Source organism: Bactrocera neohumeralis, chromosome 3 (genome assembly GCF_024586455.1).
Source record: "Bactrocera neohumeralis isolate Rockhampton chromosome 3, APGP_CSIRO_Bneo_wtdbg2-racon-allhic-juicebox.fasta_v2, whole genome shotgun sequence".
Taxonomy (NCBI): domain Eukaryota; kingdom Metazoa; phylum Arthropoda; class Insecta; order Diptera; family Tephritidae; genus Bactrocera; species Bactrocera neohumeralis.
This window is the reverse complement of record NC_065920.1, coordinates 64401462-64522009: the sequence shown is the minus strand read 5'-3', so window position 1 is coordinate 64522009 and position 120548 is coordinate 64401462. Positions and strand designations below refer to the sequence as shown.

Below are 120548 nucleotides of genomic sequence, written 5' to 3'. Positions count from 1 at the left end.
TGACATAGTATATTCCAGTATTTCATAAGCGATCGCAAAACGCATTAAATTTGATTATAGCATTTATTTTGAGCTTCCTTCCGGTAACACCCATGAGCGCGGAGAAGTTGCGCGCATTTTTCTGCATTCAAACTTAACTCTGTGCCAACAAAGGAATGGAAAGCTATTGTATTCTACAAGAATGAACAGCCATACGCATACCTTATCAGTTATACATACTATATATTTGTATATATTTATATATTTGTATATATTTATATATTTGTATATACGTAGCAAAATAACTTGTGTTAGCGAATAAGTAAAGGACTGCAATAGCTCCGGTGCGCATTGGCTTACTTACAAGCAGGGCTAATTTTCTTGTTTTTGTTCCATTTCGTAGGTTTCTCCTTCATCCGCAACGGCACCTTTCATTTCAAAACAAAACACACTAAAGAAAGTTACAAGGTAAAAACCACCACCTTTGCACAACAAAAATAGCAGTAAAACCACCACCGAGCCGCGCAACGCAGCGCTGCCAAGCGCGACAACAGAGCTGTGTTTGGCACGATCGTCGATCTAATGGAAACAGTTAGGATTCTACAGTCAAACGAATAGGAACTTTTCTACGCCAAAGAAGAGGGTTTCCTACAGCGCCAATGCCGAAACAGTAAACGTGTGTTTTTAGTGTTTTTTTGAACCAAAAAATAGCAGAAAAAACTTTGTTAAATTATTACAGTTTTGTTTATTGAAATCTTTAAGTTTTTGTTTAAACTGTTGCTTGTTTTCTTATTGGAAAATAAATTTATTAAATTTATTATTTTCGCTAAACTCAATGTGTGTTGAAACAAAATTGAAAATTACACGAAACGCGCTTACGAAAGAACACGAAATTCGAAAAAATATATATGAGAAATTAAAATAACGGTCGTTTTGTGGTGTATCCAAACATTTGCGTCAACCCTCTTTGCTTATCGCCACAATCTTTCACGCAACAACTGCCACGCAGCACACCACACTAACCAAGAACCAGCAACCAACTGCTCACAGACAACAACCAGCTACCAATTGGTAATAGACAACAACAACCAGCTACCAACTGTTAATAGACAACAACAACAACCAGCTACCAACTGCCAAAAACCAACAGCAACAGCAACTACCAAAAATGTCTTTCTCTAAGGCCAAGCTAAAACGCTTCAACGACGTCGATGTCGATTGCGCCAACTCACCCGCAGCCGCGCGCTTGGTCACTGACGCCTGCACAGTTAATACACCGAGCAAATGTATAAATGCCGCCACCGCCGCTACAACAACCACCAACAGCACAGCGGCGACCAGCGCAGGACACACCGAACGCAAAGAGCAGATCGAGAAATTCTTTAAAGACGCCGTGCGCTTCGCCACTAACAGCAAGGAGGCGAAGGAGTTCGCCATACCGAAGGATAGCGCCGTGAAGGACGACAAAAAATCTAAAGGTTTGCGACTCTTTCGTACGCCATCGCTGCCGCAACGTTTACGCTTTCGCCATAACCCAACCGAGGCAAGCACAGTAAATGTCGCCAACAACAATAATGGTGGTACCGCCAGTTCTACGCCTTTGCATTCGGCCACTACAACACCGGTGAAGGATGTGACCAAGTCGGGCGGTAGTCGCCTTAAAGGTAAAGAGGCGCTACAGCAAGAGATACGCAAAAAGAATGAGCTGCTCGAGAGTTATATGAGTCAGATTGATGTGCTCAAACGTCATGTGGAACAACTGAAGGAGACTGAGCAGAAATTGCGCGAGGAGAACGCTAGTGTTGTGGCGAAAACCGAAAATCTAATACATGCACTACAAACGGAAAACGTCGCGCACAAAGAGTTGAATGATCGACTGAGCGCCGAAAATGTGGCGCTCACAGAGAATTGCAACAAAACGGTGCAGGAGATGAATACGCTCATAGCGCGTCATACTGATGAGTTGGCGGAATTGCAAGCTTTTATCGACGAGCTGAAGTCGCAGAATGCCACGCTGCAGCAAGAGGCACAGCAACAATGTCTGGAAGAGAAAATCAAACAGCACAAAATTGACGCGTTGCAGCTGGAGATCAGTGAAGCGCGCGAAAAGCTTGCAACACACGAAGAGCACGCACAGAAAGACACTGAACTCATACAGAATTTGCGCAACACCAACGAGTCGCTTAGTCGGGACTTGGCTGAATTGCAGAAGCAAATCGAACGCGATGCTTTGGCGTATGCGCAAGAGCATAAGATCACACAAAACGAAATGGAGTGTCTGAAGAAGGAGCGCAGCACTTTGAAAAATGACTTGGCAAGCAAATGTGAGCTCATCAAGTCGCTGCAGGATGAGCTGTTGGATAAGAATTGCGAGATCGATGCGCATTGCGATACCATACGTCAGTTGTGTCGCGAAAAGGCGAAGTTGTTGGAGAAAGAGCAACTGATCGAGACTGCCGAAGAGAAGGTGCGCAGCGCTGAGGAGCAGGCGGAGCAGAAAGTACAGAAACTAGAGTCCGATTTGGAGAATGCGCTCGAACGTGAGAAGCAGTATTGGCGCGCCGAGCTCGATAAGCGTCAGAAATTGGCCGAAAACGAGATTATAAAAGTGGAGCTGGAGAAGCAAGATGTTATGGTCTTGCTGGAGACCACGAATGACATGTTGCGCGATCGCGATGAGAAGATACAAAAATATGAAGAACAACTACGAAATGGCATCGACTATTACATACAGCTGACGGATACATTGCAAAAACAAGTTGTTGATTTGAAACAAGATATGGCGAAAGTCATTACCGAAAAGTACAACTATCAATTAACCTTGAGTAATACACGTTCCACGGTCAATATATTGATGGAACGTTTGAAGAAATCCGATGCGGATGTCGAACAATTCCGCGCCGAACTGGAATCAGTGCAGTTGGCTAAGGGCGCTTTGGAGCAAAGCTATTTGACGCTGCAAGCCGAATTGGAGACCCTGCGCAATAATCACGCCGAAGCGGAAACCGCATTGAAGACACTATGCCAGTCTTCGCAAACACTACAACAAGAGGTATCTATTAAAGAGCACCTATTCAATGATATAATTACCTCGGAAGAGGACACTTTGGCAAAATTCAATAAAATTGCTACCTCATTCCAGGAGCGCATCAATACGACAGATGTCGCACACTACCTGGACATGTACAATGAGCTGAAGCGCAAGGACGAATCACGTGAGCTGTATATGCAGGATATGAAGAAGGCATTGGATGAATTCGCCACCGTGCTGCAATTTGCACAACTGGAACTCGACAGCAAAGAGAAGTCACTGCATAAGGTGCGCGACGAATGTGAACAACTGAAATTGGAGAATATCGCGCTCAAGTCCAAAGTCGAAGAGGGCATCACAAAACGCGAGAATAGCACAGATTTGCAAAAGATCGAAGATCTACTCATCGATACCGAGTTGCGCGCTGAATGTGATAAGATCGCCTCTTGGTTATTGAGCTCCTCCAGCAGCGATAAATGTGTACGCACCGAGAGCAGCAACGAAATCAACGATTTGTTGAAACCAACCACGCCGAACAGCACAAAGAAGTCGCGCAGCTGCATGACACCATCATCACCCGCCAACAAGACGATAACACTATCGACCGCACCTGGATCTAATGTTGGCACACCACGTACACCGCGCACGCCGAAGACGCCGCGCACACCACGCACCACACCCAAGAAGACCGTACTTTTCCCCGGCAAAGAGAACATATGCAGTCCGCAGAAGCAAGTGCTGAAGGCGCGTAATATGTAGACGGGTGGGGGAATGGCTGAGACGAGACCAAGTCCACACTTTGGTCGATTTCACTTATGTAAGGAACTTTACATTGCTTGTAAGATTTATTTATTTTTTTAATAAATATTTACCATTTACTTAAAATAATGAAAAACGGTACTTTCGAAATTCAAAATTCGTGTGATTCTTTTGCCAGCAGTTAGGAGTATAATGACGGGTAGGTATCTGCAGATCATTAGCAGTATTATGATCACCACTCTCAAAACAGTCCAGAATTGAGCATCGTAAGTAGGTCTGGGGTTGAACCAGGAGAAAGCGGATCCGCTGGTGTTCACAAGAAAGCACACAATTCCTCCTTGGAGGATCTCTTCGATAAATGGAACAAAACTCTCTCTATCTTGGATAGCAAGCTGCTGTGAAAGCACATTGTGGAAGAAAGAATGAGATAGGCTAGCAATGCCTTATATGTATATGTGTAAGCAGATGCTCATCACAATCTTGGGCTCTCTCCCTTTCTCTTTCACTGGTGCTACACAGCTATTGTAAGACCTATTCTGCTCTACGGTGCCGGAAGCCAATGCAAAAGGTTCAGAGGCTCGCCGCGCTGTGCGTAAACGGAGCTTTAAGAACAACTCCGACGACGGTTCTTGAATTAGTGCTAAATCTGCCAAATATTGACGTCTTCGCTGAAAACTGCTCAAAATTGGCGGGACGACTACTAACTGTACACACATAGAACCTTCGGGAATAGCGCTGCGGGTAAAGGCGGTCCGGCACTGGGAAAGAAGGTTCACAGTAAACATAGAAAAAGATGGTCTTGGGAAGCAGGACAGTAGTACAAAGTGTTGCCAGAAGTTGTTGAAATTACTTCACTTCTACTAGGTGCCAGGTCACACAGCTTCGATGGCAAGAAGATAGTGGACGAGATTGTCGAGAATGGTGCACGGCCAACACCCGAAAACGTGATCAACATTGGGGAAACCATGAATTAATGACGATATGGACGGAATCATGGTGAAGAAAATCAAACTACGACGGAACGATCTACCTGGATACAAAACTGCAACAGTTATGTACGAGTAAAACGGTAAATCGGAAGTACACAAAATTCGCTCTGACACTCGATAGAAGAGATGATGGTAATGCAGAGTAGCTGATAGGTCGAGAAGACTGTAGGAAAGGCCTAGAGCAGGCACAAAATACCAAAACTGGTCTATGCGTGGCTCATTGGCCTACCAGACTAACCCAACCAAACCAAAACTAGGGGTATAATGAGTAGTTGTGTGATTTATTGCGAAAAAAATCACTTTCCCACGTTTTGCTGTTGAGATACAGGGCAAGAAGGTAAACTCGTTCGTTGTAAAGGTATGCAATTGAAGAATTGAAGAAATCTCCGTTACATAACTGCACAATTGCGCAATAATCCTATGACTGCCTGCCGCGCCGCACTACTATCGACCTTTGTAAGCGCACAAAGGGGTGGGTAAACAAAATGCCGCGAACCCAACTCTATACGATTGCATACATACATCACATACCAGCACAGTCCGTTGAAAGGTAACAAAACAAGAAATTGCGACACACTTCCGTCCGTCAAAGCAGCGCCTTTGTTTGGCTGACAAGCGCTAAGAACTCAACGGCTGATGGCTGCTTGTGTAGGAAAGCATATACAGAACACTAGGGGGCAGTGAAGGAAGGAAGGAAGGAGCAATTATGTACATATGTATGTATGTATGTAAGCAATTTCGGCAGATGTTCTAATTGCTGTGCCTACTTTGGCATACTAACCGGTGTGTGTCGAGTTACAACGCAGCGGCGCATTAAGAATTCTTTTTCACACCAAAAGTCGCACGGCGCATAATGGCAGTTGCAGTTACGGTTCGTTTGCGCTGCACGTGCGCCTTTCGAAAAGTCTCTTACTTTTTCATTACTTTGTCAGTATAATCATTATTTTACGATCAGCGTTAGGCATAGCCGACTTGGGTGTATTAGACTACGTAAGCAGAAGATTTTTGATCGTAATGTGCGCGCTTTTAAGGTGAAGTTCATAGCGTCACTTGACTTGGGTGACAAAGTGACCGTTAACTTTAAATATAAATTCGGTACTTAAACACATAGCGTTGGATTAATATATCCCACTTCAAGTGCAACAAATTACGAGAAAGCAAAACGATATCTCAAATAGGTGGTGGTGATAGTGAGGGCTAAAAATAAGCCTTAAAAATTTATACTAAGAAAGTACTAGTCCTTACCGAAATAGAGAAATTGCAGCTCGATGTAAATAAGGTATGTCTTCTCATAGACTTCAGAAAAAGAAATTGAGCTAGTTAATTATTCGAGCTTGTTTCCAAAATAAATTTTCCGCTGCGATCTACGGGCACCGGGCATAAATCTTGTAAAGCTATTGAAAAATGGCTATGAAAAGGAGCCTCTCGAAAAGCAATAAGAAAAGCTAAGCTGAAATGAAAGATACAGGTCATTTGGCCAACGATTTTTCCAGTCCTCGAGACATTTTTCATAAGCATTTTTTGAGATGGCCTTCAGCTCCTTCAGCGAATTTTCGGGTTCCATTCTGATTATTGATGACTTGTTTGCATGTCAAACTCACGAATCCATGTCTCATCGGTAGTTATAATGCCCTTCATATCCAAAGAGACCTGTTTACGGTACTCTTTCTGAAAAAAAAATTCAACATTATTCAGACGAGTCGAGCAAGAACGCGTTTCATGCCCAAAATATCCACCAAAATCTCTAACACTTGTCCGACAATTTTCAAGCACCATATCCTCCACATTTTTAATATTTTCATCGGTTGAAGATGCCGAGGGTCGCCAAGACCAAGGCATGTCTTCAACGATCTCTCGTCCGTATTTGAAGACTTTTTACTACTCGTAGGCTTGTGTTTTTGATTAAACTTTATTACCGTAAGCCGTTTTCAAAATTCGCAACGTTTCCGCACACGAATCCATTGCAAAAATCGCAAGGCACTAATGAGGTGTATCCACTTAAGCAGCTGCTGTAAGCAAACTGTTTGACAGATCGCGCTCATATTTGGCATAGTAATTAAGGACAGTCCCACCAACTTAGCAAATACATGTTTTTTTTTAAATATCATTTACCTGGGGAATTTCAATTTCCGGTTGCTTTTTTGTCCCAATGTATTGTATGTATAAAAATACATTTTGAAATTTCTTTTCAAGATCCAGAACTTTTGTCTCTGTAATTAGATCCAAATTTATATAAAACCCACAAATAAACTCGGTTAGGTTTTAGGTTGAGTACGACTTCATCAGAGCTATATAAATTTGGATGCGTTCCTCGTTGGTGATAAAACATGAAAAATCATAATTTTAGTCGATCAACGGATGACACGACGATTTGCAAGCATTGTCTTTCGCTTTTTCTATGTTACATATAGTTATTAACAGAGGCAAGTTTTCAACGTTTTCACGCCCTTCACGGAATGTCTTGTGCTATTTGAGTGTTCTTGATAAAGTAGACTCGCCAAAACTCTTCTGCAATATTTTCAAAGTCTTTGTTGCCATAATTCCATTGGAAATTCAACATTTCAAGCAAACTAATTGATCGATATTTTTTTGTAAAAATCGCCAGCAAACCTTTCCCGTCGTAAACAAACAGTTGTCAAACACATATTAATTGACAAAAGATCAAACTTTACAAAGACACAAATAAGTACCAATTTGGTTTATATGGTCCAGTGCGGGTACAATTTGATCATTTGGTTTATACATATGTACATATGGGCATATACAATATTAAAATTCGTAGTATGCTTTCACATACATACATACATATGTACCTGTTGATTTACATGAAATACTAGCTTGCTTGAAATTTACGTAGTTGCTTTGAGTAAATTTTGCATGTTAGTTTCCAAATAAAATTTATCTGCAAATTTATTTGAAAATCCGGACTTCAATTATGTACATATATAAAATATAACAGTAATTTACCTGAATTTAAGATATCATCCAACAGCATGCTCGGCAGTTTTAAATCAAAATTTTTGTAATACAGAATCCTGAAGCAGATTTTACTTTGCTTGAAGTTTGTGGGTAATTTTAGCAAAAATGAAGTATAACGTAATTATTTACAAATTAAAGCGTAAGCAAAGTTATTTGTACATTTGAATATATAAAAAATTGCATATAAAAAGATTTACAACAATCCTCCCAACTCACTTTGAATTTATACACTGCATTAATTACACAATATGAAATGAATTAAATTTTTTGTTTATTTTTCAGTAAAAATGTAAGTTCGTTATTATTATAATATTCGTAATTCATAATTAAACTAAAATTTATTTTTAAAAATATTTTAACAAAAAAAAAAAAACACGTGTTTTGAGCACTTTGATACACAGGGCTGCCGCGTACTGAAATTTGTAAAGTTGATAAAAATTTAAATAATCATAAATTTGTAAAATTATTAAATTTTTAAATATTGTTTAATGGCTAAAATTATTATTTAATTTTAATAAAAAATGAAATTGAAACAATTTTGTAATCTAAAAAAAAATTAATTCAATAAAAAAAATTTTATTATAATGAAAAAAATTATTTAATTTAAATAAATAAATTAAATTGACAAAAAAATATTAAAACAATTTATTTAAAATAAAAAAACATAGGAAATAACAATAAGTTGCACAATAAATTTTCTAAAAACAAAAAAGTAATGGTTTAATTATGCTCGCAATAGCCTTTACAAACATAAATATATGTACTTTTATTTATAATAAGTGCGTTGTTTTAAACTCTAAGCAAAATTAGCAATTATTTTCATTACAAAATAATTACAAAAAAAATTTAATTCAAATTAAAAACAAAAATGTTATTAAATAAAATGAAAAAAATAATTAATTTAAATAAAAAATTATTTAATTTAAATTAAGAAAAAGTTATTAAATTTAAAAGGAAAAGTATGTAGTTCAAATTAAATATATGTATGTATGTATATATTTTTTAAATAAAAAAATATTTAAATTTAATAAATTTAAATTAAAACTTTTTTAAAAATGTAAATTAAAACATGTTTTGAATAAATAAAAAATGGAAACACTTTTTAATAAATGTCAATTAAAACATTTTTTACAAAAATTAAATTAAAATATTTTTCAATATATTAAAATTGAATAATTTTTTAAATAATTTTATTTTTTTTTTTTGATAAATAAGTCACCAAAAAATATTAACAAACATAATAAAAGTTCGCAACCATTTCCACTATAATCGACAGTAATTTACGGCGTGGGCTCCGATCTTTATCTGCTCAGGGCAAGTTGCCTCTTTAGTAGTCTCCCGAAATATTAGTGAAAAGTCTTTGGTTGCTACAACAAAATCAATAACTGTTTTCACGGCATAATTATTAAAAAATAATAATAATTTAAGTACATGTGTGCTTAACTGCAAGAAACGAGATTTTTTAGGTTAAGTTGCACGCTAAGCAAATATAAATTATCAAATACAAATTATCAGCCAACAAATTCAATTGCAACGAAAGAATGTTAAAAGTGTCAACAAAGTTGAAGTAAAAATATGAAGTTTTAAAAACTCTAATTTGCGAAATTTTACAAACAACTTCGTTAAATTTCGACAATTTTTGACAAAATCAGTACGTCGGCCAGCCTTATATTTGGTACATACACACATTATCTAATATCAGTAGCATAAATTATTGTATTGATTTGTGAATATATATGTATGCCACGTAAGAACATCTACATTAACATATATACTTATTTAACTGTTTGTCTTTTATATACTAAGTATATATGCACGTGCCTTGTTTTATAAACTTTTTTAAATACATTATAAACATATGATTAAAATATTAAGCCTTCATATTATTCGTTATTTCTTTTAAAAATGTGGTGCATTTTATTTATATATATTTTTTTCGTACACTATATATATATGTATATATAAATGTATGTATATATTGTTACGCAGTGATAAAATGTTCAAAAACGTTTACATAAATTACAATTACTACATTTTATATCGACATAATAACGCGTGCATGAATGCAAATACAGTTTGACTCGCCCTTTACCGGTTTAGGAAAGAAAACAAAAAAATAAAATAAAAAAAACATTAAAAAATAATAATAAAGTGAAAAACATTAAAAGAAAATATTAATTTAAAAAAAGACAAAATATATAACAAATAAAAATAGATTAAAAATATAATTAAAAAAAAAAAATTTTTAAATCTGTTAAAAAAAAATAATAAATAATATATAACAAAAATACACAAAATTACCAAAAAAAAACTAAAATAATTTAAAAATATCAGCAAAATTATCTAATTATCAATACTAAAAAGTACAAAAACGAAAAAAAATTGAAAAAATGCACAAAAAATTAAATACAAAATAAAAAAAATAAAAAATATTTGAATATACATATGTATGTATGTATGTATATAATAATAAATAAAAAAGAACAACATTTTGAGAAAATAATAAATAGTTATATTTGACAATCATAAGTCCACATAGCGCGCCATTTCGTTAAATAAAAGTGTAATTGTCAATAAACATAGGAAATAACAATAAGTTGCACAATAAATTTTCTAAAAACAAACAAGTAGTAATTTAATTATGCTCACAATAGCCTTTACAAACATAAATATATGTACTTTTATTTATAATAAGTGCGTTGTTTTAAACTCTAAGCAAAATTAGCAATTATTTTCATTATCAAAAACATTACAAAATTACATAAATTTGAAAAGGTCAATTTATTGCTAAATATTATAATTTTTTTCTCGCTTGCTACAAACGAGTTTTTCGTTACACGAAACGTTTTACATATTTTTCTCTTATTCAATTGTCTTTAACATAGCAAATTTCTTTAAGTCAGCAATTAATACGAAATTAGTGGCCTAGGTGGCGTAGGTATATAGATATTTGAGAATCTCACAAGCTTCTAGCATTCTCCACGCAGGACTCGCAGCAAAATAGCTCATTCGCAGAATACAATAAATCTTCTAAACTATGTGTTTTTGTTTTATATTGTATATATACGTTTGTATTTATATGTATAAACAGCAAATACATTAATTCGTTTTGTTTGTATGTAAATACCTACGAGCGTAAATGTAAAATACGCAGTCTGTTTTCAAATCGTTTACTACCAAAAAATTGTTTTACTTTTAATCAGCAATTGTTATGTCTTTGTTATACATATTTATATAATAATATTGTTTTTGTTTTTTTTTTCTTTTTGCTTTTTGCACATTATCTTTTAATTGTTTATTGTGGCATCTTTATTGTTGTGTCCATTTTCAATGGTTTTAATATTATTGGCAAGATGCGATTGTTGTTGCGATTGATTTTGTTGTTTGAGTTTTTGTTTTTGCTCCAAAACGGACTTGTACGTGTAGAGCGACTGTAGTGGCACATGTAATAACTCAATGATTTGTGTGAAATGAACTTCTGCAAGAAAAAAAAGGAAAATTAAATACAATTTAAGTGAGCAAAAAGGCATTACTTTTAAAAGTAAACTGATTTGTAACTAGTAATATATAGAAAACTAAATTATAATAAACACAAAGCCTAATGAGGTGAATACTGACTTTTATAAAAGCAAAAATCAATAACCTAACCTTAAAAAATGTAAACTAGTAATATATTGAAAACTGAATTATAATAAACGTAGAGCCTAATGAGCTAAATATTGACTTTTATAATACTAAAAAAATCATTAACCTAACCTTAAAAAAAATAAAAATAAAAAAATAAATACTAAAAAAAATTAAAAATAGAAAAACATTAACTTCGACAGCGCCGACGCTATAATACCCTTCACAGCTGCATTTCATATAGCTTAAAAGGGCATAAAAAGATCTTTATCTTGATATTTATCGCTCAGTTTGTATTGTAGCTATATGATAAAGTGGTCCGATCTAAAAGATATGTTCAGAGATTGTATCGTTCCCTTAAATAATAAGCCCTGCACAACTTTGTGAAGATACCTTGTCAAATAATAAAGTTTCTAAAACAAGGACTTGATTTTGATTGAGCAGTTTGTATGACAGCTATATGCTATAGTGGTACGATTTGAACAACAAATTGTTCGAAGAAATTCTTGCCAAATTTCGTGAAGATATATCGTAAAATAAAAAAGTTTTCCATACAAGGATTTGATTTCAATAGGTCGGTTGTATGGCAGTGATATTCTATAAGTGACCAATCTGAGCAATTTTTTCGTTGTTGTTGTAGCGGCAGAGTTCTGCCGAATTGACAGTCCTTGGCCGGATAAAAATCCGGGTCCGTTCCCGTTACGTAGACCCGACTGTCGTGGGAACGGCAATTTTTTTTCGTAGATCAATGCGCTGCCTTGATCCATGTCGAATTTCGTGAAGATACTTTTTCCAATCAAAAAATGTTCGATAGAACGACTTCTTTTTTTACGATCAATTTCAATGGCAGTTATATCTAAGAGTTGCTCGATATTGGCGGTTCCGGCAAATGAGCAGCGTCTTCGTGAGGAAAGGATAGATATATTTTAGACCGATATCTCAAAGACTGCTGCGTTTGTAGAAATAGACGGACGGACATGGTTAAACCGACTCAGCTCAGGTCTTACGCGTTTTCTGCTGGATGTTTCAAACTTCAAACTTAATAACCACCATCAAGGGAACAAAAATTATTAACATAACATCAGAAATTAAAAAAAAAAAAATAAAATAAACCTCTGTAAACACAATATATAGCTTTGACAACGAGCACTCACCATTTTCAGGCGTTATATAGCCATGTCTGATTAGAAAATCGATAACCACCGGACAGCTGGTTGTCTTGAAATCCGGTGTAAATACACGTTCCACACACTCTTTGGCTGGTAATAGCTCAAAAGCTTGCACCTCACCATCAGCATTTTGTGGTACAAAATCCAATGGAAGCTCTAAATCGAAAACATATTCGGTATTTGGGAATAAACCTTGATCACTTTCGAAAAAGAATGAAACACAACCGGCTGAAACGAGATTTTTGACCAGATCACTTGGAATGGATGCCTCTTCAGCTGCCTCTTTAATAGCAGTCTCTTTAATGCCATAGCCCACCGATAAACCGCCGCCAACCATATTATCCCATTTACCCGGCCATGTCTCTTTGGTATTAGAACGTTGTTGTAGCCAAATACAAAGACCCTGCGTTGGATGTTGTACATAACCATTAATATCTACACCATATTTGCGTACACCAAATAATGGTGTGGCCGAACGATCCATTTTCAATAGGCTACGATACTCCGATTTCACTTCATAATACTGTAATGCATTGAAAAATTCTTATTATACATAAGTGCAGCTTATATGGTAAACAAATAGTTGGAATTACCTCATCACGCCAACCTTGGAGTGCGGAAAAAATGCCCTTAGAACGTAAATCACGTAATACTATATCGACTTGCTTTGTGCGTTCAGCATAGTCACGGAATGCAGGATTTAACTCGACTATACCCTGTTTAAAGTATGAAATTTAATTTTGTATTTTATTTAAGAAATATTGCTAACAGGCAGCTGCTTACCTGTTTGGTAAATTCACAATTGCGTATGCAGAATATTTCGGGATAACGTTGCAGCTGCTTGATGACATCGGCCTTGACAAGACCAACTTGTTCGCCTTCAACCAGGAATGGACGTATGTCTCCCTTTTGAAAACCTGTAAAGGAATGTCGATTAATTTATTTAAAATAAAACAAAATCAAGAAAATGCAATTTTTATAGACACACATAACTAGTAATGAATAAAAACCAGTTATTGGTAATTGAAGAGAGGGACGGGGAGGTAGTTCGAATGTTGTTCTATGCAAATTTTAACTTCTGATCTGATAGAATTGATAATATATAATAAAATAGCATATTACCTTAATACAAATTTACCGTTTGTTTACAAAAATCGACACTTAAAGGTTGTCAAAAGAAGGATAACCACCTACTGAGCGTAATTTAAAAATTAAATATTGTTATTTTATACCCTGAACAGTGTATATTAATTTTGTTAGGAAGTTTGTAATACCCAGAAGGAAACGTCGGAAATCCTTTGAATTATATATATTAATTGTCAAAGTGACGAGATGAATCGATTTAGCTATGGCCGTCTGTCTGGCAGCATATATCCGAACTAGGCATTCTTGAGATATCGAAATTTTACTAATGTTCTTTTCTACCTAAAAAGCTGCTGATTTGTCGGTATCGCTGATATTAGATCAATTTAGCATATAGCTGACATACAAACATACCGATCAAGTTCTTATATCGAAGACTTTTTTATTTCACAAACTATCTTCACGAAATTTGAAATGGATTATTATTGTTGTTGTTGTAGCGGCATAAAACATTTCTGACGTTATTTCAAGGAATGGTGCCGAGTTGACAGTCATTGGCCGGATAAAAATCCGGGTCCGTTCCGGTTACTTAGACCACACCGTCGCGACGCGTCGTGGGAATGGATTATTGCCTACGGCAGCGACAATCGCTACAATTTTCGAACATATTGTTTAGATTGGACTACTTTAGCATATAGCTGCCATGCAAACTGAACGAGAAAATCAAAATAAATATCTTTTGATACCCTTTAATATTATAAAAAATGCTGCTGGGAAGGGCATTATAATTTCGGTGCAAACGAAGTTAACGTTGTTTTTTTTGAACAAAATAAAAAAGCAACAGCAAATTAGATAAGGTATTTACACGTACATATGTGTATGCATACCTTTGGCCAGTTTTTTTGGCACACGAATGGTCAAACAAAGAGAAACAAGCAAATTAATTGTTTATAAACTGCGACTTTGCACATAATAGATGCGAATAATAAGCAATGAGCAGCTGTAAAAAATGTCAAACAGATACGAAAAGTAACAAATAAGTGCAGAAAAGCCATTTAATCAAACGTTTTCAAAGTATAAATTGTTTTAAGGCGCAAAGTAAGATAATTAGTTATTACTGGGTTATAAATTGCTGATTCTTTAAGCTTTTTACTTGACGTACATATGTATGTACATATATGCTTTTATATACATATAATTGCAATCAATCGTGCTACTTTCAAGAATTTACAATGGAATTATATTCTATACTTTTTAGCAGCTGTCGTGAGTGGTAACCATTGAATATTGGTATAAAATGATTTATATGCATTTATTTATCTAATAAAAATTGCAAATTTATACAAAATAAACATGCCGTCAGTGTTAATTAGTACAAAATAATAAAAATACATATTTATTATTTTATGATAATTTTTAATAAAAATGTTTGCTTATATAAATTAGATATTAGAAATTTAATTTAGCCTCAGCGAAATTATAGCAACCCTTTCAAACCCGTTAATTATGTTTCTATTCACAATTTTATTCTATTAGTGAACCATCTCTCTAATAGCTTTCCTACATATACAGGTACTATTTATACGCGACACAATCTGTGCAGATCCTCGCAATAAAAATACGTATGTTTGTGTGTGAATGCATATTCAACGTTTTGTCTATTTGTGGTCGACACATAGGAATCTTTGTGTGTACACTACACAATGTCAAGCTCATTCAAGGTGACTTAGAAAATTATAATTGTTGATGGCGCCAAGTATGGTGAACAAAGTTATTGGTCCTTCTTCCGGACACAATGCTATTGGTCTGGCACAGATTGTAGTAGAAGTGTTGGCCATCAAATGAGTAATTGAGTTTAGTCTTACACATACATACTTTCTATGTAAACAGTATGTAGTTGTCAAAGGCAAACACGCTAACAAACTTTATTTGGCAGCCAAAGATAATGAATGCACTTATGTACATTTTATAACAATGTAGCTCGGTGTATATGTTAGCGCATATGCCTTGAATGTACATTACTCTATCTGCCAACTGTGCCAGGCGACGTCATATAGAATTATGACTCACAATTGCGACCTGATCGCATCTAAGGTGTGAGTGAAGATATTTACTTTACTTTTACACACGTATGTAAGTGGATCAGGTATACAAGTATATATGTTTTATTGTAGAGAAAATTTATGTGTAATGTAAGGTAATAGTTGTTAATAACTTCAACAATAACTACCTTACAATTTTATACTAATACCTCTAACTTTTTTATATGAATCAATAAAGATAGCGCAAAATGTCTAAAATATAGCTTAGAGATCATTATGTTTATATTAACACTCTTATGGTATGAAATATAATCATATATAAGTGCAATAGGTGCCCCAAATGTTTGGATTCGAAATGTATTGCAATTAGCGTATCATACATTATTCACTCACATTCCGCATGATATGACTTAGATGAAAGTGAAGCGTCGAATATTGATTAGCGAAGGACGGGAGTAAAATATGTGAAATAACCGCAATCAAAAAGATTACAAGCAGAATAATGCAAAATGTATACATAAATATATTAACGCATCATTGTATATAAATACGATCATGTCTAAACACTTGTGAATTATCACAAAAATAAAATAGGGCAGACAGGCACGCGAATGGCCGAAGATAATTACATGGATACTTTTCATGGTGATAAGAACAATATCAGATGATTGATTCAAAAAATCAACAAAAAGAATTAATCAATTTTGGATCCAAATACAACGACCATATTTTTTTAATTTGACAGGAAATGAGGATTTCTCGCTTAATTTGCTTATCTTTTTATATAAATTTACGGGGAAATAAAGTTTTATTAAAGAATATCTTTTGGGCAGAATGCAGCTTTGCGAAATATATGGTAGGCGTTATACCAGGAATATATACCGATGTGCAAAATTTGAGACCATCTACAGTAAATAGTGGATATTTTCGGCTTTGTCCTTTCTCACTTTGAATTAGTTATGTATAAGCCACATTGTGCTTACTGGCCACACCCAAGAGCTTAAAACACATAAAATTTAGAACAAAATTAAGACATTGGAGGAATTTATAAAAAAATGTAGTGTATAAGAACTATACTAAGTAAATTTAAGTAAATCGGTAGTAAAATATAATTAATATCACACTGTGAAAATATAATATGTGTTTTTAACACGTTTTACGACAAGTCCATACGAAATATTTCCACATATATATTTTCTACATATATGGATGAAGTCAGCTAATCAGGATAATGACTACTTTGCAACATTCTTTATAATATATTCCAAAGTTAGAACAAATATAAGGTTGTCCTAGTTCACCATGAAATATTAATATATGCATATTTTTTTCGTTCCTTGTGTTGCTATACATACCCGAAGGACAATCTGATCAGAATTTTACATACATACATACATACATACTAACATTAAGTTTGTACACAAATCGATGAAAGGATATGATTATTTTTGCCCGTGGGAATTCTGTATTTATATGTGTATTATATTTACTGCTGTACAGTTTTCACTTTTTCTTTAATATTATAGGCGTTATCAGTTTTTAAAACTAATATGTATATTTTTTATGGCATACCTGTTAAGTAGAAATTGTTAAACTTCTGCGCCAAATGATAAAGTCGGGACAATTTTACATTTATATCAGTTGAAGCCATCGCCAAAAACCCCAGCTTCTCCACTACGCCACTCACGGTACTTTCGCAAAGCCTTTATGTAATTTTTCAGTTCCTTCGAATCTTTTATAAATCTCACCCAATGTAATTTCTATTTAATCGCACCGAATTTCATCAGCAATAAAGATGAGAACAACCAACACATCAGAAAACAACTGACTGTTGGGATGGGAATTCGGTTTGTTGAGAACAGTTCGCCACTGCCAATTGTCACTATTCGTTTTGACAGTTTATTGTTTTTGTATCATGTTTTCTTATAAGAATATTTCTTTTTACTAATTTTTGTCTTTTTATATAAATATTTGTATATATATTTATTTAACATATTATTTACGTTTGCCATGCGCTCAAAATAAATATTTCTTTTAATTTTTTATTAAAAACGACTTGTGCTTGTTTTAATTCACAATAGTACTAGTTGTGAATTATCCTATTGAATATTTTCGTTGAGTTTCGGCGCACATGTACTTGACGTTTGCTGTCATCGCCGTCGGGTCGAAAAGAACGAGAAAAAAATTACAACTTAGTACCAACTACAAAATATAGGCAAAATTCTTACAGAAAGTAGAGTTTTTATAATCTAATAAGTGTACAAAAACAATGAGTGAAGACTATTTGAGTCAACCAATCTCGCTGGGGTCGTCATCATCAGGTAAGCGCTCCTGATGCATAAATATACGGTGGACACAATATACAGGGTGTACATTACGCAATTATTGTCACCTAGTCTGTAATCGCATTACAACGTATTTCCTTTAAACATTGATATTGTTTGAATATAAATGATTTTATTATCTTAAATAGCGGATGAGGTACGTCCCAATCGTTCGAGTGCAACAACCAGCACATTTGGTACACCTATTTCTCCATATTTGAATTATAACCCGCGTATATTGCAACAAGCACAGCCAGAATTTATTTTTCCGGAAGGTGCTAATAAGCAGCGCGGACGTTTCGAATTGGCTTTCTCACAAATTGGAAGTTCAGTAATAGTTGGCGCAGGGATAGGCGGTGTAGTTGGCTATTATAATGGTATGAAAACAACGGCGGCATTACAACAAACAGGCAAACTGAGGCGAACACAGTAAGCTTAATATAAATTATTTATATTTGAAATTAGTATGTATTTTACTAATAATTTAATTTTAATTTTAGATTACTTAATCATGTGTTGAAACAAGGCTCTGGCACCGCCAACACTCTGGGGACACTTGCCGTCATGTATTCAGCGTTCGGTGTACTTCTGCAAAATGTTCGAGGAGAAGACGACGATATCAACACAGTTATTTCCGGCACAGCAACTGGACTGTTATACAAATCGACAGGTGAGTAGTTAAAACATATTTTGCTACTAATTCATTAAATACATATTCTTTATTACAAAACAGCTGGCCTTCGAAAATGTGCAATAGGCGGTGGAGTAGGTCTAGGTGTATCAGCTGCGTATTGTCTGCTCCAATTGTTGCGAGCAAATTCAAATGGTTCTGGTTTAAAATTTCTGTAAATCTATATGAATTGCATAAAAACTGAACTGGACTGTGGCATACTGACTACGAAATTTTCTAAATACGATAAGTGGTTAGCGGCTAGTAGTGACTAGGTAACTCCATATAGTGGAGATAAATGGAGTTGCGTTATTCCCCTATGTAACGCGCTCAAACGTACATAGCAAATTTAAGTTGTAAGTTTTCCTTGCTTTATAACTTTTATTTTTTAATATTATTAGTTATTAGAATGTGATGAGTTAAGTTGAACAAACTAATACCGAAGACAATTTGCTTAATAAGTAATTATAATAGTACAACAATATAAATGCAAAAATTCACACAAAATTCTTTGCGCATTAAACAGAAGTGTGTTTACATAAACTTAAAAAAATAGTTGTACAGAAAATCATAGAAATATAAAATTGAAAATGATCACCGAAATAAAACTAAACGCTTTGCGTATGTCAAAACAAGAATTGCGAAAAGTATTTTTTCTTTCATAATAAAATGTGATGGTTAAGTGATTTCAGTTAAAGTTAAAAATTAAATCAATAAAAATATAAATTGTGGTATTGCCTTGAACCACAATGCTACAATGAAAAACGAAAATTTTAAAACTTTTCAAGTTTTATTTGCTGATAACAATGTTTACTCAACATATTTACTTATTATATATAATATTTATATTTATATATACCATAAAGTATTATTTATTAACGCCCTGCAACGCTGCCCTTTGTTTATCGATAGTAACGCAGACATTTAAATTTAATTGCATAATTCAAAGGCATCCGAAATGTTTACTGTTGCATCCAGTCACTTTAAAATGTATAATTTTATTGTGTTTTTAAAAATTCGCATCGCTGCCCTCAATTTAATGCAAACAGCAACCGATAGTAACAAGTTTATAGTAAATCGATATATAATTTAATAATACAAAGCGTTATGTAAAATGGAAATACCGAAATCCGCGAATCATTGTACTGCTTAAAGTTAATAATCTAAAACATCTGAGTCGGAACCAGTCAAAGCCAACACCTTCATGCCGGACTTCTCATCGATTATATTGTTCACCGGCGCTTCGCAACTGGTATCCAAAGTAGAACATGTGTGACAATGACAACTGCCAGCCTCCATGTACTCATAACGACGTGTTTCCTACAGCAATAAAGTACACAATATATTAAAATAATCTTATATATAGTTTTTACTCACTTCATCGGCTTCCGGATGGCAATTTCTCAGCACCGCTACAGCTGGTTGGCGTGTCGCATGTACACAAACGGGATGAAAAGAACGTTTGTATGGGAATTTCCAATCGGAAATCTCACTGGAGTCACAACGACCCCAACAGGAACGTACGCTCACATAATCCCAACACTCGCGACCCTGTGCATCCGCTTGTGTGATGCGGTATGTATAAAGCCGCTGGTGACAGCCGAGTGGTGCTGCTGTGGGACTGCTGTCGATCGGTTGTGCTTCAAGTAATTGACTCAATGACGGTGTTGCAATTGTAACGAACGCGACGAGTGCAAATGTATTCAAATATTTATTCTATATGCCAAAAAAATATTGTGTGACCGTTATAAAAAAATGTATTTAATAATGTAAGTATGTGTGTGTATGTTTTGTTCATACCATTTCAGTGACCGTTTTACGCTTATGATGATAGCTCTTTGCGGCGCACTGTGGCGAGCTGTTATGCAGAGCAGCGTAGAGAATGAAATGACTTGCATTTGCTTGTTGCGCCAGTCTTTTATACGTTTAAATTTTATTTATTTTGTCTATGTATAATGTCAAGAGCAAGCACGAAGTATTGTTGGCAAATCCTGTTACGCATCTAAGGACAAATAGAAAATGTGTCTGTGTGTACTTATATAATATATCAGTGGATCATTATAGGGTTTACATGTAAATACCTTTAAAAAGAAATTATACAGTGGAAGAGGTTGCAGACCCAGACCCTTCTCGGCTTTGTTTTTCTTATAATTGATCATTTAGAATCTTGTTGTTAAACGATATAAGACGATGTTCCGTGACTTACACCAGGTAATACGAAAACAAAAAGCCGTTCCCACGACAGCCGGGACTACGTCACCGGAACGGACCCGGATTTTTTATCCGGACTCTCAGCCGCAGCGAGAATATCTTTTCGTAATAAGAAAGTTTTTATCAAGAACTTATTTTTGATCGGTCGGCTAAAAGTGTCATATTTTCAAAATACATGTCTTCATCTTGGGCTATAGTCGTTTAAGTTACCAAACTTTTATTAATTTTGATTTTTTTTAAATATCACTAAATATAATTTTGTACAATTGCGTAAAAATTTGGTCAACATTACATTCAATGCCAAATGATGTAAAAAATAGTAGTTAAAAAATATCATCGTTTTTGCTCGTGAGCAATTCTTACACTCTTTGTTCGGTCATACGAATGCATTCGTTCATCGTCTGCTATAATTATTCACCCACTTGTAACTTCGATATCATCCAATCCGTTGCTGTCCCTACTGTCAAGCGCTGAAATTTTGTCATCTATTTGAATAAGTTCCTTTCCTCAATAATTTATTTCGATTTTAAATCAGTATATACGTAACCATGTGCCGTTTCTTGCCTTGATTCGTCATATGGATTCAGCTTTCATACTTCACATACTCGTATTTGGTTTTTGGTTAAGTACCGTTTTGACATGGTTTCATATTCATTCATATTACAAAGAATTTGTTTTTTGTTATATATTTTAAATTTTACTGTCACTTCTTGAAGATCAGCTGATCCACTTCATAAAGTAGCTACCAGAATTTTGTTTGATTTCGCAGGCATTGGTAGCCCTCTTTTTAACCTGTTAAACTGGCTTTTCAGGCGCGTCGTCGTATCTCATGGTGTGAACCGAAACGTTGCGAACGCAATTGTACGCGAAACCGACGATTCGGATCGGGACGCAGATCTTCGTGACGGTCCTCAATGACTGGTGCAAGTGCTGCCGCTGCGGCAATAACTATGCCAGCTGCATCTTCTTCATCGTCGGCATCGTCATCCTCATTCGGACTATCATAATCATCCATAGCGGCATCCTGCGCCTCCACTGAGGCATTCGACATAGAGATGGTCTCCGCATCGCGTGCCATAGCGCTTGCCAGCAGCCGTTGACGTCGCTCCTCCATCAAACGATGACGCTCCTTGTGTATGTAATCACGTTTATTCGGCAAGCCGGCTACATTGTTGGCCGTGAGCGCCGAGCGCACCACATTCATGTCGGTAGCTTCCATCCTGCGGTTTAGAAGCGCAATTATTTTACCCAAAATAAAGTAGAAGACAACTTAGTAGTCACTATTACAACTTACCACTCGTCCGTCTCGGCAACGTAGCATTCGGTGTGTGAAATTGTGGACACGCCATTGAAGCCGCCAATGGCGAAAATCATATCATCTATTATTTCAAGTCCGAAATTACTACGCGAATGATTCATTTCGCGTATGAACGACCAGGTTTGTGTGTCGGGATCATAACGTTCACCTGTAGAGAGACGCGCCGTGCCATTAAAACCGCCAATCACATAAAGTTGTCCACGAAAGGCTACACAAGATACGCCCGAACGACGATGATTCATATTCGGTATACGTGTCCAGATATTGTTGCCGGGATCATAGTATTCGGCACTGTCCAAACACTCTTGACCATTGAAGCCACCTACCATATGCAGAAATAGAAAATACTCATTAGTCGAGGAGATATGAACTCACGCTAAGCCAGAAAGTACAAATTTAAAGTAGAGAATTGTTCACAATACTGATTCAATATCTTATTGCCTAGTAGGAAAGAAAGATATGATCTTAGGAACCAGTTGCTGTATTTATCAATCGATATTAGAGTGCTTTCCAGCAAGTCTAACTATTCTAATGTGCTTTCGATATTGTATTTCCAAGACCCGTGGTTAGGGTACTATGCATATACCTTGAAACCTCCACCTCTTTAATGTCATTCTAATAATGAAGTGTCTTAGAAGTAACTATTTACTTTTCGAGTTTTGGCCGTCGTATTTAATAAAGTATCAAAAACATCCACTGATACAAAGTTGTACAGAGATCCCGAGGTTGATACCTCTAAAGGCTCTGGACAGGTTGTCATTATTGTAGCGGTGCTTAGGCGGCGAAGCGTAAGTTAATTGTCATCAAGGTCATCTAACGGGCGGTTCAAAAATGTATTGTTTCGACAGAGTTCAAGCGTAGGGAGTTAGACAAGTTCGTTTCATAGGCCTTGCAAAGAGATGGCTTGAGACATGCGGAAACACATTGAGAAGTTTCACCTGACCTGTACCGGTTGTGGAAGCGACATTCCAAACAAGCCACTAAAAGAATATACCAAGCTAACGCTTAACTGAAAATAAAAGCAATTTCGATTTCACTTTACTCCTCCTTCGTCTCACTCCCTCCCTTCTACATCTTATGCATGTCTTTTACAAAGCAATAAAGATAAAAATGCAAATCTTGTCTTAAAATAAACTTCTTCGAAATAAGCGTGACTATTTTGGAATGCGTCATTGAAGCCAGCAACCCTCTGTCCATACTTTTACTCACCCGTTGCATAAATTTTCCCCTTTAATGTGCATGCGCTTGCGTCAGATCGTTGCATATTCATAGGCGTTATAACGGTCCACTGATTCGTTTTCGGATTATAACGCTCGACTGTATTCAAACGATTATGACCATCATAGCCGCCGATGGCGTAGATGAGACCGTTAAGCTCAGCGACGCTAACATAGCAGCGACGGCAGTGCATTGGTGCAATCTAAATGGAGCAAAAAGAGTAAATGTTAGAAGAAAATAAATTTAAAGTTTTTTTGTAAATGTCAAATGAAAAAGAACAAGGTCAAGAAGGGGACTCTGATTTGTTGCAAGCTGCAGATTGTCTTAGATTAGGCATTTTTGGATGGTTAATTTGTTACTCAAAGATTTCACGTAAAATCAAGAATCCGGACCCTCGATCAATGATGTCGTCATCGAAAGAAAGTCGAGAGTTTTTGTGACCGACAAGATTTGATTGAAACTCAGAAATTTCTTTGCTGGTAAGACTATGATTAGAGGAATTTGGCTTGATTCTGTGACGTCGAAAAGAGTTTTTCGCGGCCAAGCATAAATTATTTCATATAAGCGGACCAAGATTTAATTGAAACTCAATGATTTTTGTGTTGGTGAGACTATAATTAGAAGAATTCGGCTTGGTTCCATGACATCGAAAAGAGCTCGAGAGTTTTTCGGGACCAAGCACATAAGCGGACCAAGATTTAATTGAAACTCAGAATTTTTTATGTGGTAAGACTATCATACAAAGATTCAGCTTGGTTCTAAGGGATTGAAAAGAACTTGAGAGTTTTTCGCGACCTAGGACAAATTTGTTCATATAACCGGATCAAGATTTAATTGAAACTCAGAAACTTTTGTGTTGGTAAGACTATGAATAGAGAGATTCGGGTAGGTTCTATGAGATTGAAAAGGACTCGATAGTTTTTCGAGACCAAGCACATATTTTTTCAAAAGCGCGCCAAGATTTAATTGAAACTCAGAAATTTTCTGCGTTGGTAGGACTATGATTCGAGGAATTTAGCTTGGTTCCATAACGTCGAAAAGAACTAGAGGGTTCTTCGCGACCAATTAATAATTTGTTCATATAAGAGGATCAAGATTTAATTGAAACTCAGAAACTTTTGTGTTGGTAAGACTATGAATAGAGAGATTCGGCTTGTTTCTATGAGATTTAAAAGGGCTCGAGAGTTTAACTGAAAGTCAGAGATTTCGATTGCGTGATGATTTCTTAATGCATACCTATTTTAATTTGATATCAAACTACATTTTGACTCACCTCCTTCCAATTCTTGCGCACCGCATCGAAGACACGACATGTATTGAAATATTCAACACCATCATAGCCACCGATCGAATAGATTTTATAACCAATGACGGCAGTGCCATGATAAGCACGCGGTCCGGCTGGATCTTCGGCCGGTATATTGACCCAACGATCGGCACGCGTATCATATGTTTCGATGCAACCCTTCGATGTGCCGCCACTCCAGCCGCCAATGGCGAAGATGACCTCATGCGGCAGCCTTGGCATGGCTAACGGTGGTGTGGTGAGCTTTTTGGAAAATGGCATACGAAATGGCACATATAAATTAGAGCTGATCGAAGAGAGAGAGAGAGGAGGGATAGATAATTGGTAAATACCTCGCCCGATGATGGATTCATTATATCCAAATCATACATAAATTTAAATGTCTCCACAATCAATGGTTTCGCATCGTCACACTGCAGTACATACGGATGCTCCTTCACCTCGTCCATGAAACACTACCGCAAGAGAGATTAGCGAACATGATTAGTTTTTTTGTACAAGAAGAACATAGTATGCGTATACCATCTGATCAAATTTGACTCGGATTGGTCTATAGAAAAAATATTCTCATATTCGTAAAACATTTTTAATTTTCGTGTAAAGTTTGATCTCTACTGCTTGGCAGCATGTTTTTTAAGACGCGTGTTCTTCCAATGGAATCACGGCTACGGAATCGTTGAAAATGTTGGAGAAGTGTTATGGAGAGTCTACTTTATCACGAAGACAAAGTATTTGAGTGACACAAAGCATTAAGTAAAAGTCTTGAAGTTATCGAAAACTAGCCTCAGAAGAGTAGTTCGTCCATTAAAAGTTTGAAAATAATCGAAAACTTTCCTCATGAGAGCAGTCCATACATTAAAGACGATAAATTCGTAAAAGTTAAAGAAGTAGTACTACAAAAGCGACCTGTTGGCATCAGAGAGATTGCAGAGGACCTCAACATCCTTTATGCAACATCTTTTATGGACATATTTTGAATAAAGCTTTGGGTATGAAGACAGTCAATGCTAGACTCGTACCAAAAGACCTGAATCCTTTGCAAAAACTTCAGGGGTCGCAAAGTAGATGCATGACAACGTAGCTGAGAATCGACTCAACATATTTTGAGTAAAGTTGTGGCTATGAAGCCTGTCAATGGTAGACTAGTAACAAAAGAACTAAACCTTTTGCAAGAACTTGGTAGAGGTCGCAAAATATAAGCTTGACAACGTAGCTGAGGACCCTACAAAAGAATTTTAACTGATGACGAGACGTAGGTTTATGAATATGATGTCGAAACTGTTCAACAATCCAGCAAAGACCGTTCCAAAAATGAGCCGAAACCGAAAAAACACGTTAAAGTTGGCCAAAAATCGAGTTGATACACATCGTTTTCTTTGATTACCGTGGTTTGGTTCTTCAGGAACTCGTTCTACATGGTAAAACGGTTCTGCTTGTTTTGAGCAGTCTACGTGAAGCAGTTTTTTGTAAACGACTGGATTCGTGGGAGAAAACTGATGGATTTTTCAATACGATAATTCGATAATTCTGCCTATACAACAACAAAATTAAGATTGTGGTCGACTTTTTGGCCAAACACGAAACAAAAGTCATCGCTGAGTCACTGTTATCGCCAGTTTTGGTTTTTTGGTAGTTTTTTCTGTTTTCGAAACTGAAAATTTTACTACAAGAAATGCGTCATGAGTCTATTAAAGCCATTAAAAGTCATTAGCTAAAGGTACTTAAGGCCATCCAAGCCGAGACTCGTAATAAGTGTGTGCAAAGTTGGATTAAAGGTGGTTAGGCTAATATTGGCTCAAAAGAAGGTTATAATAGAGCTTTGTTTTGAAAATACGTCATTCCCTGAAGGCATGGAAAGACATCCTACCAGAGCCTTATGCCAAGTGTACGGAAAATTGGATTAAACGTTGCTCAAAATGAGTCTATTTTGAAGGCGATATTAAATTTTTTTATTAAAATACTCGGAAATATTATCCTATTTTTAGTACGGGTCAAATTTGATCAGCTGTCATGCACATATGTACATACCTTTGGTGTCATCAAACCCAAGCGCACGCCCTGCATCAGTTGCGCCACATATTGTTTACGATTTTCTGGGTCGTGATCGATCCATTTGATGCACAGCTTCCATACGTGGTCCTCTTCGCGTGTATTCAGCTCATCGTCGCTAATAATGTCGTAGAAATCCTTTAAGCCCATTTCGAGTATGTCCTTATTTTTAGCGGCAACCTCAATGAAATAGCGCAGCAGATAATTTCGCGCTTTCGCATACAAGTCGTCGAGAAAGCGAAATCTGCAAACACACACACGCACACAAACAAGTGGCGTATAAGCAAAGCAATGCGGATGACGTAGCGCGTTGACGGTGAATTGATTGAGGCGATTAAGGTGCAAAAGATAATGCAAACAAATTAGTTAATAATAAAATATGTTCAATATTTGGACCAGCAGGAAACATTCTCATGGGTACATAGACATATGTGTATGTAAATATGTATGTATTGCCATACTCGCTTGTTCAATTATAAGTATGTCAAGTGCATTAAGCACCAATTACTTTCACTTTCAGCAAAACATTCTTACACACACACACACACATACACACACGCACCTAGCTGTATTGCCGCCAAATCCCCACCCACCTGGCGAATCCCATTATGCTGACACAATTCTCGGGCGTCAACATCGCGGCTAGATGCTGCTTACACAGCGTCACCAATCCAATCATGCCCACATAATCGGCCGAGATGAGCAACTCATGCACGTTCTCCGCATTGATGGTGCACTTGCGCAGGTACGCATACTGTATTAGCTGCTCCATAATGGCACCGCTCATGCCCGGTATGTGTACGGAACGATTCTCGTCACTCTTCGATGGCGATATGGTGGAATTGAAGCCAGTAAACTGTGCCCTTGGAAATGGCGAAGAGAAAAATTTAAATGTTTAATTAGAACTGTGAAAATATAGCAAATAGTTGTGGAAGAAGGACTTTAGGAACATGATAGGAAAATTAACTAGTCACTGTCTGGGGGCGACACACGCCCGCAGGATGGGGTTGACAGCACAAGAAAACTGAAGGAAATGTCTTAAGCAGGGTACCAGGGAAACGATTGATTGATTGATTGAAAGATGAGGAATGCACCGCGACCTTTGGTTTATTGTGCCCTCTCCTAACTCACATAGACTCACCTAGCCCCAGCGCATTGATAAAGTTCAATAGACTTCCGGGTGCTAATGAGGCTATGCGATCCCTATCCGGAAACATGGATCCAAGGGCCTTAGTCCTGCGTCTACAGACTGCGTCAGGCGGGGAAACAATGGAGAATCTCTTGTACACTTATCACCGATTGGCAAGACTACGCTGTAAGCAACTGCGGTCCCTACGCTATCATACACTGGAGGAGGTTTTGATAGTGAGGCCGCCGAGTCTGTTAAAATTCGCGTCAAGCGCAGACATCCTAAACGTTGACTACTTCTCTTGGACTTAACAACTGAACTCCATCTGGTAACGCAAAGGATCAAATTGGTCTATGCGTGGCTTATTGGCCAACCAGATTAACCTAACCTAACCTAATTTTAGAAATAGTTATAGCGAAGAAGTGGAGGTGAGAGTTATCTTTGAGGACCACGACATAACGGCCTGAAAAGTAACAAAAATCCTATCCAGCTCTTAAGTTCCTTTTATAAAGTCTGGTAAAATGAAATAAATTATAATTATAATCAATTTCTTCTTCTTCTTAATTGGCGTAGAAACCGCTTAAGCGATTATAGCCGAGTTAACAACAGCGCGCCAGTCGTTTCTTCTTTTCGCTACGTGGCGCCAGTTGGATATTCCAAGCGAAGCCAGGTCCTTCTCCACTTGGTCCTTCCAACGGAGTGGAGGTCTTCCTCTTCCTCTGCTTCCCCCGGCGGGTACTGCGTCGAATACTTTCAGAGCTGGAGTGTTTTCGTCCATCCGGACAACATGACCTAGCCAGCGTAGCCGCTGTCTTTTAATTCGCTGAACTATGTCGATGTCGTCGTATATCTCGACTAATCAATTTAGGTTTCGAAAATTCAGTTCGGGTAATTTTGATGTTAAAGATTTCCCACGCTCTGAATGACCAGTTTCGAAAACCAGTATCAAAATAATGGCAACCGTTGAGTCTGACCGTCATACAACTGTCTCTGTCGATTACCCAGGAACTAACATTGCATAACAAAACTTTTGAAAAAATTTATAATGGGTTTTTCAATAGGGATGCTACAAAACTAGACCTAAAAAAAGGACAGCAAAAGACGCCAAATATGTTCCCGCTTTTTTGACATTTCTCTTCAGTAAAGTTCATCATGGATCCAACAACGTTGGATGGCCGTCAAATCGTCCAGTCAGATCAACAATTGAGCGTCTAGGAAAAATTTTGAATCCACAGACACAGTACAAAATGTTCCTGAGCCAGTGAGACAAAGAAGTGCCCGCAGTGTCGTAGATCAAATTGACGCAAGACTGAAGCCGCTTGGCCACCAGAATCGTCGTATGTTCGTGAATTGGGCTGAGCAAAAACTTGAAAAATCAGCTTCGGCAATGAGGCTCATTTCTGGCTGAATGGCTTCGTCAATAAGCAAAATATGCATTACTGGTCAGGCAGCAATCCATACGTACTCCATGAGTCACCATTGCATACCGAAAAAATTACGGTTTAGTGCGGTTTATGGGGCGGCGGCGTCATTGGGCCGTATTTCTTCTGTGATGATCAAGAGCGGCACGTTAATGTGAATAGGAATCGCTACGTCTCAATGATAACCGAATATTTTTAGATGATATGGACTAGGACAAAACGTGGTTCTAACTGGACGGCGCCACAAGCCACACATCGAATATCACAATCGATTTATTGAAAACCAAGTTTGGAGAACGTGTTACCTCACGAAATGGCGCAGTCAATTGGCCGCCTCGGTCCCGCAATTTGACGTCGTTAGACAATTTCCTGTGGGACTACGTGAAGTCTCTGGTCTATGCCAACAAGTCAGCGACGAATATCGAACGAATCGGCAGTATCGGCCGATTTATGCTTGAAAGCCGTGGAAAATTGAGTTCAGCGTGTGACTTCACCCCGTTATAAAGCTGAATACAATAAGAAGCTCGATGTGTGGGTGCCAAACGAGTTTACCCAAAAAAATCCTCATTTCTATCTCAGAATTTCAAGTGGATGGTTACCGGTGATGGAAAGTGGTCCTCTTACGAAAATGTCAAGCGAAATCGGCCGTGATTGAATGGCTGTGATTCGGTTCAAACGATGGCCAAACGGGAATTGACGACGAAGATAGTTTTGCTAAATATTTTGTGATATTATCAGAGAATAATCTACTTTGAACAGCTGCCCTACAGCCAAACCCCTTAATTCTTAGCAAATCTTTCAGTAGTCGCCTACTATCTTTTTATTGGCTTTGGCCAATATGAGAAGAATTGTCTTCCAGCAGGACAACGGCAGACCACACACATCGATAGTGACTCGTCAGAAGCTGAATTGTGAGCCTCTTATGTATCCTTCCTATACTTCAGATGTGGCACAAGATTGTTACTACCTCTTCCTGTCTAAGGCAGGAATTTTCGCTGGTGGAAAATCCGTCTCAAGAGAAGCTTGATCTGAGGAAGATTTACATACGTTTCTTTGCATATTGACAACGGCGAATATTGCAGTCGATGGAACGATGAGCTCTACCAGATATACGATGACATTGACATAGTTCAGCGAATTAAAAGACAGCGGCCACGCTGGCTGGGTCATATCGTCTGAAATGGATGAAAACACTCCAGCTCTAAAGCTCGGCGCAGTACCCGCCGTGGGAAGCAGAGTAAAAGGGAGACCTCCACTCCGTCGGAAGGACCAGGTGGAAAAGAACCTGGCTACACTTGGAATCCCCAATTGGCGCCAAACAGCGAAAAGGAGGAACGACTGGTGGGCTGTTGTAAACTCGGCTGTAATCGCTTACGCGGTGTCTACGCCAATAAAAGAGAAGATTTGGATATACACAACCGGATTTTTCGAGTAACGAGCCAGAGGAATGAAGAATTTTGCTACAATTTATGTTTTTTATTTTTCAAAGACGGGCATCTTTTCGAAGGTATTCTGGAATGCTAAAGACCATATCACGAAAATTTTAATCAATCAATATCATGATTTCTAAAGATCACGTTGTTTTCCTTGAAATATTTAACATATTTGAAAGCTCGTGAAAACGAACTAATTTTATATACGACCGACGTTCCTCGGTTCAACTATATTCAGTAATATCTGCTTTTCTATTCGTATATTTCTAGCGCCACAAGTTGATCTAACTAAGTTATACTAATTCCCGCATTTAATATATGCGTACACACAAAAAAATATGAATAGATCGGCCGCCATTTACCAATCCTTGCAACTCACCTAAAATACGAACTGCATGCGCTCATAATGGCGCGATGTACATTGAAGGATGCATCGGACACCGAAACCACGGCATCACATAATAAATTGTTGCGTCGCAGCTCGTTCAGTGTGTTGAGCGCATGATCGCTCATGGTGGCGCTGAGGGAACGTTTCGGTGCGCTCAACGTCAACGGATCGTCAACGTCATCATCGTCCATCTCGTGATCGATTTCGGGCATTACGACACCCTCGTCGTGTATATGTTGATTATTGTTGTTGTTGTTGTTGCCAAAAAAATTATCACGTGCGCGATTTAAAAGATTTGCCATTATTTTTACTATATTCCGTTATGAGTGCTAGCTAACGGACGCTTGACGTAGGAGAGCAACTAACACCGGAGAAAGCAATACCGATTCGTACCGACGCAAGTGACTTGAAAAGGAAATGCAACGTGACCCGATTAGCGATACGCGCATGTGCAGCGAACGTGGACCTCAGCGAACTTCAGTGGCGTACGCTGTTACGCAATGCAATTACGAGTGCGTAGCGCGGTATTGGAAACTGATAAGAAACGCGCAAAGCTTTGTTCGTGTACCCGAACTTGTACCGTTTAGCTAACTGATTTTTTGGACGACAGCGGCGATTGTTCGGCTATTCAAAATGCTACGATAGCGCTGGTATGCTGTGGGTTTGTTGCGTTGCATGCAGTGCAGCGCTTTGCAATGATTTTTTTGAGCTTGAAATTTTGAAAAATATTCGCAATGACTTTTAAATAATATTAAGATTTTCGTTTTTTTACAAATTGTTTAAAAACTTTTATTTTGTCACTCTCTTTTCTGTTTTTGTTTTAACTTTTTTTCGCTCGTTCTCTACTCTGATGGAATTAGGCCGATGGATTTGTTTATTTAAATGGTTTGGTGGAGTTCTCAAGTCGATTGCAGTTGAAATTTTAAAAAAGTTTAACTTCCGTTCAAGTTAAACGGATGCGTTAGGGACTAAATTAGGCGATGTATTGAAAAAAATTAATAAATAATTCTCCGAAAGAAAGGAAAATATTGACGACAAAAAGCTAATCAAGTATATCTATACTAAATTGAAACAAAAAACTGAAAAGACTCGATGTCACAAGACAGGCATGTATGTTTTATAGGTTAAGCAAAGTGAAATAGAATTCTGAAAATTACGATTTTAATTTAAGGTTAGCACGACAATGTGAAAAGGTCGTCTCGATTTGCTTTCTAAAATACATTTTAAGCTCTATTCAACAACTACAACCATACAGAAATTTTTTAAATTAAAATTTATTTGTGAATATTTACAACACTCTGTACTTAAGGTCGTCTCTAATGTCAATGGCTCTTTTGAAGTGTTCTATAAAAGGGTTTATCTTTAAACTGTTTAGTATCTGATATTATTGTGGATGAAAGTACGATCTCAAAAGATTCCGTATAATAGAGATTAAGAGAAGACCGAACATATTATTTTCGTTGGCTCCTGTATGGATGTATTAAACTTTTGTCTAGGTTAGGAAGACCTCAAATTCGGCAGTTTATTGACAGCAGCTAAACTTGCGATAATTAAATATTGAACTCGGTCCAATACACAATGATGACTCCTCTTCGATAGGTTCATTCATTGCGTTCATACAGGTTATATGGATACAAATCCTTCCTAAATATGTATTTTTTGTGTTGTGTCTTGTTAAAATCTTTAAGTTTACAGTCGTGACGGAGAGAAGTTTTATATTTAGAGCGTTACGACATAGTTTCTGTGAGGAATGACGACTTCTGTATTTTCGCAACGTCTTGCTAGAGAGTATGATAGTTTTTTCACCTAACGGTTGTTTTTAAAATAAAAAAAACTAATCGAGATACAACAGCAGGATGAATGGGGAACCCGATTTCTCAATCGACGACGGTAAAGCAGATGTTCCATTGCGCAACTATGAAGAAGTTCGAATACCAATTACCCGTCAAATAAGGCGGCAAAGAACTGATAAGGAGCATGCATCAGCTTTGGACGAGCGCATTGTGTGAAATAAAAAAAGCCACCTTGAACAAACTGATTGGACCTTATCAATGTGTCGAAAAGGAGCTACGTTTCTGCCGCTATGACGTTGACTGACGTTGAGCAATACCAAAAGCTCCGTCTGGATCGGGAAGCACCTCTCCAAGCCGTTCGATACCAAATGAGTTTTCAGACAAGGCGACTACCTATCGAGCGGCTTCTCAATCTATTGCTGGAGAAAATAATTCGAGCTATAGAGCTAAATACAGAAGGTAGAATCTTCTACAAAAGTATACAACTTCTGGTGTACGCCAATGACATCGATATCATTGGCCATAACAACTGCGCCGTTAGTTCTGCTTTCTCCAGACTGGATAAGAAAGCAAAGAGAATGGGTCTGGTAGTGAACGAGGGCAGGACGAAATATCTGCTGCCATCAAACAAGCAGTCGTCGCAAACGCGACTTGGCTTCCACGTCACAGTTGACAGTCATAACTTCGAAGCCGTAGATAATGTCGTCTATCTTGGAACCAGCATTAACACCAACAACAACGCCAGCCTCGAAATCCAACGCAGAATATCTCTTGCCAGCAGGTGTTACTCCGGACTAAGTAGGCAATTGATAAGTAAAGTCCTCTTCCGTCGAACAAAGACCAAATTCTACAAGACAACATCATCATGGACGATGGCAACAGCTGATGAGTCGGCGTTACGAGTTTTCGAGAAAAGGTTCTGCTTTTGGGAATTGGCAATGGCCAATATCGCAGTCGATGAAACGATGAGCTGTACGAGATTTACGACGACACTGACATATTCCAGCGAATTAAGAGGCAGCGACTCGGTCACGTCGTCCGAATGGATGAAAACACTCCAGCTCTGAAAGTATTCGACGCAGTACTCGCCGAGGAAGCAGAGGAAGACCTCCACTCCGTTCGACAGATCGGATGGAGAAGGACCTGGCGACTCGTGGAATCTCGAATTGGCGCCAAACTGCGAAAAGAAGAAATGACTGGGGCGCTGTTGTTAACTCGTCTACACGGCGTAAGCGGTGTCTACGCCATTAGAGAATAATAATGTTTTTTGCTACAACAACAACGACTTAACGAACATAAAATGGTAATATTTCAAAATATATTTTCTACGGCATTGCCATTTGAATAAAACATAATAAAATTACCGTTAAACAAAATTCTTTATATCATATGTAACTGTATATTATTTAATATATTCAAACTATGTATTTTATATTCGTATATGTATATACATAAGTTTGTATTTAATCTTTTTGAGGTTATGCGCAAGCTCCACTTCAGAGTCCTTCCGCCGTAGTTTCACCAATAGCACATTACATTGGTCACATAAAAGCGACCAGCATTGATGGACGCATTCGCAGTATTCATTCAACAATCGCAGCGCACAGTTTCGAAATATACTCCGCGCGGACACAGCTAACGGTAAACGGTAGTGTTTTCATTTTATTTTCACTATGTTCCTGTGGCGTTTGGGATTATTATTTTTTCTCAGCATAATTGTTGTCTCCACAAATCAGTCTTGGCTGAAACCGGGCTGCCACAAAGTGGGTAATACGCGCATCATATCCATACCGGAGTGTGTGGAGTTTCGTATTACCACCAATGCTTGTCGTGGATTCTGCGAGTCGTACGCTGTGCCGTCCATACCGTTTGGTCAGGCTATACCGGGCATATTTAAGCCGGTCAAACCGGTCGTTTCGGTGGGTCAGTGCTGTAACATAATGGCGGCGGAGGAAGTGAGTGCAAAAATATTGGACGTTGGGGTTTTGATGTGTCATATAGTTTATTTTCTCCAATTTCAGGTGCAAAAGCGCGTACTTTGCATGGGCGGTATGCGTAACATAACCTTCAAATCGGCAGTATCCTGTTCCTGTTATCATTGTAAGAAGAATTAGTGTGCTGTTGAAGAATGTTGGCGTAATTTGTGTTGAATTTGTATGGGCTACGAAACACCTGAGCTGCACGAGTTTGTTATGTGATCTTTTATATGTATGAAAACAGTTTTTAATATGCTCTGAGCCGTGCATAGTTAATTATTCAATATATATACATACATATATACATACCTACAATATTTTTATATTTTATCTGAATTGTTGTTGCATCCGATTAAAAAATAAAATACAAAAAAAAAATGTGTTTCTTTGCGCGTTTGATTAATCGCCTAGAATTATGCTACAAAATTTTAAATTTTCTCTCTCATGTCGCAAATTCATAAATAACAGCAGCAGAGGCAGACCAAAACTTAGACGGATTAATGGTGTGGATCAGGATGTTGTCACACGGCGTACGTAGTTATATCCGAGTTTACAACAGCGCGCCAGCCGTTCATCTATTTCGCTTTTTGGCGCCAATTGGAGATTCCTTCTCCATCTGGTCTTTCCAACGGAGTGGAGGTCTTCCTCTTCCTCTGCTTCGCCCCTGCCGGTACTGCGTCTAATACTCTAAGAGCTGGAGTGTTTTCATCCTCTTAATCCGCTAACTATATCGATGTCGTCGTATATCCCGTACAGCTCAACTTTTGATTGACTGCGATACTCGTCGCTGGCAATGCGCAAAATAGCATGAATCTTACGTAGAATATTTCTCTCGAATATCTATTGTTGTCATCGTCCACATCTCTGTACCATATAGCAGGACGGTAATGATGGGTGACTTACAGAGGTTGGTCTTTGTTCGTCGAGAGAGGACTTTACTTCTCCATTGCCTACTCCGTCCGAAATAGGACCCGTTGGCAAGATTTCGAAACTGACGTTGTTGTTGGTGTTAATGTTGGTTCCAAGATAGACGATATTATCTACGGTTTCGAAGTTAAGTCCTCGTTCACTACCAGACACATTTGTTTCGTTTTCTAATCCAGTTTGGAGAAAGCAGAACTAACGGCGCGGTTGTTGAGGCCAATGGTATAAATATCAACAGCAGCTGTACATTCTTATACCTATAATATTTACAAGTATATACATACATACTATATGCATATATTCACATAGAATATATGGAACTTAGGGCTTCAACAAACAAATTATAATCATATTTTTTTAGCGCTACTTACTTTCTCCCCACGAATTGCCGCTGCTGCTGCGCTTGTGCTTCGACTTCTCGCCTCCATGTATTGGCTAGTCTTTTGCGACTTCGACTTCCTAGAGGAGCCCAATCTAGTGCTGTTCTGGTAATGTTGTCACGTGATCTTCGCAAGGTAAGGCCGATCCATTTCCATTTACATTACCAAATTTCGTTAAAGATCAGTAGCTGTTTAATTGCGGCCCAGGGGTTAGCACTGCTAATAACACTTGATCAGAATACCAGCATAATCTTACGAAGACAGAAGTTTGCAGCGATCGCTGAAATTTCAATAATTACATATTATCAACTATCATTTAAAGGGTATATATAAATAAGTAGTTTTAGGTATGACTGTCATATATCCATATATATACGCATGGTCTTTCAGTTTTTGATATAAAATCTGAAATTTCGCAAACGTCATTTTCAACTTATGAAGCTGCTCAGTATTTGGAACCGCAGATATTGGGCCACAATAGCATACAGCTGTCATATAAATTGAACGAACAAAATCAAGTTCTCGTTAAGCTATCATGTTACTTTTGTTCAGTATTGTTTGGCATTTCATCATGAAAAGACTAACGCCTGAACAGCTTAGCTGATCTGATTGTACACGAAGATCGTGGTGAGTCCATTCCGGACCGTTCGTACCAACTCGGACTAACGTATGGAACGACTTGGCGCATTTTACGGCAGAATCTTAAATTGAAAGCCTACAAAAAACAGCTTGTGCAAGAACTGAAGCTGTTCAATTTTCCCAAGCGACATCGCCTCGCGCTACGGGCTCTTGAAAAGTTCCAAGAAGATCAGACGTTTTCGAGACAAATTTTATTCAGCGATGAGGCCCATTTCTGGCTCGATGGGTATTTAAACAAGCAAACTTGCCGCATTTGGGACGAAGAGCAACGTGAAAAGATTCCAGAGCTGCCATTTCATCCAGAAAAATGAATGGCCTTGTGTGGAGCGATGGAATCATCGGCCCATATTTTTTCCAAAATGATGACGGTCAGGACGTAACCGCCAATGGCAACCGTTATTGCGCCTTGATAACCGACTATTTGATGCCTGAAATTGAAGCTCGTTATCTTTGCGACATTTGGTTTTGACAAGACGGCGCCACTTCCCACACATCGCATAAATCAATGGATTTATAGAGAGAACAATTGCACACCAAGATCTGTAAAGTCTAAAGTCTATGCGGACAGTCTCGCTTGGATTCTGGCCTTTGAGCAAAACATAACACGTATCATTCGCCAGTTAACAGTAGAGATGCTCGAACGGGTCATTGAAAATTAGACTCAACGGATGGACCGTCTGAGACGTAGCCGTGGAGATTATCTTAAAAAAAAAATTTTATTTAAAAAAGTTGGGCACCGAAATGAATCAGCCTTTAATATGTAAAAATTCTAAGCCATCTGTTTTGCTTCTGTTAACTGCTACTCGCATTGATAATTATTATGAGTAACGGCATTTGGATAATAACAGGTTAAATGTTTGAGTTTATTAAGGATCCGATGCGAGTACGAGATGAGTGGCGAAATAAATAGAGAGTCGCTACAGTCTGTTTAAATAACATCATTACCTGGACGAGCGAATACTGTCAAATAAACCATTAATATTTTAATGTCAACAGCTTTACTGTTATAATTGAGTCTATACTTCTTTTTAAGTTTTTTGTTTTTAGCTTTGTTTACTAACCTGAACAATTTCAATGGCTTTTCAAAATTAAAAATCAATATATTTCTTATTTAAAAAAGTTTCACCGTGATTAATTTTATTGAAATAAAAAAAATAATAATAATTGTTTCGCAAACTTGTAGGCACTTAAATTCTGTTTAACAAAATAACTGAGAGCTTGCGGCAAACTCTCAAATCCAAATTGCTGCTATCACAATTTATAATTTTGCAGCTGGTGCTGAACCTGCATCTGTCAATATACTTTGCATTTCAAGTAAAACTTCGCGCAACACGCACGTAAATGTATCCACATCGGTTACGTGGTTATTACGCCAACAAGTGCATGCCAAAATCATATCATTCTCACGTGGATTGTAGCAGCAAGCATAACCATCGTCCGCAGCTGGACCATAAGACATGAAAGCCAAATTAGGTGTGGCCACTTGTGAGGTCGACACACGAAAGATTAAGCTCTTCACATAACCAGGGGATTTGAAAAATTCCGGTATTGGTTTCTTATTCTCAATAGCCATCAGTTTCAAGCCCAACAAATGTCGATCCACACCCTTACCCTGCAACGCATTCGTGGTGTAAGCGCGGTGACCGTTTATAGCGGCACGCAACAGCTCGACACGTTTCTTATTATCGGCGCATTCGTCCAACATGGCTTTGGCAAAGGCGACGGATTCATTGGAGCACGAGCGTATGGTCTCGGTGCGTCCATTGATGTAAATACGCAAATGTGCGGACTCATATTGCGCGGCTGGTACTTTATGTAGCCTGTAAGTAGTGTTCAAGAGTAAGTGCATACATGAAATTTGATTTTTGTAAATTAGAGACAAAATATATTTACTTGTAGTAGGCATATTGCAAAGCGATTTGTATGTAGCTGTCCGGACTGAGTTTTTGCTGTTTCAGGAAACCTTTGCCATAGTCTTGGAAATGTAAAACATTCACGTGCAAATTTTCAGCCAATTCATTTACGTTTTTCCGTGCTTTTTCAATATAACGGTTTAAGGTATTGTTGCTTTTTAACGGAAGTTTAGCGGCACATGGATAATTATCACGAGCACTGCCGTCATAGTGTTTGTCGTTGAATCTAGGGGAAGAGGAGAATACAATTTTTTTTATTATTTATTAATACTATTTGCTAAAATATAGTGTTATGAATTAAAATTAAAATAATGCAAAAAAAAATATTGAATTATTTTCTATAATATTTATAAATAAATATTGCAGCTTTTTAAATGTAGCAGCTATCACAATGCATATGACTTTGTAGATATGGTGCTTACGGACTTTGTCCGTTTGAGGAAAAACCATATGTTTGATTTTTAGATACAAACAAAAAACAAGAAAATACATTAACTTCGGTTGCAACAAAGCTAAATACCCTTCACAAGCGTATTTTTTACAACATGAAAGGGTATTAAAAGATCTTTATATTGATTTTGATTGATGAGTTTGTATTACAGCTATATGTTATAGTAGCCTGATGTGAATAATTTTTTCGGAGATTACAGCGTTGCCTTAGATAATAATTCATAATAAATTTCATGACGATATTTCGTCAAACAAAATAATTTTCTAATTACAAGGACTGAATTTTGATCGATCAATTTGTATGGCAGCTATACGCTATATTATTGCGATCTGAACAACTTCTTCGGAGATTGTGCCATTGTCTTAGAAAATAATCCGTGCCAAGTTTCGGAGCGATCTCTCATAAAACAAGAGATTTTTACATACAAGAACAAAATTTCGATTGTTCAGTTTGTATGGCAGCTATATGATATAGTAGTCCGAAATCGGCGTTTCGGACCAAACAGCAGCTTTTTGGGAAGAAAAGAACATATGCAAAATTTTAGAACTATATTTCAAAACTGAGGGACTATTCGCGTATATAGAGAGACGGATAGACAGACTTGGCTAAATAGACCCAGATTGTCACGCTGAGATTTTAATTGGACTCCGACTCTTCCTTTTGGGTGTTACATACTTTGTGGCAAACTTAATATACCCTGTTCTCGGTATAATAAATATGCTTGTGAATCCACGTACTTTGCCCGTTTAAAGTTATGGTTTTGTATGCTTCTAAAATATACAAAATAAAACTTAGATATATACATACAAGTTCTTTGACACGTAATCGGTGATATTGGCAATTGGTTGCCCCTCAGCCGGTGAATGCTCATAGCAGAAACCACTCATACCATTGCGATTTAGTATTAACTGGAAACAAAGACATCAACAATTATCTCTAAACTACAAATATTATTATACAAATCAACGCACTTGTATCGTTTTATCCATCCAACGATTGGCGCTATTAACATGAGATCCACCGCCATGTATTAACTGAGCACTTAGCTCATTGAAAAACTGATCATCTTTAACCTCAACACACTCGTCCAGCGACACCGTAAATAAGGCACTTTGTATAGTTTTCACATGTTCCTTATTACGATCGATTTTGATCAGCTCCTCATAGGCCTGCGCCCAATTATCACGATTATCGGTTGTTAATATACCGAATTCGATGCCCTTTTTCTTTTCTGTCGCGATTATTTTTTTAATTTGCGCCAACAACACATCCGGATGCAGTATCGCGCCTTTATAATTGTAGATGGGCAAACTGTAAAACTGCAATGTGTTGTTAATTTAAAAGAAATAAAAAAACTGAAACTTTCAAAGTTCATATTTTATAAACTTACATGATTTTTGTATATGACAACCACATGTGTTGACTTTGGATTGTACTCTAATGTGTCCTCACCCTTTTGTGGTATACGACATGTGCCGTAAACTTTGCTAAATTGCGAATTGTCAAGCTCATATTTACCCATTTTCACAATTGGTACTTCACCAGCATCGATAATTTGCTTGTAGCGTGCCAAACTGTATATCACTTTGACGGCATAATTTAAATAGGCTTCTTCATTTTCAAATCTTTGTTGTGGAAAACTCATGCCCGGACTCACGTAAACGGTGACTGGGTCACGATATTGCAGATAAGCTGTTTGCAGCCAACGACGAGCTAACCAATTTTGTTCACATTTGGCGGCTTTTTCCAAAAGCGCTTGCAATTCAGCACCCTCACCAGTTTCGAATTTTTGCACCGCTTCTTTTGTTTCGATCAACTCACATGCACTTAAAAGCGGTTCCACAGTTTTCATAAACTTATCCAAAGTATCCTTTAGTGGGAATGCTGGATAACGCAATAAATTTTGTTTCTGTGGGCCTTCAGATACCGAATAAAAACGTTTATCAAGGACATCTTGCTGTGCGGCAACGCTGACGCTGGGTAAGCCTGCCTTCAACGACGTTTGCAGTGCGTTTTTAGTCTGCATAATAAGAAAGAAAAAATTGTTTGAAAACTCAAATCCATTTCATTCACTTGAATGCATTTACATACCAGATTAAAGACGGCGCGACGTGCTACGAACTGCATTGCGCTACTTTGATCAACGTTAGTGTCTTGCCCAAAGTCCGTATAGCTATTCACGCTGCAAATAATCAATTTGAGTTGCACAATAATTAAAAATTTCACGGTACAAAAAACAAAAAATTTAAACCGACAGATTGCCAATGTCTATGTTTATTTTGTATGCAAAATAAATATTCTAATATGTATGTATTTACCTTTGCCCTTTGTGCATAATCACAGGTGTGCTATAAGATTTTAGTGTTTAGATTAGCGGTACACTAAAAGGGTTTAAAACAATTTAAAATTTAAGTTCAGTTATGAAAAGTTTGCTACATTAAAAAAACCAACGCACCACGTAGTCAAAATTTCTAAACTAGTTTACGACCGCAACTGAAACTGTTTCAAGTTGCTGTGCCAGTAACAATACTTGTCGTCACTCTGAGTATAAGAAATCAAGCTTGTTAGCACAACATTTGCTTTTTATTTTATCTCTGCTATTCCAACTCTCGAAAGTGGTAAAAACTGTTTTGCACTTTTGTTATCAATGGCACACATGAAAAAGGTGTCTCCAACAAGTGAGTAGAAAACGCAAGTGTACTTTTACCTCCGCAAAATAACAACATTTTGCTGTTGTTTGTTTATTTTTCTGTCACTGATCGGCGTTCCGTCGCTTTTGTTACGCTCTCTTGGCTAATTATTACAAAATATTTATCAATCAGCTGTTTGAATTTTACCTTTATTTGTTTATGCACTCCGCGTATATTACTTTTGCAAAACAATCATTTGCTAATCCCTCTTGTTTTGAGGCCTTCAGTAACGTTTTTTTTCCAAATTTTTACAATTTTTTATATTTGCCTCCAATTAAGACAATTTAAAATTTAGTTTTGTGAATTTTTTTGCCTTATAATTTTTTTTTTCAAAATTAGACACTTGTTGATATACAGGAGCGACATCTAGTGTTATTTTCATTAAGAGCTGCCAAAATGATGGCTGCTGGTGTATGACGTGGCTAATAATAATGTTCGGCTATTTGGTATGAAATATTGTGGGAATTTGAAAATAAGTAAATATTTGAAATTTTAAGTTACACTAACAAATATACACCCACACATTGTGCTTAAAATCTAAAATATTTAATCTTTACACTTTCGTTTTGAACATCTTCCACTTTTGATCATTATTATACTACAGTTATTTGCAGTAATTTTTATTGACTATCGTTTCTGCAAACAATTACGTAGTGACAGTTTTGATGACAGTTGAGCTTTTTCAATCGGAAGGACATGTATTTATTTCAGCATAAGAATCGTCATTTCCTTTACGTTTGTGTTTTGGGTATTAAATAACGAGAGTATAATGTTTCAACATCCTCTTGAAACTACGCATCTTTTAATACGTCAAAGATTGTTTATTTTAGCAGAAAATCGCAAAAAGCTGAAGTAAGTCGTTTTTCTTTAACTGCAAAAAGAGCGCACAAGATGTAGTTAGACGCCATTTTAAGCATTGTTAAAGTTTTCCAGAAGCTTCAAACACACATTATTGCAAATAAGAAGCTTCTTTTTACAATTTCCATTTGGTGTGTTTGATAACTAAATATCGGTGTTGATCACTGAACCACAATGGAACTGGGCTGGGTTTTGATAACCTGAACAGGGTATATTAAGTTCACCGCAGAGTTTGTAACACCCAAAAAACAAAAAAACATCGGAGACCCTGTTAAATATAGAACAACTGACCGATCGAAATCAGGAGTTTTAAAGGATTTTTTTTTAACTATTTGTGAAGGATGTTATAGCTTTGGGGCAACTGAAGTTAACGTTTCAATTGTTTATGCTTTGGTTTGGAGATAGCACAACATCATTTCAAGTATCAGCTAACCATAATGAGCATAATGAATAATGCGTTATTTCCACTTTAAAGTATTTACTACCGGTTTCATAAAATAATAGCTTTTTTCTACATTGTTAAGAAATTAAAACACAGATTTTCATTTCAAAACATTTATTTGATAATTATTTACATTTACCAACCATAATTCTAATCTATATATTATACATACATATATAATCTCTATTCGTACCCTCAATTACAATTATTTTGTAAAAATGCTCTAGAGGGTTGGTTGCGTAACATCTAAAATGCTTTACAAAACAGCATTTGAGTATAAAAAATACACCTGATTAATATGTTTTCGATAATATAATAATAACGTTTATTATAAATCACATTTTTGTAACCCAAATAAAACCACTACCTTAAAAATTGAAAACACTTTCAACACAGTGCTTAAAAATTGATTTTTAAATAAGAAAAAATCTTTTTAAATAAAAACTTATGTTTTTTTTTTGTTCTACTTAAATAAGAATTTGTGTTTTTTTAAACATGAAAATGCGTAGAATGATATATGTGTAAATTCAAACGTGTAAGATGAAATAGAAAAAAAGGCAATTGTTTTTAATATTACATTCTACATTCTGCTACAAATCACAGCGCGAATTGTTGTTTAAAAAAATGCTTTCTTATTTTTTTCCATATTATTGTATTGTTTTTTTTCTCATATAAAAAAGCACAAACTTACATATATATTTATAATGAAATTGAACTTCAAGTTTATTTGCATTTCGTGAATTTTCAACACAATATATCGGTAATATATACATATGTATGTATGTCAATAATTAGATACTACTAACTCCTTAAGCTTAGCGCGTAGTTTTTAAGTTTTATACTTTGTACAAACAATAGTTGGAATTTAAATTCAAAGAGGGCGTGTGTAATGAGTAAAAAAGAAATATATACAAATATGAATAATTGATTATAATATACTTATTTATATGGTTTTGGTTGATGCGCACCTCATGGAGGTGGTATTACTTAAATATATAATTTTTTTATTTATTTTTTCGATATGCACAAATGCATTGAATGCCTTTAGCAGTTTAAGTAATGCATGCAATATTAAAAACATACAATTCTATGCATATACATACGTACTTATACACATGCTACATAGGGAAATTTGCTGTATGCACGCATTTGTAATTATCACAGCTGATAACCAGTTTAAAGTCTGCAATTTTTGACACAACTGATAATTCTGTAAAAGCATTGCATTGGTACATTTAAAATTGAAAAAATTTAAATATCGTTTTTTTTTCATAAATACAAACATACTAACTAAGACTATGAGGCGTTTTGGAAAAAAAGCAATACTTTAGCATATAAAGAAAGAGCCTTAATGCGCCTAAACAAAACTTATAAACTACTATATACATCAACAGTTATGTAGTAATGATAATATCCAAGGTACACTAAAATATAATGAACATAACCGTTAAACCCGATGTGTGATGTTTTCTTTGAAGCATTTTAGTTTATGTTTAATACACGTTGAAATTATTCAAACTGAGTGTTTATATAGTTAAACTGTGTCGTTTTGGCATTAGGACTGCCTGCTATTGTTGTTATGTTGTTGTTCGTTGTTGTTAGCTCTGCTATTGTTAGTTGTCGTCTGCTGAGCTGCTTGATTAGCATTTATGCTAAGAGCAGTATTCGCTGGTGCCCGATTACTTTCAATAATATCGACATTAATTGAAGTCTGCAAAGAAGATAAATACAAAAATAAATATAATTAATTTATTTTAGGGTTTATCGTTGTTATTTTAATAATGATTTATGGAAAATATGCTGCTTTGATGAATGATGACTGTGTGTTTTAATGTTTTTAAGAGAGTGACGCGCTGTTAAGCATAAGAAAATAATTATAAGTACATATTAGGGTGTTGCTTATTTCAAAATTGATTTTTTTGCAAAGTTTCACTTTTTGTACTAAAAACGAGAATTAATCTAAAACAAGCGCTAACAAGCAATTTTTTTTATCATTTTGCATTAAACCTAAAACTTTGAAAAGCAGACTAAATTTTTTGCTCTGCAAAAGTTGCTTTTCTGATATTTGATGGTATTTTTCATAAAACCACTGCTTTTAAAGTTTGAAAGGGCGTTTCAGAGTGCTTGGTGTTTTCAAAGTTGGTGACCAACATTACTAAATCGATTGGACTCAAATTTTAACACGAGCTGCTTAAATATATATTTTTTAGTAAATAATATATATTTTTTAGTAAATAATATATATTTTTTAGTACATAATATATATTTTTTTTAATCAATAAATATTTTCTTTTATAAATATTTACGAAATTTTGTCAAAAAATTTTATTTTGCTTATTCTTACAATTAATTACAAGATTTAACATTACTTTAACGAAATCTGTTTCTTTTTTTAATTTCAGAGGATTCAGTTCAGAGATATAGTGGTCACCGCGCGTCTTTTTTGAGAGGAACTCCCGGAGATCAGCTGTAGTTACTTTCCAAATAAATATTTTTACTAATACTAAATCTTAAAATACAGTCAAAAGGTATCATAATATGTGTAAAAATTTTTGGATCAATATTTTTTTGGGGCTTCCAACTATATAACCCCTTAAAGTTATGCATTAACTGCACTGAGACTGAGTAATTAGCAAATGAGCATTCATGCACTACCATGGCGTATGAGCAACATAGAATTTACAAGGCATTTGTATGAATGCTCAGTACATTTGTTATATGTACAATTTTAAGTGCGTATAACTTTTAAGATAGTTGTTTTATAAAAAAACCATTAACATTTTTTTATAGAGCAAAAAATTTGCTACTAGAATATCAAATTTTTATAGTTATATATTAATTTGTTTTTGAGCCAAAATATTAAATGCAAAAAGTTAAAAAAGACCAAGCTTTATACAAAGGAAAATAAATATATTTTAGGCACGGTTTCAATTGAAAATAATTAGCTTCTATACATTAGATAATATTTTAGCGTAAAAACTAAAACAGCAGAGAGCGTTGCAAAAAAAATCAACATGGGTAATAATGAACACCCTAAAGGGCAAATATATGTGGAAGAAATTTATTGTATGTGCTTGTATCCAGTTTAAATTCACTTCAGTAACCTGTTAACTTTTCAGTGGAAAAATTTATGGAAACTTTTTAAAAGCTAGCATGTTTGTAATAAACAAAGTGAGAGCGGGAGATTTTATTCAAAACATACTGGAAGTCTACAACAGGTTCAATAATCTCAAACTGTCTGCAAATGTTGTTGGGCAACTAATGAGATTTTTTTTGCGTCTGCAAAAATGTAGATTGAAATAAGTGGCGTTTGTTTCAAGTGTCTAAAAATTTTAAATAAATACATAAGTCTCTATTGATATGCAAATCGCTTTCGAAATCTTCCACACTAATAAATTTCCAGCTTAGAGTCACATTCAAAGAAATCCATTCAATGTTTATATTTATATTTATTTATTTATACATATTTATTTGCCGTTTTACGCAAAAATTAAGTTGTAAACAAAACCAAATAAGCTGACTTTCAACAATATATTATTGAGGCAGGTAATGTTGATGTTTATCAACACGAAAAAGTGCAAAAACACACATTTTGACGGCAAATCTGTAAAAGCGAAGTATTTCGGTATATGTGTGATATATAAAAAATACACAAAATGTGTTTAAAAATACGCACGAAAACATTGTGCTAATTTGTGGCGGTTGACAAACAGCTATACATACGGATAAATATATGTATATGTGATTTAACTCAGTTAAAGCAGATTACAGAGTGCGAAAATTTTTGTTTAAAAACGTGAATTGCAAATCTCGTGCGTTTCATGCTAACATATGTACGAACTACTGCAAATATTTAATAAAAAGCGAAAAGCGTCAACAATTATTGATAATTGTATATGCTAAGTGGTTATATCTGAACAAGAAGTTTGAAGTTCGCCAAATTTCGTTAAGATAACACGTCAATTAAAAAAAGTTTTCCATACACGAACTTCGTTTGTATGGCAGCTATAGTCGACCCATATGAACAATAATATATTCCAAATTTCATGAAGATATCTTGTCAATTAAACGAATTTCCATGCAAAAATTTTCTTTGTATCGGTGAATTTTTATGGCAGCTATATGCTATAGTGGTGTGATATCGTCGATATCGGAAAATGAGCAGTTTTTAAGGAGAAAAGGACATGTGAAAAATTTCAGATCGATATCTCAAAAACTGAATCTCTAAAAATCGGGAATCTGGTAGCTTCAACGCTAAGCTCTATAGTTTCTAATTTTAATAATCATTTAAAAATGTATGTGTATATGTATATGTACATATGTATGTATATGCCTCTACAGCCAGACTGCTTGTCGCCAGAGCACATAACTACATATACATACATGCAAATGTATGTAGGTACATAGTTCCGACTAATTTCCGCACGTGGTTTGCCTTGATTAGCTAAATTGAACGATTTGCCATTGACATTGAGCTTAATTGCATACTAACTACACGTTAAAAAATGAGTAATTTTTCAAACAAATCTAAACGTCATATTTCTTATTAAATTGGAAATTATTAGTGTGTCAGGGTAAAGTTAAGGGTTAATAAAAAAATTAAAATAATAATTTCATGATAATTTGAACTTTGATAATTGTTGTTTATGATGTAAATATTGTAAGGATGTAAGTTTTTATCAATCGATAATTTATGTTGCTTACGCAGGGTTGCAAATAATACATTATATGAAAAAATAATTGAATTAACATTCAAATTTTTTTTTTAGTTTTTTAAACTTAAATAAAAATTAAAATTAAAAAAAAAAAATAAAAAAAGAAAAATAATTAAAAATTAAATTTAATAAAAAAAATATTTAAAAACAAAAATAAAAAAAAAATAATTAAAAACAAAAATTAAAAAAAAAAAATTAATTAAAATTTAAAAATTGAACAAATATTTAAATTTTTAATTCCGAATTTGAGATTAAAAATTAAAAAAAAAGTATTCTAATTATTTGTTATATTTTTTATATTAAATAATTATTTTAAATTTTTAATCCCAAAATCGCAATAAAAATTGAGAATATATTTTTTTATCAAAAAAAAAATATATATAAAAAATTGTTAATTAAAATTGCGCTACGCTGTGTATATGACAGAAGTGTGAAGATTGATAAATATTATTTTTTGTTTTTGTTTTTCTTTCAGCAACACTCACCTCATTTGCTGTTGCCTCCGTATGCTTTTGACCATTTTGACTTTGTTCCGTTGCACACGAACATGTGGATGAATTATGACTGCATAATGATGACGATGCCGATGAGTTGCTCTCCACATCATCATCACCACTCTCCGAACCCGATAACGCTGGCTCCAATTCCAAAGCAAACGAACCTTGACGTTGCTGTGCCGATGCCATTTCTTTATATAACAAATCTACATCCGCTGACATATCCATATCGTTATGACGTGTAATTATATTATCCTCAAGCGTTTGCTGATGCTTTTCATGTTGATGCAGCAGCTTCATTTCACATGGCTTGTAGACATCATTGCAGTGCACATTGTTGGTGACGCCGCGCAGAATATTTGCTTTACTGTATTTACCATCGGAAATATTATTCATTTGTGTCAAATTCGACATGCGTAGCGTGGCGCGTGTAACGGCATACAGCAGCAGTGCAATGCCAAGCAAGAGGCTGCCCCAATAGCCGAGTATATCGAGGTAGGGCAGTATGTTGAGGTAGAAGTTGAAGCGCGTGTCCAGTGCTTCAGGCAGCTTGGGCATCATCTGTAAGTTTGGTGTGGGAAAAAACCATTTTAGTTCAAAGTTATAACAAGAAATGTGTTAACAGAACTTACGATATCGAACCACAGCATTGGCACGGTCAAGTGGCTGAAGCGGCTGACTTGTCGGAAGGCACTCAAATCATCGAAATGCATGTTGATTTGCACTTTGGCGGAGATGGAGAGTGGCAAGCCGGATTCCTAACGAAGAAGAAAAAAATATAATTATTAACTACATGTTTTTCAACACAATTTTTGCTTAATAACTAATACTAGTTACAAGTTAGTGGGCAATAAAAAAAGTAGCTGTATTTTATTACATCAATAGGCGTTTATAATGCACTCGGCGGTTCATAACGACTTTGTAATGCATTGATTTTATATACATTTCTTTTTTATTTGTGCAAAATTTACATATTAATTGTAGACATATTGTACGCCAATAATTTTTCAAACATTTTCAATACCAACAACAATTGTTTGTAAAAATTTAAATACAATAACAACCAGTTTCTCAAAAAATTTAATTTATGCTTTAGTATTATTGCATTAAATGTTAACTTTCGCGCATCCTTGTTGCGCTGTTTGCATTGCATTCGTTTTTTTTTTTTCGATTTCAAGAGGACGTCCTTAGTAACGCCTGCCAGCAGCACACCAAATTTGCTATACTGACACAATTTCAATGTGGTGGAACTCAACTTTTTATGACATTGACACAATTTTCAAAAATGCAATGTGCAAATAACTGTGTTTTTTTTAGCGAAATATGTTAGTTGTTGTGATTAAGTGTTGTGCTATTTATTGCAGCTGCGTTTAGCTCACTGCTGTGTTATTTTATATAAATTCATGGCAATGGTTGCATACATAAATAAATATGTAAGTATATGGTATTTGTAGTTTAGAATTACATCAATCGAATATGATTGATTCGTTGTTGGCGTTCGTTTAGCAATTAAAAGTTTACATCATACACACATTATTATTTAATAGCACTTATGTATGTACTTATAATTGCTGGTATGAAGCAAGTTAATAAACTACTAAAGGTATATCCAATGTATAATGCAGGGAATAATTAAAAATTCTAAACTTTGTAACCAAGACGCGCACGAACTGGTTTAGGCATGAAATATTGATAAAATTTATAGATTAAATCAATTTAAATTTTTAAAAATATTTGTTTTTGTTTTTTTTTTTGATTTTTTATTCGATAGCAATATTTTAAGATATGATTTTAGCAAACATTTATTTTTAATTATTCTAATAAAAAAGTTGTATATTAAACAATTTTTGCTGTTTTAATTTTTATAATTTGTTTACTGGATATTGATATTTTAAATTTAGTTTTTAGTAAAATTTTTCTCCTAATCTTATATTATAATAATAAAGTTTTTATTAAATTTAAATTTTTATTAATATTTAAACATAATTATTTTTTGAAATTATTCGATAACAATTTTTATTTTTAGTAAACATTTCTTTGTAATTATTATAATTATTAACTTTTTAATATATGAAGTCAATTTTTATTATATTTAAAATTTTTTTTTTAACATTAGTTATTTATTATTATTACTGTTAGGGAACAGCCCTTAATATTTTTTTTTAATATTTACCAAATATTAATAAACTTTATAAAAATTACTGAATTTTATAAAAATATTATTAATTACACATTAAATATTCTGTGTACAACTCTTTGCAATAAGTTGACCGTGCATGCACTAAATTACATGTTTACCGATAATCGATAACATTTGTTACTCCAAGTTAATAAGTCGCTTTTGTCACTAACGTTTATTTTTAAATTCAAAATTAACAAAATATACAAATTATGTTGTTAATAACTGTTTCACTAGAAATTATAACAAAATAAAGCATTCTCACTAATAAAACTGATTGTGTGCAAATCTGCGATTTATTTATGAATGAAAAGTGGTCACTGATTTTTGCTGCTTTAATATTACAGAATTGTGATTAAAATAGTATAAATAGAAATAGTGAGTGTTAACTGCGGAAAATTCTATTTCACATATGTAACATGGACAAATAATTTTCAGCAACGAGCGATGTTGGCTAAATACTATAAAATATATGAATCCAAAACATTTATGTTTATACAAATCTTGCTAAAAAGGTAAAGATTTTTCACTACTCCAGACGTTCGTACTCGATAAAAGAATATACGCAATGAAAAACGTTAATTAATTACACATTTAATTTCAAAACGTTAAGCTGCTTAAAAATAATAAGCAAATTTTCATTTAACAAGTTTTGTAGGCGGCGACAAGTCACAAACTTATAAGATTTGCAAAACAAGTTTGCGACCAATTAAATTACAACCGCAGCTCAGAAGCTTCTATGTAAATAAAAACTACGCACTAATTGCCATGGTCAACGACTCCAAATGCAATGCACTAGCCTTTAGTACAACGAACTAGTGCTATGATTAACAACTAACAACTTTCTTGTTAAAAAAAAAACTATATTTTTATAGCAAAAAAAAAAAAATATTTCCGACATTTAAAATATCCGATTTCCTGTTGAAGCTTTTAAATTAATTATTGTGTGCATTTATGCAAGTGATTCGAAGTGGTGGCTAATAAAGTTGTAACACCTTAAATAAATAAGCGTGAAATAATGATATGATGATGCATATATAGCATGTATGCAATTATTTATATGTAATATACGCATACGATGCGCGAAAACAAGTCGTAATAGCAGCTATTACTTCATATGTCCAACAAAAGTGTTATGCAGCAAAATTAGAGTATATTATCTTTATGCACACACGACAACGGCACAGCGTAATTGAGTACAATTAAATTCTCGAATAGTGAGAATAATTAAAATAATTCAAAGATATGTAGCTGCACATTAGCGCGGAGCACCATGTATATATTTATGGTATGTGCTTGTGTTCATCAATATAATTGACACTGTGACAGGTATATAAACCACACTTTGATTAATGTTTTTTTTCGTGTTAATATATTCGCCCTATACGGCGAGTACAAAAACCTTTTTAACAATTCATTTATTTAATGCAATCGATAAATATTTAATTAATTGCTAGATAAACGAGTGCAATTATTTTGTGCATGACGTTGTGCCGAGTTTAATATTAAGTAATATCTAACGTAAACGTAATAACAAACATATAATTAGAACAACCGAGCGTTTTGTTGGTAATAATTTTAATTTCTAATGCAGAAGTTTTGAATTTTTCCACTTTGAGTACTAATCACTTTTATTTGTGGCATGTGGTTTGCTTTGTTGACATTTCTAGAATGCTGTTGCTATTGTTTACAAAAAATTGACACTTGTGATGATGGAAAAATATATGACAGTTACTTATGAACGTGATAATGTATAATTCCATAATTAACTGGTGAATAAATGGAAAATTTTAAGTATTAACTGGTTGAGTTGCTTAATAAAAATTACAAATTATGGGAAAATAACTGTAAACTGGCATAGAATGGCAAGGGTTGCAAGTTATGAATTGAAAAATAATTGAATTAACATATTTTTATTTTTTATGCCCGAAAATAGAAATTAAAAATAAATATGAAATTTCTAATCCCTAATTTTTCTCTTCGAAAATCAGCTGATACTTTGCTCAACTAAAATTGCCACAATCTTATATTTATATAAATTCACCAAACTACTTACCGGTTGCACAACGAATGCGGAGGAGTATTTCTTCTCATCTGGTTCCATGCCGGTGATATTATTGAGTAGACCGGGATCACCATTCATGAAATGTGGATAACTTAGAGATATGGGGAAACCATAATAGCAATCGGTCACATCGATTAGACCTTGAGGTTGACATTTTCCTGTTGCAAATAAAAGATAAAAAGTGAATTACAACAATGCGCCAAATATGGTAATAGGTAAAGAGTAAATAAATTAATTATTATAATTAACAAAGAAATATATGTATAAAATAAAAGCATAAAGATTTAGACTAAGATAATTTGCTTGCTACCGGCAACGCCTAACTGCACTTGCATACAATGCACGACTATTTAATTAGTAATTCAATTGACAATTCTGCGCTAGTAAATTATTAGTTTTTTTCGTACTGAAATTTATAATAAATTTTACAACCGTTACTACTTCAACGACCTTCCACTAACTTTAACATACCGTGAGCAAACTCCAACCCCATCAGTTGTCACAGTCAATTTCTTTATTATAATGCATTATTTACGCTCTTTATACGCTATTTAAACAACATGAGCGTTAAAACCGTTATTTACACGCCCATCGCGTGTGGTAAATTCAATAAGCGCATGCTTGCTTATTGTTGCTTAGCGTGTGTGTGCGCGTAGGAAGACAAAAAAAAATAAAAATAATAAAAAATACGAAATTGCTTATACACATAAACAAAAACAAAGCCAAAACAAAAGCGCGCCATGTTCAGCGCTTGCTTCAGGCAAACGGAAAATTTCACGTGCTGACTTTTAACGTCACGACTATGTCGCCTGCGCGCACCTGACACAGTCTGTAATTGAACGCGTTAAACATGCTGCCAGTACGCTTGTCACATTGTATAAATATGTATGTACGGCATTTGAGTGTTATTATTGTTTTTATTGTGTTTTTTTTTTGTACTATTTTTACTGATTTATGGTTTACATACAAACACACATATGCAAATAAATGTGCGTGCATTTAGATTGCTTACAATTTCGTGCCACGTCATAGTGTCTATTTTTGCTGTGATTTCATTTGTTTTCCGCATGAACTTTGCTAAGATTTTTGCAGCGGTAATTTTCCCAACAATTTCTTATGACGTTTGACACTTGCATGTACGGTTCATTCAAGCATTGGTGTTACAGTGTGTTTACATGCAGCTTTTTTTCAAATGTGTTTTAATACATTTTATTTAGTTAATAACTAGTTAAATATGTTTTTGCGTTTTGACTGTGTTTTTTTCCTTAGAATTTCTTAAAGTAATTATTTACTTAGCTGCAGTTGCGGTTGTGTATAAATTTACTTATTAATTAAAGTGCATAAATCAAGTTAATAAATTGAAATCAATCATCTTTTAAATTGGCATGTGTCTAGCTTGTGAAGTGCAAAAAAAATAATACGGATATAAATTGGGTTTTCTAAGGTAAAAGTAAAATTTTATAATATAGTGTACCGTATATGTAGCAATAATATATCTAAATGCATCACACCATTTCATGGGTAACAAATTACTAATAATTTTCCGCATGCAATTAGGCATTATCCCCTTAATGATATGGTAACTCCTTGTTATGTTCCCCAGCTGTTAATGCTGACTCATGTTTCATGTCATTGATATGTGCCTGCCGCACAACAAATGCATTTGATTCTTAGAATTCAAAAAACTAACATGTCATATCTAACGCAATTATTACAACAATACAAACAAACAAATTAATATTGCAAAGTTACAAATGGAAATATCAACTTTTATTGCTCGGCATATCTAAATAACAAAGCGGTGTGTATTGCACTTGGAATCCGCTCAATAATTAATTACCCTAATTAAATATGCCGCTATACAATTTCTTTATGACTGTGCTAACTATTGCACTTTCTTGTTTCTAAGGAACTTAGCATTTTTCGCACATAAAAATTAAAATTAACAGCACAGCAGTCTGCTGATGGTCTCGTCTAAAAGTACTTGCATTAGCTGAAGCAATGAACTATGTCTGTATGTATGTGTGCGCAACGTTAAAAGCGTTAATAAACTATTTGTAATTATCGCTCATATACAAGTGCAATGCATATGCATGCAAATATAATTGGCTGGTGCACAACAAGTTCGCTGCTTAAGTCTTTTAGACATGTGCACACAAACACACACATTAATAACTAATCAGCAGTTACGTTGTTTGATTGATCGATGACACTAATGCCATATTAAGCTTATCTTTTACATATGAGCGCTTAATTGCCAACGCATGCGTGCACGCGTTGGCGCACGTGATACACATGCAAGCGATATACGCCAACTTATCAAAATTGAACCGGACCGCATCGTTATTTGTTTTAAAATACATGAAAAGGTCGTCAGTCCGGGTCAAATTTGATCAAATGACATACGTATGTGTGTGTGTTGTGTTTGCTACTTACCCTTTCTGCAGAAGCACTTGTTCGCCTCATTGTTGGCGCCATTGTCGAATGCATTCTCTTCAAAAACGTATTTGTAACCGGTAAGGCTGCCATACGTTTGTGGTTCACCAGTGCGATACTAAAAAGGAAATGAAAATAAATTTTCTTTCTTCTCAAAAATATTTCGTTTTCAGATGCACTTACCAAATTGATGGGCCGGCACATGCTCTTTCTAAAGAATTTGACAGTCTCATTGGGTTGTATGAAACTCTTGAATTTAGTGCCATCCGAGGCGAGTTCAATATTGCTGCAGTGTTCACCATCCCATTGTGGCAAGTTGGTTTTGCCGCGGTATGTGGCATACAGCCCAGATATGGCGGGATTCGTTGCGCCCGTGTAGAAAGTCTCGTAGTCGGTGCTAAAGTCGTACATCTGTGGCGAGAGTGTTGTATATGGCAATTAGTTGGATATATCTTTTATGAGCGTCGTTAAATTTTAATACAATAAAATTGTTTACTTTCATTTTTTAATTGTTATGTAAAATATGTATTTACTATAATTATAAATACTCGTTTTTTATTAGCGTTTAGAGTTAGAAAAATTTAATTTACTTGACTTTTATGCTATGCAAATTTTTTATAGTTCTAGTTTAGTTAATTTAATTGTTTCAACAATAATGTGTTTTATATGTATAACGTAAATGTGACAATAACTGTAATTAAGTGACGTGTGGAGGTGTATTAATTTACATTAAAGTGGTGAATAATGTATAACATTATATACATATGTGCCATAATTAAAATATTATTTACTCAAGGCGGTCAAGTTGGGCGTATTTGATAAATTAGGCTAAATTTATGGGTTCAATATTTAATTATTAAAATATATGTGTTTACAAGCACTGTAATTAATGAACATATATTTTTTTACTAATGCAAAATTTTATTTTGGTCTTAAAACTATTTTTGTTTTTATTTTAATCGGTAAAATAGTTTGTTTTAATCTTTAATATTAACAAAGTATATTAAAATAATTAAAAAAAATATTTCTTGACAAATTTGTATTTATTTTTTAATGATTTATATTTACTTTTATTTTAATTAATTAATTAATTTAAATCAAAATTATATATTTTTAAACAAGCTTTCATTTATTTTTACTATATTTTTTTATTTTTATCCACTTACCCGACGATATATATTTTTAAAATATTTTTAAATTAATTTGATCCAAATTTTTTGCTTGTTTTTTATTTTATTTTTACATTGTTTATTATTTTATTGTCATTTTATTTTAGACGCTTATTTCTTTTCAAACTACACACTCGCAATTATCGTATATCGATTATTTTCCACTTACACGATATCAATATTTTATTTATTTTTATATTTTTTCCAATTTATTAATTAATTTGCTCAAAAATTATATAATTTTTAGTTTTATTATTTCTCACTTACCCGATCAATAAGACCGACTTTTTCGAAAGATATCCAATTCGAGAAGAACGTGTTGCCCAATGTGGTCAGTGATGTCTGATAACCAAACATGAATTCCTTAGCTGTCATACGTACAAGTGGCTGTGATTTGGATGTTGCCAGCAGTGTGCGTAAGCCCATGCGTAGGAATAGTGGCTTGTCAGCGGTTAAGTGAGAAATTGCCTGAAAGAAAAAAATTAAAATTTAATTTTTAGATTTCTTGTAAGAAAGGCGTTTTAAAACAATTTTATCAAAATAATTAAAATATTATAATAAATTTTTCGTTTTAGTGTAAATAAAAAAAAAAAATAATTAATATTAAAAATATTTTTTTTAACACAAACATATCTTATTAAAAACAAACTTTTTATAACAAAAAGTTATGTTATTACACAAAAAATATTTAAAAAATAATATATTTATAAATTAATAATTTTAGTAAAAAAAAATATTATAAAAAATATAATAGCATTTTTTTTATAAAATTTTATTTTTATAAATTTTTTTATTTTTTATTATTATTTTTTTTAATAAAATTATATTTTCAAATAAAATTATTTTTTGTTATAAAAATTAAATATCTATTCTTATAAGTTTGTGTTAATAAACTATATAAATTATGTTAAAAAAATGAAAAAAAAATTGATTTATGAAAATTTAACATTTGATTAAAATTCAACATTTATTTACTAAAAAAAAAAAATAAAAATATTTAAGTTAGTTGATACTTTTTAAAATTTATATAATAATTAAAAAAAATCCATTTGTGTTTCAAAAAAAAAAAATTATAAATTTTAATTACTTTACTTTATATCAGATTCAAATTTATTGTTTACTGCAAATGACGGTGTATTACTTGATATTAATCTTATTAATTATTTCCAAGTAACGTCATTTTCTTTATACACTGCACGAGCATCAATCAAAGTTAAATCAAAACTGTAATTATATGATAGATTGCTGTATATTTGTACATTATTTCAATATTTTTTACTTTAATATGAAAATCCCTATGGAAAAACCAATTAATTGAACTATTATTAATTGCAAGGCGAACGCATCCATAATGCATAAGTTGCCGCGCCACATGTGTTATAATTTTTGCAATTTTCTACAAAGACAAATTGCCACGATAACGGTATTAATGCAATGTGTATGGCAAATTGTCTACCAACTATTTGTAAATATTTAAAGTTTGATATTTGAGGCGGTATTAAGGTCCAATGCTTCTAGAAAGTGCGCACACTTAAATTTTAATTGCTATCGATTTTTCAATTAATCGATATAACTTATATTTGCCATAAGCGTATAAATTTACATAAATAATTGTCAGCTTGATGTAAGCTGATTTTCACTTGTCATAAAAATACAAGAATTCTTAGTTATTAACAAGTATTAAATTTGTTACATAATCTTGAGATTTATTTTATTCATTTAATATTGCCGCTGATTATTGCTGATTGATTTGTTGCTCTATGGTTATGGTATTGTATACGTTATTTTGAAACCCCTTTATTTTTTATACCCTGAACAACTACGCCACGAAGCTTGTGACAGACAGAAGATAATGTCGGATGCACTATAAAGTACTATACATATGCATATATAAAAAATATAAGCGTGAACAGCTGTGTCGATTTAGTAATGTGGAGGATACTATATACATACATATATACGAACTAGTGCTTCAATTTTTGACATATCAATCTGAGATTTTACACACGTCCGTCTCGCTTCGAGGAGCTGATAATCTGTCAAAACCGTCGGTATCGGACCACTATAGCTTATAGCTGCCATACAAACTGAACAATCAAAATTAACTTCTTGTATGGAAAACTTTTTTATTTGACAAGATATTTTCACGAAATTTGGTACAGATTATTACCGAAGATACCGTTTCAATCTGCGCAGATATCGTTGAGATCGGACCACTATAGCATATAGCTGCCATACAAACTGAACAATCGAAATTAACTTCTTGTATGGAAAACTTTTTTATTTGACAAGATATTTTCACGAAATTTGGTACAGATTATTACCGAAGATATTGTTTCAATCTCCGCAGATATCTTTGAGATCGGACCACTATAGCATATAGCTGTCATACTAGCTGATCGTTCAAAATACCCTTTGGTGTAAGTACTGCATCTGTGAAGGATATTTTAGCTACGTTGCAGCCGTTATTAACAACTTTTCTTGTTTTTGCTCGGCGTAAGCGTCAAAACGTTCATGATTAGCATACTAGTTGTATTGAAATTGAGCATCTGTAATGCTCAGTTTGCTTAGACATCATGTACCTATTTTATATTAACTACTAATTAACTTGATTGCCGCAATTTGTTAAGTCATTATACTATAACTACTGTTGGAATATGACTTTATGGTGCTTTACCGCAACAATAACTAACTACTAATTAATAACAAAACGTTTTTTTTTGCTCTTCAAAACAACTTTTTTACAACTTATCGTCAAATTCCCGCGCTGTCGTTTAAAATTTTATGAACTTGTTTTGATTTGCCAAATGATGTGCGCAGATTTACTGTTGTGTTTAACTGTTCAGACAAAAACAATTTAACGGAAGCAACAAAAAAATAAGACAAAAGCAAATTCAAACAAAACAAAAAAGTTGCAAAAACAGCAATCAAAACAAAGTAACTGGACTGAGACGAAAAGATTCCTTAATCTGGTAACTTTCCATTTTATAACGTAAACAACAAAATTAATTTTTTTGTTATTTATAATAAATAATCTTATTTAATTTAAATTTGCAGTCTTCATTTGCAATAAAGCTTTAAATAATTAACTGCGCTCATATATATATTTATAGCCACATCTGCATTTGCATTTGCACATAATGAAGCCGCTACACTCGCCTACCAGCTTCAACGCGAACACAACAACAAATAGGCACTTGAACTTTCAAATCCACTTTGACAAATGCGTCAGTCATTAATGTACGGTTATTTCTTAGTATTCTGCTAGTTTAGTTAGGCAGTGGCTTCAGTTTCGAGTTTGGTATAAGACATTATTTTATTATTATTAATTATTTTTTACTCAACAAAAATAAAATGCCGAAACTAGTGGCGTAAATCACTCAAAAATGTATTTAGAAAATTTGAATTTATGGCACATGCAATAAATATGCGCACTTGTCTAGCCAAAAAACAACAAAAAACGAGTTCGATTGCGAATTCGAGTTCTTCACTTAAGTCTTTTGTTTGATGAGGCAACGCCCCTTGGCGAGTTGTAGAACTTGTCTGCAATTTTCTATTCTAACCGCACTTCAATTTAGCCTGTTTGTATGTTGTGATTAATTGAGTAGCTGTGTTTGTGTTTTGAATCTACATAAGTATGTACATATATATCCTTATCCATATGAGTTTGTAGCAATGTATGTAGGTCGTTATGCGTAGTTTGTCTAAAAAAACAGACGTCAATGTGGCGCTTATGAAAAATTTGTAGGAAATTTTTTAATATTTTTATACAAAAGAATTAATTGTTGAAAAACAGTATTTACATTTGTATTGATTTCAACGATGTTAGTGAGTTGGCGGTTATTAAGCAATTATTTTTTAATTATTAAGTAGGCAATTAATAGTGCTCAGAAATATTATTGATATTTTTTAAATTTATGGTATAAATAAAAGTTTTTTTTTAACTTAATTTCCTCGTTTTAAATCTTGCTTTGGATTTTTTAATGACAAGAAACTATATAATTTTCGTAAAATTGTATTATATTTAAAAATTTTTATAAAAAATTAAATTTAATTTAAATTTTCAAATTTATTTTGAACACAATTTTTGCTTCAAGAAACTATATAATTTTCTTAAAATTGCTATTATATTTAAAATTTTTTTAAGTAATTAAATTTAAAATTATAAATTTTTTTTCATTTCATTGTTAACTTAAATTTAAAAAATTGAGCATAATTTTTACTACTTTTTTATAAAAAATAAATTTAAACTATTTCAAATATATTTTGTATAAAATTTTAACTTCAAACAATTAGCATAATTTTCAATTTTTGCTTCAAGAAACTATATAATTTTCGTAAAATTGTATTATAATATTTAAAATTGTTTATAAAAAATTAAATTTAAGATTATTTAATTTTTTTCATTAATTAATTGTTAATAAAATTTTTACTTAAAAAAATTGAGCATAATTTTTACTACTTTTTATAAAAAATAAATTTAAACTATTTCAAATATATTTGAATCAAATTTTAACTTCAAATAATTAAGCATAATTTTCACTATTAATTTCGTGTTAATTTTGGTAATAATTTCCTTTTCAATTTTTCTTAATAATTTCTTAATTTCATATAATTATTTATTTATTTAAATTATTTATTTAGTAAAATTTATACTCTAAATTGGTTAGAATTATTTGTCTATAATTTGTTTTTAATTTTGGTAGTAATTTGCTTTCTAATTTTTTTCAATAAAATTTTTACTTCAAATGTTTAAGAAACTTTTTATATTTTTTGTTTTTACTTTGGTAATAATTTTTCCGTTAATGTTTTTTAAATACAATTTTTTTTATTTAAATTAAATTTTTAATTTAGATTTTTTTCTTTATTTTTACTATAAATATATTTTATGTTTATTTCATTTTGACAATAATTTGGTTTTTTGTTGCTATTTACTTCTATTGATTAAATTTTTTCTTCAATAACCGTAAACATTTTTTTATCTCAATTAAATTAATATTAAAAGTCATTACAAATTTTTAATACTTTTATTTAATTATTATACTATATTAATATATTTACTTTTAATAAATTATTCACTTTTTGTAAAATGAACATTTTTAAAAAATTTGGCTGATTTTTGTTTTTCGATTAAATTCGAATTTTTATTTTCAACGAATGCTATTTTAATTTTTGCGTTTCTTATATATTGAAAATTTTCTAGAATTGAATTTTCCAATTCATTTAGAATTGTATTCATTTATTCGTTTTTCGTGAATTCAAATATTTACACAATTTAAGCTGATTTTTCTATATTTCAAAACATTTTAATTTATTTTTAATAACTGTATTTTATTTTTTAATAATTTCCTTAAACTCTTTTAATCATACTATTTAATTGATCTTATTATTTTCCTTACATTTTTATTTATTTTTATATTTTTGTAAGCAAAATTGCCTGTAATAAATAAATAATAAGTCTTCCATGACGTAAAGTGTTCGCACATGCTCCCATGTGTATTGCCTACACTTAAGTACCATTGACAAATCACACAAACACACACATTTGTACATACTACTGTATGTCAATAGAAACAGTGGCAACTACCAGATAAATAGCATATGACAGCCCATGTAAACATTGGCAAATAAGGCATTAATCATGCACATGCCTGTGCTGCAATAAACACTATTATTTTAGCTGAGTTTTCGTTGTTGTTTTTGCTAAATCACATCAGCAAACAACAATTGTATTTATCTACATACAGATGTAGTTATGTATGTCTGTAACAATTTGCTGCCGCATCAAGTTCAATTCACTGTTTTTGTGTGGAATTCCAGCCGGCTTAGTTGACAATTGGGCCAGTGACGCATAGATGTGATTTTCTGGTTTTATTTATAAGTACATTAAGGAATATTTTTAAATTTATTGCTTTCCGCAGTGTTTTGATTTGCTGCTTTGTTTTTAGCTTTTTAGCAGTATAATGTTTGTAGAGGAAAATTTTTGCAACCGTCGAGGTTTGCTGTTTGTTTACATTTTTCTCACTCAACAAAGTGACATATGCACCTGCATGCACACATACGTGTGTTTATGTGTGTGCGTTTACAGCGAATACGTGTTTGCAACGTTTATTGACCTAAGTTAGATATTTTTTGAGCTTTTTAAATTTTATTTCGCGGTTAACTGTGCAGCAAAAGGCAATGAACAATAACAATGTAAATCTAATGGTTTGTTTACATTTTGATACGTTAGGTAGAGGTCACATTTATAGAATGACAGTATTCACTATGCGGTGTATACTTGTATGTGTGTTTAGAGTAGCAAATTTTATATTGCGATTTGGTATTTTTAATGGAATCGAAGTTATAAGAAATAAAATACTAAATAAGGGAAAATATACATGAAAGTACAAAAATAAATAGTTGTAGCTGACAAAAAAAAAATAAATAAATACTAAATAAGGGGAAATATATACGAAAGTGGGAAGAAAATAGTTGCAGCTGAGGAAAAAAAAAATATTTTTTTTTAATATTTACCTATACTATTATAAACTAATAAATTAAATCGAATTCATGAACTAATAAAGTTGGCGTAATCTTGTATTCTATGATTTTTGAATGCGTGAAAAATTAATCTCATAAATTTTTTTTTTGTAAAAATATGCTTTATATTAATTTCTCACTTCCGTCTCACTAAATATTCATATTATGAATACCCACAATGTATTACCAGTTATTTGTTTACATTTTGTGAGCAGAAATTTCACCTCATAAATTTTTTTATACTTTTTAATGAAATTAATATGCACAAAAATCGACATGCCTAACCAGTTGGAGACGATCCTGACAGATTGTTTGTTTTTAGAAAGTTATTTATAGACGTTCCAAATAAATTTAAATAATTATATTTTTTTTGTACATTTAATTAAAAGAAAAAATTGTTTTCAACATTTGCTAATTTCTCAGTTCGATAAAAAAAATTTATTTTCTTAAATTAAATTTAATAAAAATTATTATTGTACACTTACCAGCATTGCAATATTCAACATGACCACCTGATCGTCTTCTTTACGCCCCTCAGACAAATGTTCTTGCCAAACCAACGGATGACTGGGTCTTGTAGACATTGTGTTGTTGGCATTGAAGGTGATATTTTCGTGCGTCATGATTTCTCTGTAATAAAAATATTTATAGGAAATGAGAAATTTAAAGTATTTTAAATAGAATATAAATAAAAATTCAACATGGCCACCTTAAATCTTAAATTGAAATTTAAAACATTTTGTAATTAAAAAAAATTTATTTTGAATATTAATACATTTAATTTTTTAGATATTTTTTTCTTGTTCAAACGAAAGGCAAAATTTATATTTTGATAATACAAAAGATCATTTAAGAAATTAAAAAAATTTTAATTAAGAAAAAAATTAATTACAAATTGAAAAAAATTAAGAGAAAATAATTATAATCAAAAAAAAAAAATAATTAAATAAAATACTTGGTTTTTAATAATTGAAAAAGTTATTTAAAACTTAAAAAAAATTAAATGAAGCAAAAAATTAATTAAAAAAAATTAAAAGAAATTAATAATAATTTAAAAAATAATAAATTAAAAAACATCAATTGAGAACTATAAAAAATATTAATAAAAAATTAAAAATAATTTTTTAAATATTAAGATTTAAAACAAAAAGAATTAATTAAAACTGTTTTAAACTTCAAGATTTTTAACACATTTTTGTTGCTTATTCTTAAAAAAAGAAATGTACGATTTCCAAAGTTACAAAGTCAATTACACATTTTCTATGCTCACTAATAACCTTACACTTCAACTGTCACTTACTTGTAAACATATGGTCCAACTTGCTCCACATTCATTTTTTCGCGTCCTGCCAGAAACGCCTCTGCATTCGTTATATTAAATAGATAAATCTTTATGTAAAGATCTACCGGTGGCTTGGCCCACAAATTAAAGATCTCGCCATCATCCGACATGGTCAGTTTCTACAAAAAATATTAATTTGAGCCAAAAGTTAGTAAATTGGAAATTTTATTTATTAATGTTCGACTGTTGCCATAAAAATTATTAATTTTAGCCAAAAATCAATAAATTTTAAAATATAATTTATTGCAGCTGCTAAAACCGAAAATTCTAATAGAACTTACCCATTTGAAGATCAAGTCGTAAGGCTGAAAGATTTTCACCAGCACTGCTGTTGAGATGGCCAGTATGCCAAGGGCGAGTAACAAAAAGGCGCCTGTAAAGTAAGAGAAAAAAATAGTAATTAAATATTTGATTTACGCATAAGAATGGGGCTGCTAATAAATTACAATAATTATTATAATAAATGTTAAATAGTTAGAATATTAATAATACAAGCGCATGGCAATAATTGAGCATAGTGGCAATGCCACAACAAAATATATGACATTGTATGTATATCAATGACAGTTGTCGGTCTATTGAACCAGCGCATAAATAATAAAATATAATGTACTTAAAGCAAAATATAATAATAACAAAAAAAGTTTAAGAGCGAAAAAAGTAATAGAATATTAAAAATATATGAAATTAGTGTGGCAACAATGGCCATGATTTTTCTTTAATTAAATAATTTGCATATTTTTTACTAACAATTTTAATTATATTTAATATTTATTGTCAACTTAAATCAAGATTTTTTAAAGCGACTGTTTGGTTTTTGAAATGTGGCTTTAAATGCAGATGCATACATATGTACTATATAAGTATTAAAACATAGATAATTAAATCAAAATATATTTTTTTAATATTTAATGGCAATTTAAGTTTAGTGTTTTTAATTTTTGAAAAAGAAATTTGCACTTTTTTAGAGGAACATAAAAAAATTTAGTTTTAATTTTAAATTTTGACATTAATTTTAATTAAACAAACTTTAAAACTTCAAAAAGTAGAAATCAACAAACCCAGACGTGATTTTATTTACACTTTTTATAAAAAATAATTTAATTAAAACAAGTTAACCTTAAATTTCATTATAAAAAATTAAATAAATTAAAAAAAATATCTTTTTTCTATTTTATTTATTAATTATACATATTTTTATATGTTTGAATTTATTTATTTTTTTTATTTAAAAAATGTTAATTTTAAATTTAATTTTAAAAAACTTTATTTAATTAAAAAAAAAATAATGTTAAAAATATTATATAATTTAAATTTAAAATTTTGGTATCCAATTAAGTTAATTTTTAAATTTTTTTAAACTTTTAATATTATTTTTAAATTTTGTTTTAATTTTTAAACGTAAATATGTATATATTTTTTATAGTAAAATTTTTTTTTTTATTTTATTTCATATTTAAATTTTTTTTAGTATTTTTTAATTTTAAGGTTTTTTTATAATTTCACAATTTGTTTTAATTCTTAAATGTTTTTCTTATTGTAAATTTTTTTCATATGTACATACATACATACATACATACATACATACATATGTATATAATGTATGATTTAATTTTTATTACTTCGTAAAATTTTTTTGTGGCATTTATGCCAAAGAATAGCTTAAGAACCAACAGAAACCATTAATAAAATTACGGCTTTTATTGCCATCAAGAATTCCTGGCATAATAACGTTATTCCCCACAAAACTAGTTCCCGTTGAAGAAACAAAGCCAAATATGGCAAAATAATCGTGACAATATCATGTCTCTTGTATAAAAATAGAGTGTCAAGGCCAGTTGCAACGGAAAAAATGGCATAACTGTAGTCTTTGACCGCCGGTGATGAGCACGTGATGGACAATCTAGCTGCTTACTATGCAATTTTCTTAAATATGTGAAAGTAATTGTTGACAAGTGCAAATGTTTACACATAATTGGCAACTATGCTTTAGATGTAATCGCAACGCAAGTCATGTCACGGCATTCCAGACAGCATAATATCAACGTGCATGCATCTATACAATATATACCATATGTATGTAAGAGTATGTACATATATACATATGTATGCATCAACGAGCTCCTGTTGACTCCACAACTTTTGTGTTGGCCCAGCGCCCGCCAGCTGATTAGGCTGTTGCACTGCAGACAACGAGCCATAACTTTTACTTTCACACACACACATAAACATGTGACGGCGTTGTAATCATTAAGTTGCCATAAAAGCGGCAATGCCAATAAGGGATTTAGACAAAGCACTAAAGTACGTAATAAAAAACGCATTTATGTGTAAGTCTGTGTGTGTGTGTGGTAAAAACAAGTTTCGCATCCCTGCCAAGAATATTCTGGATGGCTGGCGCACGCAATTGAGGTTGGTCAAGGCAACACGCTAAAATTGCTGTCAAACATCTGCGGCGAGCAGCACATTTGAACCGGTTACATGCCTTTGGCAAGCGTATGAGGGCAACTGTATGTGGCTGCTTGTGTGTGTATGTATGTATATTGTAAATTTAATAAAAAGCACAGAATTGTTGCGCTTGGTCAGGGTTGCGACAATTGCAGATGCGCATGCGATAGCGCGAGTTGGCGAAGTGCGCAAAGAAGAGGAAGAATTAGCAGTGAGAAAAGAAGGCGGACAGCAATTAAACTTAGAAACTGATATTTATAAATAAATGTATGTATGTACGTTAGAAAACAAAAAGACAAATAAATATTTAAAAAAATATTGATGTACTTAAAATTTAGTTTAAATATACATAACTGGATTTGTATGTGTAATGAGTTATAAGTCATCATATGATGATCAGATGATTATGTAATACAATATAAAATTTTCAAAATTAAAAAAAATTTAAAAAGTAAAAAATTAAGATAAAGAAATACTAATATATGTATATTTTAGAAATATTAAAAAAATATTTTCAAAAAAATAGTTAAGTATGTCACGTGCAATGACTCCATATATGATGATCAGCTGATCATGTGATACATTTTCAAATTAAAAAAAAATAAAACAAAATTTATTCAAAAAAAATTAATAAAAAATATTTAAAATTAAAATAAAAAATTAAAAAAATAAAACAAAAGATCCAAAAAAATTAAAATAAAGAAAAACAAAATAGAAAAGGTAAATTTTATATAACATATGTATGTATATTTTAAAAATATAATAAAAAATTATTTTCCAAAAAATAGTAAAATACGTCATAAGCTACATATAAATCATTATATGATAATGAAATGATCATTCGAGTTTTCGAAGTTAAAAAATAAAACAAAAAATTATTTAAAAATTAAAATTGAAAAAATATAAATACATATACATACATATAAAAATTTAAAACATTGTAAAAATTTAAAATTTAAAAAATATTGACCACATTAAATTTTGAAAATTAAAATAAAAATTTAAAACATTGTTAAAAATTTAAAAAATATTGAAATTTTAAATACAAAACTTTAAACATTAAAAAAAAGCAAACAACAAAATTAAGGTAAAGAAATAATAATGTAAAAAATTTAAAATTTATAAATTAAAGATTTAAAAAAATCTAAAATTTTCGAAAATTAGAAATAAAATGTTTATTAAAAAGAAAATAATGTATTAACCGCCTCCTATACTAGATAAAAAAAAATTTTAAAAATTATTGAAATTTTAAAAAAATTATTTTCCAAAAAAAAAAACAAAATATGTCATGAGCTTTAAATCGTCTTATCATCGATGATAATGTAATACAAATTTAAAATTTAAAACAAAAAATTATTAAAAAAATATACCAAAATCAGATTAAAATATGTGGTCAAAAAATTTAGCAAAAATAAAAAAAAAGAAATAAAGATAAAGATAAAGAAAAAACTATAAAAAAATCTATTGGAGAAATTAAAAAAAATAGTATTTTCAAAAAAAAAACAAAAGTTTTAATCATTATACATATGATGATTATGTGATCAAACTTATTATCCTCAAAAAATAAATAAAATATGACATGATCATCATATGATGATTATAAGATCAAATGATCATATGGCACAGTTGAAAAGTTTCGAAAGAAAAAAAAATAAAACAAAAAATAAAAAATAAATAAATAAAAAAAAAAATAAATAAAAAAAATAAATAAAAATAAAAAACATAGATTTTATTTCTTTAAGCTAAACAAAATTAAAAAAAAAATATTCCAAGAAATTAATATATTAAGGCATGAGTAATCTTCATTTGATGATCATCGAATCACATCATTAGATAATCATATGACACAGCGAAAAATTGTCAATCTTCTTAATTAGAATTTATCGCCTCTCACACTGCTACAAAGTACGCAAATTTACAAAAACAACAATACAAAATGTTTACTTATTCACACAAGCGCCTTTACTTTCACTTACAGCCTGTAGACCTGCGCGCCTAATGGACTTTAAAACTCAAATAGAAGAAACTTAAATATAAATAAAATTAAGTCGAAGCTTACATATACATACGTACATACGAATATTGACATTTCTGATTAATTTGTTTGCATTGCAACACTTAAAACCCTTAAATACACAAACTAGCGGCTGCCCACAAGCTTGTAAGTTAACGCGATTTTCTACAGTTTGCTTTTAGCATTTTTTTGTTAAAGACACTTGATGAGTTATTTGTGCACACATATAAACACACGCAAAAATTTATAGAATGACTGGAGTGTGAATCACAAATGTAGTAATCAAAGCTTGAAAGAATGTGGCTGGACTTGTTATCGACGCCAGGTTTCATGGCTCAGAGCGTTTGTGGCTTATGCGTTGGGATTTCGAACGCAGCTCATAGATAGCATGGATATCATAGATATATAAGAACCGCAGAGCGCTTTTGAAGTAATAGATGTGATTTTAAATGGGTCTATATACAGCTATACATGTATGTATATTATGCATATATGTATATAAGCACGTACTCGCGCTTATTCAAGCGCGCTTGTATCACCTTGGCATACGCACTCATATTCGGCATACACTTGATACATCAAATGGTTTATTGTTGTTTTTGTGCTTTAACATTTTTTTGCTTTATGCTTTCTGAAGTACTTTCAGGAAGATCAATATGACTCTTAGCATATTTAGGTGTACACAGCTTGATGACACTATCAATGTGGTGACGGTGTCTGATTCAACCGCACAAGTGCTTACATACCTGTATTTGTATGCATATATGTATGTGCATATGTATATGCATATATATGTAAGATTGTGGCATACATTGTACCAAATTACATACATACATATGTATATATCTCTACGTGCTATATTGCTAATTAGACACTTTATATGCGCAGCGAAGGTGTTGCCAACTCATGCATTTGAACGTGTGGCTCACAAAATTTTTTTTTCTTATTTTTTTATTTAATTTTTTTTTTAATTTTAATTTTTTTTATTTTTATTTTTATTTTTTTTTAATTTTAATTTTTTTTTTTTTTTAATTTTGATTTTAATTTTTTTTTACATAATTTTTTTTAGTTTGTAAAATTTGTGAAAGTTATTTTTTTTTAATTTTAATTTTTTTTTTATTTTTTATTTTTTTTTTTTTTTTTTTTTCTTAAATTTTTTAAAAACTTTGATTTTATTTCTTGATTTTTTTAATTAAAAAAAAATTTTTTTCTTAAATTTTTCTATATATTTCCAAGTAATCAGCTGTGTTCGTGCGCTGCTGGCTGTGTAGTGTAAAAAAACCCAGTTTTTCTGCCGCGTGCAGCGACGTTAGATGTTTTGGAGACGTTTTATTACTTTATCTGAATTACGATTTTCCGAGCAATTCATTTCTAAATGGCGACGCATGCGCTAATATAAATTTGTAGCTAATGTATGTGCATATGTTTGTAGTAAGCACACAGTTATGTCGCCGTTTTGCAAATTTCCCCATTTCTGTTGACATGTACTCATTTGCAATTTCTTTCGTGACTTCTTTAAAACAATTTTTTATTCTGCAAAGTCATTGTCGGTGATTTCGGTCACATTTTATCATGCCAACCAACAAAACAGCAGACGCTTGAAAACTGTAGTTTAGTGTTTCATTTTTATTTTAAAAATTAAAAAAAAAATATGAATTAGAAAAAATTAGATAATTTCGAATTAAATTGAAAAATTATTTAAAGTTAAAAAATTATTTTTAATTAATTAAAATTAATTAAAAAATAAATTAAATTAAATTAATTTTTTAATTAAAATTAAAATTAATTAAAAAATAAATTAAATTAAATTAATTTTTTTTCTAAAAGCTGATTTAAAAAACACAAATTAACAAAAAATGCTGGATTAATTTTTTTTTAATTTGTAACGTCATAATTTTATTTTACCTTTACAAAAAAAAATTAAATTTAAATAAGAAAATTAAATTAATTATTTTTTTCTTTGAATAGCTGATTTAAAAAATCTCAAATTAACAAAAAATGCTGCATTAACTTTTTTTTTAATTTTTAGCATATTTATATTTTTATTTTATCTTTACAAAAAAAATTTAAATTAAAAAAAAATAAAAATTAAATTAATTAAAATTAAAATTAATTTAGTTAAAAAAAAATTAAAAATTAAATTAATTTTAATCTTCAGATTAGCAAAAACTGCTGGATTAATTTCTTTTTTAACCTTTAACGTAAAAAAATTTAAAAACAATATTTTTCTAACTTTTTTTGTTTTATTAAAAATATTTTTTTTTTTTGTAATTTTAAGTGCAGCTTTGAAACGTTGTAAAAATAACAAAAAAAAAAATCCATTAAAAATAATATTTTTTATTGAAAACAAAATGTTTTAAAAAATGTAAAGTGCAACTATTTTTATGAAAAAAATCCATAAAATCCCCACAATGACTTATAATTCGTTTTCTAAGCAATTTGGTTTGCTAGACTAGCGTTTGCAAATTTTCGACTTTTATGCGCTGAATTTCACAATTATAGGAAACTTATTGTCTTTAAGGAATTATGCAGAAAGTTTCCACAAACCTTTAAAACTATTCGTGCTAGGCATATGAATGTATGTACATATATATAGTGTATATTGCTCACCGGCAATTTAGCACTACAAAGGAAGAAACCGGCAGTTAACATGTGGTAGGCAAAAAAAAAAATTATAAAAAAGTTAAAAAAAAAATCAAGAAAAAATCTCCTCAAATAAGTCGTAAAACTAGCTGATTGGCAAATTTAGAGTTGTCTTTAAGTTCTGGCCATAAATACAAAGAAGCCAGCTGTGCGCAGGCGTGCTGCTTGATGCTACCTAACAACTAGTATGTACATACATACGTATGTTTTTATGTCTACATGTACCATACATGTGTCATGAGTATGCGTGTCATATAGCAGCGCTTCACATTATTTATTGCGTTTTCGCTTATCGATTTGCCACACAAATTTATAGGAAATAAAAATACATGCCAAAACGGCAATTAATTAATCACTTAATTGTTTAATATAAAAAAAAATAAATATATAAATATACCATATAATCATATTGTAGATACATCGTACATACATATGTATATATGTATCTTACACGTAAACATATAAGCACTCACAAATAGCTGTACAACAGGTGTGATTGACAATTGCTGTTCACACCATACAGTACTAATCAAAAGTGCTTGACATATGCTACAGTACAATGCGTCACAGAGAAAATATTAATTAGTTTGTTTTGATGTTTGGCTAATATCAAAAAAGTATAAAGTGTTTAATAATTTATGCAAGCCACACGCCACGGCAGTCAATTTGTAGTAAAATCAATAATAAAATATAAAAATTCAATATTGAAAAAAGATTCATATGTAGATATACAGAAAGTACAAAAAACAATAACAAAATCGAAAACCATAATTGACTTGGCTTGCAACTACCAGCAAATTTAGACGCCACAGCGCTTGCCGTGCGCTCCTAACGGAGTCACTCAGCTGTAGTCGTGAACTGCTTATTAAGTGAGTGCGCTAAATATTGAAAAAAAAAAAATTAACTTGTAAAAATGTGTGTGGGCGTGAAATTCTCACGCCAAACCAGTGTTGTTGTTGTTTTTTTAGTTCGTTTCAGTTTTTTGCTACTCGTGTGGTCCGATGAGTAAACGTTTTTATATGCAAACAATTCGCGTGTTAAAAATATATGTGCCTATATGGACATTCATAAATAAGTATGCACAAATTTGTAAATACGTACGAATTTGTCAGAAATTTAATTCTTAGCAAAACCATTTTTTATTATTTGGTTGCTTGTTTACCTTTACTTTTTTAGTATATGAGCTAAAAATATTTTTGTTGGCTAGTGATATTTTTTGTTTGTACAATTTGTATTCTATTTTTGCAGATTATTTTTTTTTATAAATATTACAAAGCAATATAAATTTATATTTGGGAATGTAATTGTTTGTTGGTTATTTAAAAATTTTGAGTTATTCAAGACGTGTATGGAACGTAAAAATATTTACAATCAATTAGAACCAACACGCGCCAGCTGGCGAAAGAGCACAGAGTGTACACAAAATAGTAAAAAAATAACAAAAAAAAAAATAATAATGGTTAAGAAAAAATTAATAATTATAATTAAGGTTATTTGAATTATAATTAAGAAACAATTAATAAAAAATATTATTATTAAAAATTAATAATAAACAAAAAAAAATATTATAAAAAATATTTATAAAAATTAATAATTAAAAAATTAACAAAAACAACAAATGAAAAAAATAATAGCAAAAATAAAGAAATTAACCAAAAAACATTAAAATTTAATAATAAAAAAGAATATTATAAAAAAACAATTTAAAATTTTTTAATTAATTAAAAAAATTAACAAACAAAATTTTTAAATTCATTTCCTTTAGCATAATTTAATTATAATTATGACTAACGTGAACTGCATTAAACTAATAAAATGTATGATATAATAAAATATTATTTTTATTAAAATAGTAAACTTGTAAAGCGAAGTTACGGTTAACAATGTGCAAGTTCTAAAGAACATACTCGTTACAAAAATTATAAATATGATGAGTGTCTCACTACAATAAGCGCAATGTTTACATTATTTATTGCCACTGCAAAACCAAGCAATGTTAACACACAAATATATCGATAAATCAATAGTGTCATCATTTTGTTTGCATTGTTTACTTTTCAAAAAAGAAAGCTTGGCGAATGTGTGCACAGCCTCTTGACAAATCAAATTGTGTTGTCATGCGGTCAATTATGAAATGCAGACCGCCATACATATGCCATATAATTGGACTATACGATTTCGTAATAATTAGATAACTTTCACGGCGTGGAAAGAGGCCATGAAACCAAAGCGTGTGACAATGATAAAAAATGTGTTGTTGCACTAACAATGCAAGGGAACAATAAAACATAAAAATCTGCACCAAAAATTTGCATTCAATACCAATTGATAATGCTGAAAATTTAAGCCATAAACATAAATACACAACCTAACTGGCTGCCTTTCAAACACATGCCATGGAAAATATTACGGTATAACCAAATCATATGAATTAGCATGCTAATAAAAATGTGAGAAGCTGCGACTGAGTAAAAAAAACAAACCTAGACATAACGTGGAAGACGCGCGCCCAACACTAGTCTCGTGTATGCGTGGTTTAACATGTGATCATCACGCTAGTTTTGAGATCCAATGTTGATGCCAAGTTTAACTGCCGGTTAGTGATTTTTTTTGGCAAAACCCCATGTGTTTTATAGACGCTTGAAACGCATTAATTTGAGTTTAAGTCAAGCAGGTGTGTCTGTTAGTGCTGTTTGACGTTTGTTTTTTATGCTTTTTGTGTTTATATTTTTAATTTATTTTATTTTTTTTTTATTTTTAATATTTTTAGTTTTTATTTTATTTATATATTAAATTTTTTTATTTCTTTTTTAATTTTATGCGTTAATATCTAGCATATTGTATTTATAAACATTTAATGACTATTTTTTAAGTGACGCTGTTTTATTAATTTTTTGTTTCAATTTAACAGCTGGTGTTTTTGATGATAACTGGTCTTTCTCATGAATATCGGATTGAGTCAGCGAATGTTCGAGACTGCTACGAAAGCGAGTTTAACGTTAAATTAATTGATTTCTGCTTGCTTAGAACTACATATATTACGCCAATATTGGTGGTGGTGTTTTTAGGAATTCGCAATATAATTTATACAAAAAACTGATATTTGACGAAGCAAAAGCTGTTTGTGCTTCATAAATATGTATGATTTGTATGATAAATCTTGGTGTATGTATTGATATGCAAATTTTAAATTTAGGAAATTGCCAATGTCATTCTGGCTTTTCTAATGTGGTCAGCCAATACCGAGAGACATTTTTGCTAAACTTTAACCGGTTGCGCTTAAGCGAAATATGACTGTTTAAAAGTATATATGCACCAATATAAATATGGTAAGTATATATTAAAACGGCGGCAACGTTTTTCAAGAGTTTTGTGACTTTTTACTAATTGAGTGAATTACTTGTTTCAGGGCATTTGCAAATTATTGATTCGGGATGACTTGAAATATTTGGGATGACTTGGAATTTTTGGCGACTTGTTTCAAAACATACAAATATTTTATTTAATATTTCTAAAAACAGAAAAAACAAAAAAATTTTGAAAGCTTAAAAGTTGTTTTCTAAGCTATTGACGTCGTTGACTGTAAAATGTTTGTGAAATTAAATATATCGACGTATTTAAGCACACATTAATGTTTAAAGTGTGCTAATTTATTAAAATATTATTTTTCTACGTTATTTTGTTTACATTTTAATTGTAACTATTAATTTTGAAAACCGCTTATTAAAAATATTATATATAATTATTACTTTAGTTAAAGTATATATAATTATTTTAATTTGATTTACAAATTAATATATAATTAAAGCATATGCAGTTTTATTTTATTAAAGTGAAATGTTAAGTTATTAAAAATATGAACTCTTAATGTTTTATGTTAATAGTATTGGTCACTAGAGTTGCAAATATGAAATGCACAAGCTCTACACCAGAAAAAAATCCAATTATTTTCGCATCCTTGCAACATGCCTATACTATGTTGTTGAACTTTCCATTTCAAACAGGTTTCTATTTATAATAAACATTTTCTTATATTCTATAATTCAACATATATTCTTTTGCCATAAAAAGCATGCTAACGCATAATTTAAATATTTAACCAATTAAACACACAGCTGATAATTAGCAAACTCTTGCCACAAAACAGTGTGTGTGCGAAACAAATTAAGTAAAAAATGCAATAAAGTACATGGAAATATTTCTTTTCGCGCCAAAGCAGCTACAAGTTATTGCAGTAACACCTTAAAACGTTTTCTTATATACATACGCGTGCTTAACTTGACAAATATGTTGGCTTTGAAACTGTTAATATATGCATATAAAGTTATAAATTAATTTAATATGTTATTAATGCTCCTTACAGGGCTTTGACCGAATATTTGTGGGCTAAAGCAAACGCAAGCACGTTTCTTTCTAAATTTTGAGCGTGTCCGTCTGTATACAAGCACATAGTTGCTTATTAATTATTATTTACAACTACAAAACTGTATTTGTTTAAGGAATTTGATAATTTGATTAATAAAATTTTTACGAATAATTTATTTAACAATTCTTTGTACACCAAATAAATAAGCGTCAAACATTCTCGCACAGCTGACTGTTATCGACTATCGATATTACTCTGTGCATACGATCGCTGTAAACAAATTGCATTTTAAAATTATTTGCGCATGAATGAAGTGTTTTTCGTTATTTTCTAAATCAAATTCAAATTTATGAAATGTGTTTGTCTAAATTTAATGTAATTTGTGCTAAACTACCAAATTGTTTGGTGTAAATAACGCTATTGCCAACAAATTGCAACTGATTGCCAAAAAATAAAAAAAATAAATAGTATTCGGTAATATTAAAAAAAAATCCACAAATTTCAAAACTTATACAATGTACATATGTACAAAAACAAAAAGTGCAAGCTGTTTGGCCGGCACAATATAACAATTTGTAATTTTACTCATTTTATATTATTTCACAAATTTTCTACGCCAAACTACAAGTTCTTACGAACAATTGCATAGTAAAAATTTGTCATGTCAGCGCATATCTGCTTATTGCTAATGTTAAAAAACCAACAACAAACACTTAATCTATAGGTAGTTGCTGTGGCTTTTGTAATCAAGCTGATTACCACGCGTTTTCGTATGTGGTGAAGTAAATTGACGAGTTGCCTGCTGTCGATCAGCGGCTGTAACATTTTTGATGAATTCTCTTGTATAATCTGTGCATGTTTCTTTTATTGGAAAAAGGTACATTAGTGGCAAAAGTGTGCAATAAGGTGTCTTTAACACATTTGCCGGCACAAAGCAGCGCCGGGCCAGTGGTTTGTGCTTTCTGCAAACCAGCAACAATGCTAAAATCCAGCAAAGACGCGATATATTGTAGTAGCGGCGGCGGCTATTGGGCAATTTCAGGCGGCAATTTGAAAGTCATTTACGTTGCAATACAAATCAATAGTTGCAGAAATGTGCATACATACATTTTAAAAATGTGTAAGTTTGTAAGTAAATTCGACGTGCGTTTGCTGATGTTTGAATTTGTAAAAAATGTAATGTTTTTCTTGCTAATTTAAAATTTCTGTTAAACGAAAAACTGTCGCTTTTTGTTTTGCAATATTGCTTATGACTAATATTATTATTATTTTTTTTGGTTTTACCAAATCCATTTTTGTATTAAATTCGTGTTAAAAATACATCACATAAAAAATTTTTAATCCAAACAGAAAAATTTTAATTATAATTCATTAGCATTAAATTTTTTTTATTGATTATTCGCTATTTCTTCCTTGTCAGTTCTGTTCTTCAACATAAATCAATTCTGTATACGAAAAGCAATTAATTGCTTTATTAGATAAATGGACGCACGTGCTCAAATTGTTGAATAAAAATTTAGCATAAATTTATCGATAAATTGCAGCCGGCAAAACAGCAGGACAAAAGGCAAATTTAGACATGCCAAAAGCAGAAAATAAATAAATAAAAGCGATTATAGAAAAATAATAAATAGATAAGAAAATAAAAAAAACTAACAAAAATAATATAAAAGTAATAAAAGAAATTAAAGAAAAAAATAAAAAAATAAAAAACAAAAATTAAATAAAAATTTAAAAATATGCTGAATGGAGAGTTTTGCCTTGAATGCAGGATTTAAACGGGATTATTGTTCTAATATGAAAAAAATTAATAGCTATTGCCTCTACAAATACTCTCCTCAAATTTGCTCAAATTCAGCATGCACAAAAAAGGTGGCAATAGCCAGAAAAAAGCAACATCAATAAATTAATGGGGAATCTATGAAGATGAGCTTGCTAAAAAAACGAGTTTAAGTAGTATTGATGCGGAAAGTGCAAAGTTCGAATTCTATGCACATGAATAAGAAAGAAAATGGGAAGCGTGAAAGCAATAATGGTAAGAATATAAAAAATTAAACATTAAGCAAAAAAAAAACAAAAACAAAATAATAAAAAAAAATTCAAAAAAAAAATACAAAAAGAAATTTAAGAAAAAAACTGCATACTAAAAGTAAAAGTATACAAAATCAGACGGACGGAAACGGGAATTTCGATGAATCTGCGAAATTTGTGCAAGGCACTTGTCGCCACAAGACTAGCTATAAACATACGTAACTGGAAAACATATAATAGGTATATAACAAAAGTTCAAAATGCTGCTAACCGGACGCAAATACGAGGTATTATACGATAAATACACACATACTATATGTATATAACCATCATCATCAGTTAAGTGATCAGCTATTGAATAAACATGAACAAAAAACACATGCTTTGAGCCGCTGCTTTTTAAAGTGAACTTAACCTGTTCAAATGGTTCGTCATTATTTGGCACTGCCGATATCGACGAAAAAACGGTAAAGCAGATATGCAAATTTTGTATGCTAGGGCAAAATAGATGCATACAAGCATAGATTATACCGAAAAATGTTAAGGTTAGGAAGCCCGCTTTGTCGCATGCTAACAAAAATTGCAAGAAGTGCGCACAGTAAAAATCAAAGTTCGAGAATTTTCGCATGGTTCAGGGTTAATGTATGCAAAAGAAGTTATCAAATAACGCAATTTATGCAAATCCACAGCGTATCTAAAAATATGATAAAATTTAGCAGCCATAAATTATTTAATAGGAAAAGAGATAAAACGTCAAAAAACAGCTGATATGCATTTTGTTAATATTTATACTTGTGCACACTAGTCATTTTAATATTGGTGGACAATTCGCGCTATTAGACAAAATATTGTAGCTGCTGGCTCCAACGCAAACGTTTCAAGCGACTTTTTTGTTTATAAAAACGAAAACAAGCGTGCAGCAAAGAAAAGCAAATATAGCCGCAAAACATTGACATTGACCCAATTGCCGGTGTCGCATTGCTGGAACTGGTGTAAACGCCTAGTCAGTGAAGGTCTACTTACATATGGAGCACTCGAAAAATGTAAACAAAATAAAATGCGTGCAATTATTACTGAAAAGCAATAAATTAAAATTTAAGTACGAGTTCATTGCACTCGGCAAAAACTGCCCGCACACATGCGCAGAGCGCGCTCAAGTGGCAGTGAAGTGCAAGTAAGTTGTGTACATAGCAGTAGGCCTAAGCTACGTGGATATTTGTTGTTGTATGACTGTGCTTCGACGACCTGTTTTGATCATAAACTATTTACCTACACTTGTGTGCGAATAATTGCAGTCACTCCTTGCATACAGTGGTTGGCAAATGAAAAGAGACATGTTTTTTGGGGATATCAAAACCATAATACTTTATTCATATTAATTATTCAAAAAAAAAAAAATGATTTTGAGGTTATGTAGCAAATCAGTATACATACCTCAACTAAAAAGTAAAAATCTAGCTTTAGATAATTTAGCGGAAAAGTAGTAAAAAACAAAAATTAATCTCGAGCATATAAAAATAGCATATGATACAGTGATTTTGCAATTAAATCCAGATATTAGCGATAAAAATAAAAATAAATTAAATTTTTTAATATTTTTTTTGTTGTTTCTTATACATTGAAAGTCTAAAAATCATTAACATTGAAGAAAATAACAGTACTATAACATTAACACTTGTTTCTATTCACCTATTCACCACTGTATGCAATTATGCATGCCATTGCACGCGATTATGTGTTTTGTATATCGATAACAAAGTCAAATACACAAATACAGTAACTGGCTGGCAACTGTTCAGTGTGTATCCCTGAACTTGACCACGAAATAAGCTGGAGGACGGGTTGAAAAGCAACAGTTAATAAAAGAAAAAACGAATGCTATGGACATATTGAAAATAAATTCAGAGGTAAAATTTTTCTTTGGCATGCGAAGGTGTGGAAAATAAAAAGTAAAAAATAAATTACGGTAAAAAAGGAAAAGATATTAAAAAAGAAGAAAAAATCATTTCACTCCAGAATGAAAAAGTTCGCGTTTTTTAAGATAAAATTATTTTATATGCTTCAAATAAAATTAATTAAAATATTAAATAAATTTAATTTAATAATAATATTTAAAAAAATTATATTATAGCGCGCATTTTTTTAAATTATTTTAATTAAGAATTGATTATTTGATTTTTTTAATAAAAAATTAATACATTGATTTTTTGTTTCAATTTAATTAGTTGATTAATTATTAATTTTTTTTTCAATTTAAATATTAATCAGAAATAAACAATCAATTAAATTAAATAATATTAATGACTTTTAATTGAATTAATTTTAAAAATTGTGTTTATTTTTTTTAATAAAAAAAATTAACTTATTTAAAATTTTAGTTTTAATAATTTACTAAATTAAAAAAAAATAATTATATTAAAATTTTAATACTAATAATATGCAAAATTAAAAAAAAATTAATTATATTAAAATTTTAATATTAATAATAATTTGCAAAATTTAAATAAAATTATTTAATTAAAATTTTAATTTTAATAATTTACAAAATTAAAAAAAATTTAATTAAAATATTTATTTACTATAATTTGTCTTCAGTTAATTAGTTTTATTTGATTTAAATCGTCTTTTTTCCAATAAAAATAAAAAAAAAATATAATAACTGCAAAATGTGCTAATTTACGCTTTAAATACAAAAATAAATGCAGATAATTGAAAATAATATAAAAATTGAGTTTCATTGCCGCTGAACGCACACATTTTGCAACCTTATCTGTCATTTTTTAGTGTTCAAATAATTTTTTGTTTATATAAATATGTAATTTGAAAACGAATTTCGCAAATATTTATATAACAAAATAAGCGTGTCTTTGCAGATTGGCATGCAGCACTCAATGAAATAGAAATCTAAAATAAACGCGCCAAATTTATTATGCAAATCAGTGTTAGCCATACATTATATTATATTACATATGTTTGTAGATATAATATAATTTACCACATTTATGCATGTACGTAACTTGCTGCCGCCACTCAGCGACCACTTGATTTTTTTTTTTAAATCGCAAGCCAAGCAAGAAATTCGCAAATTTTACTAAATGCTCGTCACTTAGCTGGTACGCCATGGCGGATGCTTGCTTGGTCAGTCAGTTTGTCGGGCATTTTGTGTTTTTGTTTTTTGGTTTTTTGTATGTTTGTGGCAACACTGTTTGCTTGACGCAAACTACGAAAATTTTCAAGTACGCGCATGCATTTCAATATACACAACTTTTTCAAGTTAAACTCTTCGCAAGTAGTAGTGATTTGGGCGCATTTTTAGCTTGTCTTTACTGCACCGTTAGCACTTTTCAAGCAACTGCAGTTATGTTTGTTTTTTCACAACTTTAAGCTGCAATGTGGTCAGTTGCTTTCAGTTAGCGTGCGTTCACTGAACGTTGTTATAAAAGAAATTTATAAAAAACTAAAAAAAAGTTCAAAAAAAAATAAAAAAAATATGAAAAACTAAAGAAATATAAAAAAATAACAATAAAGTGAAGCACATCTAAAATAAAAGCTTCAACATGTTCTTGACTTTGCAATGCCGTCTTGTAGATAAATTTGTCGCTCAGCGCAATGCGCACTGGCGGCTTTTCTTGTTTGAAGGCAAGTGTTTTTTTACATAGTTATCTTTTGTTGCGTTGCATTTTGTTGAAATAATTCAAACTTCTGCATCAGTTGAGACTGTAAAATTCATAATTTAAGTTATCTTGTTTATTTTTATTTTTTTTACCCTTTTAATGTTTTTTGCTTTTACTTTCTTAATGTTTTTTGTATTGCTTGTTTTCTTTCTTCTAGGTTTTAGTGATAGAAGCGATTTATATTTTGATTTTTAGTTTCATTTACTAATTTTTTTATTTATTTTTTTTCTTTAATATTTACTGTAATATTTCAATTAAACGGAATTAATTGCAACTAATTTGTCATAAAATAATCGAAAATTTGTTCATTTTATAATTTATATTTCTAGAAATGACATAAATCATCGTTAAATTCAACTTTTTCAAAATAAATTTTTTTTTCAAATTTAAAATATATTTTTTTTTGTTTATTTTAATTGTTTAAATTTTTATTCTTATTTATTATTTAAAATTTTTTATTTTTATTATTTTTATTTTTAATTTATTTATGATTTTTAGCTTTTATGTTAAGCTTACAGAAATTTTTATTAAATGGAATAGTAGATTTAATTATTTTTTAATTTAAATAATAATTTTTTCCAATTTGAAAAAGCAATAAATATTTTATTTCTTTGTTTTAGCAAGACTTAATTTATTTTTTAAAAATTTAGGTATTTTTTTTTTAAACTTAAAATTTATAAACTTTTATTTTCGAATTCAAAATATTTTTTATTTGTTTACTTCAATTGTTTAAATTTTGTTTTTATTTATCTATTGTTTTTAGGTTTCATGTTATACTTAAAAAAATTTTAATTCAATTTAATAGCAGATTTAATAATTTTTTTAATTTAAATATTTTTTTTTTTTTTCAATTTACAAAAAATTAAAAATTTATTTTTTGTTTTATCATGACTTTGCTGGTTTTTTAATTTTTTAAACATTTAATTCTTTTTTTTTCAACTTAGAACTTAAAAAAATTTATTTTCAATTTTAAAAACTATAAAATTTATTTTTTTGTTTTTTGTGTAACTTCACTTGTAATTTCCAATGTAATTTTTTATTTTAAAATTTTTTTTTAATTTTTTGCTTTTTTGTACTTTATTAATATTATTTTTGTCAAAAATTTTTTTAATTTTTTTCAACTTAGAACTTAAAAATTTTTATTTTCAATTTTAAAAACTATAAAATTTATTTTTTTGTTTTTTGTGTAACTTCACTTATGTATGTACATGTAATTTTTTATTTTAAATTTTTTTTTTAATTTTTTGCTGTTTTGTAATTTATTAATATTATTTTTGTCAAAAAAAAATCTATTAAAATGTTATAAGTAATATATAAATATTTTATTGAATTTTGTAAAATATTTTTAATATACAAATTAATTTTTAAATATAATATTAATATTTATTATATTTTTTATATGTGTATACTTTTATTTTATTTTGGCTTATTTTTATTTTACTTGTTTGTTTATAATTTAGTAATATTATTTTTGTTCAGATTTTTTTTTTTATCAAAATGTTATAAATAAATTAAACATTTTGTATTTAATTTTATTTTATTTAAAGAAAAATTTTAAAATTATATAAATATTTTATTTTAATATTATTTCAATTCTAATAACATTTTAATTTGAGCCATTTTATTACAAAAAAATATTTAACACGCCTTACACTGTAACACACAATGTTATATTCAATACTCATACTACTCTCTTCATTCACTGTAAAATTAACACTTTTCTTCGCTTTCTACATATGCCGCAACACACCATACTAGAATTAAAAAAAAGTCTCCATATTCATTAAAATTCAACTTACATTTTGGTGCACGCGCACGCTTATTGCTTTTGCGTTCGTTAAAGAACGAACTTAGAATGCCGGCAGGATTCATTTTGCGATTGGCTTTCAAACTTTTATTTTGTGCCTTTTCAGCGGCACGCGACGTGCTGCATGCTACGTTGGGTCCTGTCGTCGTCATCGCCGAGTTTTGTGCACTCGCAGTCAACTGTTGTTGTTGCTGTTCTGTGTCTTGCACATTGACCGCGCTATAACGGCGTGAAAATATTTTGCTAAAATCTTTCATTTTCGCGCTAAATTTCTACTTGGAATTTTCTTTTGCAAAGCACTAAAATTTTCAATTTTCAAAATTTGCAAACAATTGCCGTTATATGCTAAGGCATTTAGAAAACTTTGATGCAATAAAAGTTGTTTAATTTTTTTTTTGAAAAATAAAATGTTTAAACGCTTCTAGCTTTTTACGTAAAGTTCAAGCGCACTTAACAATTGTTTATTTGTCACTTTTAAATTTGCAATATTTTTTTTAAATTTTCTGTTTTGCGTAAATAATCGATTATCCTTGTTGCGGTTCTAAGCTATTTTTCACATTTATTCTAAATTTTTTGTTTGCTTTACTTTTGAAGACGTCGCTAGTTCAACTCAACGTTTACGATATGTTCTTTTAACGTTACGGAGAGCTCTTGATAAAAGTTCGTCTACTCGCTTGCGCAGCTCACTTTTGAATGAAGTCGTTGTGGTGCACGACACGGCAGGTAAATACCGCTTTTGCTAGCCGCTGACGCCTGATTGACTGCCGCTTTGGAAGCTGAAGCGCGGCAGCGAACGCTGCTACTCAACGCTGAACGCTTGCAATTTTTTATTTGTTTTTCTTTTTTGCGTCCGTTAAGACCGTCTGTAAGTCGTCGTCGGTGCTATAGCTGCTGCCGTTCTGCTTGTTTAAGCCGAGTCATCATCAGCAGCAGCAGCGTCGCTTAGACCGGTAATCAGGTAATTCCGAGTCTGTGCTGTACGAGCGGCCAACGCCATTCTCAGCCGCGCTATCCAATACAGCTCGTTTACAGCTTGACCACTCCACTGGCAGCGCACGCAATTAAATGCTGTTGACAGCGCAAACAGAGACGTTGTTGTAACGATAAATTGTTGTTGTTAATGTCTCAATGAATTAAAGCTGAGCGCAATCCTTAGCATGCCATGTACTAAACAGCGGTTCAGGCTGTTAGTATAACAGCGTAACAAGTAACAGGAAAAAAACAGTTAACAGTGCGTATACTCAAACAGAAAATGTTAAATAACATTTCTTAACAGAAAACAGCGTTAATAGAGCCGCTAATGTTCATTGACATTACATTTGTTTATATGTTTACGTAACATTCTTGGGCAACACGCACAGTACGCTGTGAATTCAACAACAGCAAACTGTACGCTCATACAGTGTATGTTAATAAAAACTGCTAATGAGCATTTGCGACACTGTTGATTGTTCTAGTAGAATTTTTAAGGATACATACTTATCTATTTGTAAGTCAGAAAAAACACGTTTTTTGTGAAAAATTTTTTTGAAGATGTAAATGTAAATCTACAGCATTTAATGCAGTTCAATAATCGGCAAATTCATTTTTAAAAAATTGTAATTCCTTGATTTTGACGCTGATTACCTGGAGGACCGCTGAAATAGTGTCTGGTCGGTACGAAATATTTTTCTGCTTAAAATTATCCCAATTCCACAAACTAAAAATAACAATAGTTGAGTTTCAAAATTCTTACAAATTCTCATTCCTATCTTATTACTCGTATCTCCAAAAATATTTGAAAGATTAACTTAAAATTTTCGAAAAAATATTTTCAAATACTTTACACACATTCGATAAACGATATATCATAAATAAATATAATCCCTTAAGCTCTATGTATTTTGTATAATTTTTCCTTTTCCCAACCCTTAAAAATAGCATGCTTACAAAAAACAAAAAAAAAAAACGCTGAAACAAGTGATGAACATTTCATATCATTTTATATTATCGATATACAAGCAGAGAAAAAAGCATTTTTGTTCACAAGCGAATATCCTTAATATCAAATTTATTATGCTAAATTTTAAACATAATAATAACAGACTCTATGTTCTTCGCATAATTCACTGTTAGAATATCTACAGTAATCTGTTACACAACACTCTCTGTAATGAAGGCACTCACAGCTGATTGTCTATGTCAGTTTTGCAGTATCATTGGACAGCACGCGTAGTAAACAAACAATAAAAAATGCGTTTATAGCTATACGTGTTGCATAAAATGCGAAATACATACTTACTTGTGGTAGAAGTTCAGTTAATTACCAATGGTTTTGTAAAATTCCATAATTACTATTAAAAAGCATTTTTTGGCGGATTTTTGCGAATTTCCAGAACATAAGGAAGTTATCGTGAGGAAGTGACTTTGCAAAACCTTAGATATCAAGGAGCACTTTTTTCAAAAGAAGCCTTACATACGTAAACATGTATGTGAGAATGTCAAAAAATGTAAACAAATTTATTTGCGGCGACGTGTGTTCTACAACAATGACATTTGCAAATATTGCGTAATGATTGCTAGACAGATTACACTTCAATTTTCAAGTGTTGAATGTTTATTTTTACATTTGCGAACTTATAAATAATTAATTGAGACGTTTTGATGCGAATTCCAGAATAAGATTACATTAAGGCAACGAAAGCTGAGCTATGTTAGAGTTAAAGAGTAATCTTTCTTTGAGTAATACATTCTACATTGTGGTAGGTTTACAATGAAGTATCCCATTACATAATAGGGATATTAGGTTGGATGGCTGATACGTCAAGATAGCAGCAGATAATTATGACAGTCTCATTGTACAGTCCTTTGAGAAGGCAGCTGAAAAACTCTTATTCCAAATCTGCTTAGATGCTTTATTAATATTTCCGTTATTTCACCTGGATGTCTAAAAGTATGATTTTTGACGTTTTTAACATTAACTTGGTAAAGGTAAAGGAAATCTTGAGATGACTCTATCTCATCTCCTTCCAAGCAGCTGATGCAAGGCATACGGTAAAATGTTTAATCATACCACATGAATCCCGATCGGATACTATCTCGTAAGAACTGCAAAAACCATTGAAAGGTGGACTTTGCTGCGTGCGAAGAACTCACCGGATTTTTTATAATTTAGCCTTGGTCAGAATGGCCTTGCGACTGCACAGCTGCTAGTAGTTGATCAACGCTTGCTGAGCCGGTCCGAGGCTCAACCATTTAATATGGAATTGCGAGAAATCAACGGAGCTCCTACACGTACCCATGCTGCAATTAGTGAGACTAAAGTATTGTCCTAGCAAGATTAACAGCCTTGCAGTTTACTGTAACACCGCAGTGGACAGTCACCCAAATCAGTCTATGCAACTAGTCGATACCAGAGATAAGGCGTTTAAACATGCCTTCACTAATCTTTAGTGCTTCGCATTAGATTTACTGCTGCCTGTCTGGCAAACATTTCCATATTAGCGAGCTTAAGGCTAATATCGCTGGCGTGCTATCGCAGTGCATAGTCACCACTTTGAAGGAGGCTGCACTTCTACGCAGTAAATCTACTGCTACCTTTCCGGCAAGCATTTCCACTTGGAGGGCGCTGTAGTGCCCAGGAAACCTAAAACGGAAGTTAATAGGTAGTTCTCCATAGTATACCTCTTCACCAATCCTCCATTAAGTCAGTCTTTTCTTCACATACCTCTTTCCAGAGTATGTGAGCAGATCAACGACAGCGAGGAATAGTCCCAGACTCGCAATCATCTAAGTACCCAGCTTTTCTGGGCTTTAGAACAGCTTTTGCGACCTTTCGGCTATATCTTCCAGTTGTTTATAGAACAAGACATTAATCACCATGCGTACTCATGAAAGCCCCCTGTTGAACACTCGTTAATGTCTTCGCGAATGTAATGGGAAGATAATACCCTTCGAACAAAAATCAGAATCATTTACTATGAGCTACTGACCTATACACTCTTAATTCGGACTTGTACTGTCAACAATTGGACCGTGTGAAGAAAACAATCGTTCAGAAGCGGTCAGCTTTGGCCAAAAATAGAGGAATTAGGTGCCAGCAGGACAACGCTAGGCAACAGATATCGTTAATGACTCTCTAGAAGCTCCGCGAGCTTGGTTAAGAGGCTCTTATCTATTCAGCTTATAGTTCGGACATAGCAGGAAGTGATTACTACTTGTTCCTGTCTATGGCGAACAATTTTGCTGGTAAAGAATTCGCTTCAAAAGAAGCTTGTGAAAATCGACTATCCCACTTTTTTTGCCAATAGGGACGGGAACTTAATGAATTTCATGAAATTAACTTCAAAATATTTGACCTAAATCGGATCATTCTGATTATGATTAATAAAATATTCAATTTAATGTTGAATTAATGGATTTTTATTTACTAGACCATATATAAGATTCTATCAATATATTGCTTAACAAAAGTCGATGCGGAAATGCTGCAGGGGTACAAAGAAATCCATTCAGTAAAAGTGTGATATACTATATGTGTATATTGGGTTAAGGAAAAAATTAAATATTTTTTATACTTTATATAAAAAGTATATGAAAATGAAAACCAAAAGAGAAGTGTGAATCTCTTAACTGTATTAAAAATCAGTTTCATATACCTATATACTTGTATAATATACAAAACTATGGGTTGATCTACAAGCTTTCTCAATTGAGTTTATTTCTTATGTTTTGGGCTAGTTTTAGGTTATAAAAAAATAATAAAGCAAAAGAAAACAAAACAAAAAAACAAATGGAAAAAATATATAAACAATAGAAAATAAAAAAAAATATTACAAAAACTGTAAAAAAAAAATTTAACACTTCACACGCCTTTTTTCTTGTGCCATTTCGCACCTCACACTAAATTCGCTTGAGTCATTGGGGTAAATCCCTCGCACTATAATAAGACTTTGGTCCAATATTATACTGATTTACATATCTACATATATATAACATATTTATGTATGTATGTATGTGTCGATCTAAGACGCTGAATCTTCGTTAGCTTAAAATAAACAACAAGAGTTAAGGCATTCTGTTGACAACAATTTATTAGTCAGAAGCTGTGCGCCGTCTGCGGTTTTAGTTGTGTATTTGCACTTGTATATTTGTGCATAGGCTTGTAGGTTTGTTTGAACACTTCGATATTTGTTCGATATGTGTTCGAACACTTCGATATTTGTTTGTACACTTGTATTTTCATCTATAAAAGCGTTTGTAACTGAAGCCAACGCATTTTTTTAGACCTCAGCTAAAGCACAAAGTCCAAATTGGTCCGCCAAGCCGAGTCATTGAATCAATAGACGATTTGTGTCGTCATCTACAGCTTAAATGGCTTGGTTACACATTTATAGGTGCTACAAAAGTACACACATATATACATTATACATACATATGTACTTACATTATTATATTTTTATCCAAAATCACACATAGCGTCAAATATACATATGAAATGTTAACGCGCTGTCAAGTGTGCGGCAAATTTTTAAGATTTTTGTATGATTTGTCTGCAACCACTTTTGCGCATGCGCTTCAATGCTTACATACACATATGCATGTATGTATGTATATATGCCTATTTGAATTTCGTAACTTGCGTTAGTGAAATCGCTTCGAGAAGTTTCACTGGAAGTTGTTTCTTGACTAGAATCCCTTGTGCCGGTGTTTGCAGTGCATTTTCAATGACTTCGCTTTTGAATAGTTTCGGAAATGCTAGCTCACACCAACACACATACACATACTTATGTATATACATACAAACATCCACTTCTATTTGATGTAGTATAAATGCAGCAGCCACCAAATTCGTCTACCAATAACCATAATTCGTCATTGATAGTTTGCTGTCGGGCATCTAATTGATATGGTGAATAAATAAGTTTAGTGTCTTGATTTCGAATACGAGTTTTGGGTGCAAGTTTTTTCACTTTTGCGTGCGTTTTTGTGTGCGTGAACAATGGTTTTTAAGAAAATACTAGCAACTCTGAAGGCTGTGACAGATTGTAAGCGCTTTTAGCAGTTATAAAATAAAAAAAAAATTAATTTAGAAGTTCTTTTCATATCTCGAAGTATTTTAGTGTGAACTGTGCGGAAGAAATCATGGAAATAATGTGAAGCTATACGAGCAAAATTCGATTTAAAAATATATATCATAAAATGTGTTTGTGGAAGAGAAGTTCACAAGACATTTTTCAAATTTCAAAAAAAAGAGAACAAAAGGTGTAAAAATATAAAATTGCTTGTGTTTAACTAACTGAATTTTAAAATTTAATTCTTAGACTTTTCTAATATTGTTGGAAGTCTAAGTAAGTATGTTCAAGTATTAAGTGATGTATCGTGTTATCAATGAGTTATTGGATGGCATTTATTTATGTATTTATTAGTGTATTTTTTTTGAATGGATATAAAGGTGAACCAAGGAATTAACCTATCAATCTTAAGGACTAAAATGCATCTAGAGAGAAAAGAAAAAACGCTAAACTCAACTATATGTATAACTAAGTATGAAAATCTGGCTAACCAGAGGAAAACGTCGGCTGTCTCCGGCTCGAAAAACCACCAACTAGATCGAACATGTTGTGATAGACGGAAGACACGTCTCCAGTGTTTTAGACGTGTGACTCGAACCACTATCTTGTTGCAGCGAAGATACGCACCCGCCTCTGCGCAGCAAAAAACGCACGTCAACAAACATAAGGAAGACTCAACGTCGAGAAGCTGCAATTACAACAGAGAGCCGAACGATTTTCTATTCGACTTGCATTGCTCTCAGAGAGCAGTCATCAGAAACTCGGTATTTTAGTCCATTGATTTTCAGAAAAGGCAAAAGAACAGCTGGTATGATATGAAGTGCCGAATGGCAGTGGAGAGCAAATAGACTGCTTATCGCGCAACGTTACAATCGACCACAATACGTGCGAAATGGGATAGATATCGAGAGCTGGAGAGGAAAGCGAGACGCATTTACAGACAAAAAAGAGAGAGAACGAAATGCGTGAGTACGAAGAGCTTGACAAGCCGGCTGTCAGGGGTAATTCTCGAAAATACTACGAAAGTATGCAGCGACTGAAATAATGTTTCAAAACCAGAGCTTACTCTTGTAGAACCCCCAGAGGTGATCTAGTGACAGATGTCAAGAGCATACTGAAATTATGGACGGGACTCCTCTCCAGCCTGCTGAATGGCACTGAAAGTATAACACCAGGAGATGGTGTACCCGATTCCCCAATCGATGATGATGGAGCAGATGATTTTGATCGATCAGTTTTTATGGTAGCTACATGTATGTGGTCCGATTCTGGCGATTCTGACAAGAAAGCAGCTTCTTGGGGAGAAAAGGAGCTGTGGACGTAAATGAATCAACTCAGCTCGTAACGCTGATCATACATATATATAGGTATTCAATGTTACCTTCTGTTTTACAAGCTTCTTGAAAAATCTAATATACCTTGTTCAGGGTTAAAACTATCCCTGCAAGGCGAGAGTTGTAGCGTAATTTCAAAAAGTGTCGGAGAACATTCCAAGTATCCCATTTAAATAAGACGTAAGAAATCAGTTCTTATTAAAAATACCGCCGTGAACCGTTAGAAAAAAATCTTTTACAACGCTGATTTTTGTCGAACATTAAATTCCCTGACAAAAATTACCTTATGGTGATTTTTTCCAATTTAAGAAGCCGTTCATTTTAACCCATAAATTCGATAGCTTAGTTTTTTGGTTTACCATGATGAATAACTAAAGCTTTAAGGGGCTTTGTCCGCCCTGGTTTTAAAAATAATATATATTTTTTCTTAATGAATACTTTTGGGTCCTAAAAACATCATTCATATGGAAGAATAGGTTAAGTTAGGTTAGTTTAAAACTTCGATCTTGAGACAAAACGTCAATATACTTGTAGAACTCACTTAGATACATAGCTAGAAACGCCGGTACGCTGTACAGCCTAAAACTCTTTCCCACTTAGACAGATAGCTAGAAATGCCGTTACGTTGGAAAACCTAAAACTCCTAGTATTGATCGTAAAAAATGCTTATAAATCGACACAGGGCTTTGAGTCCGTCAGAAATTTGTTTAGGCGGCTAATATCAAAATGTACGGATAATACATGAAAACTCCGGGCTTACAGAATATATTTATATTTTTATTAACAAAAAAAGCTTATAAAAGTTTGAGGAAAGCTGCATTATCAGTCATGAAATTTCGCTTATTTGAAATTATTAAGGGGCTTTACCAGTGTGACACTTTCAAAAAAAAAAATTTTATTTGCTTTTTCGATAGCTTATATTTCCATGAATATCCTGTGAAATCGAGAAGGTCGTATCTTGCATAGTTTTTGGATGGTAGCGTTCTAAAGAGCGACCGCTCGGAGGTGTAAACATACTTATATTATAATGTACTATACATATGTATATGTAAGTGAAACTTTTTTCTCATAACTCAACGAGAAATTGACCGATCGACTTCAAATTAAAACTGAGTATTTTTGAATACATTTACTATACAATGACCACACAATTGATTGGTTGAAATTTGTCAATTTGGCATTAAAAAACGACCATTTTTTACCTAAAAAAACACGATTTTTTTTCAAAATTACGCCATTTTGTTAATTATTGATATTTTTTAAAGATCGTAGGTCATTGTAAAATAATAATAATACTAATTAACTTTTAAATTTTTTTTGTTTCAGCAACTCATTCGGCCGGAATCATGCCAGCAGTTGGGGCACTTTTTTTGGCACCTCCAAAGACAGCCCATAACTCCGTTATTTTTCAACATTTTTGTAAAAAAAAAAAACAATTTTAATATAGCTGAAAATATATCTTATTATATTTCAAATAAGTTCGAAATATTCAATAGTGTACTTTCTCTTATAAAAATTCACGAAAATCTCCTTATTTTTCATGCGTCACACTGGTATAGCCTCTTAAGGAATGAAAATACATGAAGGAATTCTTATCAAATTTGATAATTATTATGCAATTTACACAAATTAAACAAAATAAATTATAAAAAATTAATATTCTTTGGCGCCATAACTCAAAACAACCACAAAAAATATTGTAAAAACAAAGAAAGACGGTTATAACAAAATTAGTGCCTAATGAGACGTTAGCAAATTTGTACTAAGGCCGAACGCTATTTACACCCTTTTGTTTTTCGTTTCTCGGATTATTTGTTTAAGCCTATTTTAAATTGTTATTTCTTTGTAACTTTTTTCTATTTCTGTATATTTTTTTTAATTTTTTTGCACTAACATATATGCGAATTATAAGCATTACTCAGCAAAATTTTGGTACCATTCCCGTTTTTTGCTTTGCAACTGGTTATTCATTGATTTGCCTCTTTTTTGAACCGCGTAGTGAAGTTTTTGTTGTTTTCAGTAGCTAATCACATATTCGAATTTTTTGCTACAGAACAGGTATTCAACTGCTTTTTTTGCCTTAATTTGCAGACTTAATTAATTGCATAGTAACTTGGGCATTTCGTTAAACTTTGTGTATTAAAGTTCATTCCTTTCAATTCAAATTTGAACTGCTGGTAATTTAGAATTTTTTTTGTGATAGCTCAGAAATTGTCCTGCAGAATATTTTTCCTTCGTTCCTTGATTTAAATAATTACATAGAAACTTGTTTCATTTGGCCTTAATATGTACACATATGTATGTATGTATGTATTCGGTTAGCAGTAAAATACAAATTATTTAAATATGATATGTGTATGTATAAGTATTTTCAAAGTCTATATTTTGCCTTAGTCAAGTTCAATATTCGAATTGACTACTCGTAATTTCACAATTTTGACAAAAAACCCGAATTCGTTTGCAGGTGACAATATAACCAGGCAATTTCACAACTATTACTGCCATGGTTATAATCAAAAACGATCAGTATGTTTATGTAAAATAGAAAAAGATAAAAAGTGAGATTATGTATCATTAGTTGAATAAGTGCTTATTAATCAGCTGTCATTTGTCAGACGTCAGCTGTTTTTAGTAATGTAGCTGTGTGTAGGCCCGTCAAAGAGATGCTTTTAATAAAACACAGTTTTGTTTAGCAAATTTCCAACTTAAAGGGTTCATTTTCGGGGTTCAAAAAATAGTGCCGTTTCTATACATTTCATATCCTAGCTTTATCTTATTTTTTCTAGGTTTTGAATATAAGGATAATACATAAAAGGATAATATATAAAGTTCAATTTTTGGAATAAGGATAATGAAATTATCCTTCACGAATATTGCTCTAAAACGAAATGGGTGCGATCTCAAAACTTGTATGATATACTTCTTAAAAATCATATCGAGTTTAGCACAATTATCGTATTCTAGAGACTTCTTAGTTGAGCTGAAAGTTCTGAGTTACGTTAGCGAGCTTTTAAAGAGTCAATATTTTTAAACTAGCGCGTGTTGAAAAAATAAGACTTTAAGCAGTAAACTCAGCGATTAGCAAAAATTTATTGAACTTCTTTGATGTCATTCAACTATAACTCACAAAAGTAACTTTCAGACTGTGGTATTATTGATATTGAAACTGTCTTTAGACACTGCCATTTGAGACAAGAGCTCCCTTTTAAGGCTTGAAATCTAACTAGTTTGTATACATTCGGTCATTTTTAACCCGAAGCGAATGTCGCTGGGTCAAACTGACCAGAATATTTTATTTCATTTAGGCATGATAAAATGATAAAGAGATTTATCAATTTTAGGATCTACATTCAAACCAATATTATATGCGGAAGATGAAATCGGTTTGTAAAAGGCCGCATCTAAAAGTATATACAAGTAGGAATAGACCTTAAGAATTGGTCTCTAAGTTTCGTGAATATATATTAGTGGTAAATTTTATTAAGGATGTTTGATTAGCAATTAATTGTTCTTTTGAAGAACCATTGAGTTTTTGTTGGAAAATCTCAGAATCCCTTCAGTTCTTAATATCAAATATTAAAATCTCATAATTTCCATTTTAGCTGATTGACAGGTGTTTAACCACAATGTAGATCAACCAAAAAGACTTCAGTATTTTTTCAGGTTTTTTTTTGGAAATTTTCAAAAAACTGTAGATCAATATTTGAGCTTAGCAGAGTCCAATAAGTACTTCGTGGCCAAGAGAACAATTAGTTTCTCAAGGTAAGAAGAAAACAATTATTTTAATGAAATTAGCTGGTTATAATTTTATTTTTAATTACAGAAAACTTCATATTCCTAACAGAGAATTTGAGTTTTCAAATACATATTGATGTGAATATGTCGTATACATAATACGTATACTTGAGAAACAACAATACAAACACGATAGATTCAGTTTGGCTTAGAATGATAGATATAGAGATTTCGCCAAGTTTTTATTGCAATTTTTTTGGTTAAGAGTCCTCTAGAATATTGTCCCAAATTTTCAAGTTGAACCGAATAATAGTTTTGTAGTTACAGTCTTGAGAACTTTTTTTCGAAACTGTGTTTTTGAAGTCGGTTAGCAAGATTTCTCGAGAACTACTCAACCGATCTTCATGAAATTTTGCACAGGTCTTTGAGATATAATTCTTATAGACTGAAGAATTTTTTTACGATGACAACTACTTCAAAAAAAAAAAAAGTTTACGAAATTTTAATTTTTTTTTGTTAAAATATCTGCGAAAAATCCCAATTTCAATTTGTTTTCTTCGTACAATTTTTAAGTTAAGGTTTTAAATAAAACTCGTATTTTTTCACTTCAGATGATCCTGTAGGGAGGTATCCTGCCAACGCGGGCCCATCTTTTTCGGAGGGGTCACCGGAAATGGTGTCACAATGGCCGAGTTTAAAATATTTGTAACCAATAATGTCAGAACTATTATTTGTACTACTGTGCAATATATAAGGTGACATTTAAATTTAAACTGCGCGCGTAGAAGGATTTGGAGAATTATTTTTTTTTTAGTTTGGTAGAACTGTCAGTCACATTTATGTCAAATTTCATGTCAAAATATTCATTAGTGTTTGAGATACGTGTCGTTTTGTGAGCTGCTAAAAGTGAGCTTTTCGTTTTTTGCGATGTCGAAATTTGTTGAGCAAAGAATTTACATTAAATTTTGTTTACGGAATCAATTTTCTGCTGCGGATACGTTGAGGATAGTGCAGAAAGCCTTTGGTGATGAGGCTATGTCTAAAAAAAATGTTTACAAGTGGTATAGTGAGTTCAAGCCGGCTGTGAACGTGTCGAAGACGAAGAGCGTCCAGGGCGACCATCAACCTCAAATCAAAGATTTGGTGTTGAAAAACCGTCGATTAACAATTAGACACCTTGCTGATGAAGTTGGCATATCGAAAGGCTCAGCCAATACCATTTTGAAGGATGTTTTGGGCCTTAAGCGCGTCAAATCTCGACTGGTACCGAAAACATTGAATTTTTTGGAAAAAAGGCGTCGCGTTGAAGTGTGTGAAACGATGCTTTCCGACTACCAGGGTGTCATGAAACGCATTATAACTGGCGATGAGACTTGGATCTATGCTTACGACCCCTGAAACAACCGATCAATCGAGCGAATATCGTGCCAAAAGAGAGCCGAGACCAAAAAAATCGCGCCAAAGCCGCTCAAAAATCAAGCTCATGTTGACTGTTTTCTTCGATTATAGTGGTGTTGTGCATTATGAATTCCTTCCAACCGGTGAAACAGTCAACAAGGAATATTATTTGAACGTTAGGCGTCCTTTGCGTAACGCTTTCCGCCTAAAAAGGCCGGAATTGTGGAAAGACAATTATTGGTTTTTACACCACGATAATGTACCATCCCATACTGCCCTCGTAATTCGTGATCATTTCGCCAAAAACTCAACCCATATCGTTCCGCAACCACGGTATTCACCTGATCTGGCGCCGTGCGACTTCTGGCTGTTCACCAAGCTCAAAAGACCGCTCCTGGGACACCGTTTTTATACGATAGAGGAGATTCAAGCCGCAGCGAAGACGGAACTGAAAGCCATCCCGGAAAGTGACTACAACCAGTGTTTCGAAGATTGGAAAATCCGTTGGCATAAGTGCATTGCATCGGGAGGGGATTACTTTGAAGGGTATGAAATTGATTTGGAAGAATAAATAAAGAATTTTCAAAATAAATACAATGTCGCCTTATTTTTTGGGCACCGTAGTATATGTTTGTAACAATAAAAAATTCTAATAATATACTTGTAAGTATTTCATTGACCCAGTAACAAGATATAAGCGGTGACATATTGAATTTTCAGAATGAATAGAGTCTACACAGAAAAACTTTTTACAATTTTCAGTACATTTAAGAGTTGGATCTTTAATGCATTCGCTCATCCTTTTTTCATTATGTCAAGAAGGTGAAATCTTTTTCCTATTGTTCTTGGGTCAGCCCTTCTCAACACATGAAGGTTGGGTCTCACGTAAGACATACATACGATTAAGTTGGATGAATCTAAGGTGCCAAGTAATTTTTGATAAATAGTATATTTTATGGAAATATTCAGTAAATTACAAAGGGAAACTTGTAAAAGGAAAATTTTAGGTTTCACTGCAATTATTATATTATTTTTACGCAATATTTATTAACTTTTTCAAAGCGCGAATATATTCCACATATCCAATTATATGCTTATATAATATAAAATTAAATACGTTTTTGGTTTCCATTACAAATCACGTCATCAATAATCAATTCATAACTTTTCTACACCGTTAAAAGGTTTAGTATGAGCAAACATTTACAAATTACCCATATTATCGCTTTTTCACGATACATATTCATATATTTTATGCACACGTAGTTAAAAGGTATTACCGCACGTACAAATCAATCAGCAATTAAAAACAATCAAATCGATAATTGTGAAAGTAATTGCAAATGAAATCGATCGCGTTTGCTTCCGACAACCGAAAGACAGCGCAAAGGATTGCGCAGCACTTGTTACAATTTTTTCAACTAAAACAGATATTTTTTTTTATTTTCCATGTGCATATGTTACATAGAACAGTTCTGGACTTTTTGTTATGAAGTATTACTGCATTTAGCCATTAAGTGTTAGGTGCAAATTCAATTATAGTGAGTTGTTAATAATTGACCTAAAGTAATTTTATCGCTAATTTCATATTAATTACAGTGTTTAAAAAAGTACTCATACAGGCATGCATAGATACGTACATTTGAGGAGCGTGTGTAACAGCTGAAGATGGCAGCCGTCATAAAGATTCATAAATGTAACCATAAAAGTTTTTATGATCAATTTTATTTAATTTTTTTTTTAGTTATTAAATTATTAGTTACTAGTGTGAGCTTTGAAGTGCGAGAATAATAATCGATTTCAGTGGAAACATTAAAGCAAAGATATGGACCGAAGTCCAGTGGTAATTAATGAGGCTTGAGCGCAAGCGCATTGAATTTGGTGGAGGGGTTATGGCATATAGACCATGATTTACAGGTTTAACAGGAGTGAAAATTTTGTAATTATACTAATATGAGCAAAAAACAAGTAAGACTTTGTTCATAATTTATTCTTCAAAGTCGATGTCGTCGTCTTCAAAGTAATCCCCCTTGCTGCCAACGTTTTTTCCAATCCTCGAAACAGTTGCTAAAGTCAATTTCCCGAATAGCCTTCAATGCACGTATGTAGTGATCCACGTTAACTCAAAACGGTTTCCCCGGAGCAGTCGTTTGAGTTTGTTGAATAGCCAGAAGTGACACGAAGCTAAATCAGGCGATATCGGTTGAAAATTTGGCGAAAAACTCACGTAGAATCAATGGAGTATGCGCCGTGCATTATCGTGGTGCAAAAACTTAGAGATGTCGATCCATAATTCAGGTCTCTTTTTATGAATGAATTAGTATTCCTCGTTGACAGTTTGGTCGATCGGAAGGAATTCGGGTTTCACCGATAATCGAAGAATACTGTCAACATCTTGATTTTTGACCTGCTTTGACGTGGTTTGTTCAGCTTCGCCTTACCTTTGCTACAATATTCGCCAAGTAATCGTATGTTTCAGGGTCGTAAATATAGATCCAAGACTCATCGCCAGTAATAATATGTTTCATAACATCCTGCTAGTCGGAAAGCATTGTTTCACAGACCTTAACGCGACGCTGTTAATTTTCGAAAAAATTAAGAGATTTTGGAACCAATCGCGATTTCAATTTTCTTAGGCTCAAATGATCTTTCAAAATGGTTTCACCCACCACCAACTTGCGATATTCCAACGATGTTGTTAAGTTTGTCTGGGCACTGAAGAGGATATCAGATACACTGAGAAGAAGCTTCACAAATTGCATTCGAACTACGCCTAATCCGAGTTTTTCCATATCCTAGAGTAGATCTCTTGGTTTGGCTAGTTTAATAAACTTTGGGGACCTTTGATTTTTAACATCAACCTGTGACTACAAAGATTCGAACATACACGAAAACCAGCAGAAGGCGGACGGTCTCTACGGCATTAAAACAAAAAACACTGTAGCTTCAAGTGATATGTTAAGTCATTAGTCTTATAAAGCACTAATATAATGAGGATGGAGTATGCGAAATAGGAGCAACATGGCTATTTTGGGACTAAAGTTTCGAGTATACTGCGAGACCGCTATTGAATTATTGATACTAGGGATATATGTTGTTAAAGTGAGAGAGCTGATGGGTCTTAGTCTCGATCTGTTGCGCGACCTTCGAGAAGGAAGTGTTGAGATGATTCTTTTTATTCCCTTCCAATCGACTTAGGCTTTCTGGCATCCGTTAATCAATCTTGAGTCCTCATTAGGTCAGTGTCCAGTTAGAACTTCCAAAACTTTTGAAAGGGGAACTTTGCTGTGGGCGGGCGCTCACTTGGCCTCTTTTGATTTAACCTGGGCGAGTAGGACCTTGAAATTACACAGTTTCTAGTAACTGACCAGCGCTTAACGATCTTTCTTTAGACACAACAATGCTGTAGTGAACCAGAAGAACTTCAGAAGAAGCCGGTGGAGCCGCTACCTGTTCCTATTCAAGCTAGTGAGACTAAAGAACCTGATCAGCTGTGCAATTTTCGCAATTAATCTTAAACCGGAACCCAATCAACCTAATCGTGAAGTAGCTCGATACCAAGGATATGAAGTCTAGACAATCCTTCACTTTGCTGTGAACTCTATCAGCTTAATCATAAAGTATTTCGATGCCAAAGATAAGGAGTCTAGACATTCCTTTACTAGTCTTGAGCGGAGAAGCCGCGAGCTTCATAGTAAGGCCTGTAATAATATTCCAGGAGTTAGCAAGCTATCTTTGCTGTGAACCCAAACAGTCTAATCATGAAGTAGCTCGATGCCAAAGATAAGGAATCGAGACATTCCTGATCTTGAGCGGAGGGCCCGCGAGCTTCATAGGCTTTAATAATATTCCAGAAGTTAGCAAGCTATCTTTGCTGCGAACCCAATCAGTCTAATCATGAAGTAGCTCAATGCCAAGGATTAGGAATCGAGACATTCCTGGTCTTGAGCGGAGAACCCGCGAGCTTCATAGTCTTTAATAATATTCCAGAAGTTAGCAAGCTATCTTTGCTGTGAACCCAAACAGTCTAATCATGAAGTAGCTCAATGCCAAGGATTAGGAATCGAGACATTCCTGGTCTTGCGCGGAGAACCCGCGAGCTTCATAGTATTTAATAGTATTCCAGAAGTTAGCAAGCTACTATATCTTTGCTGCGAAGAGAAATTTTCATGAGAACTGATGAGCGTTTCAATTCAATTTGGCTTTTGGTTTACTTCCGCATTATTTTCTCGTTTAGTAATATTACAAATGACGTAAAAGTTGCGAAGCCTAAGAGCGGTGCTAAGCAACACTTCCACACAAAAATCACATGTGATAAACAAAAAACAAAATAGACATGATTACGCATGCCTCGGTTCAATTTAATTAATTTGCTATTTTTTAACGGATTTACATACAAAAGAAGCCTCTTTTTAGTTTAGAGCATGACATCTTCATGAATAAAAAATTTCTCAATTTACGAACAGTTCTAAATTGTTTCGAAAATTAGCATATCTATTTGTGTTCTATTAATTTTTATACCTAAGTACATTGTATGTATGTATGTAAGTAAATGATTGCGTACTTTTCGAAGTAAATATTGAGCATGAGTTCATGGGGGTCACTAGATTTTCGGCACATGTGCAAAAATCCAAAACAAAACAATAAACCCCAAATAAGCCGCTTAAATTTGAAATAGTAATTTTTTTCACAAATATAAATTTAATTTAATGCATTGGCATGAATGAAATACGAGGGTATATCAATGAGTAATCGAATTTGGCACTAAAATCGTTATCGAAGTGTTACCTGAAACTTCATTGAATTGACTTGTTTTGAAAACGACCAGCTATCTGCCGAAGTCAAACTCATTTTGAAATTGTGCAATCTTCAGCGTCACATGCATCCAACTAACTTCTTTTGTTCTCCTCCACCACTACTTCCTTTATGTCATATGTTAATGTTGAATCTTCATGGACTAACCGTGTACTTGGACTAAGGAATCTAAAGGTCGTTCGTAAGTATGTCATATAAATTATATATATATATATGTATACTGATTTCTACATTTGTCTGTATGTACGTAGGAAGCAAAAAGAAGGGTTTGATTGCTTATATTTATTTCTTATCAGTACCGTACATATACTCGTATTTTCTTTCTATAATCTGCGGCTATAAAACCTTAATAACACTCAATCGCATCGGCCGTATTTTGTTGTTCTTTAATGCCTATCTATGCTTTGCCGTGCTGCAGGGCATTTTCTTTTTTTTTTTTTTGTTTGCTGCGCGGTGTTTCCGAGTACTGAAATGTCCTTGTAACACTTTTTGTTGAACTGATTTTGTGGGGAATGCGGCTTTTTAAAAACAAACCGTTTGTTTACATGAATATACATATGTACATATTTGTTTTCTTGTTTTTTTAATAGATTCAGCAAAAATAATGAAAAACTTCCTTTGCTTGTCAAGTTCATGTGATGATAGTGTGCTAGGGCTGTCAATAGTTATCTGTCCAGCATACAGTGTGGCAGAAAAGTATATATACAATATAGGTTTACAACATATTTTACTTCGGTCTTTTTCTTTCGGTTGTACTATTTGAGGTGGACAACTTTTCGATGGCAATTGTACCGGGAGTGCTTTGCAAGATAATAAAATTATGAAGTTTCATTGAAGCCGGTATCAAAATGGGACTTTATCCTCGGCTGATGGTAATCTCCTTTGACATGATTGAGCGAATTATGACAATTTTGAAATTGAGTTCCCAATGGCCTCAATTGTCAAGCCCATGTCAAACATGCGATATCGATAATAATATCGAAAATGTGCAGAATATATGCACGAAACTCGTCTTTCCAACATTAGACTTATAACAGAGGCTCGCAACAGATTTTGATCGATGTTTTGAATATTATGCCGGTCACTATCAAGCTTATATGAAAAGAATTAAATGTTTTTGCAAAAGGATCAACGCTTCGAGGTTGCCGAAGAATTTTTTCTGATGGAATCCCAACAAATTAACCTTTCCAGATTTAAATTCCTTTGACTTAATTGCCCGGCGATCAATTAAAGCCGTGGGAAGAGTAGGTGTTAATCAAAGTTTATATATATTTTCCTCTAACAGTAGGAAGCAAAGTTTTTCGGATTATAAATACATAAATTTAAAGCAACGGTACAATCTCAGAAGAAATTGTTCAAATACAGATTACGGAGTTATGGTTGAAATGAGGTCTTTGTATGGACACCTTTTTTATTTGACAAGATATTCATATTCGCGAAAATTTGCACAGATTATGCTCCAAGACAGCGCTATAGCGTCCGAAGAAATCGTTTAGTTCAAGCTACCAAAGCAGCTGCCATACAATCTGGTCAATGCAAATCAAGATAAGATTCTTTTTTGCTAAGTTCCTCTGGCTCTACGAAACCATAGTGAAGCCCATTTATATATAATATGTTATATGGAGTCATTATGTAATAGAGGATTCTAGAAAGGATCACTGTAGAGCTTTCAACAGCTGGCGCTGAACAGCATGTGTGGTGCGCTAAGGTCCACTTCAACCATGGCACTTAATGCCATTTTAAACATGGTGCTCGTAGACATCGTCGGAAGATGTATGGCCGCGAAAGTTGCTATCAGACTCAGACAATCTGGGTTCCTAAATGAACACATGTCTGAACACTCGGATATCATCACACACTTTGACTTAATACCTGGTCACTTGGATCATGGAGTCGCCAAACCGAAATCTGGCGGCTCCTTCTCTGCCCAAATACCAGCGAGGTAGTTGGTTGGAAAGAAGCCGTTCCAGGAGTGGGGAATCTGAGTTCTTAAATGAACACATGGCTAAACATTCGAAAATCTTCACACACTTTGACTTAATATCTGGTCACTTGGACCATGGAGTCCCCAAACTGAACTATGGCGGCGCCTTCTCTGCCCATATACCGGCGAGGGAGTTGTGGGTGGGAAGAAGCCGTTGGAAAAGAGGGGCAGTGAGTTTCTTTACAGATGGGTAAAAGCTTGGGGGGAAGGTTGGTGGCGGGGTTTACTGTCAGGGGCTCTCTATCAACTCCTGCTTCAAACTTCCTGACTACTGATCGAGTCTCTTTGTGATAAGACTGTTATGGGTGCCAGGCCACAGTGGAATCGCAGGCAATTGTAAAGCTGATGAGCTAGCAAGGAAAGGCAATGGGAGCGGGTTGGTGTTCCCGTAACCTACTACTAGATAGCTGGGCTTCGCAGGAGCTTAGCCAGCGCTGGGCTACCATCGGTACATGCGCGTGGCAAACTTCTTTGGCCCAAGATCAATTGCATGAGAACTAGTGATCTCTTTGCCCTTAGTAAAACTAGTTGTGAGGGTTTTAACAGGTTATTGTCCTATTAGCGTCCATGATCTAAGGCTCAAAATCTTACTGGAGGTCATATACAGATACTGTATGGGAGAAGACGAGATGGAAAAATCTCAACAGTTACTTCTTGACTGTCCCGCGTTTGGAAGGTCAAGGCTTAGACACTTGGACTTGAGCGCATACCTTCAGACATCCCACCGAACTGGCGGGAATGGAAATTAAACGCCTGTGCAAATTTGTATAGCTTCACAAAGGACTACATATAGTAGTCCACGTGTGATCTCTCGTGATCAGCCATCTAACCTAACCTTTTATGCTATGCACCTGTGAAGGGTATTACAGCTTCGGTGCAGCAGTTAACTTTGTTCAAGTTTTTTATATTATTTAAACGACAAAAAATGTTTTTTTTTCAGCTAGCTGCGAGAAAAAAATTTAAAAAAAATTAAACGAAAAAAATGTTTGTTTGCATACTTTTTCGATCCACTGTTCTTAAACACAAATGTATTTAGAATTTTCGTAGGAGTAACAACGGGAAGTCAAACTCATGTGTTGAAACATGTGAGAAATACAAAAACAGTAACAAAAACATAAACTTAACTGATAACAGTGAAACGGTGGCCACGTGAGTAACTGACAAGTAAATCAATAATTCGGCTATTAATAATTTTCAACTGATTAACTGTGTTCATTAGCTGTCAAAAGGTCAGTGTTGGTGACCCTAGTTAAATATAATTGTCTAAATAAATTAATTCCGAAAAAGTTATTTTTCTTCAAAATAATTAAAAGTTGATTGGTAAATAGCATAATTAAAATTTATTACGATTTTGACATTGTTTTGACATGCAAACATATGTAAGTAATTGCAAAATTTTTAGCAATAAATATGGCACTTTAATATTACCGTTATGGGTATGTAGTATGTAAATAGTTTATTTGTAGTTTTGAAAGGAAAGAAATTGAACTGATTTGAACTGTGCACTTATATAAAGTCCAAATGTCGGAAGCGTTGATAAGGATGAGGAATCCAACGTGAGTATGAGGCACCCAGTTGCGGTATCATAACGGGCATCATAAACAAATATTAACAAAAACAATAATAAAAAGTAGTTTGTTGACTTAGAAAATGCGAAATGTAATGCAAACGACACTTTTATGCAACTTTGTTAGCAGAGGACTTTTGAAAGTTCCTGGTGATTGTGTGAAGTATTTCGCTTACGTTGCGTTTTGTACGCAATACGTAGGCAAAATATTGCATGTTTTGGAACTTTTATATATAATTCTTAGTACTTTTATATATAAAATTGTTTGCTTAGTCTATAGTAAAGTATTTTTAGGTCGAACACTCTCGAAAGGAGTTTTGTAGTTGCTCTAAAATAAGCCTAAAACATACTTAGTTCGACAAGCAAAGTGTTATGAGCGAATATCGATCAAATATGAGCTTATAAGTATGTAATCTGTAAATTTCCTATACCTTTATCTAATTTTTTATTTATTTTTGATTTTAATATTTTCTACCTTCAATATGTCCAGCCTAAACTTCTGTTTTCTTGTTTTGAAGCTACAGACTCAAAGATAATTGTCTTTGCTGGTTTTAATATATGTGTATTATAGAAATTCACTGCAAGTTCAGGCATCGTGAAGGATGATTACTACTCTTAAACTACATAACGGCACTCCATCTGGTATCGCTAAGGACCAAAACTGGTCTATGCGTGGCACACAAGCGTACCAGAGTAACCCAACCTAATCTAAAAAGGATAAGCTCGCCGTTCCTCAAAATATATATTTTCACTGCTCATCTCAAATTTGATCCGGACTGTTCCATCTTCACTGCATGCGCAAAACAAGACGATAGAAATAAAATTTCTAAATTGAAGCTTCTTTATCTTCGTGTGATATCCATATGTCAATGTGTTTGACACTGTTTCTTTATGACGTGAATAGTTTAACTGGCCAGTTTTACTATGGAAAAGAGAATTAAATAATGTTTTTGTTCGAAATTTTGTGTTTCGAATGGACTCACGGCTACGGAATCATTGAAAATGTTACAGAACTGTTTTGGAGAGTTTACTTTATCATGAATACAAGTTTTTGATCGGCATAAAGTATTCAGTGAAGGTCGTGAAGTCATCGAAACCTTGTTCATGCGAGTGGTCCATCTAGCTCTGTTAACGACAATGTCGAAAGTTAAAGAAATAGTGCTTAAATGTCATCGTGTTGGCATCAGAGCGATAGCAGAGGATCTCAATATCTGCTATGAACCAACTCAACACATTTTGATTGATGTTTTGGGTATGAAACGTTGCCTGAATTGCGTTGAAGACCTGAATCTTTTGCAAAAACGAAGTGGAGTAGAGAGCTAGACAACGTAGCGGAGGGCACTACATTCATCAAACGTAACATTATTATTACTGTTATTATTTCTGGTGATGGAACGTAATTTTATGAATATGACATCGAAACTGTCCAACAATTCAGCAAATGGTCCTACAAACGTGAGCTGACACCGAAATTCACTGAAGGCACTGAAGACCATTCCAACCAAGAGTCTTATAAAAAGTGTAAAGAATATTGAATAAAGACTTGGCATGCTTGTATTGACTGAGGACCTAATTTGAAGGCGGTAATAAAGATTTGTATTGAAAGCCGTTCCCACAACAGTCGGGTCTACGAAACCGGAACGGACCTGGATTTTTATCCGCACATGGACTATTAAGTCGGCAGATTTCTCTCGTGCCCGTGTCAATTTTGGTCAGCTGGTATATTTCTATGTACTTTTGCAAAACCATTTAAACCGAAAACGATTAAATATTGCGTTAAAAACCGAGAATACTCTCTTTTAGTGTATTTTTAGAAATTTTCGTGTTTAATATTCGGAACCACCGTGTGGTCAACCAACAAAAGTAAGAAGTTTATTAGTTCAACATGAAATTTATGAACCTGAAATTAAAAAATGTTATAATTTTTTACAGCTGAAAATAAATCTCGTGGAGGCTGCCACATGTTTAATAATTTCAATTCAATAAAATTGCATAGAAAACATAACTACTACAGCAAGGATTCAAATTATAGGTTTTCCAGGCGCAGCAATAAAATATTTTTGAAAAGAGTTGCCACCTGTTTCAATTTAATTGAAAAATAAATTAAATATTATGGCATGGGTATTAAACAAAGGATATTTAGCGCTTACAGTTCAAATATTTGTAAATGAGTTGCCACTTGTTTCAAATGAATTGATAAAATATTGAAATATTCACTGTTTGAATTTAATTAAAAATTTAAAAATAATTTAAATATTACAGCATGGTTATTAAGCAAAGGATATTTAGGGCTTACAGCTAAAATATTGATTAATTAATTTATTTAATTTTAAGTGTTGCCACCTGTTTCAATTTAATTGAAAAATAAATGCAATATTATAGTATAGCTATTAAGCAAAGTATATTTAAGGCTCGCAGTTAAAAATTTTTTAAGGGTTGCCACATGTTTGAAGCGAGTTGTTAAAAAAATTCCAATATGGGTATCAAACTAAACCGGCTTAAGAAAGATTTTACACAAATGCATTTTGTATAGCGCTACAAGCTGTACCAAAATTTAAATTAAATTTTAATAATTTTATAAAATAATATAATGAAATACCGGCTCAACCAATGTTTGTTGAGGCTAGGTTTAATTGGCTTTTTCAATATTCTACATATGTATATTCAATATTCTATATACCTTACACCTATCCATACTCATTTTTAACATATGTATGTATGTATCTGTAGAAATTACTTCAATATTGCATAAATCTCAAGCAGTTTGAATAATTTACACGCACAATTGATCGCACGAGCTTCATAAAATCTTTATTTATACGTACACAGTATGTATGTATACTTGTATGAAAACGGATTCGGCTATCTACAGATGCGTGCAACTAATTAACAACGACTTGCCCTTATAAATTAAATAGCTATTTCTGTAAAATTTTTAAGCGTAAAAATATATATTTGTTTTTAGTTCTCTTCTGTGAAAGTATGGTCAAATTTAGCTGTAAAAAAATCTTGATAAAATCCCGTTATTCTGAAACAGTTCATCTACATATCAGTCATGGACAACATAATGTTACCATATGCTGATGATAATATGCCTGTAACGTGGATTTACCAGCAGGATAACGACCCGAAACATACTGCGCATGCTACAAAGCAATGGTTTCAGGAAAACATGGTTACTCTATTAGCCTGGCCTTCATGCAGCCCCGACCTAAATCCAATCGAAAATCTTTGGACACATTTAAAGAAAAGAGTTCGTTCCCATAAAGTTGGAAATTTCCAGGAATTATACGAAAAGGTTCAACAAGAATGGAACCATATTCCAAAGGACATCTGCAAAAGTTTAGTGGAGTCAATGCCTCGCAGATGTCAAGCTGTGATTGAAAATAATGGGTTTGCAACCAAATATTAACTTTAAAACCAAAATAAAAATAATTTTTCCAAAAAACAAGAAAGCGTTGTTAATTAGTTGCACGACCTATTTTTGACTTTGAAGTCTTAAAATGCCCTTATTTTATAAAAGCCCTCTTATAACAAAAAAAAAAAAAATATATTTTTTATATTTCTTATATTATATAATTTATCCTTAAAACATATAGTTAAAATATTTTTCTCGAAAATAAAATATCAACCAATTTCGATTTTTCCTACCAGCGTTGTTAATTAGTTGCACGCATCTGTATATGTACATATGTATATATACAAACATACAGTATGTAAGTCTGAATATAAAATAGCAATTATTGCATCATTTCAACACAGATAATATTCGGCTTAATTTTTTATACACTGAACGGGGTATAAACTTTTCCCGAAGTTTGTTACACCCAAAAGCAAACGTCGGAGATCCTAAAATATATAGTACATATTTTATTATTCTTTATTTGTTTGCATATATCGTCAACTAAAATGCAAAATAACGTAACATCATTTTTCCTAAGTTTACAGGCGAAGGAAAAACCGATATAAAGGAATTGCTCATATTGAAACAAAATTTATTTCGGTTATAAAATGGTTATACTTCGGTTATGAAATGGTTATATTTCGGTTATAAAATGGTTATATTTCGGTTATGAAATGGTTATATTTCGGTTATAAAATGGTTATATATTGGTTATATCTGACAACGGAAGATATAGTTAATCATAAGTAATAAAACACTCAATTTCGATTTTTTTGGCTTTGTTTTTTAAGACTATGCTTCAATCTCTGTATGGCTGGTTCAGATCGGTTTACTATAAACATATAGCTCACCTACAAGCTGATGGTTTAAAATAAAGTGCTTGAAGGAAAACAAAATATTTGACAAGATATCATCAGGAAATTTGGTATAGATTATTGTCATAGGCAATGCCATAATATACGAAGATTTTATTCAGATCTCACTACTATAGCATATAGCTCCCATATAAACTAAACGATAAAAATAAAGATCTTTTTATACCCTTTTATACTACCTTTTATACTATAAGAAATGCACCTGTGAAGGTTACTATATCGTTTTCTTTTTTCTATATGAAAATTTATTTTTTTCTTTGTCACATAAACATAAAATAACGGTATTATGGCATTGTTTCGTTTTTTGTTTCTTTTTTTTGGCAGACGTTTGTTCGTTTGACACCATACAGCCACGTGCAGCAGACAACCAAAAAATTAAAAAAAAAAATTAAAAAAAAAAAATTAAAAAAAAAAATTACAAAAAGCAAATTATTAACAATAAAACGATCATTTGCTAGGACAAATTAAATCAGCCCTCAACAACAATTATCATATTATCGCATATGACAATGGAGCGTACGAAAGCGAGCAAGCGAGGCCTGGCCTGTGCGTACATACATACATGCATACATACAAGCAATTAACCAAAACGGACACTGTTTTGTTTAGATTTTTTCTTCTCATGTGTATATGTACATATATGTTTTGCAAGTCTACATACATATATACAATTTGAATGTGCTATTAATACTTTTAATAAAAATTCATTGAAAGAAGTCGCCACAGATTAGCTAAACAGCCCAAATCGGGCTAATCAGTCAGGGCAAAGTAAATCGTTTCATTAACTAAGTGATCATCACACTTACTTACACATACATACATATATATGTATGTATGTATGTATAAATATAATATACATATGTATGTATTTATTTTTGTACTATTATACAAATTTTATTTTTGGTTATCTCTGCGTAGAAGTTTTTTTTAGCATTAGCCCATACATGACGCCACTTAGTAGTACTTGACTTATGTACTGTTATGTTTAGTAGTGGCTTGCACTCATTATTTAATCACGTACGCCACAGCAATTAAATAATTTGTATTTTATTCGGAAATTCTTTCTTTATACTTATGTACATTAGAGTGGGTCGATTAACAGGGAGCAAAAAAAAAAAAAAATACGAAAAATCACGTATCCGGGTATGTGCTACGGATCATGCTGAAAAACTTTCCATAAGAGACTAAGAATCGCTAACGACCCCGCGATTTTTAAGGCAAAGTTTTTTAGGGATTGCAAAAATTTGTTCGTCAGTTTTTGAGATATCACAAATGAAATTTAATATGTATGTGTTTAGCAATATTCTATTGATCATTTATCGGAATCGGCAAGATCGAACAATTATATTACATATCTACAATGCAACCTATTATTCAGATTTTTTAGGCTTCGACTTAAAAATTGCTGGCTTGAAACCGGTTTTAGACCTATAGTCTCTTGGCACAGTAAAAAAAATCGACCCGCTCTAATGTACATATGTATTTTCTATTATTTACCAACGTCGAAAGAGTCTCAAGCATTTGTTTAGTAAATATTTAACAAAACTTTCACTATTGGTTCGACACCTGTGACATTGTCAGCGTTTTTATGAGGCGTGCTAAGCTTTGCTTGAATATGAATATTGTTATATAATTTGTTCTTAGTAACATACAAACATTTTAGTTGCAATATTGACTTCCGTTGTGATGATTCAATTTCGTTGGCACTTTGTTTAATGCAAATGAAAATATGTTTGTAAATATTTTTTTTTAATTTAATAACTTTTTGTTGGAGGACAAATTGGGGTTAGGTTGGGCTAGTGACATAAAATCTCTATAAAGCAGAAACGGACAAGTTAAAATGTTAACTTTGGCTGCCAGGTGCATTTTGTATATGATTAAAGGATATTAAGAGATCTCTATATAGATTTCGACAGGTCAGTTTGTATAGCAATTGTATGCTGTACCCAATTCGCCGTGTTCGTAGAAAGTATGATAACCAAGTCGTTAGCTAGATGTGGATTTGGGCAAGGGTGCCCTTACTTGTGTGCTCTACTGTTTCCGACAATTCCGCTGTGACAAGACAGCCAGACAAATTTAATATGGAAGTAACTTTATGCTACAGCTAGTGAGGTCATTCACTTCTTGAGCAGCTTTGAGCTCACTGTCAGCGAGCTTAGAGCCTGTATAGCAATTCTGCCAACTGAGGGAGTGCACACCTTTTTAAAACGACACATACATACTTCTACTACAGTGGGCTGGTAGTCTGAAGCAAGAGTGGATTGAAAGAGATTCGCGTCTGAAGACTTTCCCAATGCGCCTCTTCTCCAGTGACTTCGCCCCTCACATATCCCTCGTAGGTAAGAATAGATGCCAGTTATCCATTTCCTTCTGAAGTATTAAAGTTTAAAAGCCCAATCAAGTAAATAAATTGATAATTCATTTTTATTTTTTAATAATTTTGTTTGAATAAAAATAAATTTATTATAATGATAGTTTATAAATTATTAGTTAATTCATTTAACTTAATAATAATTTATAAATTATTAATTAATTAATTTAATTAAAAATTTAATTTATAATTTAATTAATTTAATTTAATTAATAAATTATTAGTTAATTAATTTAATTTAATAATAATTTATAAATTAATAATTAATTAATTTAATTAAAAATTTAATTTATAATTTAATTAATTAATTATTTTAATTAATGTTTTGTTATAAAATAATATATAATTTATAGTTGCGATATTTTATTAATATTTTTCATAGTAATTATTTAAAAAACAAGAAAAAAGCGTTAACTTCGGCTGCACCGAAGCTAATATACCCTTCACAGGTGCATTTCTTTTAGTAACTATGTGTTCAGTTTGTATGGTAGCTATATACCATAGTTAACCGATCTCAACAATTTCTTCGGAGATTACGGTGTGGCTTTAGAAAATAGTCTATACCAAATTTCGTGAATAAATCTTGTCAAATGCAAAAGTTTTCCATACAAGCATTTGATTCCGATCGTTCAGTTTGTATGGCAGCTATATGTTATAGTGGTCCGATATCGGCTGTTCCGACAAATGAGCAGCTTCTTGAAGAGAAAATGACGTTTGCAAAATTTCAAAAGGATATCTTAAAAACTGAGGGACTAGTTCGTATATATACAGACGGACGGACGGACAGACAGACAGACGGACATGGTTAAATCGACTCAGCTCAACATACTGATCATTTATATACATATGTACTTTATAGGGTCTCCGACGCTTCTTTCTGGGTGTTACAAACATCGTGACAAACTTAATATACCCTGTTCAGGTTATAATTAACAAGTAAGGAAGCCTGAAGGATGCAACCGAATATTTTATACTCTTGTAACTTGCAAGAATCACAGCTTAAAGTGAAAACTGTCAACCAGAGGATAGGAATCTAAGCAATTATATGTATATACAGTTGAATATCCCTAACTAGAATCACCATAATCCACAAAAAACCTTCGAGAGACTTCGAGTTATGTAAGGAAATCTGTATGAGATTTGACCTGCTTGCCAATTCAAGAGTTCCAATTATGGAGAACTTATACTATATATCATATATATCACTCACATATTCGACAATAGATTTGTTAGAAAAACAAAAATCATTATATGTAGTATATGAGAAATGGGTTAGTATTGACCCGATTTTACCTATTAACTATTATCATGCCACATACTAAAAAAAACTTTCCCTGGATTTCATTAAGGTCCCTCACATACAATCACCAATCATTTGGAGCAAAATGTGCCGGATGCTCGAAATCCTGGTAATAGTATGGGGGCTAGGTAAAGTTTTCACCCAATTGTAACTATTCTAGGCGCAAATATGTATACTGTTATGGGTAAAATATGTTCTGTAATTTTCATTTAGATAACTTTAATATAGGCCGATATATGCGATATAAAGTCACCCGAAGTGCAAAAATCTTTATATTAGGTATATGGGGGCTAAGAGAAATATTGGCCTGATTCAATACATTTTTGACATACAGACATACCATTGTCAGAAATGGATTATCACTGAATTATATATCTTACACATAGACCGAAATTTACGGTAAAAATTCAACTATAGTTACTGGGTCCAAATATTCGGTACCTTGGGGCTTGCACAGTTTTTGTTGGATTTGAAAAACTTTTGGTCATAAGATGGATAAGGGATTATTCGTGCACAGTTTTATCCCGTTATATTAATGTCTACTTGATTTGTATACCGGAAGGTGAAAGGTAGCAGTCCGATTTCGCCCACTTTAGCACTATGAAGTAGGAATATTAGTGGAATATTAAGTACCAAATTTGATTAAGATCGGTTGAGGTTTGTGATGTTACTTTAAAGTCCGCTCATAGCATCTCGGGTGTAAATTTAATGTATCTAGCGTGTTTAGTTATTGAATTATCACGCTTTAAGTAGTTTTTAACAGTGCCGTTATATGGGGAGTGGGCGGCATTATCATCCGATTTCTTTCATTTTCACAGTGTTGGTAATCTTCTTATAGGAATTGTCTTAAGTGAATTTGGCTACTGTAGCTGTAGTGGTTTAGGAGATATGTACATACATTAAAACTATTAGAGAGGCGCTGCCCACTGAATATACTTCGAGCATTGCAGAAAAATGGTTTTCAGACCATGGTGTTGATGAAACAAATCAATACCCTATGGAGAATCGTTAAGGAAAATATTGAACCCTAAACTGGACTTTAAACTGAAAAATAAGGCGTAACTCTGAGCGCAGGTTCAAAGGTCTGGTATTCTATTCCACAGAACACTTGCCGTAGCCTAATTCAGTCTATGTCTAAAAGATGTGTGTCTGTATTAGATATTGTATTAGAAAGGGTACAAATTATTAAAAAAAATTTTAATTACTTTTCTTTAAAAAATAGTTTATTTTTTAATGAAAAATATTATATTTTTTGTCTTTCCAATTTTTGAAATTCGGAAATTCGTTTTTCACCTTTTGTTTTTGCAATATTTAAGAATTGTTTTTTCTCACTATTTTTACTGTTATCAATAGCACTTCACATGAAGTAAATAATAAAAATATATTTTAGTTGAAAATAAATCAAATTCATATTTTTCTATAACGGAAAATTAGTACTATGGATAATTCTATTTTATTGTCCGTAACTGTATACATATCTATTTCGCTTAGTTCTAGGTGGTGCGTACAACCGTTATGTGAACAAGACTATTATACTCTATACCAACATGTTGCAAGAGTATAAAAATTCTTTTTTTTAATAAAAAAAAAAAATAAAAAACATTATGAATCTTAAAAAACTGAAGATAATTTTTAAATTGTTGAAAAAATTTTAAATTTCAATACATATTTACTTACGTGAGAGAGTTATAAACATTGTGCAGCTTCAAATTTTCACTTTTTACCAAGCAATGAAGTTATTTATCTCTCAAGCAGCATAAATTATTGAAGTAAAACTTTGAACTTTTAATTTATTTGTAAGATTTTTGAAATATATGCAGTTAAAATATCCTTTGTGGGAGCATTTGTTAAACTTTTATGTGTTAAATTGTTTCTTACTTTGTTTTTATAGTTCAGTGTGCTGCTAAGATGTCCAGAATGTTCAAATGTGGAAGAAGTGTTTGTGTTTTGATTTAATTTTTTACTATTTGTACACATAAGTTTTTTAATAAAATTTTAGTTTTTACAAAAATTTTATTTTTGAGAAAAATTATATAGACTTTTTAGTTTATGCACTACACTTTTTATTTTTACTTTTTTTAGAACACTTTTCTTTTTAACAAAAAAGCTGCGGTTTTTGTTAAATTTTTTAATTTGAAAAAATATTAAATTAATTTATCTTTTTTTAAATTAATTTTTTATTTAATATTTTAATGTTTTTACTGTTTTACAGTTCAAAACTTTTTATTTTAAAAATTTTTGTATTTAAAATTTTTTTTATTAAAAATTTTTTGATTAAAATTTCTTTTTAATAAAAACTTTTTTATTGAAATTTTTATTTTTAGAACTTCACTTTCGCTAAATTTGCTTATCAACTTGCGCTTGTTGAAGCAATACTCGAGAGTAGAACCAGCACCACGGATTGATTGCACACCATAGAATGCTTCCTGCCTGTCCATACACACAATTTTATACTGCCCAGAGGCCGCCGAAAGAAATGCACGAAGCACAAAAAACTTCAAGCCCCAATTCGATTTTGATTACAACTTTTTTTATTTTATAAAATGCCATTTAAATACATATTTACATGCATATGTTTATATATATAATTATATGGGGTTTAAAGAAGCGGCGTAAATCGAAGCGCGTGTGTGAGACGACCCGAACACAATCAATTCTTGGTTGAAATCCCCGATCAGTAGATTGTACTGGCAGATACTGACAGACGTCTAGGCAAACGACTCGCAAAAAATAATCAAAATAAATAGTATTAAAGTAGCAACGAATTTCGAAGACCGGAGCACGCTGTACAGTGTATGTATGTATGTATGTATGTATGTCCGTGAAGGGGCTACTAGTTCACCCCAGTGGCAAGCGGGTCTAACAAATATAATCGCACTTGTAATTCATGATTTCAAATTAACAAAAAATAAATAAATATATACATACATATGAATGTACATACATATATGCTAAATATAATAAATAATTCATACATACATATACATATACAAACATCACACTATAAATATGTCGCACTATGCATGTTAATAGATTATGGGGCCGGAAAGTTAAAACGACAAAAAAATTAAAATAAAAAAATATAGAAACTCTTTATATAAGAAATTAATTAGTATAAGTTCTTAATTCTTGCGTAAAGGCTGATAAGCGGCTGTCTCAGGCGACGCATGCAAATCACTTCCTCTATGTACATATATACAGAGACGTCAACGGTATTGTTAAGCACATATTCCTACTTCTTAAACCTTTTTGTGTGTGAACACAGGTTAATAGAGGTGTTCAGAAGGGTTAAAAGAGAGTGAGTTTAAAAGGAAACGACAATAGGTGACGGAATAGGACTCGGTGACTCTTGCCAGCGGAAAATGCAGGGAATTGAGGTTAAAATGGTTAGATGTATGTGTGTTTGTATGTTAGTATGTAATTTTTGTTGGTCGATATGTAATGTGTGTATGTTTGTATGTAATTTTGCATATCATCAGTATGTGATGTTTGAATGTTAATGAGAGCACTAATGAGCATGTTTAAGGAGTGGGATGAAATTTGCTTAATATGTTGAGGAAGTGGTGGAATTACAGAGAGTAGAGTAAACGCACGGTACAATAAAGTTCAAGTTCACAACTTTTCGAGCGATTTAAAATTTCTTTGAATATTTTTGTTTTTGTTTGGCTTTGTTAAATAAAATAAAAAATAAAAATATTTAAAAAATTAGAAAAAGCAACAATTAAAATTTAATTAATATTTTTTTTAAGTAATTGATAATTTTTTTAAATAATTTTCTGTTAATTATTTATTTAATAATAATTCACTTAATTAATTAAGAATACTTTATAATTTTCACATATTTAAAAAAAAAATAAAAAAAAAATATTATTTAATTATTACCTTTTTTTAATTAATTGATATTTTTTGTAATTATGTATTAATTATTTAATTAATAATAATTTTCATAATTAAATAATTATAATTTTTTTATTATTTATAATTATTATTATTATTTATTTAATTGGTAAAATTTTTAAATTAATAAAAAAAAATAATTAATTAGTAATATTTCTCTTTAATATAATAATCATTGAATATATGTAGTACATACATTTTTGTTGTGTATAGTTCTGTTAAATATAATCCTTTGTTATTAATTGTTAAATTTCACACATTTAAAAAATTAGAAAAAAATTAATTATTTAATTTATACTCTTTTTAAAAAATTAATTGATAATTTTTTAAAAATTCAATGATAATTATTTAATTAAAAATAATTTTATAAATTAATAATTATTATTTTTTGATTATTTTATAATTTTCACATATTAAAAAATAGTTAATTATTTTTTATTTACTTAGTAATTTTTTTAAATTAATAAATAATGAATTAATTGGTTATATTTTCCTTAAATATAATTTTTCGAAGGAAGTAATAATCAGTGATAATTTTTTTTGTGTATAGCTTTGTTATTTATTGTTAATTTTCACATCATTAATTTTAATTAAGTGATAATTATTCAATTAATAATATTTTTCTTAATTATTACTAGTTATTAGTTTTGAGTTATTTTATAGTTTCCGCATATTTAAACTATAATCTATTATATAAGTATCAAAATTTAATTAGGAATATTTTTGTTGCTTATAGTTTTTGTTAAATAAAATCTCTTGTTAGTTATTGTTTATTTTTCCATATTAATAAAAAGCAATTAATGGTTTCATTAGTATTTTTAATTAATTGTTAATTATTTAATTAATAATATTTTTCTTAATTATTATTTTTTGATTATTTTATAATTCTCACATTTTTTAATAAAAATTACTAATTAGCAAAATTTAAATTAATTATTGCTAAATAGTAATATTTTTAATTAATTAATTAATAATTTTAATTTTTTGATAATTTTGTTTATTTTAGTAAAGAAAAATTATTATTCACTTATTTAAAAAATAAAAAATTGCCATTAATTATTTAATAATTATATAATTAGTAATAGTTTTCATAATTAATTAATTACTATTTTTTTGTGGTTATTTTGTCGTTTATTTTTTTAAATAAGTATTTAGTTGTATTTAGTATTAATTAAATAACTAGTATGATTTTTTAAATTAATTAATAATTTTAATTTTTTGCTAATTGTGTTTATTTTTCAAAAAAAAAATATTATTCACATAATTAATTAAATAATTAAGTGATAATTTTTAAATAATTCATAATTATTTAATTACTGAGATTTTACTTAATTAATTAATTATTTTAATTTTTTGATTATTTTTTAATTCTCGCATTTTTTTAATAGGAATTATTAATTTATAAAAATTTTAATTAATTATTAATTAAATAACTATTGGTTTTTGAAATTAATTAATAACTTTTCGATAATTTTATTTATTTTTCTGAAAAAACTATTATGCACATATTTAAAAAGTAAAAAATTAGCTATTAATGATCTAATCAATATTGTTAATTAATTAAAAATTACTTAATTAGTAATATTTTTCATAATTAATTGAAAATTAATTTTTGTGATTATTTTGTCGTTTATTTTCAAAATAAATATTCAGTATTTATTGTTATCGTTTTTTCTATTTTAAACATATTAAAAAAACACAAAAACTAGCATGAACTGCTGATTTTAATCTCTTTCTGTTCTTTTGGTTTTTGTTGTTTTTACTTTGCACTTCAAACAGTTATAGTGTTGATGCACTTTTTGTTAATTTTTTTTTGCATTTTTTGTACACATTTTTGGTTTTGTAATATTTTTTTGCAAAATTTAAATTTGTTAATTCTTAATTTTAATTAATTAAGTTTTGTTTGAATATTTTTCAAAAATAAAACAGTGTAGGTACATATCGAAAAAACGCAAAAAACTAGAAGCGATTGCCGATTTTAATCTCACTTATTGTTTTTGCTCTTTTTTTTGTATTTATCTCCACGACAAACAGTTAACTATTGTGACGACCCACTTTTTTGCTCATTTTGTTGCATTTTTTTTGCTTATTCAAAATTTGTTTACTTCCTATATTACTTTATTATTTTTGTTTTTTTTTTTTAATTTTTTATTTCTTAATTTTTTTCATCAAAAACATTGTTTTGGCGCCGCGCTTACTGGCTCTTCCAACACTTGTTGTAGACTCTTATTCAGCCACACACAATTCCTTGACCGATTTCACTTAAGCAACTAAAAATGTTCCAGCATTTACTCAAACACCATATCACTTGCCTCCATAGCTGATCTACATAAGCCGATACATACATACATACATATGTACATAATGTCGAGGCGCTTATGTATGCACATCACAGTGTTGACTTCGCGTTTAGAGAGCACGAGTGACTGACTAGCTATCTAGCATAGGCTAGGTTGACAGCTATTATTCCCTTATTTACAGCGCTCATCTTTTACTTATTGCCTCCGCAATACGACAAACTCGACAAATTATTGATAAAACATACATACATACAAACAAACAAACAAAGATTTATGCATTTGCATATGTAGTTAACAAAGAAAGTTAAAAAAAAAACTTTTTTCGCCTGCGCATAAATGGTATATACATACATACATACATACATATATATAACATATCATACATAAAAGCTAAGCTGAGGGCGGCGTACGCTACTTTGGACAAGTTAAGGCCGTACTTCTCACATACATACTTAAGTTCTGGAAGTACTTAAACCATCTGATAATTTTTGACCTGAACTAATCTCGGCGCTTTTCAGCACGGAAAAAATTTAACAGCGAATTTGAAATTGTCTGCTTACTCTACTTGTATTTGAGTGGCACAAATAATTCAGTGAAGGCCGTGATCATCGAAAACTTGCCTTATGGGGTTACTGGGTTTCACAGTTTCAAAAAATCGAAATTTTTTTTTGTCTTATTAAATTCTATAACATCTCTAGAATATTGTCCTAAATTTTCAAGTTGATCCGACTAATAGTTTCGGAGATACAGCCTTGAGAACTTGTGAGCTCGAGGCTAGCTAGGCTAAGTGTGCCGCCTTTAAACGCGTTTTTCTCAAAACTATGTTTTCAAAGTCGGTTGTCAAGATTTCTCGCGAACTACTCAACCGATCTTGATGAAATTTTACACAGGTCTTCGAGATATCATTTACAAGGTCTTGAACGAAGGATTTTTTTTTTAAATACAACTATTTAAAAAAAAAAAAATGTCGAGAAATTTCATCGAAATTTGCCTGTTTTTATAAAAACGAGTGCCAAAAATCCAATTTTCATTTTTTTTTCCTTCGTCCAATACCTAGTTTATTGTCTTTACTAAAACACGTATTTTTTATTTTTATTTCAGATGATCCTGAAAGAAGTTCTGCTGACAACGCGGATGCAACTTTTTTTCCGAGGGACTGCCGGAAATGGCGTCGTAATGACTGCCATTTTGATATTTTTTTTTGAAAATTTTACAAAATGTTTATTAAATATGAGTCTTTTAAATAAAAAAAAATTTCATTAAAATATTTCATTTTTCATATGTAAAAAAATTATTGAAAAAGGCCGTTTTTTGCAGGAGGAAACCCAAGTAACCCCTTATGCGAGTCATCCATCACATCGGTTAAAGACGATAACATCGAAAATATTAAAGAAACACCGCTTGTAAATCTTCGTGTTGGCATCAAGGATATAACAGAGGTCCTCAACATCTCTTGTAGATAGTCTCAACACTTTTTGGATAATTTTGGGTATAAAGCGTGTCATTGCTCGTACCAGAAGACTTAAATCTTTCGTAAAAACGACGTTGGTTTATGAATATAATAACGAATCTGTCCAACAATCTAGCGGATGGCGCTCCATAAATGAACCGCAACCAAAAAATCCCAAATTCGCGAAAGGCACAGAAGGCCATTTCAGCCGAACTTATAACAATTGTATGGAAAATTGGATAAAGCGTGGACATGCTTACATTAGCTCAGGAGCCTTTTATTAAAATACGGTGAAATGCAGTTTTTTTTTGTCAGACCCGGTCAAATTTGATTAGATGAATGTTTGCTGAATAGGTGACGAAGGCATGTTTCATTCATTCTCATATATCGACGCAAAAATTCAGTTTTATTACGATTTAATAGCTTCACTCCTCAGAATCATCAACTGCTTTTGATGGATTTTGAAGTTGCGCTGAATCCACTTGACACAGAGCTTTCGCATACAAAAATATACATTAATACTTTTTTCAATAGCTTTTCAATAATAGATCACTCAAGATCTTAAATTAAAAGCGTAGAAAATACAGCTTGTGCAAGAGTTGAAACCGCTCGACCTTCCCTAACGACACCGCTTCGCTTTATGGGCTCTTGAAAAGTTCCAAGAAGTTCCGACGTTTTCGAGCCAAATTTTGTTCAACGTTGAGGCCCATTTCTGGCTCAATGGGTACGTTAAGAAGCAAAATTGCCGCATTTGGGACGAAGTGCAACCTGCAGAGATTGAGCTGACATTTCATTCAGAAAACACAACGGTTTGGCGTCAATCATTGGATTTATTGCGACAACACTTCGGGGATCAGATAATTTCACTTTTTGAGCTGGGTCGATTGGCCACCAAGATCGTGCGATATCACACCGTTAGACTTTTTGCTGTGAGGATATGTAAAGTCTAAAGTTTATGCGGACAATTCCG

The 120548-nt window shown here is 32.3% G+C and overlaps 8 protein-coding genes and 1 long non-coding RNA gene across 14 annotated transcripts; 4 read left to right on the top strand and 5 right to left on the bottom strand.

The window, feature by feature from the left end:
- The first annotated feature begins 799 nt into the window (after positions 1–799).
- On the top strand, positions 800–3830 carry LOC126753978 (probable DNA double-strand break repair Rad50 ATPase). The gene is made up of 2 exons (XM_050465776.1): positions 800–3031; positions 3122–3830. Exons 1-2 carry the CDS (start codon positions 1148–1150, stop codon positions 3767–3769), a joined length of 2532 nt encoding a protein of 843 aa, XP_050321733.1. The 5' UTR covers positions 800–1147; the 3' UTR covers positions 3770–3830.
- Positions 3831–9618: 5788 nt separating this feature from the next.
- Positions 9619–17488, bottom strand: LOC126753993 (uncharacterized). The gene is made up of 5 exons (XM_050465811.1): positions 17228–17488; positions 13314–13447; positions 13124–13246; positions 12516–13053; positions 9619–11215 (listed from the first exon to the last, which is right to left on the bottom strand). Exons 1-5 carry the CDS (start codon positions 17304–17306, stop codon positions 11025–11027), a joined length of 1065 nt encoding a protein of 354 aa, XP_050321768.1. The 5' UTR covers positions 17307–17488; the 3' UTR covers positions 9619–11024.
- A 301-nt stretch (positions 17489–17789) lies between these two features.
- On the top strand, positions 17790–19287 carry LOC126753999 (mitochondrial import inner membrane translocase subunit Tim23). Its single transcript, XM_050465818.1, has 4 exons — positions 17790–17976; positions 18129–18408; positions 18480–18649; positions 18713–19287. The coding sequence occupies exons 1-4, from the start codon at positions 17925–17927 to the stop codon at positions 18826–18828; spliced, it is 618 nt and encodes a 205-aa protein (XP_050321775.1). The 5' UTR covers positions 17790–17924; the 3' UTR covers positions 18829–19287.
- A 133-nt stretch (positions 19288–19420) lies between these two features.
- On the bottom strand, positions 19421–20607 carry LOC126754000 (thyrostimulin beta-5 subunit). The gene is made up of 3 exons (XM_050465819.1): positions 20450–20607; positions 20027–20365; positions 19421–19969 (listed from the first exon to the last, which is right to left on the bottom strand). The coding sequence occupies exons 1-3, from the start codon at positions 20450–20452 to the stop codon at positions 19805–19807; spliced, it is 507 nt and encodes a 168-aa protein (XP_050321776.1). The 5' UTR covers positions 20453–20607; the 3' UTR covers positions 19421–19804.
- Positions 20608–21433: 826 nt separating this feature from the next.
- On the bottom strand, positions 21434–31441 carry LOC126753982 (kelch-like protein 10). Its single transcript, XM_050465788.1, has 8 exons — positions 31114–31441; positions 27345–27614; positions 26731–26995; positions 25035–25157; positions 24670–24945; positions 23388–23598; positions 22155–22500; positions 21434–22080 (listed from the first exon to the last, which is right to left on the bottom strand). Exons 1-8 carry the CDS (start codon positions 31422–31424, stop codon positions 21669–21671), a joined length of 2214 nt encoding a protein of 737 aa, XP_050321745.1. The 5' UTR covers positions 31425–31441; the 3' UTR covers positions 21434–21668.
- A 3068-nt stretch (positions 31442–34509) lies between these two features.
- Positions 34510–35256, top strand: LOC126754001 (thyrostimulin alpha-2 subunit-like). The gene is made up of 2 exons (XM_050465820.1): positions 34510–34870; positions 34937–35256. Exons 1-2 carry the CDS (start codon positions 34589–34591, stop codon positions 35027–35029), a joined length of 375 nt encoding a protein of 124 aa, XP_050321777.1. The 5' UTR covers positions 34510–34588; the 3' UTR covers positions 35030–35256.
- A 2681-nt stretch (positions 35257–37937) lies between these two features.
- LOC126753986 (carnitine O-acetyltransferase) lies at positions 37938–42211 on the bottom strand. Of its 3 annotated transcripts, XM_050465798.1 has the most exons (8): positions 41654–41899; positions 41517–41579; positions 41290–41380; positions 40589–41218; positions 40170–40517; positions 40006–40106; positions 38728–38973; positions 37938–38654 (listed from the first exon to the last, which is right to left on the bottom strand). In XM_050465798.1, the coding sequence occupies exons 2-8, from the start codon at positions 41531–41533 to the stop codon at positions 38093–38095; spliced, it is 1995 nt and encodes a 664-aa protein (XP_050321755.1). In that variant the 5' UTR covers positions 41534–41579; positions 41654–41899; the 3' UTR covers positions 37938–38092. The 3 variants fall into 3 exon arrangements, with proteins under 3 accessions (XP_050321755.1, XP_050321757.1, XP_050321754.1); XM_050465800.1 differs by lacking the exons at positions 41517–41579; positions 41654–41899 and adding an exon at positions 42036–42211; XM_050465797.1 differs by having other exon boundaries at positions 41517–41899.
- A 1074-nt stretch (positions 42212–43285) lies between these two features.
- LOC126753981 (scavenger receptor class B member 1) lies at positions 43286–113974 on the bottom strand. 2 transcript variants are annotated; one of them, XM_050465787.1, is made up of 11 exons: positions 113609–113974; positions 64395–64486; positions 64072–64232; positions 63257–63401; positions 56517–56717; positions 55264–55491; positions 55081–55198; positions 52636–52802; positions 49033–49158; positions 48389–48961; positions 43286–44899 (listed from the first exon to the last, which is right to left on the bottom strand). In XM_050465787.1, exons 1-11 carry the CDS (start codon positions 113625–113627, stop codon positions 44744–44746), a joined length of 1986 nt encoding a protein of 661 aa, XP_050321744.1. In that variant the 5' UTR covers positions 113628–113974; the 3' UTR covers positions 43286–44743. The 2 variants fall into 2 exon arrangements, with proteins under 2 accessions (XP_050321744.1, XP_050321743.1); XM_050465786.1 differs by lacking the exon at positions 113609–113974 and adding an exon at positions 83089–83797.
- LOC126754002 (uncharacterized) lies at positions 71811–74932 on the top strand. 3 transcript variants are annotated; one of them, XR_007666245.1, is made up of 4 exons: positions 71811–72087; positions 74130–74357; positions 74415–74547; positions 74628–74932. It is a non-coding gene; the product is annotated as an uncharacterized LOC126754002 (long non-coding RNA). The 3 variants fall into 3 exon arrangements; XR_007666247.1 differs by lacking the exon at positions 71811–72087 and adding an exon at positions 72109–72293; XR_007666246.1 differs by lacking the exon at positions 71811–72087 and adding an exon at positions 73075–73814.
- Positions 113975–120548: the final 6574 nt, after the last annotated feature.

Bases quoted from the DNA above. Each gene is read 5' to 3' on its own strand.
- LOC126753978 (XM_050465776.1), top strand. From the start codon at position 1,148: ATGTCTTTCTCTAAGGCCAAGCTAAAACGCTTCAACGACGTCGATGTC. The intron at 3,032-3,121 runs GTATCTATTAAA...ACCTCATTCCAG, and splicing joins CGCAAACACTACAACAAGAG to GAGCGCATCAATACGACAGA.
- LOC126753993 (XM_050465811.1), bottom strand. From the start codon at position 17,306: ATGGCTTCAACTGATATAAATGTAAAATTGTCCCGACTTTATCATTTG. The intron at 13,448-17,227 runs GTATGCCATAAA...ATTCCTTTACAG, and splicing joins TAACAATTTCTACTTAACAG to GTTTTCAAAAGGGAGACATA. The intron at 13,054-13,123 runs GTAATTCCAACT...AATGCATTACAG, and splicing joins TCCAAGGTTGGCGTGATGAG to TATTATGAAGTGAAATCGGA.
- LOC126753999 (XM_050465818.1), top strand. From the start codon at position 17,925: ATGAGTGAAGACTATTTGAGTCAACCAATCTCGCTGGGGTCGTCATCA. The intron at 17,977-18,128 runs GTAAGCGCTCCT...TATCTTAAATAG, and splicing joins GCTGGGGTCGTCATCATCAG to CGGATGAGGTACGTCCCAAT. The intron at 18,650-18,712 runs GTGAGTAGTTAA...ATTACAAAACAG, and splicing joins ACTGTTATACAAATCGACAG to CTGGCCTTCGAAAATGTGCA.
- LOC126754000 (XM_050465819.1), bottom strand. The intron at 19,970-20,026 runs GTGAGTAAAAAC...TTATTGCTGTAG, and splicing joins GCCATCCGGAAGCCGATGAA to GAAACACGTCGTTATGAGTA.
- LOC126753982 (XM_050465788.1), bottom strand. From the start codon at position 31,424: ATGGCAAATCTTTTAAATCGCGCACGTGATAATTTTTTTGGCAACAAC. The intron at 27,615-31,113 runs GTGAGTTGCAAG...GCCATTTCCAAG, and splicing joins GCATGCAGTTCGTATTTTAG to GGCACAGTTTACTGGCTTCA. The intron at 26,996-27,344 runs GTGGGTGGGGAT...GTGTGTTTGCAG, and splicing joins AGCATAATGGGATTCGCCAG to ATTTCGCTTTCTCGACGACT.
- LOC126754001 (XM_050465820.1), top strand. From the start codon at position 34,589: ATGTTCCTGTGGCGTTTGGGATTATTATTTTTTCTCAGCATAATTGTT. The intron at 34,871-34,936 runs GTGAGTGCAAAA...CTCCAATTTCAG, and splicing joins ACATAATGGCGGCGGAGGAA to GTGCAAAAGCGCGTACTTTG.
- LOC126753986 (XM_050465797.1), bottom strand. The intron at 40,518-40,588 runs GTAAGTTTATAA...AACACATTGCAG, and splicing joins TTGTCATATACAAAAATCAT to TTTTACAGTTTGCCCATCTA. The intron at 40,107-40,169 runs GTGCGTTGATTT...CTTTGTTTCCAG, and splicing joins GGATGGATAAAACGATACAA to TTAATACTAAATCGCAATGG.
- LOC126753981 (XM_050465786.1), bottom strand. From the start codon at position 83,353: ATGAAAGATTTTAGCAAAATATTTTCACGCCGTTATAGCGCGGTCAAT. The intron at 63,402-64,071 runs GTAAGTGACAGT...TTTTTATTACAG, and splicing joins GTTGGACCATATGTTTACAA to AGAAATCATGACGCACGAAA. The intron at 52,803-55,080 runs GTAAGTAGCAAA...TATTTGCAACAG, and splicing joins CAAGTGCTTCTGCAGAAAGG to GAAAATGTCAACCTCAAGGT.